Source organism: Anolis carolinensis, chromosome 5, assembly GCF_035594765.1.
Source record: "Anolis carolinensis isolate JA03-04 chromosome 5, rAnoCar3.1.pri, whole genome shotgun sequence".
Taxonomy (NCBI): domain Eukaryota; kingdom Metazoa; phylum Chordata; class Lepidosauria; order Squamata; family Dactyloidae; genus Anolis; species Anolis carolinensis.
Genome location: NC_085845.1, coordinates 43,238,333 through 43,360,228, shown reverse-complemented (window position 1 = coordinate 43,360,228; position 121,896 = coordinate 43,238,333). Strand labels below are relative to the sequence as shown.

Below are 121,896 nucleotides of genomic sequence, written 5' to 3'. Positions count from 1 at the left end.
CTTTCTCATAGCTTTATAATCTAATGTATGGAATGATATTCCATGACATTGAAAGCCTTCATATATTTTAGTATAAGAAATTGTTGAAACATTATTACTCAATGCTATGCCTTTTCCTTCTTGCTCCCCTTTAGCATCTGCATGTTCTCTATATGTGTATGAAGTGTCATTTTCTTTTGATGTTTATGGAAAATAGAATCCAGACTATTCCAAAAAGGATTGTCACATACTATTGAAATAACTGGATGGTAAACTATGTTAAGTCTTAATTTTTCTCTCTCTGCTGTAATGAAAAATTATTTATTTAATCATGCTGGTTGTTAATGTTTTAAAAAGATTAGAAAGAAAGAAAGGCAGCCAGCTCAAATTGACTAAACCGGAGGCAATCATAATTTGGACATATCATGAGATGACATCAGACAACAATGCTCAGTAAAGTGGAAAGCAGTAGACACTGAGGTGGATCACAGTACAAATTGGATTAATTTGATTAAGCCATATCCTGAGTTTGTAAGACTTGAGCTGGAATATTGATCTTGGAAAGCACCTACTCATAGGATTGCCACAAGATGGACTTGCTTGACGACAAACAACAGTAACAATAACAATGTTATTTTTAATTCATTTCTTTCTACCTCTAGTCAGTGACTTTCCTCTGCCATCACTACTTAGTGACTTTCCTTCTTTGCAAACATACATGGGAAGAAACGATGGGAATGCTCTGAGCAAAAAACATTATCCATGCACAATCTAATGGGAAAGATATACTATGAGGCTGATCTTTAATTTGTGGTGTGAATTATAAGGCAACATAACAGTGAAATTGCTAGCATCAAACCACTACAGAAGGAAAGACACCTGTACTCCAAAGTACCCCCGAGCATATTACAAGACATTTCCAAATCAGCCTTCACCTCCAGATGCTTGTAAAGCTGCTTTTAATTGTAGTATAAGATGACAATGATGATGATGATATAAAATGAAGTTGGTTTACTTGTTAACTGGTTTTGATATTTTCCCACTCTGAATTGAGATGTGGAAAGGTCTAAAGGAGCTTGAGTTTTTGTGACATAGTTATTAAGATTTTAGTCCTCTGTCCATTCACTACATTCTTTTCAAGGGATTGCTTGTAGCACTTTATTATAATGATTTCTAGATTTTCTTTAATGGTGTGATTCTGTGGGTTTGAAGGGCAAATTTTCTCCTCTTTGGATTTAAAATAATTGTAAGTTATAAAGTAATAGTTCTAAATTCTATTTCATGGATGAACTATAGCACTATTGTTCTATACATAATAAATAAAAACAAGAAGGGAATATAGGACTTTATTGTACAAAGCTGCTATTCCATAGCAGTTGCATTGACATTGATACATACTGGGATATGCACTGTTTACATTGCACTTCTTTTCATTTGTGGAATTGCACCAATTTGACAACCTCTACACATCCTTGTAATGCTGCCTTTCCCCTTTCTCATGTTCTGTAATTTTTAAAAAAATGTAAGGGAATTTTGCAAACATAGCTGTAAAATATAAATACTGTAGATAGAAAACAGACAGCATGAGAATAGTGAGGGGAGAGGGGGCGAATTACTTTCCTTTCATCATTTTACTGCTGCCATGCCGACGTAGAAGTCAGATGGACCCATTGTACCAAGGTAGGTGATGGGAAGGTTTTGGGATTGTGAGCTATTGATGGAGTTTTCACATCAATAACAAGAGATGGGTTAATTGGGGTTTGAAGATGAGGAGTAAACTACCGCAGCTGGTGACAGAACGTATCAGAAAATAGTCCCAAACTCTTAGAACTACAGCAACAAAAACTCTAGCTTCTGATATATTTGCCCTACCTGAAGGAGCCCTAATATGTAAATAAACAGGGGAGAAAAAAAGATAATAAAATGTAAACCCAAAACATGTAAACATTAGCAAAGGGGCTTCGCTCATGATCACCTCCCTCCAAATGTTTATGTGGAGTCCTTCATTCCTTTTTCCCCACTCCAATTTCATCTCTATCATCTCTCCTGCTGAAAAGTACTATCAAAGCAGAGTATGGCTAAACATTATGCTTGATTATTGTGGTGAATTAAGTAATCTGCCAGTATAATGAATTAATTAGTAGTCTTATGTTAATTCCCTTTTCAGGGCCTGGCATTTCTTTGACGTTAACAAGATACACTTGCAGAAAGAGAGATTCTTTGAAGGAATTTCATCCTAAAGTCAGTAGGCACAGTGCCTGCTTTTTCTTTAATGATCAGTACTTAGTATTCCAGGTTTATCCTGATTGGCAACTTAGTGTTTCTATAGAAAGAAAAGAAAAACATTTCCCTGGTTAATGATGATTTCTTTCACTCTTTGAGACAGAATTAATTTAAATGTAGTAACACGGTCAAAACCACCATTTTAGTAGATATTTCTTTAGATGTGGAAATTCTGCAGCGTCTTTCTGCAGAATTTCCTATGAAGGATTCCTGCATGGAACAAGCCAGAAGAGAGAGAGAGAGGGAGTCAGAGAGAGAACCTCCTTTCTGCTCTTCCTGTTCCTCTGCTCGACATTGTGATACCTTCATGTTCCAGACATCAATATTTTGGAGGACTGTTTGTTCTTCTGTATAATTAGCCCCTTCAGGCTACTAAGGTAAAGGTAAAAGTTTCCCCTGACGTTAAGTCCAGTCATGTCGGACTCTGAGGGTTGGTGCTCATCTCCATTTCTAAGTTGAAGAGCCAGCGTTGCATGACTGCATGGAGCGCCGTTACCTTCCCGCCGGAGCGATACCTATTGATCTACTTACATTGGCATGTTTTCGAACTGCTAGGTTGGCAGAAGCTGGAGCTAACAGAGGACGCCCACTCCGCTCCCGGGATTTGAACCCGGGACCTTTCGGTCTGGTAGTTCAGCAGCTCAGTGCTTTAACACACTTCGCCACCGGGGCTCCTACTTTGGAAATATTTCTTGTTATTCTTTCATCTGGCAACTGTAAATAACCTTCTTATACAGGCTGCAATACAGAGTATGCATTGTATTGCACCAATATGCATATCTAAGGAACACTGTCAAGAAGGCTGACATTCATACTTGTCTTTGAGCATATATGACTCATAAGAGCTCACAATGACTTGTCAGGGAATGCACCAAATGATGCAACTTAAGCGCAGGAAATTAAACTATGTTAATTGAACTTTGGGAGTGTTCTGATTTTTGGATACAATAAAACATGATCTCTCCTCCTAATCAAGATATGGCCAAGTGCAGGCCTGGAGAGGCACTCCCTGGTTTTCTAATGATCACCCTGAGTATTCTTTATTTTGACTGCCTGATGTGGATCAACAAATGTTGCCCTCTACTCTGCCTACAGGGCATATAGATCTTAAAGATAGCCAAATTATTTTGCCACATGTGTTTTGGGTACCAAAGTTCAAGGAGAATATTGACAAGCTGAAACATGACCAAATGGCAAAAGACCTGGAAACAAAAAACCATTAAAAATGGCTTGAGGAGCTGGGTATGTTTAGCTTGGAGAAGAGCAGAGGGGCCGGGCTGTGGCGCAGGCTGGTGAGCAGCCTGCTGCAATAAATCACTCTGACCATGAGGTCATGAGTTCGAGGCCAGCCTGTGGCAGGGTGAGCACCTGTCAATTAAAAAAAAGTAGCCCCTGCTCATTGCTGACTTAGAAACCCGAAAGATAGTTGCATCTATCAAGTAGGAAATAAGGTACCACTTATAAAGTGGGGAGGCAAATGTAACTAATTCACGATGATGGAATGAGGAAGTGCCGTCACAGTGGATGATGAAGCAGCTGCTCCCCCCTGTGGCCAGAATCGAACATCCCCTCAGAAGAAGTTTAAATTGCCTCTGCGTCTGTCTCTGTCTTGGTTCTATGTGTATATGGGCATTAAATGTTTGCCCTATATGTATATAATGTGATCTGCCCTGAGTCCCCTTCGGGGTGAGAAGCGCGGAATATAAATACTGTAAATACATAAAAATAAATAAAATAAATATGATAGTAGGAATCTTTAAATATATGAAAAAATGTCATATTGAAGATAAAAGAACTGAAATTATAAGAAAAGAGAACATTAGGAAGAACTTCACTGTTAACAGCTGTTTGACACTGGACTAGATTTCCTGGCAGATCAGTAGACTTTGGCGATCTTTAAATAATGGTTGAATAGCCAGCTTCCAGTAGTGTTTTAGTTGTGTATTCTGCCATGATCGGGGTTTGCATTAGAATCCAGGCATGGGCAAACTTTGGTCCTCCAGGTGTTTTGGACTTCAACTCCCAGAAATCCCAGCCCGTTTACCAGCTGTTAGGAACTGTGGGAGCTGAAGTCCAAAATACCCAGAAGGCCAAAGTTTGCCCATGCCCACATGACAAGACTCCCCAAATCTATGATTCTATGAGGCAAATAATCTCATCAATAGCTTTGTGCAGTTTGCACCCATTTTAGCAATGTTTAAAATAAGATACCACTGTTAAGAGCTATTTTGATGTGACCTGGGTAATGTTTTCATCACTCAGGGAGCCATTAGAAAAAAAGGTTGATACTAAATACATAAAATAATTATAAAATTATATAAAATTAGCTATCATGAACCTAGACTGACTGAGTTGCTAGGAAACAACAGAAAGCAACAAGGTTGACTTGTACTCTTGTGTAGATATATGTGGTCTTTTTGTGTGTGTAATATATTGGTCTAGGTCCAAATAAAATTATCAACAACAACAACAACAAAAGAATGCACATAACCTATACCACCTCCCTACAGTTAAGGGAACTGAATTTCTTTCTTTGAAGTGCAAGCAGATTTTTTATAAAGACAAACAAAAATTAAACAGACATGACACATTTTATTTGCTCTGTTTTCTCCTCTTTGTAGTCCAGCATTTATAAGGTGCACTGCTCTGTGTTGGAAAAGAGACTTTTGTTTCTCAATGAGATTCTTTCATTGTTTGGGAGTGTGGCAATGTAGTAAACCTTTCCACGAAGGATTGGTTAGGGGGATTTATTTCCCCCTTTCTCAAGTTGTGCAACATCCTGCTACTGTAGGAAAGAGGAAAAAGTGCTGAGTAACGCTAGAGTCGGAGCCTACTCCTATGGCTGATGCAAACCTGGAGAATTTGCATCATCATTCAGCAAGAGTAACTTGGTATGACAGGCGAGCTTAAATACAAGACCATGCGGAAGCTGAGCCGGCTTCCAATGACAGAGCAGCATAAAGGTGGCTGGGAGAAAGGGCAGGTGTTCCTGAGTAGTGTTTAGACAGCCGTCCAAAGTAAAAGACACTTGAAGAGTTTGATACTTGTTGGCACAAGTGGGTTGAAAGTGCTGCAGGCAGTTGGTGTGTGCTCGTGCATGTGTGTGTTTGTAAAGCAGTTAGCTAGACAAAAGGAGGGAGAGAGGAAAGAAGGACCCGAGGTGGCTTTCTGTTCAGAGAGTTTTTCAAAGTTCTCAGCTTGGTGTGTGGGCAACACCAAAACATGTTTAGGAAGTCTCCTGTGCCGACAATCTCGAATGGCAGCTACCTGCAGGGGCATTCAAATGGCACGTTGCCCTCTGGCTTACACACCAAGGCGGCCCAGGGAGAGAAAGTGGTGCTGAAGAAGAAAGTGACTTTGCTGAGAGGGATATCCATTATAATTGGCACTATCATTGGAGCAGGGATCTTTATATCTCCCAAAGGAATCCTCGAGCACACAGGCAGTGTGGGCTTATCTTTGACGGTCTGGACTGTCTGTGGCATCCTGTCACTCTTTGGTAAGTTTGTGAACATTCATAATTGATCCACTGGGGTAGGTATAAGATATTTGATTCTGGGGATTAAAAGCCTGGTTTGAGACTTACTTGTACTGCTTCAGTATTTTATTTTATTTTTTGGTGGGAGGGAAGAAGGTCCTTTGCTGCTTGGCAAGCATTCAGATGGTCACACAAAACTCCAAGGAATAGTTTTATCAGAACTTTTAAGACCAAGCGATATTCCTTACAATTCCCTGTAGTAAGCGGAGAGGTGAGTCTCCTTTAACATATCATAAAGTTTTCAGTCTGTATTGACTTTCTGTTGAGAATGAGTTGTAGCATGCTGGTGGAGGGTTGACAGCAAGGGAAATGAACTGCTTAGTCTGAAGAACACCTGCGAAAATGCGCGTCATTGGCTAGACAAAATGTTCAATGGGGTAAACATCTGTTGAACTATTTGCTGGCCGGAAGGCAGTGATGTGGATGAGGGAATTATCAAACTGATTTTTTAAAATAAAATAAAATAAAGAGTTTAAATTTTCAAATCCATTTGGAATTTATGCATATGGAAATGGAATGCCTCACCACTTATTCTTAAAGGTCAGAGAGACTTCTTTTATGAAAGATAGGCCCCTTGCCTACACTTATTTTTATTATGTAAAGCGGGTGTCATTTTTGCAGGTTTCATTGTTCATGGATTTGTTTCATATGTTCTCTCTAGGAATTTTTAGGTCTTCCAGCAGAACTCTGTAGTTGACTGCTACCATAGAGCCATACTATAGGAACTATAGAATCCTAGAGAAGTGTACCCTTGGGGGAAAATATGTTTTTTTCCCTCCATTTTTGTGTGGGTCTTGTGTCCCTACCCCCAATGAATGCAGCAGGAGTGTCTTTATTAATTAACACATAAGCATCTTTCATCTAATGAGCTCAATACTCTTCTTTGTCTCTACTGCGTTGTCACAACAATCTGGTGTGGTAGGTCTGTCTAAGAAAGCTGAACGTAGTCCATGAAATGTATCTACTGAGTCCAAGTGAATTGACTGGCTCAGTGCAAATTAGAACTGTGGTTTCCAAAATGGTAACCACGAAGCTTCAACATAGTTCTATCAATGAACCCTGTAGTATTAAACCTGTAAGTCTAGCAGTGAACGCTGACATTTAAAACAAGTTCTGAAGCTCTCAAAATAAGGCTGATGATATAATTCCACACTTATTTGGCTTTAAAAAGCTCCATCATGCTGAATGGGATTGGATTGACTTCTGTGTAGGCATGTACTTGTTTACATTGCTAGTGAGCCAATGCTCACAGTTGTTTTTTGTTTATACAAATAATTATATTTAAATAAGGCATATCATCCGAACCTTAAATCTGCTGCATAATGAGTTCCTTGACTGCTTTAGCAAGTTAGTCTAGGAGAAGCCATAAACCCACATAGTATTACTATTACACCAACCTTCTTAATTCTTGGTGGTAGGAACAGTGACCATTAAGAATTAATGTCAGTTCTCCACTCAGGTAGTGTAATAGGTGGATCTTGCCTTGTATGAACTTACTATGCTTATGAACTTACTATTAAAGAACACAGCTCAGAACCCACCCTTGCTAAACATCCAGCTAGATGAAGTCAAACTGGCTTTTGATTGAAAACAGAACATATAGTACATGAGCAAACAATTATCTATGGGTACATTTTCATTATAAATAGTATGGCATATGGAATGTGTTTATGTTTAAGCTGCTTGTTAACTCAGCTTTATCATGGAAGTGTGGAGTGAATAAGATAATGTGAGTTAAGATGTAGTGTTCTGACCTTTTGTAACATGTACATGTATATTTTGCATTGGAAGATTTGGCCTATAAAGTTGCTTTCAATGCCTGCTGTATGGCTTTGACTACAGATGCTTACTACACCCATCAAATTGTTCCATTTTCATACCTCATGGATTCTGCAAGAAGCAATCCAGTTTCAGAATTCTTACATTTAAATAAAAGGCAAGAAGCCAACAAACTGTTAGATCAAATTCTGTGAAACTAATTTGAAACATTCATTTAAGTTTGTATTGTATTTTTCCTAGACATGAATTAGTTTTATTAGCCTAAATCCAAATGTTAGTTCCAACTGGAGTAGACACATCAGATTAAAGAAACTTACAAACAAACTCAATACATTTACTCTGGTTGGGATTAGCAATAAGATTTAGGCCAATATATTAACAAACTGGGAGCTCCCAGTGGCACGGAGCTGCTGAACTTGCTGACCGAAAGGTCAGCGGTTTGAATCTGGGGAGAGGGGTGAGCTCCCACTGTTAGCCCTAGCTTCTGCCAACCTAGCAGTTCGAAAACATGCAAATGTGAGTAGATCAATAGGTACCGCTCCGGCGGGAAGGTAGTGGCACTCCATGCAGTCACATGATCTTGGAAGTGTCTACAGACAACGCTGGCTCTTCGGCTTAGAAATGGAGATGAGCACCAACCCCAGAGTCGGACATGACTAGACTTAATGTCAGGAGAAAACCTTTACCTATTAAAAAACTGAGTATTAACTCCTGATATGGGTTAGTTGCCTAGAAAAATAACCTTGGATGCCAACTTGACCTGATCTATTTAAACATGTAGTTTGATCCTTTGGTAAAACAGGTTAATAAATAAATTAAAACAAGAAGAGACGTGAACCTTAAAACACCCACTGAAAATCTACAATATTAAAAATGGTTTACTGGTGCTAGCAAATCACACAGTAAAACGCAGTATACTTTTCTACTGGCAGTTTTGCTATTGCCTTCTTCCTGTTAAAAAGAAATGACAGCTAATGAAAAAGTGTTCTAGAATGTGAAGTATTAGATAAATGTGATTAATCTTTCTTTCCTGAGCTATGGTTTAATATTAACTCTCATTTTCATAGGTGCTCTCTGTTATGCTGAACTGGGCACAAGTATCAAGAAGTCTGGTGGACACTACACTTATATCCTCGAAGCCTTTGGTCCATTGCCTGCGTTCGTAAGAGTTTGGGTTGAACTGCTCATCATACGGTACAATTACTTTTTCTGTTCTTTGTGTGTTTTTGAATGTCAAAAAACAGCTTTACATTTGTTATAGCTACACATAGATCTTTTCATCCTGTTCTCAAACCTGCATGAGAAGACCTCTTAAAACTATAACTACCACGATTTCATAGCATGGAGTCATAGTGGTTAAAGTGGTGTTAAACTACATTAGTTCTACAGTGTAGTTATACAGAATACCAACTATACCCATACGTTGTCAATGTATAATTAACTGCCCGAAAGGAAGTAAGATTTGTAATTGCACAATCTGAAATGCTTTGCATTGTGTTTTTGTAATGAGACTCATCTGCATATAATAAGAGTCATATTATATTTCAACAAATCCCCAGAGATTCTGAAATAAAGCTGCATAAAAACCTATTTTTTTCTGGAGTGCTTTCATAGGTAGGGGATACTCAAATATTTCCCTCCCCAACTCTCAAACACATATGGATTGTGTGCATAATTGTAAGAAGCCAATAGTACAGCCGTTGAGCCTTGCATTATTATATTGGAGACCATGGTACAAATTCCTGCTAATTGGTGGAAACCTACTGGGCAACCTTGGGCAAATCATGCTCTCTAAATCTCAGAAAAAAGCAAAGGCTAACCTTTTCTGAATAAGCCTTGTCAAGAAAATAACAACAACAACAACAACAACAAAATACTTTATTTGTATTTCACTTTATGTCCCCAAGGGGATTCAGGGTGGATTCCAGCATACACAACACAAAGGCAGATATTCAATGCCTAGAACCTCATTATAAGATTACATTAAGATTATTTATTTATTTATTTACAGTTTTTATATTCCGCCCTTCTCACCCCGAAGGGGACTCAGGGCGGATCACATTATATACATATAGGGCAAACATTCAATGCCCATATATACATAGAACCGAGATAGACAGACGCAGAGGCAATTTAACCTTCTTCTGAGAGGATGTTCGATTCTGGCCACAGGGGGGAGCAGCTGCTTCAACATCCACTGTGATGGCACTTCCTCATTCCAATGTCGTAAATTAGTTAAATTTGCCTCCCACTTTATAAATGGTACCTTATTTCCTACTTGATAGATGCAACTATCTTTCGGGTTTCTAAGTCAGCAATGAGCAGGGGCTACTTTTTTTTAATTGACAGGTGCTCACCCTGCCACAGGCTGGCCTCGAACTCATGACCTCATGGTCAGAGTGATTTATTGCAGCAGGCTGCTCCTCAGCCTGCGCCACAGCCCGGCCTTATCATGGCCTCATCTGCACTGCCATATAATGCAGTTTGAAATTCCATTATATGGACAGTACTCATATAATGCAGTTTAATTGCATTGAATATATGGGGTCCATAAGTCAGAAACAACTTGAAGGCTCACAGTAACAAAGGCATTGTAAAGATAAGAAAAGTTGAGAGTATCAGTCTGTTGAGTTGTCTTTCTATTTAGGATTTTCAGCCAGAGAGATCTAGTTCTCACCACACTACAAATTCCAGGATTCTATAAGGTGCAGGCATAGCAGTTAAAGTAGAATTATAATGCTATAGCTGTGTAATGTGAAAGGGCCCCTGTTGTTCAGAACTAATTAGAAACTTCCTGGTAGGTACTGTCAATAAAATATGAAAATGTATGTTACACTGTGTTCCCTGGGTGTATAAGTAACACAGCTGGCTAAACTGGTTTAGTTCTATTGAGCACTTCAATTCTGTTTCAGCTACCCATTGGAAACCTACAATTGTATAGCTTATTTGTTGTAATAACAGATAATATAATGGCTATGTGGATTACTTGAAATTCACTTTGTTGAGAGGCATTTAAACAGGTTTCCTAACACAGCAAACAGAATTATTGGCTATCAGTTTAGCTGTATCTAGTCTAGCCTCTTGATCTATTTACCCGGTTCTGCATTTATAGTGACATGTTACCAAAAGTAATTTAGCCCTGTGAAATGAACATTCCTGCTCATTTCCTCTTTTCTTTTAACCCAGACAGCTCATTTCTATTGACACATACACCTACGTAACAAGCTGTAGCAAACAACAAAGGATTTCATTAAATACAACAATGCAAAGTCACTGTGATCTGGTGGTTTGTTTCAAACACGTCACTCTTCTTGCGGACTCGTAAGAGGCTGGAATTAATAACCAAACCTTATCCAGCCTACACTTAGCACATGCAACAAATAAAGGCGTAACACTATTGAATGGTTAAAAGTGGCCCGTGAGTTGGGAGACATACTTGTTCAGACCTGTAGCTGTGTCAAGCACAGTTTCTACTGAAATTATATGTTTCTGTGGCTGCTATCAATGAACAGGTACCTTTTTAATAAGTTTTATAGCCTCATGTTCCTGGATCTTTTCTGTAAAAATACAGTGCAAATATTCAGAGGATAATGAAACATGATATGCAAATATGCATAAAATACCTCAGATACTGGCTATGTTTTCATAAGGAAAGATGCTTTATGAGGTTGGAATTCAAAGCAGAGAAGCAAAGGGCAGGAAATTAGGTGATTAAATTTTTCCCTGCCTTATAGTCCTAAAGACCCCACTCCAGATTGTTTCACAAACTTAGGGCCCTTTCAGACAGGGCTAAATCTCAGGAGGAATTGGGATATTTAAATCCCAGTCCCCCCTGGGATTTAGTCCTCACATCCCCAAACCCTGAGCTTTCCCTGTTTATGTGTGTGGCTATGCACCCTGCCAAGTCAATCCAGGAGGACATGTAGCCAGCCCCCCAAACCCCCTGTTTTGCCCCAAAAAATTACCTTAGGGACCTGGTTGCATACACAGGCTCCTCAAAGACATCGTTTGGTGTGTGGAAATTATGCGTTGGGAGGTTGGGGGGGGGGAGAGGGATTCCCTCCCCCCAACCTCCCAACACGTCATTTTCATGAGTCAGGAGTTTTTGCTGGAGGGGCCTGAGCATGCAAACGGAGGGTGCAACTACACTGTAGAATGAATGCAGTTTGACACCACTTTAACTGCCATGGCTCAATGCCATGAAATCCTGAAAGTTGTAGTTTCATGAAGCACCAGCATAGCACTCTTTGGCAAGAAAACTAAAGACCTTGTAAAACTACAAAACCTATGATTCCATAGCATTGAGCCATGGTGGTTCAAATTGTTGCAAACCGTATTCATTCAATGATGTAGATGCACCTTAACCGGCAGCAACTAAGGTAAAATTAGGATAATGGGAGAAAGTGGGAGGAGGAAAAAGAATCTGGAATGACATTATTCATGAGTGTCTATATCAAGTGGAGACAGTTGGAGGGCCTGGCGTTAGATTCCCAGCCCCATGCTATTGCATCATATCACAGGTTCATGCAATCCAATCGACAATGCTTATTTCAAGCATTTGTTGAGTGTAGTTATGATTGTCTATTTTTTACAGCTGAAGGATCTCAAAGCACCAATGTAATCTTAGTAAAGAATTTGGTGTAGGGATCCTTATCATCTGAGCAAATCTGAAAATACATAGAAGTAGGAAAGAGAGGTTCCTTTTAATTATGGCAACATTTTAGTTAGGTGATGTTTACTCCAGCAGTTCCCGTTTTGGAATCGCATTGACTGACATCCAAATCAGAGTGGATGGTGCAGAAATTCCAGCTGGAATGGTTATACAGGAACATTTGCTGCAGCCACAAAATTCTAGATGCTTCAGCATGTCAATGGTTGTAGAATGGTGATTTCAGCATCAGTGGTGATGTCAATATGAATAGAATTTCCTGTTTAAGAAAATGAGAAAGCCCAGTTCTGATGTAGGTGTGCTACAATGTTTTTTTTTTTATATAGCATGCTCAGAATCACTAGAGTAAAGGTACTGTATAGCCTTCCAGAAGTTATTGAACTGCAGCTCCCAGCATTTTCACCATGGTTATGCTGATGAATAAGTCTGCTGAAAGTAACCACTTTGAGTCTCCTTGTAGCCACTTTGAGTCTCCTTGTGGAGAGAAAACAAGGGTGTAAAATAATAATAATAACAATAATAATAATAATAATAATAATAATAATAATAATAATAATAATAATGTCATCTGCATTTTCATGACATAGCCATTTGTGTGACAATACAAAATTGCGTTGTCTGAATAAAGAAACGGAAGAGATTAAACACAAATAAGTGCAAGAAGTTCCTGGTCATTACAGAGTTTGGAACATTCCTCTGTCCATTTCAGTGAACAGTGTTAGCTGGAGAATTACAGTTGCTAAATCTTTCAAACCTACAGTTCCATATCAATTTAGTTGCCATGTTGATTTGTGTGAGTATTCAAAATTCAGGCAAGCAACTGTTCTTTAGAAATAAGGGTCAGCAGGAATAGATGTCTTTTGCACTGTTTTTGATCTTAGAGTAATACTGAAAAATGTTTACTAGGAATAAACTCAAAGTGAAGCTCATATTGGCTCAAAAACTATAACACTAAGAAGCCCATGCAACAAATTTTTCCACTCTACAGGATGGATTTACTATTTGGCACACATGCATTCTCTCATCTGAAAAATTAGCTTCTTGTTCAAAGATGGTTCACTCATGCCATGGCCTGATTGAAGTAAGCACTCAGTTACAATAGGAAGATGGCTATACAGTACATCGAGATATGAAATGCTTTAAACAGTAACAAATTCCATTATGGTACCGTGGTCTCATTTTAAATTTAAAGCTAGGTTCTTTTGATGATCAAAAAGCACACCAAGCTGTTTTGGCTCACTTGTTCACCCTTCCCCCTTGGCTTGTTCCATTTTCAAGGTTGCAGTCAGACACACGTTACCTGAGCAAATCCCTCCTGAATGCAGTAGAATAGAATTAAGAACATAAAAAGAGCCAGGCTGGATCAGATGAAAGGTTTGTCTAGTCCAGAATTCTGTTCACACAATGACCAACTAAATGCCTTCAGAAAGGCTGCTAGGAGGGTCCTTCCTGGTAACCATTGTGTATAACATTGTGCTGTAAATCAATTGAACAGAACATCCACAGTCATGGGTAATTCATTTACTGATATTCTGAGCTATAATTACAAAACTGAAGAATATCTAAACCAATTTACATAAATGAAATAAAGATGCACATATTGAATATTGTGTGCTATTTTTTTTCAAAGAGTGAAGCACCAGAAATCTATGGAGAAACTGTATGCTGATAATAGTGGGAGCAATAGAAAGCATCATAACAAACCATGGTTTGTGGTTTATAGAACCTAAATTATGGACTGAGCTTCCACTCAAACAGGAAAACCCTTTGCAAAAGCTTCTATTCCAGATATTCAGGGCTTATATCACTATGCAAAAAGGGAAGGAATAGCTTTAACTGTGATTTGATAGTTCAAAAGTCAGATTCGACCATAGTTAGCTCAAATCAAAGTTTTCAAAGCCACTTCTGAGATGGTTCCTTGTTTTAGTTTACTGGCTAACAGCAACAAAAATAGTTCATGAATTGAAACATGTCAAAACACAATTCTGCGACTTTGTCCATTGTTCAGGGAAATATCAGAACTGTACCAATCATTTTCAAAAAAGCAGTATTAATAATAATATCTGGAACTCATATTGCCTGTGAACAAGTGAGCAATAATTCTAGGATGTCCATATTGTGTCACATTCTGCCTGTAACAAGATTGTGGTGATAGCTGAGTAATCTTCCCCATCTCCCGTAACAGGTGTTATTAACCTGTGACTCTTTGCTTCATGTTTGATTGCAATTTCTATCAGCCCTAGAAATGATTTGGGATGATACGGTTGCAATTCTATAAGATCAAGAGTCCAACTAGAACATGCAACTCATAAGCTGCCCAACTCTGCCCTACAGTAATGATGATTAAGTCATTATTATCTCTCCCTACTTGTGCTCAAATGTGCTGCTGTGACTGGCTGAAAATGGGCAAGAATCAAATTGAAAATACGAGAACTGTTCTAGTGGGGTACTTGAGAAGTAGAATGATAGCTTCATGTATAGAGCCCATTCTAGTGAACAGTAAACATGGGATTACTGAAGGCCATCCAGCACCAAGGAAGTAGTGAAACTAGAATAAATGATTACATAGGATACTGTAATACATCTCTATAGCAACTTGATAAGGGCATGTTCCTAAACAATGGCAATCCTTCAGAACTTGGGGGAATAAGTAAAAGTGAGAAGTCTTTAACACTACATGTTAAACTGCAAACTGTTTTGCTAATTGCATTGGCTAGTTTGCTAGCTTGACCAAAGCACTAATTATCTGGTTAGCTTAGGTATGTTTGTGTGTGCGCGCACATGTAAAGGCTAATGGGCAATTCAGCACACAGTGTTGTTGACACGCTGGGAAACATATGGGCATATATTTAAAAGTAATCAGTCTTCCTTTGTCTCTTTCTTTCTAGACCTGCTGCCACAGCAGTCATATCATTGGCATTTGGACGCTATCTGTTGGAACCATTTTTTATGCAGTGTGAAATCCCAGACCTTGCAGTTAAACTGATTACAGCTGTGGGAATCAGTAAGTACTTGATTTTAGCAGGAATATGACAAAGCAGAAAAAACCCTCTCTGCACTCAGGACATTCACAATGTAAATCACATGACCTGTTATGCTTAAAATCCAATTTAAGTGAGGCTGAAATGTAATCTTTAAAACATGTTTAAGAATAAATTATTCTTGAAGATATTTCCTTGTGATCCAACGTTATAGGATGTGTGAATGAATTTGAGAGCCACCATGGTGTAATAGTTTGAATGATGGATTACAATTACGGAATGGCAGGGTTTAGATTTCTGTTCAGCCAAGGAAAACCAATGGGTGACCTTGGTCATGTCATACTTTCTCAATTTCTAAGGAAGGGAAGAGCAAATTCATTCTGAAAAAAACCTTACAAAAAAATCTCTATGATGGGGTTACCAAACATGAAGGTATATAACATCAGCAGCAGCAGCAGTAACAACAACAGCAAATGAGTGGTGTGTACACAGGGTGTGTAGGGTCTGAGGGAGAGATTAACAAGTTATAGAGTGAAGCCTGCAATAGAAGGCTGGTTTGGCAGGTTCCAAGGGGCAATGTGATGTACCCTCATGCTCGCAACTAGGAGTTCAGGATCTGGCTGAACTAAAATGACAATAGGACCTGGATAAATAATGTGGTCATATTTTTAACTATAAGCCACTTTGAGTCTCCTTCGGGAGAGATAAAGCATTATTAATAATAATAATAATGTAGAAAGCTCATGCAGGTGAAAAATAATATAGAAATACTGCTGTCCCTCCACTCTTGTCATTTAAGCCCTTACAGATTTGACTATTTACAGATTACTGTATTTGCCGATGCTTCTGCCCTATATACAAATGAAAAAAATATTACTTCTAGGTATTTCTGAATCCTCTAGCATAATTCAGTCTTCTGGATGTTGATCATAGAATCACAAAGGAGAACCTAGAATTGCATGGATAGAACTCTGGATCTTCCAGTGTGATTTTATGGGCAACTACTGGTAGAAGTTGATCATAGAAATGCATTGGAGTACCTAGAAGTGCTTGTATTTTTAGTTGTATTCATGTTTTATCCACCCCTAATCCATGATAATATGGAGGAACTACTGTAATAGGAATGTGGAAAATTATTTCCAAACAACCATATACAAAAAAGGCATACAGCATGGTAAGTTGCTTTGAAGCATGATGTAATTAGAACTTCAGGAGACCAGGGTTCAAATCCCATCTTGACCATGTGAATCCAGTGGGTGACCTTGGATAGGTCACAACTCTTTCAGTATGAAAGGCAAGCAGTGGCAAATGCAGAAGTCTTTTCAAGAAGTGGTTCCTAGTCAAAGTAGTCCCTGGTCAAAGTGGGCCCTGGTCAGAAAAAAGGTTGGGAACTACTGCTCTAAGCAATTTGAAGGATAGGATTTGCTGCCTTGGACAGCTCTTTATAAATTAGGACTAAAAATAAGGTTTACGACATATTTATCACCCAAAGACGTAGGGATCACCAATAAGCAATGATTACTTGAAAGAAGCTTGGTCCTTTGTTGAGAAGCTGACATGACCTGGGACTTGGGACACCAAGCCTTCTGTGCTTCCTTTTGGATTACTTTGCAGCCTTAGATGCACCTGGACAAGACTGTCTTTCAGGAACATTAATGGTTTTGTTCTTCTGTCAATGTCTTATTGTGATGTTGCTTATGACATTAGTTCTACACACGAGATCAACAATGTTACTTGTAGACTGTAGATATTAAGTCCTTTTGGTGAACTTTGATACTCTGTATCACCTGTTTTATTTTTTTACACTAGCGTGGGAGCTGACAGGCGCTTTAACATTTCCTCTGGGTTTCTTTCTCCTCTTTTCTCTATGCATTTTAACTCCAAACTGCAGTCTCTGTAACTAGACAGAGAATTGATACAGGCATGGGACTGGATATGAAATTGCTGGCTGTAACTGAATCTAGCAAGGTCTGAAATATTAATGGATTCAGGTCTTGGGTCACAGAGAGAACATACACATTTGACCAGATTTGGCCTCTTTATGGACTTGCCACAGGAAATAATGTTACACAAATGTTCCAAAGTCTGCCTGTGGCTTCCTCTTTTGATGAAGAGTACATCTCTGAAACCCTGTCACTTTCTGTATCCTATTATCGCTATCTCAACTTGCCTTGATTCAGTGGCACTGTGGAAAGAAAAAAAGGGGGAGTAAATTAAAAAGAAAGATTTTTAGGACTCTGCTTCAGGAAAAGCTGAACCTAAGTACATTCCTTTGGATGGGATATAAGAACAGGGAAGATACAAATGACTAGTTTTGCTGGAAAGAATAGAAAAAAAGGATGTAACAATACATTCCTCTTCTCAATTTCTGCAGATGTATCATACCTACTGCAACTACTTTAGTGCTAGTGAAATGCTAAAATAATCTGTTCTTTTTATATAAACAGATATTAGAAAGGAACAGGAAGGCCAGGTAGTAGAAAGTAAATTGAAGGCATCATAAATGTGTGAAACCATGCAAGACCTCCCTCATTATACAAGAAAATGCACTCATCTGCCACTTCTTTTAGTTAGGTCATCTTTGAACTTCCATCTCCCCAAATATGCAAACAAGTTATTTGCCATTGTGCTTTTCAGCTGAGCGGAAATGCAACCAATACTTGCCTACATTTTTCTCTCTCTTCATTATTTTAGCACCCAGAACTCTAAGTAGGAAATTGAATTAAGGTTATGCATTTTAGAGGTTAATGTGAAAATATTTCATGGGAAGATAACGGTAAAGCAGATGTCTAAAAACGGCAAAGGTCCCCGAGGCAGAATTGATGGTATGAGGGGGACGAGGAGGTGGGGAGGAAATTCCATTATAAATATTTTCCTAAGTGTCTTTAATTTGACCACAATGAGTGCATAATTTGGAACTGGATCTCATCATGATTAATTTAATGGGAAAAAGCTTTGAGATAAGCCAGGATTTTATGCTGTAATTAAAAAGAAAGAATCAGTGTGACAGCAGGGTGGAGTTCTCTTGAAATAATGACACCTGCAGTGAGAGATAGGAGTTAGCAGCAAATTGTTGCCATGGGGACCGAATGAGCGGTTGTGCGAGCAAGTTGGACGGAGGAGTTGCTGGTTCAATGAAACTAGACTTCTCTTTTAGGAAACCCTTTGAGTGCAAGCCATAATGCTGTCAGGAGAGACACTGAAAGGCACGCGTGAAGGAGTAATTATAGTAAGGTGAACCAGGATGACACAAGTACAAGGCATACTAAAAACTGTCAAAGAAGCCAGTTTATTCTTAGAGAGGACAGGGAAGAAGAGGGAATTGCGAGAGAGAGAGAGAGAGAGAGAGAGAGAGAGAGAGAGAGAGAGAGAGAGAGAGAGAGAGAGAGAGAGAGGAGAGGGAAAGAACTTATTGCCTTTGTCAGTTGTGCCCAGAGGGTACAAGTAAGACCCAGTATCTGAATCTCTTGGGACACCAATGCTGTTACCTGTCATGATCTTGGAGAAAGAGAATTATCTATACATCATTTCCCAAAGTAGGGTAATAGTTTGAGAATAGCCAAATCGGATGTCACGTTTAGTGAAATGATAGTGTCAGTCAATCAATCAATCAATCATTTTATGTCCCACATTTCCCCAACAAAACACACTCAAGAAGGCTTATAGAATAAGAAGAAATAAAACTGCATAGACCTAGAAAGCCAACATGGTGTAATGATTTGAATGTTCGACTATGGCTCTGGAGGACAGAGCTCGATTCCCTATACAGTCATGGAAACCCAGTGGGTGACCTTTCACCATTCAGATCTTCTCAGCTCCACAAAACTCTATGATAGGTTTGCCTTAGAGTTCCCATAAGTCAGAAATGATTTGAAGGCATATACCAACAGCAAACATCATGCTAAAACATGCAAAAAATTAAGAATAAAATGGTATTAATAACTGTCTATAAAATTAAACTATTAAAAGCATAAATTTAAAAGCATGGATTAAGCATAGAACATCACCAAAAAACCCCTCATTTTGTAAAACAATCTGTTCTGAACACATGCTGGAATAGAAAAGTCCTTATTCAACAGTCAAAGAACAAGAAGGAAGGAAACAGGCTAGTCCACTGATGAAGGGAGTTCCAGAGTATAAGAGAAATCAAAAGAAGACCTCTCCTATCCCTATGAAGGCAGTGGGATTGAAAGATATTTCTCCCTCAAAGATCTTAGAATTAGGCCTTGCTCATAAGGAGATATAACAATTAAGGGTTTATTGTAATCAGGCATACAAATGGGCCTTAAGCTCCCCAAGAAATGCAAAGTGTGCAGTAAATAAATCTGATTCAAAAATAGCCAAATGAAATGCGATGACTTCTGCTGTTGCCAAGGCCATTTGGACTCTGTCAGATTACAATTATTCCAGCATTGTGCCGGTATTTCAGGCATATACTGTATTACAGAGGGAAAGAGAATAATTCTTATTGCAAACTGTATGATGTTTTGTAATATGAGTGTGCATTCACACACACACACACACACAGAGGTAGTGATAAAACTATCTGATCATTGAATGAAAATAGTCTCTAGATGGAGACTATTTCAGGCAGCAGTGAGCCAGAGGTTGCTGGACTACAGCTCAGAGTTTATTCTAATCTCTCCATCCCATATGCTGAAAAGAAGCAAGAAGACTAGTCATAAGGAAAAAGTTTTCCACAATCTGTCCACCATCACACTAGAAAATGGCAGGGACAGTCTCACTAAGTTATTGACTAAAGATACATTACCAGCACTGTCCCTAAATGGAATGGTATTTTGGATCAAATCACAATTGACAAAATGTATCCATCTGGTGATGAAAAACATGATTTTTAGGTACTTCAGCCATGGTACAAAAGGAATGTTGAATAAAGTTTACAATGCTTGAAACAACCCAATTGGTTCCAAAGTAGGTAGACATATCTTTATGCACTGGAAGAGTCAGGCTTTACCCACTTTTGACCTAGGCCAATATCAGGGGTAGCTAGTAGAAGGGGACACAATTACAAGAGCTGATGGACGTGGTATGCCAACTTTTTGCCTCTCTGCAGCTTTGAGGGCAGAGGAAATATGTAATTTATATAATGATAGTACATTTAATTTGCAAGAATGCAAACCATAGAACTTATTTATTTCAATGAAAGGCTTATTTGTTATTTATTTTTAAATGCAATTTATACCTGTAACATTTTTTTAAAAAAACACTTCCAGAATGGCACTAAATTACCTTAAAATAATTTAAACAATAGAACAGTATAACAACCAATCAATAAAAAGAACAAGAAATGAAACAACAGAAATTGATGAAAATACAGTGGAGCAGGAAGCTAAAATAAATTAATGGCATTTTAAAAGGCCCTGAGAACATCTTTAAAAAAGGATTTGCTTGGTTGTAGGAAGCTATGGGAATGGATGCTGTGGGATGAATGCTTCAGTAAATGACTACTGGAGCTAGAAAAACATGTGTCCTGTTAAAAACTGACAGCTGTTTAGTGCTAGCTTAACAATATATAAAGCAGGCACTCATATGAAGATTTTAATGCATAAGCTTGTGCATGTGGTAAAAGATGGCCCTTGGGTGTGCAAGTCCTGAACCATATCAGGCTTTAAGAAGCAAGTCAGTGAAATTTACTTCTAAGTAGATATACACTAGACTTTTAGGCTCCATCTACGCTGCTATGTAAAATCCAGATTACCTGCTTTGAACTAGATTATATGGCAGTGTAGATTATATGGCAGAACTTTGAACTGTGTTCCGAAACAGCCAGAGAAAGTGTTTTAAAAAACTGAAATGTATTTTATAGTAAGGGGCTAGCAGCTGTACTTCAAATTTACTGAAGGTTTTGAGACATCTCCAAAGGTAGTACTGCAGTGCACATAACATTATGTACTTGCCTATCATGTAAGGATGAATAGTTATGGCCACTGTATCTTTATCTAAGTTCATTTGCAGATGGACATCTTTGTTGAAAAATTGTGCTATGTATCACAGATACCGCTGGGTCTCTAATAATCAACCTGGACAATACATGTGCTCCAGCAGAATGCAATCTCATCTAGAACTGGTAGAGCATTTTTTACACGCATAGACAAACCTCCACCAAAAACAGTTTTATCTTGTTAGGATGGATATTCAGGTTTTTTGATCCTCATCCAGTCTCTCACTAACCGCAGTAGATTATTCTACTTCCATGGCATCGTCTGATTTAGATGAAAAAGTAGAATAGCCTGATGTTATCAGTATATTAATGGCTAATCAATAATCAATCTTCAGATGACTCATATGGGACAAGATAAAACTCTCCAGAATTCCAGAGCCCAAATGGCCATACATAATTATCCTCCTCTTCTAGAATTGGCTGCTACGGGTAGGCAAACCTGCAACAACACAGCACTTCCCATTTTCAGTCTGGAGAACCTGGAGAACCACAATCAATATATACAGTTGCTGAAAGTGAGCAAGCAGGGTTGCTCTGCTGTTTTCATATGTCATCCATCCGTTTCTATGCCAACACTAGGTAATAATTTGCAACTGGCTGACAGTTACTAATGTTCTTGATTCAAATCCAAATTCAAACAAGCCTTCTTTAGATTTATATCAACTGCTTTCAAGGTTCCACAAATGCATATAGTGAAACATACTGTACACACTCATATATAAGTCAATTGCATGCATACGTAGAGGGCAAGTTTGGAAGCCAAAATTATGGACTCTTATATGACATATGGATAAGGCGAAGGTAAAACTTAGGAGCAGGTAACAGATGTTAAGGATAAAGCAAAGGAACACAATGCCAAATAACTGACTCCGGCATATTCCTACTCAGGTATTCTTTTATGTTTTCTTGGGATGGATTAAGATATCATATTTTGCCATTCTACTCAGATAAGTGAGAGCTTCCTTTTTAAATAAGAGTTAAGAAATAGTAGTTACATTCACCTTATATTCAATCAAGGTTTTTGGGATTGATATTTTGATTACAGTTTCTAGACTTACCACCTCATCATACTTACTGAAATCAGCATCCTAGGATGTTTCCATGGCATCTTCAGGACAGAGACCCAAGCTGTCTATCACACAATGTCATTTGACTTCTGATGGAGGCTCCGCCCTCATATGGGGTGAAAGTGTCACCCGACGCTTTCCTCCCTGACACAGGAGGCTTCTCGTGTTGTGCTAACTCAAATGGAGCCAGCACAGTGCCTCGTCGGGAGGCTAACACTTTCCCCATGTGATGCAGAAAGCATTGCAGAGAGGGAGCTGTACGTGAGGTGACAGATTCACCCTGCTGCACCACTTTTTTCTTCCAGATGCCCAACAAAGCAGAATGACAAGGCTGCTATACATGTGTATACTGTAATAAACTTAACATACATACACTCACAAACATGTACACCAGGATAATGAAACTGAATTCATAAGCAATTTCTGATCAAATCTGATTTTGACAAAATGCTCCACCTTATTAGCATGTGAGGGTGATAGGGATTTATGGGATGAGAGCATGGTGAAATTGCTCCCATGCCTTGAGAGTAAAAGCACATGTAGGACTGAATAGGTATCACTTTTCCCACTCAGATTTTACAACATGTAATTCCAAGAATTTCTAATACTTTTGCGGTCTTGTGTAGATTGCTTGATTGATTTATTTGATTCCTATTCTTGAAGTCTTTATTACTGATGGTAGTTGCACATTGCTAGTTGCTTCAAGCGAATTGCTTTGAAGATTTAAGCAAGATAGATCTTTCAATATAAGTACAATAAATAAATATCTATATAGAACTTTTCCAGGCTAACATATTTTTTAACATTCCACTCATTTTAACATGACTATGTCATATATGCTTATTGATAACAATAAGATCCCAGGGTTTAATAGGTGTGAAATATTTTTAATCTTTCAAGCAGACCACATAGTGTAATTTGGCTGCTTGACTAACGTGGAATGGAAAAATGTCTTACAGAGATTACTATTTAGAATGTCAATAAAATACTTGATGCTCTAATGACATGCTGACTTGTAATAACCAAGGGACTGTGAGTATAAATCTAAACCCAATCATTCTTTATAATAATACATGGTAATCAAGAATGCATGAAGTCTCTTTGTAAAGCATACTTCCAGCACTGATCTATACAAATCTTGCAAAGCTTACAGAATATTAATGACAGTGGTAAGACACACAGTGCCAGTCCTAGCATTAGGTAGTAAATCAGACAGCAGATTTTAGATGCCACAAAAGTCCAATAAATTGCAATGTATTTACTTTGCTGTTCTATTTTTATGCCAAAAAGGAAAAGAGATACTTTGAGGATTTCCCCCCCTTATCTACCAAATTAATTTGGCTGCCTTTGGGTGCTATGCAGCTTGATTTGGGTGGTTTGTGGCCAGATCTAGTAATATCACTTTGAAATGTATCTTGCTGGCTTTTAATTCTTCATTCCACAGCAAATAAGAATAGCTTGATTTGTGAAAATGAATGGCTGGCTTTAAAAAGGGAGCATGTCTGGTTTTCTATATCATAACTGCATTTTCCTTAGCTTTATTGATTTAGATTTCTAAGTGATTTATATGTGAATTCTTTGTATGCTGCCCAGTTGCAGTGTTGGATGTTTATCGAAAATCAGTACTGTTGTTATTTCTCCTGTAATATCCCATAATGGATTGTAAGGCTAGCCTGCAAAATGTAACCTAGCAAATATTCCTATCATATGTGATTTCATATGCGTTCCATTTTACTCAGATTCCATAGCTATCTGTGAAATTCTCAGAGCTTGGAAACTAATTTTGTATTTGAAATTGCAATGAAGGATGACCACTTTTGTAGCACAATGGCCACTCTTTCTGTTATTTGGGTAATTACAGGCAGTCTCCGAGTTTCAAACATCCAACTTACAAATGACTCATAGTTAAGAATGGGGGAGAGACAGCAGAAAGTGAGAGCAATCTACCCCTCGGAAGGGAAATTCACTCCTGAAAGAGTTATCATGGGGGAAAGGTTTCTCCACTGAAGCTTTATCACCGATTCTTGTTTCCACAACAAGCCAAATATTTCAAAATCCAATTATCACAGGGACAGAAGGTGAGGTGAAATATTCTGAACAGGGGCATAGACAGCAAAACAAACACTACAGATGGGTTATCCTTTCCCTATGGTATTCAAATCTCTCTCTCTCTCTCTCTCTCTCTCTCTCTCTCTCTCTCTCTCTCTCTCTCTCTCTATCTATCTATCTATCTCTCTCTCCCCTCTCTCTCCCCCCCCCCCATATGTTCTTCTGAAATTACACTTCAAAAATGTACCTGTTCTGACTTCTATACAAATCCAACTTAAGAACAAACCTACAGGAACCTATCTTGTTTATAACTTGGGGACTGCCTATATAGGGTGTGTGTGTAATCTAATAGCCCTGTCTTTTCTGCATTATAGGTAGTGGCTTGTAGCATTGTATTTTTGCAAGAAATGAATGAAATAATTATATTGTAAAATATCAATTGCATTCAGCTATTATGAGGCTGGCTTGGAAAGGTAACTGCAACAAGTTAGTTTTAAAAAGTAACCTTGCGATGTCTGACAATTCTGTGCAATGCCTGCCTTTCCTAGCGTGATGCTGCCCACCTCTGCCTTTGGGCTTTAGTTTTCAACAAAGCTACCATTAAAGCTAGGAGGATTGTACAGTCTGCCCAGGTGGCTGACCACACAGATGTAGTTATAAAAGAGAACCTGTATGTGGTAATATTAAATCACACCTTTATCCTTTCCTCTTTCTTCATGTCAAACTACAAAGCCACAACAGAACAGCTACAAAAAAAGACTGACTGGCTTTCAACTGGTCTGAACATAGTAGAACTTATAATGAAACCTTGCTATAAATACTGATAAATGATGCTCAAACAAATGCTGGGTTTTTTTCATTGAAATAAGCATGACTCACTTAAGAAGAGTGATTTATGATTCATTCCTTAGACTGCACAGAAAGAAGGCCATGAGATGCTGTGTGAACTTTGTCGTTCACATAATTCAGGCTCTGTGGCCATTATTTCACAGGAAATATAGCATATAACAGTGACCTGCCTTCCAGAAGTATAATAAAAATGTTGTTGCTAGTACATTATTGTAGAAGAAAAGATGCTCAAGGTTCTCTGTTTTCCTTTATTCTTAAATTGTATAGTTTCTTCAAGGCAGAATCTCTGAACTCTTCTTACTTAGATGTTTACTTGATGTTTATCATTGGTATTTTTTTTTCTTTGCATGTGGCACATATGTGAAGTTCACTTCTGAATGGTAAAAGGTTTCAAGGGTTCCAGTCCTAATTCAAGGCTCAATTTCTATGGAAGATGCATTTAGGGATTTATGGTTAAATCCAAGGCTAGTCGCAGCTAGAGTTGCTTTATTGGAAATTATTGCGATTGCTATTCCTAAGTAACATATTTTATTGATTTGAATGGTAGCTGCAATTAACATCAGATTTGATTTTTATGCATATACAGGTTGAGTACAACAAGGGGTGGGGTCTTCCAGCATTAACACCCACAAGATTCCTGTTTTCAGTTTTTAGGGGAGTCCATAGTGCACTAGGACTTTATGCACAGGGGAATTTAGCTCTATTGCATCCACAGCTGACTACCTCTCTTTCTCTTGTTTTGTTTTCAATTCTGCCCATCACCCACTGTGTCCCAGGCTGTTCTAAGTCTCATTGAATATATAATCAGACTATAACTACTATCAGCTGCTCTTTGTTAGCCATTGTGCTAGGGGTCCACACATTTAGCTTGGCTTACAGAAAACATAATGAATGACATAGGTGGAAGAATAATGATCTCGACCAACTTCCTACAGAAGTATATTCTGCAGTGGCTTCTTGTCAGCCTATATATGATTTCTTATATGATCATGCTGCTAACAGATAGCTTAATGTCCTTTTCTTCACAATATTGTGTGTGATCTACTGAGGACCCACAGTGCATTAATCACAATTTGTTTTCCACCTCCTCACTGTTGTTCATTAATGCCTTCATCATGAATGCACAGATGCACATACTATGAATCAGAAGAAAGTTAAGTACAGAGAGTCCCCATGTTACGAAGAAGATAGGGTCTGTAGGTTTGTTCTTAAGTTGAATACATGTCTCTCTCTCTCTCTCTCTCTCTCTCTCGCTCTCTCTCTCTCTCTCTCGTTGCCACACACACACACACACACAGTATATATGAATAGTATAGGGAAGGGTTACACCCCTGTGGTGTTTGTTTTGCTGTCTGTGCCCCTGTTCAGAAGATTTCATCTTTCTTTCTTGCGATAATTTGAATTTTGAAATAAATTGGCTTGCTGTGGAAACAAAGATTGGTGATAAAGCATTGGTTGAGACACCTTTTCCCCATGATAACTTTTTCAGGAATGAATTTCCCTTCCTAGGGATAGATTTCTCTCATTTCCTGTTGTCTCACCACTGTTCTTAAGTATGAGTTGTTTGTAAGTCATATGTGTCTACTGTTTGAAATAGTCAACAAATGATTAATTTTTTTCTTTGAACGATAAACTCTGCTTTCAGATTGAAGAACCTAGATGGTGAGAAGCTGTAAAACAACATCACCACACACCATTTTTCTCTTTAACATTGAGATGTATTTCTTTAAAAGCTTGGTTTGTGTTCCTAAATGAGATTGAGATCTGCAACTCCTGTAACAGGAAGTTGGCAATATGCAGCTTTTGTCTAGTTCAATATACTTTGACATGCAAGTTCACTGCACAAATATTATTTGACTATTAACAATATTTGACTAGAAGGGCTGAAACCTAATTGTTAGTTTCAACTAAAGTAGACCGATTGACACTTACATAAATTGTGAACCTGCAGTTGATACAGTGAGTCTATTCTAGTTGGGACTGTTTGATTTAGAATTAAGAGATGGGTAAGGTTTATTTTCATTAGAGATTGAATATGTATTTGAACAGTCATTCCCTGTTCTGCAATGGGGAATTCTCTCAGTGCAGACATCTGTGGAGCGCACTTGGAGAGATGTTATTATAGTAGCATTTATAGAATTCATATAAGCTTTTTAGTAGGCAATAGCTCTCCTTGGTAATGAAGGTCTTTGCTTACATGTGAGCCAAAATGTCCTAATGTTTTTATAATGGAAGGGTATCCTAAATCACTGGGATTTCATAAGAGGCTGGGAGGTTTCTTGTACTGATCGCTACAAATGCTCTTCACTATCTCCTTAAGGTATAGCTTTAGAAGAAACTACAAATAACCTCTAGGAAATCATTTAAAATTAACATGAACACTCAGTTTATGGACAATGTTTTACAGAGACTATAATTGGGAGATCCTGAAGCTTTGTTTGTTTATTTTTCTTTGACTTTCCCCGCCCACTAAAAACATACAAATCTACAGTTAAATCAAAGATTTCAAAAGACAGGGTACATGGAAAAAATATTTAGTGCTAAGGCTGAGTTATACCAGTCCATCAGTTACCAATGCCAGGCCAGGCATTTCTACCAGCAAGGAGTAAGTATTAGTATCTCCTATTTAAATCTCCTGTGGTAAAGAGAGTTATGGCTGGCACAATGCCAGGTGGATGGTTTAGTGAAAAGAGGAAGAAAAAATAAGTTGTAAAAAGCTGATAGGGTACTATTTATAGGGGCAAATGTTCTTCAACAAATGTCCAAAATACATTCTGGCAGAAATTTCCCTGTATGATGCCTTTACATGGATGAGCAGCACTTCCTTAACTATTCTCTCTCTCCTCCTCTCTCCCTCCAGCAATTGTCATGGTCCTGAATAGCATGAGTGTCAGCTGGAGTGCCCGCATCCAGATTTTCCTAACCTTCTGCAAGCTCGCAGCAATTTTGATAATTATAGTCCCTGGAGTTATGCAGCTAATTAAAGGTATGAACTGAAAAGTAAATGCTATTTTAAGTGCTTTTATCTCCCCCTTCCCACCCTTGCCCCGACCAAATAGTGCTTATGCCAGCAACATCTCTTAATTAGTCTCTGCTTGTTCAACATAAGCTACATACTGTCATGTAAATAACTGGAAGTAGAACTATGCTGAGAAAACTTATATTTACAGCAGTATGCTGATGGGAGCATACTGAAGAAGGCATTTTAAATGAACGGCCAATGAGTTCCTCCTCCCAGCCAAGAAAAAGGGGGGAAAAGGCATATAAAAAGCATTAGAAGAATAAACACTTCTGAAGGACACTTTAAGGCGGTTGTGATAATGGAATTCTCAAGCATTTTGTTTTTCAGCATTACATTCAGTTGTGTGTAGTTTAGTATTATGTCCAAATGTGGCCAGACTCTTTCTCTGCAGTGCAACGAAGGAGCTGTCATGTTAGGTTATTGCTGCAGAAACAAGAATGAGGTTCCATAACATCTTAAAGACTAACAAAAACATGGTACACAGAAGCTCATGCTGTAGTACATATTTTAAGCTTTAAGATGGTTCAGGAATCTTTCAGAGACATGGTTTTGATGGTCTTTAGCACAGAAGAATATAAAGAAGTGGTCACTGGTCAGTCCCAGCATTTATTGCCTCAGATTATCTTGCTCCTTATCATAGTTCTGTGCCCATCTTACGTAATGTATTGCAAATTGTAAAATCCAGTCACCATGATAGGGTTGTCTCATTTGAACATGGAAGAGAGCCTTCTTAGGGCATGTCAACACAGGCTGAATAGCCTGCACTCATCACTGTCTTCATGACATCAAGAGACATTCGTTCAGCCCTTATCACTAAATCACTGTACTAAACCTCAGTTTATGTTCAGAATGAATTGTGGGGTCTGAAATAATAAGGGGGAACATTCCTAATCCAAATTGCTTGGGACCAGAAGGGTTTGGGATTTTGGATTTTGGGGAGATTCTGGAATATTTGTATTTGTATATACAATGAACACACATTGAAGGTGTCCCTGGTGGTGCAGTGGGTTAAACCGCTGAGCTGCTGAACTTGCTGACCGAAAGGTTGACGGTTTGAATCCGGGAAGTGGGGTGAGCTGCCAACCTAGCAGTTCAAAAACATGCAAATGTGAGTAGATCAATAGGTACTGCTCTGGTGGGAAGGTAATGGCACTCTATGCAGTCATGCTGGCTACATGACCTTGGAGGCATCTACAGACAATGCTGGCTCTTCGATTTAGAAATGGAGATGAGCATTAACCCCCAGAGTCAGACACGACTAGACTTAATGTCAGGGGAAAACCCTTACCTCTACCTTTTACACATTGAGATAGTTTAGAGATTCAAGTCTAACCTTAGACACATAACCTAAAGGTAATTTACACACAATATTTCTAACAATTTTGTGCCTGACACAAAGCTTGTATACTCTGAGCCATGAGCAAGCAAAGGTGTCACTCTCCCAGCCAACTATGTGGATAGTGTTGAATTTTGGATTATTTAGGATTTTGGAATTCTAGAGAAGGGATGCTCAAGGGCAGATTAGTTGTTTAAACAGGATGAATTTGGGCTTATTATATTACTTGAATTCAAAGACAAAAGCATTTGAGGAAGTAGACTTCATTTACAAAAGCTTACGTTCTCAACTTCATTCTCTCAGCTTCTAAACTGTTACAAGATCTCTTTGCATACCTATATATTTGAGTACATCACAGATTCAGCAGTAACATAAAAATAGAACAAAGAAACCTCAGAATTTGTGGCAGAATGACAAAATTAGCATCATTAAATTGTTATGTTACTGCTGAAGCCAATCTGTGTTATACTCAAATAATATAGCTATGAAATCAACAACATAATAATATTTGAAGACTGATACCTTTTACTAATATATATTTTAGGATCTTATATTGGTTAATAACATGGAAAGCAAAATAATGTCATATGAAAAGCTTGTTGATCAAAAATGACAGAATGTATGCAGCATCAAATCCCCATAGCAAAGTTTCTGACAGTCTTATTTTATACGTTCTGATGGATATAGCTGTGTTTCTTTATGACAATTTCTTAAAACTGAAACTTCTGAATGTGTATATTTGTGATGTGGAAAAGGGAAAACTGCATTCTTGACATATGCCTAGAGGGAAGGAATTATTTGGGCACTAGGTTTTCCTGCCACCTTTTCTTAAAAATGGCAAAAATGCTTTCAAAACCATCTCAACAAGAAATTGCAGCTGGAAGGTAAATATTCCAAACAATGGCTGGTAAATCTGGTCACCTAATCTATTATTATATGTAGCTCTCTGCCTCCTGGGCACCATTTCCAATTTACTTACTCCTATGTGTTTGTTCTAATGTCCCTGGTGTTTGCTTAAATATAAAGTAGCTCCTAGTCCTGATTATCATGTGATGTGTGAAACACTTAAAAGATCTCATCTATTATACTGTACTGCAAAAAAGAATTCTACTAGGTAGGAAAAGACTAGAAATCCTAGTTTAGGAGTGTTAGTTGATTTTCTAATATGTATATAATAGTGACAGGAAGAAAATCAATTGGAGGAGAATTCTACAGATAGCATGGGCTGCCATGAAGATGAATAAATATGTCTTATGTCAAAATTAAACCTCAGCTCCCCTGGAGGCCAAAAGTGATTAACTGAGGCTATTGTAATTTAGACATATCATTGGATGGCATGACTCATTAGAATAGATATTTAGACAATATTGCTTGACAAGTGTGAAGCAGCAGGAGAAGAAGAAAATCCCACTATTGGTGGATGGATTCAAAGAAGCCACAGCCCTGAGTTTGCAAGGCATTAGGGCTGTTAATATCAGAGCTTCTTGGAAGTCTCTCATTCATAGGGAAATTGATTAGATGGCACTAATCAGAAATATATAGAAATAAGACAGGGTAAGAGATATATTATGAATTGTATTTCTATATTTGTTCCTTATTTATTATTTACATGGGATGTGATAGCCAGTCTGTGACATTTAGTTCAATAGAATTGAATGGAGGCAATCAGTCAGATCCTATAGGCACAAGGATAGGCTGGCATATATATCAGCAGTGGCAAATCTTTCGCCTGTTTTGACTTATAATTCCCATAAAGTCCACCTAACATGGCTAATGGTAAGGGATTTTAAAACATTTGAAGGGATAAAGCTTCCCCATGCGTAATATATATTGTTTGCATTTGCCTTTCCTATTCTTATTTAACTATCTGCTTTACTAAAAATATAAAGGGATGATTAATAAGCTTGAAATGTAGATGGATTTGTGTAATTAACATTTAATTTGAAATCATAATCTCTTCCTCCTCCCCAATATTGCTTTTCAGGAGAAACTCAGCACTTTAAAGATGCATTTGTGGGAAATGCAGCTAGCGTCAAAGGACTGCCTCTTGCTTTTTATTCTGGAATGTATGCCTACTCAGGCTGGTAAGTTGTTTGGTGGGCTGGGCTTTTTGAAGTCTTATTGGAAATCCAGTGGCCATGGCATGGACATATATGCCCCCCAAGGTTTCCCCAATGAAATATTACAGATGGGCTGCCTCTGTAATATTTATTATTCAAATACTCCTTTCTCACTTCCGATAGCTCTGCTAGCCATTAAACAAAACCCACACAAACTGATGGAGTACAAAAGGAACCTCTAATAGAATAATAGAGACACATGTACAGGCAGCCCCTAAGTTACAAACAAGATGGCTAATGACCATTATTTTCTCTGTTCTATAACAGAGGCTGTTTGAAGGCTAACTAACTTGGTACACAGTTATTGTGAAAACGAAGTAAACAATTATTTTGCTCACTGAGAAAAATATGTACAACAACATATTTATACACTTGTACATTATGCTTTATAGGTTTTATCTCAATTTTGTCACTGAAGAAGTGGAAAACCCTGAAAGGTAAGTAGCATGTGTTCCCAATTTTTAATAAAAACGAGCTTAAGATTCCTGATACTTCAGAAAAGACAATCAAAAATGTGTGGTTTATTACAATAATGCTAGTGCTGAGATCGAGTCCCTCTTTCAGACAAAATAAATTTGAATATGTGGCTGTTTGTTGTTTTTGCAATTTTTGCTAGAAATTGACCAGAGGCATGATATAACTTTCTTGTGCAGTCAGTAGAAAGAAAAGCAATTCTAGGTTGATTTTACCCACCAGTAAATGAGTAATTTTCTTGGGGCATCTTTCACCAGCATGCACCTGAGAAATACTCCTGCAGTGAATGCAAAATTTTCCCTGCCCTTTTTACAGTTTAAATGTAAACACAAATTACTAATTGTGTCTCATGTCTATGCCATGTACGTACATTCAAATAATTTCTAATTTATGGAGAAGCTAAGGTGAACCTATCACATGATGTTCTAGATAAGCATTATTCAGAAAGGTTTTGCTTTTGCCTTTCTCTGAAGCTGAGAGAGTAGGGCTTAGCCAAGGCCACCAAGTGGGTTTCCATGGTTAGGTGAGGGTCAAACTCTAGTCTTATACAGACAATGTCCATCATTCAAACCATTACGCTACACTGGCTCTCAGCTTGTTTATAGGTCAGCTCAATCATCATTTGAGCTCACCATACTAAAAGCCTAGTTATATAAGATCAGGAGGAAGACCTCCACATAATGTTCCGGATAGTTTCTCCTTTCAGATAGCTGCTTCTTCATTTTAAAGTTACCATATCCACTGACCATTTGTGGGATATTGAATTGACAATATGAAGCCAGAATAAGAGGTTGTCTTCTCTTTCAGGTTCTGTTTAGCTGATAAGCCTTTTAAGCAAGTATTTTAAACACAGTTCTAAGTTTTGCAAGTACTGCCTTGTAAAACAGACAATTGAAAAGAAACACAAGCATAGCCATGGCTCCATTATATCTCTCCATTTATTGCTATAAAGGCAGTCCCTGCATTACAAACATCCCAATTCTATCTTGTTCGTAACTTGGAGACTGCCTGTATCTTGAAAGCATGCCTTGAGTTTAACATAGCAAGAAAAAGACTGAGATAAAACACATAAGTGAAAACGTCTCAAAATATTTCTTGCTCCCAGAATTTTCTGTACTACAGTCTAACATTCCCCTGCTCTCCATGCAATTTTAAAACCCCAAAAGCCCAAATCAAGATGATGTAAGGGCTGAAATTCCTGCTCACTGAGGAACAATAGTCCAGTTTTTCTCTTGGTTATTTTTCATTCTTAACCAAACATTACAAACACAGCTATTTCCGTTACGATTCCCCTTTCACTGGACTAAATTAATTCTCAGCACTTAACACTAATATTACACATAAATTGCCCAGTTTATGTAGCAAGTGTTTTTAAAATCTGATGGCAGCTATATGGAACTTGTATATACTTTGATCCCTACAATTCCTGCCCCGAATGGTTTTCTTAATTTAAACTGGGTTGGATAGAGATGAGTGCTGTTCCTGCCTTGGCAAGAGTAGTTAAATAATATGTAGGGGATGTGTAAGGCTTATAAACACACTATTAAATAGAATGTGTGTCCCCCACCAGGAAATAAACAGATAGGCAAGACAAGTATAGTTCTTTGGCAAGATCTTTGGCAAGTTGGTCCATGCTCAGAGGAAGAGAGTAAAAGAATGTTTAAGGTAGATGGATCTCTTTATGTCCTTTGTAGCAAGATGAACAATTTGGAATAGGAATCAAAACTATCTCTATTTTTTTTGCTATATACCAACCAATATGCCAACTGGATGTTACACTATTTCATTTCCTGTAACTTTTTGAACCAGGTTGTTGTTGCTGCTGCTGCTGAGTGCCATCAAATAATTTCTGATCAAATGTGAATTAAGAAAACCGATCACAGATATATAACTAAAGAACACATTAAGTACATAGATATATAATGATTGTCACACCATCTCATCACATTTAGATGAAGTCAAAGCAATGTTTCTAAATATTTATCACTTTGAGCCCATCTACATGGACACCTAAATCCAGGGCCTAAAGCAACCCAAATTTTGCTTCTGTGCTCTCAAACCTTTGTTTCATGAATGTACCCGTATTGTATTGTATGGTTTTGGTATTTTTTTAAAAAATGAATATGATACTTTTTTCATGTCAGGAGCGACTTGAGAAACTGTAAGTCACTTCTGGTGTGAGAAAATTGGCTGTCTGTAAGGACGTTGCCCAGGGGATGCCTGGATATTTGATGTTTTACCATCCTTGTGGCAGGGTTCTCTCATGTCCCTGCATGGGGAGCTGGAGCTGAAAGAGGGAGCTCACCCACTCTCCCCAGATTTAAACTGTCAACCTGTCAGTCAGCATTCCTGCTGGCAGAAGGATTTAACCCATTGTGCAACTGAGGGCACCTAATACTTAGAAATATGTTACTTAAATTTCTGCATCTCTCTATAATTTTTATACTATTGCCACTATGTTTTCTCTCTCTCTCTCCCCCCCCCCCCCCCTCACAAAAGTAAATATGAAACAGAACATAGGCAGGATAAATGCAACACTTGAAATATATAGAACTCTTCCTAGGCAGAATGGAAATGCAACTAATATTTCACTATACAGAGAGCTGTGGGTTGCATTTCTCCACAATTTTGGATAGCGATTGCCTTATGCACACAATATTTCAGAAGAACACAGATAGAGAAGCATACATATTCTTTGTAGGAGAATATAAAAGTGAAAAGTAATCCAGTTCTCCCCATTGGAATGAAATTGCATTATCATATTGAATGTGAAATAAAATCGATCGGTATCTTCTATTTTAGTTGATAACATTGTCCTTGTTTAAGATATGCTGAGCTGCATTGTTTGCTGTTGAATTGGAGCCATTCTCTTTGACTCTTGCTTTCCAACCCAAAGTTCTGTACATAGCACTGGAATGCCACCTAAGGGTGAGCCATTGGTCTCCATCATGGTATATCCATGGTACTTTGAAATGTCATGAACCACATTGGAAGATTTAGCTATGTCAGTCTTCTTAGTTAAGAATGGAAGGAATAGTCAGTTTTTTTTAATGATGTCAAACATTTTCCTCCTGTGTCTTTTCTGCCCCAAACTAAATACCCTCTGTTCCTTAAGATCTCTCTCATAGGACTTGGATTCCAGATTATTTACCATCTTGGCCACCCTCCCCTGAACATGTTTCTGCTTACCAATATCCTTGAATGTTGGCATATCAAGACAAGGAATACCAATTCCTTGTTTTGAAGTATTTGAGTGGCAGTCTGACACTCAGATATTAACTAGAGCTGACTCTGTTTAGCTTTCAAGATAAGTTAGGATCTGTTGCCCCTGGGGTATTTAGGCCCCTTCCGAGATTTCTGGAAATGGAACAATTAAATGCTTCCCATTTGATTTTTCCAACTTGAATAGCAAGCTTTTCAGTTATTAGTTATTATTTCAGTGCTTAAATTCCACTAATTCAAAGGAAACCTGCTTATGAATGTCATTTAGTTTTGGATGAGGCCATTAATGTTCAGTAACTAGAGATGTATAACTCGATTATTTGAACAGGCTTGTTTTGAGTCTTCCAGGCACTAAACAAGCATTTTGTTGTATAACATTCTTGTTTGCTTTGCTGTAGGTGCTATATTTAAATCTTCTGTAGAAGTTCACAGTGTCAGACTACTACAGCTTTCTTTTTTTGTACAGTAGAATTTCAAACTGCGAATTGTTGCTATTGCCATGAACAGAGTCGGGTTTGTAATTCTTGCAGAGGTGTAATCTGTAATGTTTTGTAAAGAGCTATGCATGCAAATTACTGCCTGGAACAAGGAAATGCATAATGATTCCTTCTGTCTTGTGCCTTGCCAAAGTAAATGTTTGCTCCAAATTCAGTCACAGTTGTATGTTTCCAGGTGCACTTCACCATGTAGAATAACTGGCAGCTGGTATTTCTATAATCAGTTCATGCTCAAACAGTGATAATTAACCTTCTGCAACAGGGAGGGTGACAGTGAGCCTGAAAAGAACGATGTGGCAAGCACTGCTATTTGCACCTCAAAATAGTAAATCTCCATGGATGTGTTGAATCAGGGGGGTTGGCATAAGGAGGCATTGAATTGTTTAAAGAATGACTTCAGTATTTTTTTTAGCTGTCATGTTTCCCTTCATTTTCTACTTTTGAAAATTTAGAAGCAAGTGAACATGTTAGTTTGCTGCCCCTTTCCTATCTTTTGGTGAAGAAATGAGGCCAATGTTTCAAGCCTCCCAAATCCAAGATTAGGAATCTGATTTGTAACTTCAAAGTGTTATTAGTGTTCAGTTATAGCAAAGTCAAATATAAGCAGACACAATTTTCTCTTTTACACATCAAGCAAACAGAGTGCCTTATCCCAACAGGAATGCTATGTGTAAAGATACAAGTTAAGTTAGCCCCAACTATTTGCTGCCATATTTTCTCTTAAACTTATGTCTTGAACCTTCATCCTTCCTAAGTTAGAGAGGTATGCTGGCAAAACCAGATCCTTGTAACTTGAACATGCTGGCAAGCAGTCATATAAAAATATTTCCTGTGACATTAAAAAAGCAACATTGGAAGCCAAAAGCAATTGGCTTGAACCTTTTGCCAGCTGGTTACCAAAAATAAGCATTTGTCCTCCAGTAAACATTGCATATTCAGGAATGGTGGCAAATAGAAAGGCACTGATCTAAATCAAGTTACTAGTCCCAAATAGAGAAGATTCACTGGGATTTGTATGTTATTTTGCTGTTGGTTCAATGGGTCTGTTCTAGTTGGGACTGGGAATTGTATTTATTCATTCTTTTCCCTAAAACATTTTGCTATAAAAGAATGAAAAATAGTGGTTGCTTACATTTCACAAAACTAACTAATCTCAAATATATTTAAGATTTCATAAATTTAATAAATGGAAATCACATAAATAATCTGCAATTTCTGTACATCAGCATTTGTTGATTCCTCTTTTCATATGTAATACAGGATAGCTATGATTACCCAAAGCTTTGCAAAGCAGGAATTAATGAAGAATATAGTAATGAAATAATTAAATGAAGTGAATGATGAACAGACTTTCTGACAATATTTACATAGTGAAGTAGAAAGGAAATGCAATGAAAGCATCCATCTTGCACATATTTAAAAGCATTTTTAAAGAGCAAGGTAACATTCTATTGAGATATGAGGCTATAAATATGGTAATTTTGACACAGTGCTGTAAATAGTTAGTATTAGTGACTGGCCTTTAATGTTGTTGACTGAAAAAGTAGGAAGGTTAAAGAAAGAAAATGATAAGACCCAAAAGCAAAATCCTTTGATACTCAGAACAGTTAAACCTCTAGAAATGTATTCTCAAAAAAGCCTTTGATGTCAGAAAGCCCTGCTAGCATTTGTGGTAAAATGTGTGCAGTGTAATTCTTTGTTTAAACATGAGATGGGCTTTTGAAAGTTTGCAAATGTTCAGTTTCCATTTGTTAAATAAGTTTGAGGCCATCCAGGCAATCTATCATTGTTTAAAAAGTTACACTGTGCAAAGAATGTATTATTGAGATGTATAGTGTTTGTAAGCCTACTCTCAGATTGATAAATCATGTCTAGTGCCAGTTGGAATACAGAGAATGAATTGCTTTGCTATGACCTTGGGGTCTGAGATTAGTCAGTTTGTCTATTAGACTTCTCCAGTGTTCTTCTCACTTCATTTATTCCTTCTGTTCTTCAGAGCCAAGCTGCAGCAGACTTAGAGCAAGTTGCCAGCGTTTGATATCATCAGTCATTTTTGGAAAGCAAAGTCTCAGAATGGCCTGAACAATCTCTGTGGTTTTTAAAAAATATATATATCAGGTTTAAATAATCTGGGTGTCGTGTTTAATTAATATACTGTCTGCTTTCAATTTATATTAATTAATAGCTGAAAGTCAGAATATCTTGAGTCAATGAGAAATGGAAAGATGAAGCATAACACTGATGATATTTCCAGACTTAAGGAAAGCAATGTTGACACAGACAAATGAGAGACGCGCGGCTTCCCAAATGTCACAGCACTTCCAACACGTTGGTGAATTCCAGTTCTTTAAAGTTTTTGGTGTGCTGCATTTTGATGCACAATCTTTCTTACTTGAATCAATAAGTCAGACTATCCTTTAAATATCAAGGCTGATAGGTCTACCTTTTCTTACCTGTACTGAGCACCCTTGATAGATGGATAAGAGTGGGAACTCTTGGCTGTTCAACAGTTTTACATGTAGAATTTACTTTGGAGCCTGAATGGTAAGCAATAACCTTTGGAAATTTTGGAACTTGAAGTCCTGAGAAGTTTTATTGTGACTTCTTTTGAAAATTGGACCTGGATAAAAGAGTTGAAAAAAGCAACTCTACCCCTGCAGTGCAGTATTGTGAAATGGCCTGCTTCCTACAGTGCCATGAGAGGGAGATAGATGAAGGCAAGAATTGCTCCCAGCGCTTCAGCAATTTCTAATGTGCTTATCCTGGCAAGGTGCAGGGTAGAAGATAGGGCATTCAGTTTACTTTTGGCAGTGGTGTAGTACTGTAAATAAATCTTGTTTAAACAAAAAGTATCCTGGAATACTATGCAGTATATTTTTAACTGTCTGATATCTTGTTGTGGTTGGGTCATCATCACTTCATTGAGATTGTCATTCTAATGTAATAAAAACCAATGCTATTTTGATGATCAATCATAAAAAAGACCAGACAGAGAAACAAGGGCAACTTTATTTTATTTGTAATCAAACGTGTTTTTGAATACCCCACCAGAGGGAGAAAGGTATTGCCTTTCCTCTTGTATCCTTCATGGTGGCTTCCCATAGGCATCTTTGACAACTGTTGGAAACAGGATTCTCAACAAAATAGATCACCACTTTTTGCGTTCATAAGGATTGTGTAAACCGTACATTAACTCTGAGTTATTGATTTCATCATGGAGGCCTATCAATCACAGATGTAGCTGATCTGTGATGACAACTGTGATAGAACTGGGAAATGGTATGTTTCTTTTATGAAGGTCCTTCCCACCACATGGACTCATGGCAAATCCTAGGAAGAAATTAGGCATGCTGTTTTAAAGTATATACCCTATATCTTCAATTTTAAGACACCACTGATTGTAAGACACACCCTAATTTCAGTACTACCACTACCAAACATACATAAGATACACCTACAATTCTAAGACTCAGCCCATTTTAAGAGATGTATATAGAAAAACGGGTGAGTTAGAATGGAAGAAATATAGTAGTTCTAAATGGTTTGAGCAAGTGGACCAAGATGTCTGCACATCTTCAAAAGACCCAGTGTTATACTAACCAATTTAACTTGAAAAAAAATCCTTCCCAGCCTCAAATATATTACTTGTCCTAACTTTGCAAATGAGTAAAACCTGTTCACTGATTCTTCACAGTTAATCCATTTCTACATTACCCTGTTGCTTTTGTCATTTCCAGTTTTCACTAAATGCACTATGATAAAAATTATAGTAGTAAAGTTGTGATTTAATGTCCCAATCTGAGTACTATTGATTTCAGTAACAAGAGTTAAGTGGGTATAGATAAATCTTATAAATAAAAGTTTGGTGTATTATTTTTAAAAGGGAAATATTTGCTCATATCTACTCAGTATATAAAGCAAACTGCTGAATTCAGCATAGATTATTAACTACTCCTTAACAAGCATTTTTTTTTCATTCTTCAGTCACAAACATAATTATTTGGCTAAAGGATGAAGCCTTTTCTCTCTTAACACTATAATAAAAAGGGCATTTCCATGCATAATGTGTTAAATATTCATGCTACCCATGAACTATTGCAAATTATATTTCAGTCTTTTTAAACCTCTTGTTGAGACTATATTCTGTCTTGTCCTATGGAACACTTTGACTATATTGTGATTAACACATTTTTTTATTATTCTACTTCACATATGCATAAAAAATACATTTGGCTCAAAGTCAATTTGTTCGTTCCTCTAAGGCCACAGTGCCAAGCAAGTGGTGCAGAAATAGCAGGATTATACTGTAATATTTTATCTTGAGGTAATCAAAGGTGACATATATTAATTCCACAAATGCTTTCTAAACCTCATTTGCTCATGTAAATGTAAAAGGTGTCCAGCTACCCTAAAATAAAATTGAAGGGCAAGTCTGTAAGTTTTTCCTTTCACTTTTATTTAACACAGATTGTGGTCTAAAAATACTTTTGCATTTTGAGATCAGTACCAATATATCAATTTTGAATCTGTCTATCTATATTTGCATCTATATAGAGTTTTCCACATAACAATATTAGAATTCTGCCATTACCTAGATGCCATATAGGAACAGTCATAAATGCTAGTATGTCAAGCTTGCCAGACACCTATCGTGGACAAATAATCTTTCTTGCACCACATAGTATAAAATTAAATACCTCTAGATAATTTAAAACTGATTTTATATTAAAATAGTTGTAGCATTCTTCACAACACACAATATTATCATGGATGGGTTAATGATTAAGGGGTCTTCTATAGCACAGATCTTGAGAACCAATGGCCTTCCAGATATTGTGGGGTCCAATATCCTTCAATCCTGGCAAAGCAGACTAATGATAATTCATGATGAATTCTGTAATTCAACATTTGGAGTACAATTCTTGAGTGACAGATGTAGCATATACTTTTAGGATCTTGATGCAGAATCTTAATCCAAATATTTGATGGCATTTGAAAGATGGATCATAAAATAAACCATCCATGTAGTATCCAGTAAAGGGATAAAGTATGCATAGTATGCATTCAATTACTTCTGACCTCCTGTTGCATGGAAGTTTGCCTACTCTTATCCCTCACCATCTAGAAAGCAGATGGTAATCATTGCAGGTTTAGTAAAGATGCATTTCCCAACTAAAACAGAGTTCAGTATAAACAAACTTTGCTCTTAGTAAATATTATCATTAATCCAGGTATGATGAAATTGAAAGCAAAATGGCTAAATTTAGGCTAAGTAATTTGCATTCAGGTCCCACTGAAATTAATTTACGTACGTTACTATACCTTTTAAAATTATTTCTATGGATGTGTGACTAACAGTCTGGACACAGCCCATAGATAGTTTAATACAATTTTATTTGCTTAACCTCTAAAAGTGAAAAATAGATCTGCTCATCATAAAACTCAAGGGAGTCTTACCTGAAGTGTCACAATTCAGTCTTTATATATCTATAATATATTAACATGAACAAGAATGATCTCACTATGATAAAACACATTTTTCTGACAAGTGCATTTCAGCCAAAACAGTATGCTTATCCTTAATAATCATTGAAGTCTCACATTGTTGTAGTTGTGCAAATAGAAATACAGCAAGAGTGTATTTTATAGGTGTAACTTGCTAAAGTAATAACCCCCCTCCCAAAAACGAAACAGTAAAAAATCCTTTTGTCTACCAAATTTGGCAGGTGTCCTAACACTGCAAATATTAATATTCTGTTTTCATTTGCATAAAGACCTCTATCTTTTAAACTTTATAATTTACCAATAAACTCCATCTGCAAGTAGACATCTGAGATTTAATTGGCTTTTAAAAGGTAATTGGTTTGAGAAAAGTTGATTTCAAAGTTATTTTTGAATTTTCATGCTTTCACTCAGTTTAATGCAGCATTGAGAGAGATTCAAACCATAGGCCACTTTTGGCATTAAACAATTCAGGAAAGATTTTAGATGGCAGCAAAACACAGCATTCTAAAATATTCTTAAAAAGTAGCCCCTACTTGAATGAACACCATTGATAGTCAGCACTGGTGCACAGATGATCAATGTCAGGATGTGGCCCAGGAGAGGCTAATTCAGCATAATTAAAATCAATACATATATCCAAGGAATCCATCCATATGAGCCAACAGTTCAGCAGCTTAACCCATAAAAACAAGAGCTACTGAAAGTGAAGTTGAGATAGATGGCCAGAAAATATGCATAGAAAAACTGTCTGTGGGGTGGGGTGGGATTGGGTGTGAGAGCAGGGTGTCCTCCATTGCCGTGGCCCACCTCAGCTATTTAATAGCATAATGAAGATTTTGAGAGGGGGGCGAGAACAAGTGGCAATGAGTGTGTGGAGGAAAACAAAGTGTGCTGTTCACACTGAACAAGACTTAGAGGAAAGGGTCACAGGGTATGTGAAGATAGGATTTTAGAAGGCTTTTAGAAGGCAGAAGGAACTTGTAAAAAAGACATGTTCAGCAATAAGAGCAGTGGAGAGTTGGAACGTAATTCCGCATTATATTACTTCTTGAAGGTAGTGACAACTAATTTCAGCAGTTTTCTTCCTGCTGTGAAAAAGTTCTTGAAAACCACACAGGTTTTGAAGACTAGCAATTTGGGTCTTATTCTGCACAAAATTGGGATGAGGTTGCTTTGCAAAGAAAACAACCATTCTCCACATTGAAAACAGCATTATATGCTTGGAAAATAACATTTATATGCAGAAATATTAATTTCTATGCAAATCAACCATTTTATACAGAATAAATCTTGAATTAACAGAGGAATTAGTATTTCTATGTCAAAATTTTACGTTTCATGCTGAAAGTATATTTTATGTGCAATACGAACAACCACATGTGAATTTGGGCAGAATAATTCTGAGAAGAACTGAAAAGCTTATTGTCAGGTTAGGAATCATCTCATTAGGGGACTAGAAAACATTTTTTTGACAATTTTATGAATATTTTGTCCATCTTTTATGGAGGGGGTGATCTGGGTCCCCGTTTATACTGCCATATAATGAGTTCAGAATGCAGTTTGACTAAATTGAATTTGATTATGTGAGTCTACACTGCCATATAATTCAGTTAAATGCAGTTAAACTGGATCCTGAAACTGCATTATATGGCAGTGTAGATGGAGCCTGGTTAAATGAAATGAGAGTATGACAGAGGAGGAGGAGAACATGTGGAGGAGAGGAAAGTGTGAGAGGCTTGTGAGGAAACTAGAGAGAATGAGGAAAGTACTGGGACTGTGAGAATGAAGGAAGATTGAAAAGGGAACTTACAGGTTGTTAAGAGATAGGAGGTTGAAGGAGCAGGGTTAGGTAGAGTAGCAGACTGGAGACAGTCCAGGCAGCTAGGGAACATGGACAGGAAACAAGTGACAGGGCCTATGTAGGTTGGAGAGGCTTGGAGGCTAAACGATTGGGTAGGAAGATTGGGGCAAGGGAAGTCACTCCAGGAAAACACTGGACATGTGGCAGAGAACATTGCCAGCAAGAGAAACATGTTGGGGAAAGTATGCAAAAACAATTACCGTATATACTTGAGTATAAGCCGACCCTAATATAAGCCGATATATATTTTTCTTCTTCCTGACTGGCAAGGGCGTCTTTCCCTTTTCAAAACATTCCCTTGGTTAAGAGCAAGGGAGGCTTTGGAAAAGTAAAAACCGATAAGGGAGGGTAAGATGAGAGATAAATATATCATATGTTGCAAGCAATGGCCTCCAGGCTCCGCTGCCAGCTTTACCTTGACCCGATTATAAACCGGGGGAGGCTTTTTCAGCTTATAAATAGGGCTAAAAAACTCGGCTTATTTTCGAGTATATACGGTATGTGGAAAAGAGGCAACCAGAAAGGGAGTTCGGAGGCCAGTCTTGGATCAGGAATTTGGTTTGTCTTTGACAAGAAGCAATAAGGGACAGGTTTGGCTCATAGCACCCATAGCTTTGGGGTATATATTTGTTTGTGAATAAAAGTGTAGTGTCTCAGGGTTTTAAAAATGTTTCTTTCCCCCTGATTCTTCAAGAATGGGAATAAAGGTTTACAGCTATTATATTTCCACTTACATTTATGTATTTAGAGGCAGGCATATGGATATGGAATTTTAATTTGGACATGTATGTGAAATCCATGTCCTTTCTGGTTCATCAAGGTCAGAGGAAGACTAGATCAATGTTTAATGGGAATATGTAAAACTTCTCTCCAGAAAGGCATAGGATTTCAGCACATGGGTAAATTTACCGGGCATACGATGCTTTCAGCACAGTTCATGAATGGAGCAACGACATACAGATACTTCTGGTGGAACTACATCCCTGAACTCTACTGAAAGTGTTGTACAAAGAAGCAATGAGAACATGGGAGGCTGCCTGTGTTTTCATTTCCAGCAATGGGGTGGGTGCGGGGAGGCCAGGTAGCAACACTTTCTGCCGTGTGATGGGGAAGGCGGTGCTGCGGGCAATGCAGGGTGCAGCGCAATGGATTCCCCCGCTGCCCCACAAATTTGCTGTGATTCCTAGTGAATCCCCTGCAGTCGCCTGCATTAGGCGACTTAATGTGATGAGCTCCTTAGTATCCACCTGCCTAAAGAAGGTGGTTATAAGGTCCTTGTTAAAAAAAGGTCTCACTGGATCCCAATATATGAATCAATGGTCATCCAGTCTCTATTATCCTATTTTTGGGCAAGTTAGGAACACTTGCCTTACAGTTTTAAAAAAGTTTTTGTGCTTGTGTTCAATTATATTTTATGAGAGCAGAGAGAATAAAAGACTAGTAAAGACATATACCATGCATCTGTTTTGTTTTAAACTGATACACACAGTAGAAAAAGAAGAGACCTGTAAAATTGGCTTTGGATTATTAGCACTTTTTTGGTTTTGAACTTTGGGTACTGCTCAGGCAGTTGCAATAGAAGGCACCATTGGTAGTTTATGTGAAAGCACAGATGGAAGTGGTAAGAACTAGGTGCCAATGGCAGCAACAGTAATTACAGCAGATTGTCTAAACCAGATGGGAAAACTGAATGGGGCAATTAGCGTTACAAAACAAGGAAACTCAAATTAGGGGGAAAGTAGTATGTGTGTACATATCAGTGTGTGTGCACAAAACGGCTGCCCATTTTGACCAGCATGTGAATGTTGAGGGAGGGTGCATCTGCCTGCAAATTTTGAAGGAGTTTAGATATGAATCAGAAGTACATCCAACCTACATGAGCTAGTGATTTCATTTCATGCTTTATATGTGTCCGGAGAAGACAGAGATGTCATTCACTGCATGGTAGCTGCTGAATGGAAGCCATTGTTACACTGTTCTAGGAAAGTCTTGCATGTTCCGTCCTTCTTGTATGATTATGTCACTCCAGTAACACATGCTGAATTCAAGTGTTTTCCTATGGCTGTGTTGAATTTCCCATGGCTTTCAAGGGCATCATAAAAGTAATAGATTCTAGAGATGGTGAGAAATTGGTTTAATTCAAAGACTGTGGAATTACCTGCCAGAAGAGAACCAACAGCTGAGTCCCTTTGGGGAGAGAGGGCAGTATAGAAATAATGTTTTATTATATTATTATTAAGATACAATTAAGGACATATCTCTTCCAGCAGGCCTACTCTGTCAATTTTAAACTGAATTTTAACTTGCCATTCTATTTATATTGTAATTTAATGTTTGTATTATGTATTTGATATATGCATTTTAATGGCATTGTGTTTTATATGAGTGTTTTAACTGTGTTGTACCCTTCCTTGAACCACAAGGAAAGTTGGGTAACAAATAATATTCTTCATTATCATCATCAATATCATTTCTGCAAGTGTATCTCATTTTGCACATTCTGACCAATATATGAACTGAAGCAACTACTTTTCAAAATGTGTACTTCATCAAACTTTTCAATGAATTTTGCAATTGATCTATGCACTCCAACCAAAAATGCATAGATCCATGCATGTATTGCCTCAATAATGTAAAACAGCACTCTATTAGGAACATTACGTGACATTTTTGTATATCAGCCAAAATTGCTTACAGACATGCATTAAAAGTAACATGCAAAATTTTTTTGGGCATTTAAATTTAAAGTTAAATTTAAAATTCCAAAAAGTTTGAAATGAATCGGGTTTGTGTGTGTGATTAAATGTCACCAAGTTGCCTATCAACTTAGGTTGATCTGATAAGATTTTCTTAGGGAGGAAATAGTCAGGGTGGTTTTTGCTAGTTCTTTCCTTTGAAAAATAGCCTACTGAATTTTTGTTGGCAGTCTCCCACTAAAACCCCGAGTAGTTGCCAAGATTAGACAAGATCTGGTGCTTGTAGGATTTTGCATTGGAAAAAAAAAGAAACTGAGAGAAACTGAAATTGACAGGCTTGTCAGTCCCTAAATGTCTTATAAGATTTGCATACATTGTGTTAAGTTGTCCATGAACTACTCACTATGTAAACAAGAATGCTGAGAAATGTGAGGTGGCAGAAATAAAGTAATCAGTTGCAAAGGCAGAAGTTAAACAATCATCGGTCTCATACCTGCCCACCAGATCTCGAAGTTAAAATAAAAAAGCTTAGTTTTTTTCTAAAACATGTAAAACTAACTTGACGTACAATAATTTTATTGATAATAAAATCATAGGGTTGTTGTGTGTTTTCCGGGCTGTATGATATACTTCACAACCTCTGAGGATGCCTGCCATAGATGTGGATGAAACTTCAGGAGAGAATGTTTCTGGAACATGGTCATACAGCCCGGAAAACACACAACAACCCTGTGATTCTGGCCATGAAAGCCTTCAACAACACAAAATAAAATTATAATGGAAGAACAAGAAAGAAGAGAAAGTGTCTGCAAGAAAGGTGTAGTAAAACAAGCACATAGAAAGCCAAAGTAATGCAAATCAGAATTTAATTTATATAAGCGTGAAAAAGTTACTACTCACAGAAAATTGTGTAGCCTTCAAGATGTCATTGAACTGTAACTAACTGCTGGCTAAACTTGGTGCCATTGGCTAAAGTTGGTGGAAACATCTGGAGGACTACGTAATTCCCAGCTTTGATGTAAGTCTAACTAGTAAACCATCTGCTTTCTTAGAATGGAAGAATACACAGCTAGGAGGTAGAAAGATTACAATGAATGTGGTGCATTGCCTTTAGTAGAGGGATGAAGAGCATGTGGTCCTTCAGATGTTGTTAAATGATACCATCAGCATAGCTAATAGTGAGAAATGGTGAACAAACGGGAAGAATACATGTCTCCCATCCCTTCTTTATCGGGTCACACTTTCAAAAAGGTCTGCCTAATGCCAATCTTTGTTAGTTGAAACTATGGTATTTGTGGGAATGACAGGTGACTCACAACTTTATATCATTTCTTTCCTCCTCTTCTCTCTTGAATTTAGCATTTCTTTTCTGCCCATGTTGTGGAAAACACCATGTCTGTGCAGAGAGTCATTTGCTGTAATATCATACCATGGGAAATAGGAATTATCTCAACTGCAGCTTCAAGGCGTTAGTAATCTCAGTCACTGGAGGGTACTTTCTGAAAAACTTATCTGATTTTTTTGAATTGATTTTTTGAGAAAAGAGCCCAAAAGCACTTTAAAATCAGATGACTTCCTAACCTTCTGTTGCAGCTTCGACAGCATTGTCTCTGTATTTTAATGTAAAAATTACAGAAGTGTAGGCTCTCTCTGACAGATAGTTTTCTTTTGTATAGCTATCAGTGACACAGGCTGAGTTGATATGCCTGTCAGGGGCGTAATGTCACCACGCCAATCCCCAGTTCCTATTCAGAGTGTGAACTGCTGGATGACTGAATTTTGCAGTCCAGATTTATTTGTTCCAGCCAAAGTCAATACAAGATTAGAACTTTTTGGAAACATGGTAATTAGAAGCATGCAATTTGGCCAGTAGAAAATTATTGGATTGTGTTTCATGGTGTTCATTTATCCAAATAACAGTCAAACGTCTGGGCAGCTATACAGTTTGCTGTGCTTTGCCTAATGCAAATGCAAAAATGCTTCCTTTTGACTGATCACATTATTATTTTTATTTGCAACCAGGCAAATAAAGGAGAAAATCTACATTTTAATAGAATGTTATAATTCAGGGTAGAGTCATAACTTTGTATCTTTAGAAAACTGTTGTGTTCATACAGCCATGGAAGAATCTGCACTAATGTCTGCCCCGGGCTCTCTTTAATCTGTCTTCCAATATTTCTGGCTACTTTCTTTCTTTCTTTCTTTCTTTTTTTTACCACATCTTGGGCATTGAAATGTTCCAGGCCATTGCCATAGCAAAAATCATCCACCTTTATAGAAATTGGCAGCCCTTATTTGCCCCTCAACCACCTTGGGAGAAACGAGATTTTGTGAAAAATGTAAGCATATAGTTTACTTTCCAAAACAGGCATCTCCTCCGGGGCCCCACAGACTAAGGATGGAAGCCAAGTATCATAGAAGAAATCTCAAAATATAGCAGTTAATAACTTTATAATAACTTTATTCTTATATCTCGACCCATCTCCCTGAAAGGGACTCGGGGCAGCTCATTTATTTATTTATTTATTTACAGTATTTATATTCTGCCCTTCTCACCCCGAAGGGGACTCAGGGTGGATCTCAATGTACACATACATGGCAAACAGTCAATGCCACTAGACATACAGACAAAGAGAGATGAAGACACAGAGGCTATTTAACTTTCTCCAGCTTCCAGGCTTCTTGAGGGTATGCTCGATTCCGGCCACAGGGGAGCTGCTGCTTCATCATCCACTGTGACACCGAGTCCTTTTGATGGATTGTGTCCTCATCCCTTTTCTGCACACTGCTGGATGAATTTTATGGTGTTGTAAAGTAATTAAATTAGCCTCCCCGCATAAGCGGTACCTAAATTTCCTACTATCTTTTGGGTTACTTAGGTCAACAACGAGCTGGTCTATTTTTATTATGGTCAGGTGCTCACTCTGACACGAGCTGGCTTCAAACTCATGACCTCTCAGTCAGTAGTGATTTATTGTAGATGGCTACTAACCAGCTGTGCCATAGCCCGGCTCATGTGGGGACCAAGCCCAAAAAGAAGATTATAGATATGTCAACATAAAATACCTTACAGTACAATAAAATAGTATATAAAACATATAAAACATCGTAAAAACATGAACTCAATAACAACCACTCAATAGTCGGGCACAGTAGGCGTGTTCAGAGCTGAGAAGGCTATGGTTGATCCCCTTCTAATCTTGGACCTTCTCTGTGAAAGGATGTGCTCTGTTGACCTTTTGTCTGCTGTTTGGATCCCTATCTTTTGACCAGGAGTGGTTTCATCCAGCAATTTCTCCCCATATGTCTGATCTGATACTTGATATGATCTTTGAGAGGCTGAAGTAGACAGTTTACTGCAATGCCACATAAGCCTATTCTGCTTTGTATTGTCACCTGATCAGTTTTTTGAGTGTTAAGTTTAGCAGACAAAAAAGTGCTGGAGTTGGAAACTATCAATTTTAAGAAGAGAACTTAGTATTAATTCTTGGATTTTATAAGCTGCACTAAATTCCAGCAGTGCAGTGGCTTTATATTTTATCACCTGAGTGCCCATGGCCATACTGATCTCTTTCATGTGAACAGTAAAGGCTAAATTCCCTTTTTCAGCTATGCTGAGCCAATTGAAGATAAATAGTTTTTGCCTTGGCTGTAGTGAAACTCCCCTGAAACCTTTCTTTTCCTGATAATTCTTAAAACTGAACTGTGGGATCCCTTGATTCTCTAATGCAGGACTGGACTGAGCACAAAGCAAGGGATTTCCTGACAGAGAAAAATAGAGAAGTTCAATACAAAATGAAGAAAATAATCCAAAACCAAGTAAAATTAAATTTAAAAGATTACAACTGATACTTAGGCCCCTTCTACACTGCCATATAAAATCCAGATTATCTGCTTTGAACTGGATTGTATGGCAGTGTAGAATCATATAATCCAGTTGAAAACAGAAAATGTGGATTACATGGAAGTAGAAGGGGCTTTAGTATTAACTTCTGAGTGAATTATTATTCTGATTGATACTTTGGAGAGTTTTATGTGTGGATTACAGAAATATAAATGGGAAAATTGGGAGGAGGGTTTCAACTATGCAGGACAATTTTAATACAAATTGGGAGGTAAAACCATCTTAATTCCAGCTGATGAGTTTAGAAGTGTATCCATTAAAATTTCTTCTAGAGATATAATATATAAAGTCTAGGGCTGGATCAATACTGTCCTTTACCCCTTGGGATATCCCTTTATCCCAGGATCTGATCCCAGATTATCTACTTATCCAAGATTATCTGGCAGTGTAGTTTGCTATAATCCAGTTCAAGGCAGATAACCTGGGATCAGATCATGGGATATAGGGCAGTGTAGATCCAGTCTAGCAGGCAAGGAAAGTAATTGGAACAAATACCACTACCACCATGTCTGTTTTCTATGGGAAACAAACTATAAATAGAACTACCGAAGTGGTAAAAATGTAGTTCTCATTAAATTTAAAGGTTTGACAGCTTTTTTCCAGTCTGATGATGATGATGATTATTATTTTCAAAGTGTATACATTATAATATAACTATTGGTATATAACGCCATCAATTAACAGTAGTAACTTTATACTTTCTAACAACAACAAGAACAACAACTTTATTTATATCCTGCCACCATCTCCCAAAAGGGACTCAGGACAGCTTACAGAGCTTACATAGCAAACTTCCTGACCTACACCAAGATAGAGCCTTACAATAATTTGCCCTATCAAGCAATGTATATTTATATGTATGTAAATTTTACATTAAAAATTCAAAAGTGATCTAATTGTACATCATTTATCATAATCTTGCTGTTTTATCTGACAATGTATTTTTAATCACTCAACACTATTATAGAACAATATTTAAATGTTCTACCTATACTGTGAAAGGCTTCCAATTATTTTGAAAACATTGTATTGTTTTATTTCTAAGAAGACAGGACTTGACTGTTTTTGACAAGTTTGATATACTGTTGAAAGCTATAAATTTTAATGTTGTGCTTTATTTATTGATCGTGTCAGAAGCGAATTGGGAATACAGTTATAATGTATAGAAAAACCACAAACAAAGTAAAAACTTGTTATTATACTAAATTTCCTTTGACCAGAAGCTGGCTACTTCGAGTGCCTCGGGTGTCATTGTGAGAAGGTCCTGCATTGTGCACGTAGCAGGGCCCAGACTGCATGTAGTAAGTGGTCTGTGGTTTGCTTTTCTCCACACTCGCATATTGTGGGTTCCACTTTGTAGCCCCATTTCTTAAGATTAGCTGTGCATCTTGTGGTGCCATAACACAGTCTGTTCAGTACCTTCCAAGTCGCCCAGTCTTCTGTGTGCCCAGGAAAGAGTTTGTCCAGAATGCCGTGCTGCAGATCTTCAAATAGTTGTCTTTTAGGGTAATCTGATTAGATGCAAGGGAGGACATTCCCTTTGTACTTTTAAAAGAGTCATCACATGCAAATAAGATTAAGGTGCATGTGCCTTATATGAAACATGAGAAAATCTGCAATTGCTGAACTGAAATTGTTGCAACGTTTGGCAAGAAGGGGCATCTTTTTTGGCCCTATGAACAGCAGATAGCCTTCACAGTGCTAGTGTTTCCACTTTCCCCAGAGTATCCCTAAAGCATAGATACAACCCAAGAGAAATACATATTTCATGCCCAGATACAGGTTTTGGGGACTCATTTTCGAGTGTCAGCACTAAAATGAAGGTGTTGCTCTCCAATAAGAATTCTGCTTACCAATGAAATGTTCTTTCATTCCCTAAAATTTTCTAGCATTGCAGAGTTAACATTTAAAGATTCAATTAGAATGCTTGTATCTACTGAATCTTTACTACAATGCTAGAAATAGGAAGGCTGAAGGGAGGAGGGCATAATTCTTACTTAGGGGAATTGCACTTATTTTGCTCTCCCTAAATACACCTCAGTAATGCCCCTCAAGCCCCCCAAAAATACACTGATAAAAGGCACAGGGGCCTATTTTTCCTGTGCATCTGTTCACTATATTTGATAGGAAGAATGCCTACTTTTCTTCACTTTTCCAGTGGTCCTCTTCTCTGTCCTTAACGGACATTAATATTCTGTAAAGGAAATATTGATTTCTTACTTTTTTTTGACTTCTTATTTATACTGGTCTACTGAGTAATATGCACCATCATGTGAAAATTGTCATTTGAATTCTGGATAAAATGTATGTTATTACATGCTAGTGCACTCCAGGTGGCAGTCTTTCCCTTCAAACTCAGGTTTGGTTGTGCAACAGGGACGATAGGTTGCTCCAAACTTGTGTAAACATGTTCACCAGTAAATTGTTCTCAATGTGAAATGAAAATCCCATTACTAACCTCAAGTGGATGTGTCCCATTGAACCAAGTACTAAATGGGATTGCAAGACCTATAAAACAACAATTGATTTTACTGTAGTTTAGACTAGATTCTGGATTGAGGCTAAAATATTGCTCGTTATTTTGTTATTATACTTAAATATCAAATTTCCATTGGTTTTGTTAACAATAGTTGTCTTGACCTGTTTTAAGATATACTATTTATCAGATATGTATGACATTAGTGAGTCTTTGGGACAATCAACAACTCTCAGGTTGGTCATGCTACTGAAAATCGCATACTCTGAAAACCCAAATCCTATTTTGTAACACAGTTTCAATGACAATGTTTTCTTTTGATTGAAAGGGCTAGCTTCTGCATGTTTCAAAAAGATTGTTCAATTTGGTTTACTGTTTCATTCTCAGCATGCATGTCTTGATTTCATTTTTTCTTACCACTGTGTGGCAGAGAGGCTTGTCTTTTTTAAATGGCCAATGCAATAAATAAATAAATAAATGCCAAAAATAAAATTCCTTTTTGAAACAAACAATTGATATTACTGTTTAATACTCTGACAGTCCTTGAATGTTAAAATTTTTGATTTGTCTTTAAATATTACTGCATGGGTAAAACATTGGCCCATTATTATCCTAACGTGTGTAGAACCTTCCTAGACAAAGTAATATAGCAAATAGGGAAGCAGTAGTTTCATTTTGTTTTTACTTATACAAATCCACATAATTGTCTATATGAATTAAAAAAACCAAAGCAGTTAAACGTTATCCTGCAAGAAATCCTTTTGACACTTTACTTGGTATGCCTGAACTAAAGTATTTTATATCTAATCAGTAATCAGCAATCCTCATCTAAACCTGATTGGGGTGGTGGTTGTTGCTCTTTGCAAGCACTGGAAGCACATTTCCCTGATAACCTACCTGATAGAACAAATTTATGCCACAAATCCATTTGCAGCCAAGAGCTGCTTCAATTGCAATAGCAAGGAATTGAAATCTGACAAGCTAGGCCCTCTACTTTCCATGTCATTCCCTGTAATTGAGACCATCATCTCTCCACTGTGTGCTCTTCCATCTCTTTTCCCTGGCTACAATATTATTGATATGCAGCATTCAATCTCGCTTTGCTCAGTTTTTCAGTGGTGCAAGAACCCAATCTGTTCTTTCTTAGTTCAGGTGCCCTTATTTCGATCTCTAAGGTCCATAGAGTGAATGCCAGTTCATTGCCTAGTGCTGATCATATGAGGGCTCCTGGTAAGTTTGATATTAAACTTCAAGTAAGCTTCTATTCCCACCCCCTCCCCTTTGCTAAAATGATTTTGGCTCGAGGCACTGTAATTCTTGCTCATAAATCAGGTGCACAGAGATGTAATCATTCCAAATCCACATGAGAATCTAGTGCAATAAAATATTTTCCCCTTCTGTTCATTCTTTCCTTCACCCTTTCTGTAATTGTGCCACTGTGCTTTTATTTGTTTTGAACACCTTGGGAATCTTTGCTTGAAGACATTTCTTGTGGAGGTTCATTGTGATGATGCTGGAGGTGGAGAGATAGAGGTGATTAACCCAGTTTGGATAAATTATCTGTATTTCCTTGTATTTCCATGCATCTTTTAAGAAATGGTGAGTTGCTAGTATAGAGAGTTTCCTTTAGTAGATGCTTGTTCATACCATGCACCACTGAAATATTTACTCTATAAGCACATTCAGGTCTGTGGCCATGGAAGTTAGATCCACTTATAGTGATGCTGTAGTCTAGCATTGATGGGGAAAAACACATTGTTGATATGGGTTATGCCTTATTGAAGAGGTCAGAACATTTTGAATTTTTTAAATTTCTGTCTTTTAGTTGCTATCACAATGCAAAATTTTGTGAATTGAAGCTGTCTTCTGCTCACAATATTGTATCTGTTAATAAGTGAAACTGAGATTTGCAGTCCAACAAAATCTGAAGAGCCACATTTTGCCCACCCATAATATAGATTTTGTTTTTTTTACATCTTCGGAGTTGTTCTGTGTAACCAGAGAGTAGATTGTACTAAAGTATTGGTTTAAATCCTGACTAGAGTAGGCACAACAAATCAATAAGATTTATGTAAGTGTTGATTTATCATTCACCAATGATTCAGATGGGTCTACTGGATCTTGAATAAGGTTAAGAATTCTCCAGTTGAAAATAGTCTAGAAGAACAAGGAAAACTAGCAGACTTTGTTTGCTTTCACTATAGCTTTGTGAAAGGATGTAAGACTCTTCCTGATTAAGGTTTACTCAGCTGTGACATTGACTTCTGGCCATTACTGCAAAGCTCAAATGACACTGGCCCAATGTATTTTTGGGGATATTTTATTTTGACAGGTTGAATTGATTCAATAATTTTTAAAGTGGGTAATCAGTCCAAAACTGCTCAATTTGAAAATAGGAACTAAATTCCCAGTACTTAATTTTGACTGTTGAATTGCATTTTGCTAGTAATAAAAGAGAAGTTATTACAAGCAGGTGAGGTGGGAGAGTGAGTGATGTTGGTACATGAACTGGTCTGCCTCCCAACATATGTTGTAGAACGGTATGGAAATCGCTTTTCCAGGCTACACGTGGGGAAAGAAATTGGGAGGATGATTTTATCACATTTTTCCAAGAAGGGGATAAATTCTCCACCAGTTTTTTGGGACTAACTATTAGCCCAGAATGGTTGATTTCTCTCTACAACCCCCCCCCCCCCCACCAAAAAAAAGATGTTTTATTTTCATTGCCAGGAGCAGGCCAAAGAAAACATTTCTCTGTTGTTTGGTCTTGCTACTCCAAGTGTGCTAAAGTGAACAGGTAAATAAGCACAGACAGTAGCTAGGAGGAGAAGTAGGGCCAGGCGGGTTGAGTGGAGACTTAATTGCCACCCTTGACATTGGCTCTGAGATAAACACTGGATTACAAAAAACGCTTACTTTGGACCAATTGGGAACAGCAAATGTACATTTAAAACACCACTTTTCTCAGCAAAATGTGAGAAGTGAGAAGAGGGTGGAGGTCTCCTTCTTTGTGTTAATGTGTAAAACTCAAGTTTGTACCAGACTGGGTTAACGTGTGAACATTAAGTGAATTTAGTCGCCCCCTTGGGTGCTCTTGATAATAAAAAGGCCATTTGGTATACAGTTTGAAAACCTACCATCTTGCCATCTGTAGGTATAGCTCCTATCCTATTCTTTTATAACAGCTTTGCCCCTTTTGCAGCGTCTCATCTTGACTTGTATTAGGATTATGGCTGCGTAGAGCATTTTCCCATAAAAGTGGTTGAGTGAATTATCAGGCATTTTGCAGTTTGTTTTCTCTCTCTAAGTGTTTTCTAAAGACTTTAAAGTTTCCCCAAAAGCATACTAGCAATTTTATGTTGCAGGGGAGAAGGAGGAGTACGTTGTTACTTATTCTGTGTGTATGAGAGGGTGATTACATTTTAGAGGCATATTTTTTCCAGTTTTCATACCGGGATGTTGAAAATGAATACTAGTGGCTCAACGTTCAATACATAGGGTTTAAGGAGTAAGGCTTGCCTTGAAAATAGGGTACTATTTCAATATTTTCACAGGTCCTGATATGTTTGAGTCCTGATAATAACCTCTGATGATGACGTTAACCACTGGGCATTTAGTTCTTAGCTTATTGTTCAAACTGTCTTCCTCTATTTCCTGTTAAAACATTAAGACACTAATGTTGGCTAAAAGGGCTATTCCCACATCAGTGAGAAATGAGAGGATTATTCCTTCTCATTTACTTAGAGAGACAGGATAAGGAACATTTAATCTAGCCTACTTGCTTCTAGCAATAATGTGGATGTGAAGGAAAGCTGTGGTACTACAACTGGGAACAAAGGAAGCAGTTAAGTAAATATATATAAACACTCCCATCCAGATTTTTGCAAGTTACAACATCAAATCAGTTACGCTTGCAAATTGTAGCAAGCTACTGTTATACTAATTGAGCCAGTGATTGTACACAGCCCTCTTTCTTGCAGCTACTCAAGAATTTTCAGCCTTGTTTGCCATGGGAAATGCCTCATGAAATCTGAAGAATTGGGGTCAGGCTCTGAAACCTGGCAATCATACTTGTGTAAAAATTAAGCTACAATAATCTTCCTATTTCAATTTATTATTGATCTACACATAAGGAATGCAGGAATAACCCTCCTGTGATGAACAAAATGGACTAAATGATCATAATTCAACTTCCAAAATATTCAAATCGCAGGAAACATTTGAATTTCTATGACCAATTAAACTTAAGGCCAAGTGTCTTGTGGAGTCCTACGCCAGCATAACTATGGAGACAAAGGTGAGGGCACCAGGAATTAAAATGGGATAATGCCTAATTTACACCAACACATAATGCCATTTCATAATACAGTTTAACTGTATTGAACTGCTTTATATGACAGTGTAGATCAGGCCTAGGTTCTTTGCTGAAAGGAATAAGGACAAGGCAGCAGCAGTAACAAAAAGATGCCAGCTGCCAACTCCAAGTAGCACATTCTTCTGATATCAAATTTCTGGTGAAGAGGTCCTCAGATTCAAGAGCTTGTAGTAATGTCTCCTGATGACACAGGTGCTTGCCCAAGCCATCTTTCTCTGAGCAACTGGGCTCGAGTGATCCTTCTGGAAACCAGGCATTGGAGGAAGTGTTGCTTCTTCTGTGATAGGTCATTACATGAACATTGTGCACCAGTTCGATTCTGATCTTGATTGTCAGTGGATCATATTATCAGTGTCTAGATTGCATATTTTCTTTGTGTGAGGATCCTGCTTTTTCATTATGTTTGACTCATGTCTTAGGAACTCTTTTCATATGTTTCTTTCACTGGATAGACTTTCGTTTTCCTTTCTTTATCACTCTACACTTTACTTGTGTTAGATTAGAAAAGATAAGTACACTTTTCATATTGGTAATTTTCTGACTTCCATTGAAGTTAAGTCCTGCCTGCTATATAGAGACTCTCCATTTCCACAAAGAAATTTACCTGCAATGAATTAGTGATTCAGACATTACGGAAGGGGATTTCAAGTTCAATTGTTGTGCTACTTCATGAAGTATGTATGTGCTAAAGCATCTTTTTGCAAAACACTTTGTTTACTACTTTGAAATCAGAAAATGTATCTTTTAAAGTTGCCAGACACTGTATTTTAGCACAAGAACTGAAATGTGGGCTAATGCACTGGACAATGATGGAGACCAAAAAAATGTTATAACTTTTTAGTTGAATGTAGGTTGAATGGCTCATTGCTGAAACCATGAAACTAGTTTTTTTATGTTATTATTTTTCCCAGAGATTGTCACTGCAAGTCGACAGCTAACAAGTAACACTTTATGGTGTTACATGCTAATGGATTATAGCCCCCTAAGGGCCCAATTGTATTGGGAGGGTGAGAGAAGTCAGATGAAGCAGTGTTTTTACATTAAAGCATTCAGACCTCAGAGGTCACAAAACCTCTTATTCTGCTCAAGGCTTCTGGGAACATGGAGAGTCCCCGAATTTCAGCAGAGTAATGAATGGCACTTGCTGACTAGTTACATTTTTGTGGGGGTTTTTTGGGCTGCCAGCAGGGGTTAGTGCTGCCTGGCATAATGAGCCAAAATTCTGTATGCTAAATGCATACAGGTCTCCTTGGTTGGTTTGCACATTCACTTTTATTTATAGAGGCGATAATATTTGAACTAGCTGTGCTCGGTAGCATTTGTCTTAAAGTTTGTAAATGCTGTAAATGCAGGACAGAGTCTGAGCTCAAAGTCTCCTGATTGACCTTGACAGTATCAGAGTAGATTCCAATATCTAGTCAGACACCTGTGTGACACTTGGTGGCATCGTGGGACAAATAGGCCTGCCATGGCTGATGCTAGAAAAGATAGATATATAGATGGATAGATGGCCACTCTTTTCTGCTTATAACATATCTAGCATGGCTGTTACTTGGTAATTTCAGAGGGAGCTGTCTGGATGGGGTGCTGAGTGAGCAGGACCAGATGACACCTTGCCTAGGCGTAATGATCTGAGGGCCCTGATTCATTCAGGTACTCCAAGTTGAGTACCCTTTATCTTAAATGCTTGGAACCAGAAGTGTTTTGGATTTTGGATTGGTTTAGATTTTAGAATACCTGTATTTGCATAGATGTACACAATGAGGTGTCTTGGAAATGGGACCTAATTTTACCCACAAAATTAATGTATGTGTCATATATGCCTTATGCATATAGTCTGAATGATTTTGCACATGGAACTAAGTATGTGTATATTGAGTATTCAGATAGAAACAGTGTCATTATGTCAGCCACCATGTGGAAATTTTTGGAATTGGGAGTAATTCCAAAATTCTGGATGAGGGATGCTCAACTTGTATTCAGTTTAAAGTTAAGGAATATGCTGAAGTAAAACTAGACCACTGACAGTACAAAGATGTACCTTCATTGATGACAAATGAATTTAAAACAATGCAGTAGCAGAAAATAGACACAAATAAGTGTACTTGTGTTCCTTTTGCTGAATGCTTACTAGGCTTGATCGATCCATGAAAAATTTGATTCTAAACTCGTTTCAAAACTAGAGGGGGCAGTTTTTCGTTTTTGTTGCTAATAACGAATTTGGCCCCCAAAATTTTTCGAAATTAACGAAAATTCGTTATTTTCTAAATTAATTCGTTAATGGCGGACGCGCATGCGCGGTGGCCCAAAAACAGCCCAAGGGGGGGGGACTTAGGGGGCTCTCCCGCCCTCATTTTTTGAGTGATCTTCTTCAAACTTGGTACAGTGGTAGAACACATTTAACACTGATAGCTCACCAAAATGTGGAACGTTTCCCTTATCCTCTGATTTTTGGCAAATTTTCATAGCTTTTATAATAAACCATTTTTTAATAATTGCAGAAATCTGTTCCTGGTTTGAAAGTCTTATTTCCTGTTAAATTGGGTTGTCTTTACTGTGAAAGTCATTGTTCTACTTCAGAAACTTTGTTTTTGTGGCTGAAACTTTGTTAAATTGGTGTGTGTGTGATATATATTGTGTGTGTGTATATATATATATATATATATATATATATATATATATATATATAGTCCCTGCTTGTGTGTGTGTGTGTGTGTGTGTGTAGGTAAAGGTAAAGGTATCCCTTGACGTTAAGTTCAGTCATGTCTGACTCTGGGGGTTGGTGCTCATCTCCATTTCTAAGCTCAAGAGCCAGTGTTGTCCATAGACACCTCCAAGGTCATGTGGCCGGCATGACTACATGGAGTGCCATTACCTTCCCAGAAACACCCAGAAAATGGGAATTCCAGACAGGAAACAATCAGGGCCAGCTAATACCTCCCAACAAAGGATTCCCCCAGGTAGGAAGCAGCCAGGCTTTGAAGCTGCAAGGCTATTCAATGCTAATCAAGGTGACCAATTGCAACATTCACACTTGCCTCCCACAGACAAGAGTTCTTTCTCCCACCCTGGACCTTCCACAGATATATAAACCCCACTTGCCTAGCTTCGCACAGACGTCAAAACCTCTATGTCTGCCACAGATGTGGGTGAAACGTCAGGAGAGAATGCTTCTGGCACATGGCCATAGAGCCCGGAATACATACCACAACAGTGTGATCCCGGCCATGAAAGCTTTCGACAACACAACCACAGTATCCATTCAAGTTCATGTAGCGTGGTATGGACTGGAGACCTGTATTGGGGGGAGGGAGGGTGCGAATCTGGGCCCCTGGGAGCAGCCGAGGACGGGCCTGGCCCACACCCCCTCGCATCCCAGGCCTCTTCCTCCTCACCGCCGGGCCCCTCTTGGTCTCTCCAGGCCTGAGCTGAGGCGAGGCGGCGGCGGCGGCCATTTCCCCCCTCCGTCTTCCTCCTCCTCCTCGGCCTCCTTCCCCCTCGCCCCCTCCCATTGGCTGAGCCTCCCATTGGCTGAGGGGCAAAAGGAAAGGAGTTTGGGTGATTTGCAAAAGCTTTTTTTTCTTAACGAAAAAAACGAAGAAATAAGAAAAAACGGCCTCTCGCGATTCGAAACCGCGATATCCAGACGTGTGGACAACCAAGGTTCTATATTGCTTCAAAACAAACGAAAATAACGAATTAATAACGGGTAACGGGAAAATCGAATTATTTGAGCAAGCCTAATGCTTACACAGCATCAAGTGCAAATGACTATATCATATCCATAACCATCTTAACTATATATCTATTCAAGTATATATCTTTATCAGTTGAGTAGCTATATAACAACTTTTTTTGTCAGTATATTGGGACAAATAATCAGCCTATCTGTTTTTGAGGAATGTAATAAAAGAAAAGAAAAATGTGGGAGACATGCTAGACAAGTGGTCTGACTTGAGCTCTATCTTAACTGCTTTTCTTCTGTCTTCAATCCACTCAGGTTGTCAGTTTATCCAATCGAAACAATGAGACTCATTATCTCTGTCTTATCCCTAGCCAATTAAACAAAATATGTTTATATTCCTCACCTATCTTGTGTACATAGGAGACTTTTGGTTGCTTGTTATATAATCAGGGTTTGGTTGGTTGGGTTGTTTGTGATTATGGGATTTCTGCCAGGATTATAACATATCTTCTCCTACGCAAACAAGACAGACACACTCTTACTACTTATTTACATTCCAGTGGGACTTTGCTCAAATTTAGGCTTAAGCTTTCCACAGATACATACACAGATTTTCACAGATCTAACCACCTGCACTGAGTTTTATACTACAAATCGTATACTGTACTCTATAGCAGTGGTTCTCCATCTTTGGTCCTTCAGGTGTTTTGGACTCCAGTTCCCACAATTCCTAACACCTGGTAAGCTGGCTGAGATTTCTGGGAGTTGAAGTCCAAAACAATTGGAGGGCCAAAAGTTTGGAACCACTGCTCTATAGTGTGGTGTAGAGGTTTGAGCATTGGACTGTAACTTTGGAGACCAGGCTGTAAAATCTCACTCGGTTGTGGAAACCCATTGGGTGACCTTGGGTAAACCACACTTTCTCAATCTCAGAGGAAGGCAAGGACAGATCTCTGAACAAATTTCTGCCAAGAAAACCCCATGATAGAGTTACTTTAGGGTCATCCTAAGTCAGAATTGACTTGGAGGTACACAATAGCTATACAACTCATGTTTGTCAGATTGCAACCTGAAGATTCCTGAGGCAGCAGGAGAGTCAGTCATGAAAGGGAAAAGTGGCATAACTAAATGAAACTAGTATTTACCAACAATCTCAGCCATCTCTTTGATACAGAACTATTACAGTGCTATCAAACCATCTTTAGGTGTATCTTTTGAGAATGAGTGTAAAAATGTGTGTGATATAAAATCATTCTTTTTGGAGAGCAGGTTATTCAGCTGCCAGCTTTGTGAACTGGGAACATACTTTTAAAGTCCAGTATATAACCTATTGTGGTTGCGTGTCATTTTTTAAAACTTAGGATTGACCCTAAGGCAAACCTATCATGGGTTTTTCTTGGCAAGATTTGATCAGAGGGGTTTGCCTCTGAGACTGAGGGGGTGTGACTTGTAATTTGTTATAATATACCTCACTGGCTCTCAAATAAGGGTTTCCATAGTGTAGTGATTTCACTCTATTTTTGAAATGGCAACATCGCTTTCCATAGCCCAGCCATTCTAATAGGGTAGTTTGAATTCTAAGAATGCCCGTTTGTTCAAATGGTTCATTGTACTTTCTTTGAGAGTAGCTTCTATTGTGTTCTCTGAATACTGTCATATTTGCCAAGTTTTAAATACCTTAGCCACCTTGCCTGTATCTTCCCACTTATATTGTGTGATTTGTTGCAATAGCACCTTTGTGACAACAGATTATTGTAGTGAATGCCACAAAACATCTAAGTAATATGGGTTCTTTACTGAGACTGTTAATGTTATGGTGACTCTCACTTTGGGACTAGCTGGATTATTAATTCCACCCACCATCCACTCGTGCATTTAGCTCACACTCACTTCTCATTGGTTTGAGTTTCCAATCAGATCTTATTCAAGAAATTTAAAGTTCTACTCTATATCTGTCCAACAATATTTATGACTGAGTTGTCAGGAAGTGGTAGTGTTATTAATAATCTATATGAAGCACTTTAAATGTATCAAGTGCTTTAGAATCATCCTCTCATTCATCACTAATGACAACTCTTTGAGATAAGTATTAACACTTTTCAAAAGGTGAACCGAAGCTACTAATGATTTGCCCAAGGCAGCCTAGGAGTCCAAGGCTGAGCTAACCTATGAATTCCCATTTCCCAGGTCCAAACCCTTTGATCTTTTAAATAAATGGGAAACTACAGTGTGGTGGGACTATTCTTTAGAGTATTTGTGAATAATATACTGCTTCCAACTGATTCAAACAAATCTTACGTTACCCCTAGATAAAAAAGCAGTTTATTAATAGTGTATTAACAGAATGACACACCTAATAAGGCCAGTTCAGAATCTACATAAGATACAGTTAGAAATGAGCTAATATGACCTATGCTATTTAATATTTATTGAGGACAAGTTTTCCTTCCAGAAGGGCATACACCATATACAGTAGAGTCTCACTTATCCAAGCTTCGCTTATCCAAGCTTCTGGATAATCCAAGCCATTTCTGTAGTCAAAGTTTTCAATATTTCGTGATATTTTGGTGCTAAATTCGTAAATACAGTAATTACAACATAACATTACTGCATATTGAACTACTTTTTCTGTCAAATTTGTCATATAACATGATGTTGTGGTGCTTAATTTGTAAAACCATAACCTAATTTGATGTTTAATAGGCTTTTCCTTAATCCCTTCTTATTATCCAAGATATTCGCTTATCCAAGCTTCTGCCAGCCCGTTTAGCTTGGATAAATGAGATTCTACTGCAGGGGTCCCCAAACTAAGGCCCGGGGGCCGGATGTGGCCCTCCAAGGCCATTGACCTGGCCCCCGCCCTCAGTTTTAGACTTAGGCTCGCCAAAGTCTGAAATGACTTGAAGGCACAACAACAACAATCCCACTTGATTATCTCATTGGCCAGAAGCAGGCCCACACTTCCCACTGAAATCCTGATAAGTTTATTTATTTATTTATTTACGTCATTTATATTCCGCCGTTCTCACCCCGAAGGGGACTCAGGGCGGATCACATTACACATATTAGGCAAACATTCAATGCCTTTTTAACACAGGACAAAGACGAATAACATAGCTCCGAGCGGGCCTCGAACTTATGACCTCCTGGTCAGTGACTCATTGCTCTCCCGTCTGCGCCACAGCCCCGGGCGCAGACGGGAGTTTACAGTATGTTTACAGTATGTTTACAGTATGTTGGTTAAAATTATTTTTTATTTTTAAATATTGTATTGTTCTTTCATTTACTAATATTGTAAATGAAATATTGTAAATGAATGATATGGTAATACTGTAATATAATATATTGTGTATACATATAATATTGATAATAATATTATAATGTAATACAATATAATATTTACTTATTTATAACAGTATTTCTATCCCGCCCTTCTCACCCAATAGGGGACTCAGAGTGGCTAATAATAATAATCTATATATATAAAAGAGTGATGGCATCAGGGCAGCGGACAAAACAACAAAACTAAAGGCCCCCCAACCTCGAAATTTGACAACACAACCCATCATTCACGGCCCTAGGTTGATACAACAAAAAGAAAAGAAAAATAAAGTCCTAATTACAGGGAGAGGAATAATAGTTTTTATCCAATTGCTGCCAGTTTGAAGGCTAAGCTCCACCCACTTGGTCTCCTAGCAACTCACTCAGCCCAGGGGACAGACACAGTTAGGCCTCACTTAGGCCTCTTCCACAGATTATCAGATTTAAACTGGATTATATGGCAGTGTAGACTCAAGGCCCTTCCAAACAGCTATATAACCCATTTAGAATCTTATATTATCTGCTTTGAACTGGATTATCTTGACTCCACACTGCCATATAATCCACTTCAGTGTGCATACTAAACATAAAGACAACCATACAACAGACATTCAATACCACCACTACCTCAACAATTTCTCACCAACACCACCAGACAACGCCACAGCAACGCGTGGCCGGGCACAGCTAGTACAATATAATAATATTGTATAATATAATAATATTATTTATATATTATATATTAAATATAATATTACTAATAATATTACAGTATAGTGGTATAGTACAACATAGTAATATATAATGCTAATATTGTGCTATGCTAATAATATAATATATTGTATGTACATACAACTTGTAAGCCGCTCTGAGTCCCCTTCGGGCTGAGAGATGGTGGGATATAAATGTAGCAAATAAATAAATAATTGTTGCTGGGGTTTTTTTTGGCACTACAAATAAGACATGTGCAGTGAGTATAGGAATTTGTTTTTTTTTTTTTTCAAATGATAATTCGGCCCCTCAACAATCTGAGGGACCATGAATCGGCCCTCCACTTAAAAAGTTTGAGGACCCCTGCTCTACTGTATCATTCACAACCAAATTGTTTCACCTTCAGAGTGCAGATGGATTATATCACATTTCTTTCTGTTTTTCAGAAATGTACCACTTGCCATTTGCACTTCAATGGTTATTGTCACAGTTGGATATGTTTTAACCAATGTGGCCTACTTCACAACTCTCAGCCCTGAAGACCTATTAATTTCCAAGGCAGTGGCAGTGGTAAGTCAATACAGAAAAAATACAAGTGTATAAAAGATTTCTGAATAATTTAGTAAAACATAATATAATACAGAATTTATAATGTCAATTTCTTGAAATTAGCTTGGGATAATATTTTGAAATTGATTTTTTTGTGTCTTCAAGTCATTTCTAAGGTATGGTGAACCTAAGGTGAACCTATAACAGGATTTTTGGGGGGCAAGATTTGTTCATGGACAGATTCTTTTGTTTTCCTCTGATGCTGAGAGAGTGTGACTTGCCTAAGATCATCCAGTGGATTTTCATGGTTGAGCAGGGATTCAAATCCTAGTGTCCAGCGTAATAGCCCGGTGCTGAAACCACAATTATAATGTCAGCTCTCAAATTTAAATTTTCAAATTTTTAAATTTTAAATTAAATCTTAACATGTCTAATTTAAAACTATAAAACTATAACATTGTTTTAGGTTTTTTTTCGTGTCAGGAGCAACCGGAGTTGCTTCTGGAGTGAGAGAATTGGCTGTCTGCAAGGACATTGCCCAGGGGACACCCGGATGTTTTGATGTTTTACCATCCTTGTGGGAGGCTTCTCTCATGTCCCCGCATGGAGCTGGAGCTGATAGAGGGAGCTCATCCGTGCTCTCCCCAGGTGGGATTTGAACCTGGCAGCCTTCAGGTCAGCAACCCAACCTTCGAATCACAAGGCTTTTATCCCCTAGGCCACCGGCGGCTCCTATTATTTTAGTATTTTACAATTAGTAAAGTAATTAATATTACTTCTAAATTTTTCTGCTCACGTTTTCCTCTCTCTTTTTTTCAGACATTTGCTGAACGTTTAATGGGAAGTTTTTCCTCCGCTGTTCCCATTTTTGTTGCACTCTCTTGCTTTGGGTCTATGAATGGTGGCATCTTTGCTGTCTCCAGGTGAGTCATCATAATGCTGAATGTGGGCAAATATGAAACAATCCCTGTAAATGCAGAGCATAAACTAGAATTAATTCTTCAATGAGAACTCACAGTTACTATTTGATAATATAACATATGAGCAAAGGATTTTACAGAGTTTTCCACCACTGGGTACAAAACAGCAAATTAAATGGAAACTGCCTGATGGTACAGGTGTGATATTGCACAGGTTTTGAATAGGGCTTAATAAGAAGCTTCTAGTCAAAAACGGATGGAGCGGTGATTTGTCTTCACTGCACTGCCATGTACCACTCAGGTGACTCTGGAGTCACAGGAAATCTTTTGGAGTTGGTTTTTGGGTAACACTGACACATGTGAAGGGGGGAGAAGTGAAGCAAGTTTTGTCATGATGGTACAGCAATGCCAGTCAGAGCACTGTAAACTTTAGGCTACTGTTTTCACTGACTGTAATACTTGAGTAATCATGGTTTAGATAAAGTGATAGATGAATGTGAAGCACTTTTCAACCATTCATTAAAACAGAGATGAAGGTGGGGTGTGAAGATAGATTTAAAAGCCTGTTTTAAGAGATGGTGAATTTGTGATCCTGACTCCTTTTAGACCAGGATGTCAGATGCTTGTCTTACATAGGAACAAATAGTACTGCTGAGGATAACTTTGAATGTGTTCTACATCTCTGCTGCACTGCTTCCATTCATCTTGGTAATGAGTGTCTTTAAAAGCTGTCCAAATTTATTTTCCCACCAGGATGTTCTACGTGGCATCCCGCGAGGGTCACCTTCCAGAAATTCTCTCCATGATTCATGTTCGCAAGCACACTCCTCTACCAGCTGTCATTGTTTTGGTAAATCATACAAACAAATGTCCCTGTACCAAGGCTGCATAGCAGGAGACCACACTGCATGATTCAAACACAACTTAAATAATTCTTAAATCCCAGTTATTTATTTCCATTTCATAAGTTGGCTGTGTTTGGAAAGGGGTGGAAAGTAATTGCAGTAGTGATCTATTTGAAAGGCTCCTCCTCTGGCTGGATGTTAGTTGGGTTTAACTCTCTCAGGCAGGCACCTAAATCACACCTCATTACTTTTTATTTGAAAGGTTGAATGAGAGTGATTAGCAAAGCTACTCTCATTGGAATGAATCTTCCTGGTTTCAAAGTAATAAAATTCTACATAAAAGCTACAGACTAGCACACTGCATGCAGAAGACCCTGAAGTAGCAGTAACAGATAAAGGGGCATTATCATCCTCTTTTGGGCATTGATTCCAAGATATAAAATAATATTTGCTTTGTGGGTTTTCTGCTTTTTCTGTATTTATTAGCTGGAGAAATCCAAGGTTATAATCCTCAGCATATTTACTTGGAATGAAATTGCCTTAGAATCCATGAGGCTCTCTCAAAAGTAAGCCCGCTTTGGATTGGGTCATATATAGCATCTGTTTTGCTGCAGTGAAATGACACAGCTGTGCTTTTATGGTGTGATTCCTTTGTAATTCATAATCTTCTATTTATTGTATCAGTCATCTTGTCCAAAACCATCTTCACCATTGCTGCAACAGTAATAATGCTATTTTCTATATCTGTACATTGGGAGGTAAGGGAATTCTGTGTCATGCAATCAAAATCTTAGAGTTAGAATGGACCACAAGGGTCATCTAGTATAGCCCACTAATATACAACAATATACAGTTACAGCATGAAAGATGCCCCTCCAACCTCTGTTTAAGGCCCTCCTGAGAACAAAAAACCAGCATTCTCTGAGGCAATCTATCCCATCATTCATAAAGCTAAGAAGTTATTCCTAACATTTAGGCTGAATTGTCTTGTAATGTGAAGATATTGGTTTGTGTTCTGTTCTCTAGAACAGCAGGAAAAAAGCTTGCTTCATCTTCCACATGACATAGTTTCAGATATTTTGTATATGATTATCATGGTCTAATCTACTCTTCTCCAAGCTAAACATGCACAGCTCCCTAAATCATTCATCTTAAAGTATGGTTTCCAGATCTTTAATCCTTTTGGTCAGCCTTCTCTGGACACAATCATGACCGTGAGATGGTAAATCTGGATTATAGCATTAACTTGAGGTTCAGAATCTTGGATAGCTCTTTCCAAATTCAGTCTAAAATTCTGAGCAAATTATTTATCCCATTTATATGGAGCCCACCAGCTATCTCTAGATTACATGTCATGTTTATAACTGACTGAAAATCTTGCCAATTGAGGTTTGATGCTCATTACACCAAGGGATTGTAATATTGATAATTGTCTACAGAATTTCTTAGAATTCAAATAATATAGAGTGGATGAATTCTAATGGCAGTATAGTGATCTGGTTAGAGTACCGGACTGGGACTTGTGAAATGCAAGTTCAGGTCCCCACTGAGCCAGGAAACTTGCTGGGTGATCTTGGGTCAGTCACTCTCTTTCAACTTGAACTACTTCATAGGTGAAGGAGAGGAGATCTGTGAATTCTGCTTTGAGCTAACTAGAGGAGAGAGATGTATGTAGTGGTTGAATAAAATAAATTATAATAGATAAAGAGATTTGAGACTTTTTATGCAGGTAACTGTGATACGTGGGTAAAAATGAATGTTATAGTGAAACCTCTGAAATTGATTGGGGCGGGATGGAAGGAAAGAGAAAGACAGAGAGAGTACATGACAGACAGGAAACAATGTTAGAAAATAATTTATTCCCACCCTCTCAACCATAAATGATCATCAGCTTCAAAGCAGATCTTTGAATGTTTCTTTTACTGTTTTAGATCTTTAAAATGAATAGACTATTACAGGGGTCCCCAAACTAAGGCCCGGGGGCCAGATGCGGCCCTCCAAGGTCATTTACCTGGCCCCTGCCCTCAGTTTTATAATATAATATTTTTATATTAGTTTTAATAATATAGTATTGTATATACATATAATATTGATAGAAATATTATAATGTAATACAATGTAATACTAATAATAATACCATATAATAATATTAATTATATATTATTTATTACATGTAATATTACTAATAATATTACAATATAGTGGTATAATTCAATATAGTAATATATAATGCTAATATTGTTCTATGCTAATAATATAATATATTATATATAGATACTAGCTGTGCCCGGCCACGCGTTGCTGTGGCAAAGTGGTGGTGGTATTGGTTAAAAATTGTGTAATTTTTATTTGACGTTATTTGTATTTTTTAAAATAAATTTTATTATTAAGTTATCTTTTTATTATATTTTATTATTTTCTTGTATTATTTTTAGTTATTTTCTGTTATAGTATTTTATTGTATTAATTTTTTAGTGTTTTTAATTATTTTTAGTGTTTTTTATTATTTTTTATTGGGTTGCTAGGAGACCAAGTTGGAGGAGCTCAGCCTTCTAACTAGCAGCAATTGGATAAAAGCAATTATTCCTCTCTCTCTAATTAGGACTTTAGTTTTCTTTTCTTTTTGTTGTATCAACCTAGAGCCGTGGATGATGGGTTGTGTTGTCAAATTTCGAGGTTGGGGGGGCCTGTAGTTTTGTTGTTTTGTGGGTCGCCATGATGCCATCACTCTTTTATATATATAGATAGATAAATTGTAAGCCGCTCTGAGTCCCCTTCGGGGTGAGAAGGACAGGATATAAATGTAGTAAATAATAAATAAATAAATTTTTGACTTAGGCTCACCCAAAATCTGAAATAACTTGAAGGCACACAACAACAATAATCCTAATTAACTTGACTATCTTGTTGGCCAGAAGCGGGTCCACACGTCCCATTGAAATCCTGATCGGTTTGAGCTGGTTAAAATTGTTTTTATTTTTAAATATTGTATTTTTCTTTCATTGTTGTTGTTGTTGTTGTTGTTGTTGTTGTTGTTGTTGTTGTTTTTGCACTGCAAATAAGACATATGCAGGGTGCATAGGAATTTGTTCATTTTTTCTTCTTAAAATGATCATTCGGCCCCTCAACAGTCTGAAGGATTGTGGACCGGCCCTCTGCTTTAAAAGTTTGGGGACCCCTGGACTATTAGATCAACCATCTTCTTTTCTACACTCTCAAAAATGATTGTTAGTTTTTGAGGCGTAGAAGTGCCAATCACCTAGTTTTGTTGCTGCAATTCAAAAGTGTGCTACAAGACCTGAATTCTAGTGTTAGTCCTGATTAGTGTAGTCCCAATAAATAAATGAGGTTGTCTTATGTGTTGACTCAGCACTTAACAGTTGATTCAGTCGATCTACTCTAGTTGGGACTAACCAATATTAATTAGGTCATAGTGTGTTAAGTTATTGAGGAAAAGTAAGATACATACAGCTTCTGGACCAATAAGACACTCACTTGATTTCAATCTTTTTTGCAGCACCCTTTGACTATGATCATGCTTTTCACCAGTGATCTCTACAGCCTTTTGAACTTCCTCAGTTTTGCAAGGTGGCTTTTTATAGGATTGGCTGTTGCTGGGATGATTTATCTCCGATATAAACGCCCTGATATGCCTCGTCCTTTTAAGGTAACATCAGTAATTGCATTTTATCTTACATCATCGAGATGTTGTTGCTCTGCAAATCCCCTTACCTCTTACTATTTGCCAAACTGGAAAACACTGGTGGGATTTTCAATCCATCAGCACCTGAAGGACCACATATACGTTCACCTTGGGACACTTTGTTGCAGGTATTCCTGCTTCCACATGTTAGATGTATAGTGAGCTTAAATAAAGCCATTCGATTCTGAATTCCTCAAAGGATATATGATCTGCACATCATACTTAAAGTATACTCTTTCAAAATGTAATCTCAATTTTGGGACATAAATACTTACAGATTCAAGGACTATGACATCTCACTAGATTTTTGGACTTTTCTATTTCTTATCCCATCCAAAGTGCTTTAACACTTATGCTGGTGAAGAGTTCTGAATCACTTGAACGGTGCCCCCTTTACAACTACTTGATGGTATTATCAAACTGCTATACTGATAACTAAATCCCTCTTTGGGATGTGTTACAATTATAACTGTAATCAGCTATGTTACTTCCTAGGCTATGATTCCCCCCCTCTTGTTCCTTGTTTTTATCAACTGAATTATATTATGGGCCTCTTGATAGTTTATTTGGATTTCACTGTTAATTGTATCGCAAAAGGCAAAATCAGAGAATCAGTAAAAAAAAATCCAGAAAATGTCAACACCCACATGTATGTTTTGTTTTATTTTAAAAGCTCTTTAGATACCATTGGCAGGTACAAATCTTCCCAAATATATTATGATTATATAATGTTGTTGGCACTGTTACCCTACTGAAAAGAGGATTTGTTTTGTTTTTAAACTACTGCCAGATTATTTATTGCACCAAGGGAAGAAAATCAAAAGAACCTTCCTTCATTGTAAACCTAAACACCTTGCTTTGTTGTAAAATTGATCTCAGTGGGCACTTACAGAATACACCAGCCTTATTGGAGTTGCTTCCTGTCTTCTAATTTAATAGAGGGACAGGAAAGGGACTTAGTACAAGAAAATGCATTTACAAGTCTTTAAATTTAAAGCCTGTACAGCAGTATAATGTGTGTCTGTGGGTAATTAAGCAGCTGCTGGGATGCCTGCTGCATAAAAGTACATTTAATTTGCTTTCTTTAGCTCCTTGCATTTGGAATGCCAGTCCTGAACACCTGCATTTCTGCATGACCTATGGTGTACAACTGTGTTTTATCCAATTTACATTTCATGGAACATTAAATACCAGTGTCGTTCAATAGCCAAGGTCAAGCAATAATATCTCTTCATGTGTTTTCCAGGTGCCACTCTTTATTCCTGCTCTGTTTTCCTTCACCTGCCTCTTCATGGTTGCATTGTCACTTTATGCTGACCCTGTCAATACAGGCATTGGCTTTGCAATCACACTGACTGGTGTTCCTGCCTACTACCTCTTTATCATATGGGACAAGAAGCCAGCATGGTTTAAGCAGCTCTTAGGTGAGTCAACATTGAAAGGGTCTCACTTCTTTTTTTGTGCTTATTTATTTTTAGAGAATCAAATCACTCTGTTACTGAGAGTTTTTTTTTAAAAAAAACATGGTTGTCAACTGTTTTATTAGAGTCAAAGCATCTTCTCAATTATTTTAATATTTTTACATTTAATATATTTAATGTGCTTGTTTTTGCTGAAATAACTTAGCTTTCTACATGTAGACCAAGGTAACCTTGAACTGGTAGAAATCATCACACACAATTTACATTTTTAAATTGTAAGTTGTTTGGTGTCATTCTAGAGCCCCAAAAGTCTTAAATGATCCAAAGCTACCTGTAATGGATAAGGGACAAGAGTCTTCTTTCTCCACCAAGCTAGCCAATAAGGCGGTCAGACATTGTTGTAAGTCTCTCAGGAAGGAAAAAATACCAATATTGATAAACAAAAAATACAGTTCAACATGTAAGAGGCTGAACATATTTCATGAATACCAAGGATCTCCAGCACCCAATAAGTAGATAGACCATTCACATGGGCACTGAGATTGGGGTTTAGAAGAGAGAGAGGTAGAAAACTGGAGATACTATTATTGTTGTTGTTGTTGTTGTTGTTGTTGTTGTTATTATTATTATTATTATTATTATTATTATTATTATTATTATTATACAGAAGTACTGAAGGCAAAAATAGATAAATCATACTATCATATAGTAGAAAACATATTATTAATATTAGAGGTGTCAAACCCATTTTCATCGAAAGCCACATCAGCCTTCAAAGGCCATTGAATCCATGGATGGCGAATCTGATACGGAGGGCCAACTATAATTTTTTAACATAATGTTTGGTGCTCTTTAGTTTTTACCCAGTTAGGGTTCCTAATGTTATTGAATGATAAGTCCCATCACTTTTGATTATCTGCCATGTAGACTTTGGATAATGTGAATTTGCACATCACCTGTGGCTCTGAGGTTGGTAAGGGTTAAAGGACATTTTAAAGCAGTGGTTCTCAACCTGTGAATCCCCAGGTGTTTTGGCCTACAACTTCCAAAAATCCCAGCCAGTTTACCAGCTGTTAGGCTTTCTGGGAGTTGAAGGCTAAAACATCTGGGGGTCCACAGGTTGAGAACCACTGTTTTAAAGTTAGATGTCATATCCACAAGCCTTGCATATATCCTGTCAAAACAGGATAAACTGTAACCTTCCAGATATTACTGTAACAACTCCCATCAGCTCTAGTCATGATGTCTTATGATGAGGAATACAGGAGTTATAGTCCAGATTCTGGAGGGCCACATAAAATGACATGGTGGACAGGATTTGCCTTGTGAGCCTTGAATTTGATACATGTGTTGTAGAATGCCCCACAATCTGGAATGAATGGGTCCCATGCTTGATGCCCTGTAGATCCAAAAGTTGTAGAACCTTGTAAAAGTAATATTCCAAAATTGCTTCTTTGTAAGAAGGGGAAAATCCACATGCTATTTATTCAGTGCAAATTATCCCCTCTAAAAGAAACATTTTATCTATCTAATCTACCTACACACATACATGCACACATATATTGAAATAATACATGTAGTTATTTTTTACACAAAGGACTTCTGAATGGAAAAGAAAAATCTATAAGGTTGATACTCCATGCCACATTTATAGACTTTTTCTGCCTTCTTTTTCTTTTTCCTTTTTCTTTTTCCCAGACCTCTACATGGTCTCACCTAAGACACTTAGGCAAAACTCAAAACAATAATTAATTTTATACAACACTGTATAGAGCCCCGGTGGCGAAGTGCGTTAAAGCACTGAGTTGGAGACCGAAAGGTCCCAGGTTCAAACTCTAGGAGCAGCGTGAGTGGCCGCTGTTAGCTCCAGCTCCTGCCAACCTAGCAGTTTGAAAACATTACAATGTGAGTAGATCAATAGGTACCGCTCCGGCGGGAAGGTAACAGTGCTTCATGCAGTCATGCCGGTCACATGGCCTTGGAGATGTCTGTGGACAATGCCGGCTCTTCGGCTTACAAATGGAGATGAGCACTCACCCCCAGAGTTGGTCACGACTGGACTTAACATCAGGGGAAACCTTTACCTTTACATATATATATATATATATATATATATATATATATATATATATGGAGTATATTACTTAATCCAGGTTCTGTAAAGTGATTTTTAAAAACCTAATCATAAATATAATTAACATAACAAAGATTTCATGACAAACGTCTAATTAATAGAGCTTATAACTAACTGAGAAAAGTCTTACAATTATACCTGTGAAAATATCCATTTATAAGACTACATCAAGGTCTGCTGGATGTTTTTAAATTAATAAAACAAAAGTAGAGCAGCTCTTCTAATATAAAGGGTTCCATGTGTAACCATAGAGCTCTACTATTGGGTGAAAAAAGACCTATCAAACACATTAGTACTAAAATTAGCAAATTCAGGAATATAAATTTGACCCCTTTAATACTTCAGTGACTATGATAACATTTGCTTAGTAGTAGCTGTTATATATAATACTGTCCTTCTTTTGTTAATAAAAGAAGCATGAAATATCTTAAAGACAATAATATAAATAAAAGGGATCTGAAATAAAAATGCATAACACACTGTATAGGAATTACATTTTCTGTTAAAAGTGATAGCTGCAGCAATAGAAGAAATCTCATCTTTCACATAAAAGTCAGAATTTTAAAAGGGTTTGGTTCATATTCTCATGAATCTGTGTGGCCACAGGATGCCAGTATTGGACTATTTTACTCAGGGAAAAAAGAGAATACTACTTGCAAGATTATTGATGAAACCTGCTATCTGCTGGTTCTTAAAATGCAGCTTGAGTAAAACAACTGCAGCCGTTAAGCAGCTTGTTCATTAGGAACAATAGTGGTGAAGCAAGTATAGTGCAATCCTAGGAGTTTTCTCAGAAGCAGAACATCATGTTCAAGGGAATTTACCTACAGGCAAGTGCTTATGGATTTGCGGCTTAATGTAAAACTTAGTGGCATCCTACTTTTGATTGTCTAATTCATGCTTTCAAAGGTGGTGTTCTGTGATGCATTTTCAGGAAAGAAAAAAATAGCAATCTCTCCTATGGGCATAAATTTAATATCACTTGTATGCTGATCCACTACATCGGATAGTCTCAAAAGCACTGGTCCAGTTAAAAAGACATGTCTTCTTAGAAATGCAATAATCTGTTCATGGGACAGTTTCTTAATAGCGAATGGATCTGGGTAATGTTTTTTCTACAGAAACCATAGATCGTGGTTGACCTACTTTTGACCATGAATTTAAGGGAGATTTTGGACCTCATTACAATAAGGCTGGGATTTGCTACACGTTGTAGTGAATCCAGTGGGGCCTAGTGTGGGGTGCGTGAAGTTTGTTGCTATGCACTCCACATTGTCCACCTTCCCCCTCACCCTATCCCAAGGGGGGAAGTGTCACCATCTGGCTTTTCCTGTTGTTTCCTATGCAACATGGGAAGCCTACCATGTTGCTGCTGTAGCCCCTTACCATGCTTCCACTTCACTTGTGGCATGGAACCCCACCAGAAACAGGTTGATGTTATGCAGCTGGTGGGGTGTGTGCTGCAAATGAAGTGGAAGTGTCATACGACAGGCAGTTTTGTCTGTCTGATGGGGCTGTTAGTGATGTCATTGCCTGGGAGTGTGAGAGGAGGGGAGATCCCTTAAGCCCCCTTTCCTTATTGCTTGGTGTGGGGCTTATGCTGACCCAGCTGCTGCAAAGAGGTGGGGATCTGACTATGCTTTCCCCACCTCAGTGAGGGAAGGAAGGAGAGATCATTGCTCATTCCTGGGGTTCCCCTCTCCCTTTCCAGGTGATTTTTTTCTCCCTCTCCTCCAGCCTCCTCAAAGTGTCTCCCCAGACCTCATCTGGATATATGTGTATGGTGTGTAGTGGATCTCACTCCATTTCATGAAGGATGTACCAAGGATCCAATGCCTAATGCCTATAAATTACACCTTTCTCCCTCCATGATGCACATGCTCCCAAACAAAGAAAACAAAACAATGTTTTTCATGTCACCTCCCATGTTAAGCAGACTGTGAGTGAGAGGATGTACTTCCAAGTCTATAAAATACACAAGAAATAGAAGGCCAATAGGAGAGATGTGAGGATCCCCCCAAAATTAACTCAAATATGGGAATTGGTCATGCTACATAGATCATTATTGTTCCTTTTGTTTTGGCAACAATTGCTTAGATGGGGTGAGCAAATTATGGTCTACAGGCCAAACACGCGAAAACAGGAAATGACCATATGGACTCAAAGGAGTTGAGAATGAAAATGGTGTGAAATGGCTAATTACCCTTCCCTGGGGTTTGGGGAAGGGATGCTAGTATGAAAAAAAATGAGGATTTTTTCGAGAGTGACATATGCAAAGAAAATTGAGTTTATGACTTCCAGAGTCTTGTACCTCCACAACCCCTGAAAGATGGCCGCCCCTGTTTTAAGATAAGTGAATATGAGAAAGTTGAGACATAAATATCCTTTCTCTCCATAACTCCACCCCATGTTGTTGGGATAAACAGCTGGGAAGAACTAGGTAGTAAGCTTCTTTTTCTACACATGGTTAATTTATTTTTCAATCAAAATATTTAAAGATGCTGAAACAGGTATTAAAGATCACACATGCTGGTTCCAGAAACAGCAGTTATTCCATCTAAAACTTTAGGTGTTTAGCTTTATCAACCTGCTTGGAGGGAGGGAGAGAGCTCTTGGATAGATTTTTTAGGAGTGGGAAATAGATTATGCATTCTCCTAATATGGAGAATTGGGGATGGAGTAAATGTGTATCACATGGGGTGTTGGGAACTTCTTTGTCTATCCCTGGCTTCCCAAAGAATCTTGCAAACACAAAAGCTTTAAAAAGTTGTTGCTTTGGCCTAGAACTGCTGCTCTTGGGGTGGAAAAAATCGATTCAAAGGAAAATCCCCAAGATGCAGTCCTATTGGACTCAGTAGTACTTTTGAGATAACATTTGCAGGATTGCACTATTAATAAATCATAGAAAGAAAGCCAATGTAATGTTTTAAAAATTATTCATGACTTTTCATAGAATCATAGAATCATAGAATCATAGAATAGTAGAGTTGGAAGAGACCTCAAGGGCCATCTAGTCCAACCCCCCGCTAAGAAGCAGGAAATCGCATTCAAAGCACCCCCGACAGATGGCCATCCAGCCTCTGCTTAAAAGCCTCCAAAGAAGGAGCCTCCACCACGGCCCGGGGGAGAGAGTTCCACTGCCGAACAGCCCTCACAGTGAGGAAGTTCTTCCTGATGTTCAGGTGGAATCTCCTTTCCTGTAGTTTGAAGCCATTGTTCCGTGTCCTAGTCTGCAGGGCAGCAGAAAATAAGCTTGCTCCCTCCTCCCTATGACTTCCCCTCACATATTTGTACATGGCTATCATGTCTCCTCTCAGCCTTCTCTTCTGCAGGCTAAACATGCCCAGCTCCTTAAGCCTCTCCTCATAGGGCTTGTTCTCCAGACCCTTAATCATTTTAGTTGCCCTCCTCTGGACGCTTTCCAGCTTGTCAGCATCTCCCTTCATCTGCGGTGCCCAAAACTGGACACAGTATTCCAGGTGTGGTCTGACCAAGGCAGAATAGAGGGGGAGCATGACTTCCCTGGATCTAGACGTTATTCCCCTATTGATGCAGGCCAAAATCCCATTGGCTTTTTTAGCTGCCGCATCACATTGTAGGCTCATGTTTAACTTGTTGTCCACGAGGACTCCAAGATCTTTTTCGCACACACTGCTGTCAAGCCAGGCGTCCCCCATTCTGTATCTTTGATTTCCATTTTTTCTGCCGAAGTGAAGTATCTTGCATTTGTCCCTGTTGAACTTCATTTTGTTAGTTTCGGCCCATCTCTCCAGTCTGTCAAGATCGTTCTGAATTCTGCTCCTGTCTTCTGGAGTGTTAGCTATCCCTCCGAGTTTGGTGTCATCTGCAAACTTGATGATCGTGCCTTCTAACCCTTCGTCTAAGTCGTTAATAAAGATGTTGAACAGAACCGGGCCCAGGACGGAGCCCTGCGGCACTCCACTTGTCACTTCTTTCCATGATGAAGACGACGCATTGGTGAGCACCCTTTGGGTTCGTTCGCTTAGCCAATTACAGATCCACCTAACCGTAGTTTTGTCTAGCCCACATTTTACTAGTTTGTTTGCCAGAAGGTCGTGGGGGACTTTGTCGAAGGCCTTACTGAAATCTAGATATGCTACATCCACGGCATTCCCTGTATCGACCCAACTCGTAACTCTATCGAAAAAAGAGATCAGATTAGTCTGGCATGACTTGTTTTTGGTAAATCCGTGTTGACTATTAGCAATGACCGCATTTGTTTCTAAGTGTTTGCAGACCACTTCCTTAATGATCTTTTCCAGAATCTTGCCTGGTATTGATGTGAGGCTGACCGGACGGTAATTGTTTGGGTCGTTCTTTTTTCCCTTCTTGAAGATAGGGACCACATTCGCCCTCCTCCAATCTGCTGGGACTTCTCCTGTTCTCCAAGAACTCTCGAAGATGATTGCCAGTGGTTCTGAAATAACTTCCGCTAGTTCCTTCAATACTCTTGGATGTAGCTGATCTGGCCCTGGGGACTTGAATTCGTTTAGAGTGGCCAGGTGTTCCTGGACAACTTGTTTCCCTATTTGGGGTTGGATTTCCCCCAATCCTTCGTCCATTCCATGTTGCTGAGGTTGAAGATGGCTTTCTTTTTGTGAGAAGACCGAGGCAAAGAAGGCATTAAGCAGTTCTGCCTTTTCCCTATCCCCTGTCACCATCACCCCATCTACTCCTTGCAGTGGCCCTATCGCCTCCTTTTTCTTCCTTTTTCTACCAACATAAGCAAAAAAACCTTTTTTGTTGTTTTTTATGTCCCTGGCAAGCCTGAGCTCATTTTGCGCTTTAGCCTTGCGAACCTTTTCCCTACAGGAGTTGGCTATACGTTTGAATTCTTCTTTGGTGATTTCTCCCCTTTTCCACTTCTTGTGCATGTCACTTTTGAGCTTTAGCTCAGTTAGAAGTTCTTTGGACATCCATTCTGGCTTCTTTGCACTTGTCTTATTTTTCTTCTTTGTTGGCACTGTTTGCATTTGCGCCTTGAGTATTTCACTTTTGAAAAACTCCCATCCATCCTTAACTCCCTTGTTTTTTAATATCGGCGTCCATGGAATGCCGCTCAGTAATTCCTTCATTTTTTGGAAGTCAGCTCTCTTAAAGTCCAGAATGCGTGTTTGACTTGTCTTAGTTTCAGCATTCCTTTGTATTGCAAACTGCAGGAGCACATGGTCACTTGCCCCTAAGGATCCAACCACTTCAACTGTATTGATCAGGTCTTCCACATTTGTTAAGATTAGATCAAGAGTTGCTGATCCCCTTGTTGCCTCTTCTACCTTCTGGACCATAAAATTATCTGCAAGGCAAGTGAGGAATTTGTTGGACTTTGTACTCTTGGCTGAGTTTGTTTTCCAGCAGATATCGGGATAATTGAAATCGCCCATGACTACTATATCTCTTCTTTGTGCCTGTTTGGTCAGCTGTTGACAGAAGGCTTCATCAAGTCCTTCATCCTGACTCGGAGGTCTGTAGTAGACACCCACGACAAGATCTTTTTGAGTCCCGGTTCCCTTGATTCTTATCCAGATGCTTTCAAGCTGGTTTCCCGGATTACAGTCTTGCATTTCTTCTGCAACGTAACTGTTTTTGACATATAAAGCTACTCCCCCTCCTCTCCCCTTTGTTCTATTTATGTGAAAGAGGTTATAGCCCTCAATGGTTAAATTCCAGTGATGGGAGTCATCCCACCAGGTTTCAGTGATGCCTATGACATCGTATGTGTGGTGCTGTGCTAGGAGTTGGAGTTCGTCTTGCTTATTTCCCATGCTCTGAGCATTAGTGTAAAGACATGTAAGCCCCTGTGACCTCCCCTCGAACTGTTTATTTGGGATTATTGTGCTCTCTGTACTTGGTCCTTGCTGTGTTTGTGCAGCCCTCCGTTTAGCCTTACGGCGGTTCCCTGTGGTCGTGGGTAATATAGTGTTCGCCAGGCTGTTGTTCCCCTCCCCCAGTGGATTTAGTTTAAAGTGTGCCTGATGAGGTTTGTGAGTCTGTGTGCAAAAAGATGTTTTCCTACTTGTGTGAGATGCACCCCATCGCTTGCCAGTAGTCCATCCTCTTGGAAGAGTAGACCATGGTCAAGGAAGCCAAAATGCTCCTCTTGACACCATTTTCTGAGCCAGTTATTGACCTGTACTATTTTTCCGGCCCTTGTAGAGCCATGTCCTACAACGGGGAGGAGGGATGAAAAGATCACATGTACATTATACAGTTTTAGCTTTGTTCCCAGAGCTCGAAAATCATTTGTGATCTTTTGAAAAGTATGCCTAGCGGTGTCATTGGTACCTACATGAATCAACATAAGGTGGGGAGGGTGATGGGGCTTTAGGAGCCTGCTGAGCCTCTGAGTGATATGGTGTATTTTTGCCCCCGGGAGGCAGCATGTTTCTCGAGCCATCCCATCCGGTCTGGAAATGATGGCTTCCATTCCTCTAAGGAGGGAGTCACCTACTACCAAGACCTGTTTCCTTTGAGGATTGACAGGGTCCCTTTTGTGCAAGACAGTGTGTATGTCCCCTGAAGAGTGTTCCTGTTGAAGTGAATCATGTAGGTGTAAAGTGTTGTCCTCCTCCTCAACATCCCCAGTGCATTCATCAATGACAATCCATTGAGATACATCCGAGAGCCCATTACTCTCCCAAGGATGTTCCTGTTGCTCCTGGTCTATGATTGGGGATGGAGCATTTGCATGATTACATAAGTGTGACTGTGGTGATGCACTGTCCCTGTCAGGGCTATCCCCTGCGCATTGATCCAGGATGGTCCACTGAGTGGTATCTAAGAAACTGTGGTCCTCCACACAAAGTGGAAAATGTCTACATTTTTTCTCTTTACAGACAGAATAACATCAACTTTGCAAATAATTTTGGAAGTTGTGCCAACAGAGGAGAATTCAAGATCATGATATTTTGCTGCTGGAAAAAACGGTGTTCAGCAAACATCCAGAATCTTCATCATCTGAGGAAAATGCTCTCTCAACTTTTCTGGAAAACATGGAAAATAATGAGCATCAGTTTTAAACAGATACTTGATAAGAACTATATATGGAACTGTTTTATGGTGTCAAAGGTTTTTATATGTGGTCATCCAATACTATAGATATAGGCAATGGCCTTGAATGGAGAAGCTATAAAATCTTTGTGGAACAAAGTGTACCTTTTCCTTTTATGAGGCCAGAGACAATGTGATATTTACAATATTATGTCATACAAGGAATCTAGTTTTCCACATTGATGAATTTTATTATACTGTAAAAGAACATTTGTTTTAAAAATGTTCAAGATAACTCAAAGTAAGGTGGGTGATGTGTGCATTTGTGTATTGAGTCTGAAGAAAGCAGGAGTAAAAATGTAATATCATTGCAAAAGTACTCCTTCCCTTTTCATTATCACTCTTTTCTGTTTCATTGAGAACACTTTGGCACAGAAATGTCTGCACTCCATTTAGCTTCCCAATTGTTGGATGTATGAAAAAGGGCACACGGATATTTTAGGTAAACAGCAATAGATGCACAGAGAGGTGCCATCTTTATGACCAGTGCTGACATAGCTATAGCAACATCCAACATGATATAACTTGAATAAGTTTGTGCCATTGTACTATCTCTGTTATAAATCAACATGGATATGGATATCATACATTGTGTCAGGTGTACTGGACTGTGCTGATAGGGTTCTTTCATATGATGCATGTAGCTCACCCTGCCTCATTCATATAGCTTTAGCTATTGTGGAGTGGGGAAAAAGACATTGTCTTCCACCTGTAACTAGGAATGTGAAACACCTCTAGTTGCATTCTTCCAAAATCTAACCTGCCTTGGTTTTTTTCTTCATTTTACATGTTTTGTCTGATGTATGCATTTTATCCACTGTTAAAGGATATTTGCATTCCATTTTAGCCATTCATATTTAAAAATATGTGCATTGTTTTGTGTGCAATTTATTTTTCTGAAATGGTCAATAAGCTTTGCAGTTTGGTGAATCCTTGAGGTGTGTCTCTTCATGCAATGAGGCTTAGAAGGTATTAAAAAGCTACTTTTTTGAGGCTGTCAAATGTAGCAGTTCACCCCATCTTTACTTCCCTGTAACCTTCTCATGTTTTCATGGAGGTGCTGTGTTTTTCTTTCCACAAAAAATCAAAAACAAAAACTAAACTCCACAACGAAGAAAAACATCAGAAGAGTTACACAGTATTTTGATTTGTATCAGCAAATCATTTGGAAATCTTGAATGTTTGGTGATACCATTTTGATGACTGAAATAATTTATTTTTTAAAGCTTGCCCCAGTGCTTTTGTGCCCTACTTCATGTTTGTAGCCTAAACACTAGGTTAGTGTTGTTTCAAAAAAAGCAGCTATAAAAGCATAAGAAGAGCTGTGATGGGTCAGACCAATGACCTGGCTGGTCTAATGTTCTTTTTGCATTGTAACCAGCAAATGATTATGGAAAACCAGAATGTAGAATGAGTGCAATATTCTTTAGCAATTGGTATACAGAGGATGCATGATATCCCTGAAACTGAAGGCAATATATCAACTCTCAGATAAGGTTTATCTCCATGATCTCCCAGTTGTACCAGATTAGAGTATGTGGTTATCTTTAATTGATTTGGGCTGTATGAGCGCAACTGTGTGAGATAGTTCATGTTACCAGCACACTTCATGTCACTAGCACAACACCAATATATTATTGCTGCATGGTGTAATACCTTAACCAAAATGTAGACTAGAAACCCATAGAATTTGGACCATAGGAGACATTAATTTTTTTAGTACAATTTTTTAAAAGTGTGGTAATGTATCTTAATAGCAAATTACTATGGAATGTGCATTCATTTTGGAGACAAGAGCATTTTCCAATCCTATGAATGGCAATTTTAAAAGTTGGTTTTTTTGAATGCCACGGTTTTGAAATTTGTACCCAGAATGCAAAAAGCCACCCAATTAACTGTATGTCTCTAGTGTGGCTTTGAAAGTGCCATTGCTCCACGGTAAATTGCTTTTGAATGGTATGTTTTTAAAAAGTAATTTGTGCTAGGATGTGGGATTCTGTTTTTCCTAAGGAAAAAAGCCAAAAAAGAAAAGAAAAGGAGAAGAAAAAGAAAAAAAACCCATTAGGTGGCTACAAGCATCTGCGCTTATAGCTTTAGAAGCACTCTTGTGTTTTGCTGTAGGAAATTATTTATATACTGTACACTAAAGAAAATGTGTCCCCATAATTTCTCCTTTATCATATAATATATGCTTTTTACATATTAAATTTTTAAAATCTCTAAAGCAAGTAGCCATTATTATGTGACAAATTGTATTTTGTGTGAAGCAGAGGACATTTTTAAATTCTGTTACATGGTAAAGCTTGCTATTTCAGTAGCTACCTCATGACAAGATAAAAAAAAAGCTGAGAATAAGATGCGACTTTGACTTGCTGATCCTGACATTTTTTTTATCTTGCCTGGTCATAAATTTGTGCCATCATCATACTTACATCACTGGGATGCATGGCTATGGAAAGGATACTCTTTGCTAAGCTCCTTCTCCAATCAGCACAGTTTGGAGATAGATCTGCAAATCCTTCCAGTTACCTTGGAGTTTCCTTGACTGGGCTTGCATGCTATACTAAGCCAAGCTTCCTTAGGAATCCAAGTTTATTGTTTACAAGCGGTGTGCTAGTACATGCTACTTGTTAATTCTTGACACATCTAAGCAAAACATAGATATCCCATTTATAGTTTGCTAAACCTAATACTCTTGCCTTGCTTCTCCCTGACAAGCCAGAGAAAGAAACCAACAAAGCCACAGGTTATTTCATGGCTTTATGCCTACTCCAAATTTTATGATGACTATCTGTCAATAGAAGCTTAATGGTTTATTTAACTGGTCCTGGATTGGATTGATTGTGGGTCAATCCTTCCCAAACTCTGCCAGTATTCAAAGTTGACCATATTGGGTCTGTGTACCAAGTGTGGTCTAGATCTATCGTTGGCTGGTCATCGCCTGGCTGCAGTGCTCTCTGGATGGGGGTGAACTGCTTCAACTCCCAGATTACAGGGGCAATTGTCCCAAAACTTCTGCCAGTATCCACAACAGGCAATGTTGAGTCTGTGTGCCAAGTTTGGTCCACATCTGTCGTTGGCTGGGTTCACTGCTCTTTGGAAGCATGTGAACTACAACTCCCAAAATCAAGGCCCATCCCCACAAACCCTTGTAGTATGGTCAGTTGGTCATGAGGCTTCTCTGTGCAAAGTTTGGTCCCGGTCTATTGTTGGTGTGGGCCACTGTTTCTCTGGATGTAGATGATCTATAACTCCCTTTTCCCCAAACTTGTCCAATATGTTCTTTTGGTTATGGGGAATCTGTGTGCCAAGTTTGGTCCTGGTCCATCATCGGAGGGGTTCGGAGTGCTAATTCATTGCAGGTGAACTACAAATCCTAGTACCTACTACTCCCAAATGTCCAGGCCAGTTCCCCTCAAAATCCACCAGTATTCAAATCTGGGCACATGGGGTATGCATGGCAAGTTTGGTCCAGACCCATCATTGTCTGGGTTTATAGTATTCTAGGTGTAGGTGAACTACAACTCCTCTAAATTCCCCAGTAGGAGTCACAGTGCTCTGACTTGATGCAGGGTGAACTACAGCTTCCACCATGTGGAGTCAATCCCCCAAACTCCTCCTCTGCTGTGTTTGTTCTGCAGACAGATTTGAAAGGGAAGGGCAGTAGGCAGGGTCATGCAAATTCCACACCAATGGAGAACCCTGGGATGCCTGCCTGTGGTGGAGAAACATGCAAAATCTAGGATGAAATGGTCCCCAAATGAAAGCATTTCATGGGTGGTGGTTCGTAGTGTTTGGGAAGGACATTGGCAGGGGTTGGGCTACATGTTCATGGAGCTCACTGTAACCACAATATCAGTGGACGGGAGTGACTTGGTGGCTCCTCAGCACTGGGAACTATAGCCAGTTGTGGAGGTTGGAGGCTGTCTGTGTGAACAGACACCTGTGCCACATACACACATACAGGTTTTCACTTTTATTATGGATATAGATATAGATTTGAATGCGTCAGGTGGCATTTTCCCTATTTAATGTGTTCCTTTAGTTTCAAAAAAGCAAACACCTTCTCTACTGTATGTCTTTTAATCTAAGTATTAAAGTATTAAAATGGACAATGATCCCAATTGGTGTTTCATAATGTCAACAACATGGTGATACGTTTCTCGTTTTCTGAAGTTTCTTGGTTTTCCTTTTTCCTTTTTTTGTTTTGTTTTTCATTTGGAAGCATAACATTTAAAAATGTTTTAGACATCACTTTTTTTAGTAAGATTAGTGCCCCCCTAGCAGGCACTGGGCCCTTAGAGAAATTGCCTCCCTCATTAATTGTGCCAGTTTCACATTCTGTGCGCCATGAATAAATTTATAAAGTAATAGTACGACTTTTAGAAAAACACATGGGAGATGTATTATTCTAATTAATAATTCCATGGCATGAATATTTACAATCATGATAATAATATAAACCTATATTAATGAGATACCCACAATCTGATATAACTAGGACAGCAGGTTCGATAGGGAGTAAACAATGCTTTATGTAAGACCAATGGTTATTGTTAGGCAGTGTACCAGAGAGATGAATCCAAAGGGCTCTAACATGGTGTGAAGTGAACACAACTCAAGTTTTAGATTGGGGATTGTGCTGTAGCCATAATGTAGCTTCCATACGGGATAAAATATTATTGTCTATGCATTGTATACAAAACATTTATGCAAACTTCTCTTTTGGCCCCATTTTCCTTTTATTTCAGCAGAGCTTCCTGTTAGTCCCAGCAATCTCCCTGGGAGAGACTTGAGTGTGGGCAATGCTTGTCAGGCGGTCAATACTCTTCTCTCCCTGCCATTCCTCTGCTTAAAATTGCTTCTACTGGTTTGACAGACCCATAGTTCTGCTGTCCATCTCTAGTTAAAAGCTATATATGTGAGTGCAGACTTAATTAAATACATTCATGCAGAACTACAGGAAGAGGTATCTATCTACCATTTGTATCAACAAGACCTTAGAGCCCAATCTGCTAGAAATGCTTATGGCAGAAACGAATCCTGCAAGTTCTATCCATCTCCATTTATCACCTACTGTATCTATTCTCAGCTGCCTTACACATTTTGTAGTGTTGGTCCTGAGCACAGCTAAAATAATCTGATGCTGTCACTACGTTTACTATTGCTGATTCAGCCATGTAAAATAATGTGCCATCAACAGTAAGCAACACAATATATTATGCTTATCTTTACTCACGTGCAATAGTATGAGAATTGGTAAAATGATGACTGGTGTATGTTAAATTGCTGCAAATTAAACTAACTTTTGCATAGGTAAGTAGTGAGGAAAATGTAACATTCAGATGCTATTAGGTTACAACTTCCAGCATTCTTCACAATTGTTTCAGCTGTCTAGGTCTAATGGGTTTTGGTCCAGGCACATCTGGAGTGTTGCACTTTGCCCACTTTAGCATAGGACAGAGGACATACACTGGTCACAGTCACATAGTTCTAAGTGTGGTGCTGTAAATGTAAGGCAAAAGTTTAATAATAGGCAATATATGATAAATGGACTTTTGTGGTGTACACCTATACTCTTAGTGCTCCTAAGTTAATGCACAGGACTGCTCCTGAAACATAGACAGGTTTGTGTATTTTAAATAAGCTACAGGTCAGTTTACATTTTGATTCAAGGGACATGTACTTTGAAGGTAATTCCACTATTTTTGACAGAATATTTTTAATTGAGACTTGCACTAGTTTCTGGTTTTCAACTATAGTGAGTCCTTGGAATCCAGTAGGATTTGGTTCCAGCACCCTCCCCTCCGTAGATATCAAAATTCTCAAATTGCACTATATCCATTGGTGTAATCAAATGGTGCCACCTATATAAAATATGAAAATAAAATTTGGTTTTTGGAATTTAAAAAAAGAATGTTTTCAAACTGTGAATGATTGAATCAGTGGATTCAGAATATGTGGGCTCAGAGGGCCAACTGTAAGCATCCTATCATTTATACTTTAAATAGAAGGAGTTAAACTTCAGTATTAATCCAAACATGAGCACCAGCCCCCAGAGACTAGACTTAATGTCAGGGGAAAACCTTTACCTTTACTATTAATCCAAACAAAGCCAGTCAATTTATTGAAATGTGACATGTTTCTCAACACCAAAATTTGTTCAATTGATTTCAATGACTCTGTTCTGGTTGAGCCTGAAATCCCCTGATATCAGGAATGGAAAACTTAGATTTTTTCAATTCCATTGTGTTCATTTATATTTCACCATTACTGAATTTTCATCACATTGAGAGGAGCTTAAGAGAATGAGGCAGGGAAGATAATTTTATCAGTAAATAAACTATCTGCTCTTGGTCATCATATTATTGACTGACTGTCATGTGTCTAAATTACACAGTGGAAAGTGAACTTTGGAAATGTTTGCTTACCTAATTATGAAATAAAATCAATGGTCTACACGTATCATATGACCAGCAAGTTCAACACCAAGTCATGTTTTTTTAAAGCTATTTTAATTTTTTAAAAGAAAATTAGTCATGGAAAATCCACAATGAAACCAAAATGATTTTAAAAACAGTGTCCATCTGACAGTATTGAAATATGCTAATATTTTTAAAGTGATCTTACCAGTAACTGGACAAGATGCTATAAGGAGAATGCTTACTTTTTTATGGACATAATGTTCATAGGACATATTGTAAACCAATATCAATCAGCTTATTAACAAGGCATCATATTATTGAAGGCAAGAACAATATGTTTGAATAGAGAACTTTTATACACTGACATCTCACTAACCATGTTTCTACTTTTTAAAAATGCATCTTATGAACTCTCAGCAGCCCCTTATATTGCCCCTTTCAAACAATTTCATTATCAGTTGCATTCTGTGTGTTTCTAGTGCTTCCTCATACAGAATAGTGTTTTCCGAACTCTGGTCTTCCAAGTATTTAGGGCTTCAGCTCTCAGAATTCCTGGTCAGTGGCCAAGACAGCTGAGACTGCTGGGTACTGAAGTCCAAAAGACCTGGAAGACTAGAGTTTTGGAATAATTGATACAGAGGATTTCTAAGTATAGAATCTACATATCTGGGTAGCACTGTTCAATAAAAGGCGCATGCCACCGAAGAACAAAAGGTAGAGATTAGTGCTACATATTAAGTGATGGATCAAATCAGCATCCCCTCCAATCTGGTTCTACCCAGAATACCCGGATGACACTCATGTTGACCAAAAGTATGCTACACCTTACTGTATGTGATAGAGAACCTGTGAACTCACAACATTGTTCTGTTAAGCTAGCCCTGTATGTATTAGTTGTTGAGTATGGGTGATTTTAAATCTGTATTATGGAATACTTTATAACCACTGACTGGCCAGATCTCTCACAGATCTCCATTTCTTATATCATCTTCCAAGTGTCATAAGATTTTTTGTGAAGATTTTCTTCCTTTAGCTTTCATCTTTACATTATTTAATAACAAAGAAAAGGGGGTTTCGGGGCATTTGTGCCCCTTATGCAATGTGTCCTTAAAGAGTCTTGAATTGAACCTACCTATGCTGCAATGTTTCTGGCATCAAGCAAAAATGTTCACCCAGAGGTTTTAATTTGCTGTGAACCTTTTATTTCTTATAAAACATTTTATTTGCTTTTTTATTCTTTGTTAAAGATTTTCCGTGCTTTATTGTTTTATTATTTTGCTTTATTGTGTTGTAATATAATTGACTGTACACCACTCTGAATTCCCAGTAGGATGAAGGATGGCATAGAAATGTTTTAAACTAACAAAGAAATAAATAAAAAAATACCTGTGCAGAGCATGGAACTTGTATGATTTACTGATGAGAAATGTTTGCCATGAAATGATCAGTTTGATTCTGCCTCCATTTTCTTATCCCTGCACCCACATTTTAAGATCTTGTTCATTTATGTGTATGGTTAGCTGTGGATAGTGATGTAAGTTTTCATATCCAAGACTATGCAGTTTTAGATATTGTGGGTGAGGAGCCATATTTGAAACTAGGTTACAATTCCTGGCACATGTGGTAATATTCATCTATATCAGGAATGTAGCTTTCAAGATGTTGCATGCCTACAAGTCCCAGCAGCCCTAGTCCATGATGAGGAATGCTCAGAGTTGAGTATCTGATTCAGAGTTTAGATCCTATGAAACATTCATGTGGCAACGCTAGGTAGCAGAGGACAAAAATTCACAGAACATTAAGACATGGTGCTTCCTAAATCACACAAAGTGCTACTGATAGATTATGAATAATAACAATAACTTTATTCTTATATCCCATCACCATCTCCCTGAAGGGACTCAGGGTGGCTTACAGATGGCACAAGGTGCCTAAAAACAACATAAACGTCAACACAATATAAAATACAATAAAATAAAATACATGCAACATATAAAACATCAGTGCAGACTCAACCAAGCTGCGATCATCTAACTGTGGTGGTAAATTAATTCCTTATGTAGCAGTATGAACTCTGCATTACTTAACAGACCAACAAAGTGTTCATTTCTGCAGTACGTAAGCATCTTGTATTACTTGCTACTGGAAACTTCTCATCACAATTACACAAGAGGAAACCATCTTAGCTCTTTTCTCCCTTTGAATCCTAGTTTAAATAAGAACATTTAAGACATTTTTTTCTAATCAAGAAGAAAGATTTGAAGGACACCGTGAACAGAAAAAATTAAATAATTCTACAGTAAATATATAGAGTATAATGAAATTCCCATGTTCAAGTGCAATTTCTAATCAAAGGATTGAATAGCATAATTCTCTGGATCAACAGATGGATAAAGCCCCTTTTCTGGCCTATTCTCATACATATAACTGTGCAATAAAGATGTAATTAGGTTTTATTGTATTGCCATTTGAATGCGGGGATTCATGCCTGCACCAGAATTAAATACTTTAAACATCCCACAGATATTTTGTTTACCTTCTTCACAGAGCAGTTGGAAAAGAGTTATGGTATTGGATGTTTTCTTCTTCTGAGTCTTTGGGTCATTTTCTTGATTGTTATCAGTGTTTGAAGACAGTGCTCGAAGGGGATATATTTGGTGCAGCAGAACCATATCAAGATGATTGAACAATAATTTCTATGTGAAAAGGATCAATCTGTAAAGATACGTATCAAAGGCAAAAAGAATTACAAAGTTGTGACAGAAAAAGATGGGGGTAGAGTGGTAGATGGAATAATCCTTCACAATATGGACAGTTTCCCAGATAGGACTTTGGGCTCATGTATCTCAAAGAGCTTAAAGAGATATGTGAGCCCAAAGTACCTTATGCCACAATCTGTCATATATACCACATTCAAAGCATGTTTTAAAACATGGTAGAGGCATGGAGTTGTTGTTCAAAAGATTGGGAATGGCAGGAGCTGTATAATGGGTAGAGTGATAATAAGCACGAATGAATTGTAGAGTGTAATTGATGCAGTAATTTCCTGGATTATAGCCATACACAACTGTTGTTCACTTTTATCCTACCTTTTCCTCAACAAGTGGCTTACAGAATATTAAAATCAGAACAAAAACACACAAATACAAACAAATAATTAAAAATAAGTAATATATGGAATCAACATCATTTAAAGATTCAATAAAAGGCAGTAAATAATACTATTTAAAACCTCATTGCCGTTAATTTCCACTGTTGGAATAGCAGAAGGAGAACAAAGTGTGAGTTATCCTAGCATCCCTTGGGAGGGAGTCCAAAGTCAGGGAAGCCACTGAGAAGGTTCTCTTTCTCAAACATACCATCACCCAAAGAATTTCGAGCTCATATTGAGAGATACAGTTCTAAAGGTCTTCAGTACCAAGCCATATGGGGCTTTGTAAGCCACAACCAGCACTCTGAATTGTGCCCAGAAAACAGATTGGAGCAGGGGAGCTGCTGCAACAAGGGAGTTATATGTTATATGTTCTCTCTAGGCAGCCCAGATAGAAAATGTAGATGTAGCTTTTTAGGGCTAACTGAAGTTTCTGTGCACTGTTCAAAGGCATATCCATACCCATGTAGAGAGCAATATAGTAATCCAAAAAACATATAATAAGGGATGCATCACTGTGAACAGAACAAGCACCTCCATGAATGAGCACAGATGTTGTAGTGTCAGTATCAAAACCTGAGTTTCCAGGCTCAGGGATACAAGAATACTAGAAATTGCATTACATCCATATACATTATGTTGCATCTACATTATATTACATCTCTCTTAAAAATGTACACTGTAGAGATCTTAACGGAATGTAGTGGGAAGCCAAAATATGTCATGGTTTGCAAGGGCACTGTGCTGTGTGTGTGTTAACTGGAAAATGAAGTGCATGAAGCTGACTGGCTGCGCCTGCAAAGACCTGGGGATTGATTTGATACTGTTTCTGTTCTGCTGCTGCAGTATCAGTTTGCACAAGTTTTTCAGTGCTGACTGAGTACTGCTGGTGAAAAAAGCAGTGTATTCAGAGAGGCCTTGCTATTTTGAGGCCTGTTTGCTGCTGAGATAAACAGGGTAGAGAACCATTACTGTATTCTTCTCTGATCCTCTCTTGGAATTAGTAAAGTTCCTGTATTTTCATTTTGCAAACCTGAGTGGTACGTTTTTGTTCTGCGGATGACTCTCGTGGGCACACGCAAGAGCTTCCATTTATAGTCATCAATCCGTAATAAACTAGACTTCAGATTCATCTTTTCCTTTTCTTGGCCTTTCAGAAAACTGCTACAGACCTCTGTTAAGAGTTCTACCAGAAAGCTGTGTAGAACTGCATTATCAGTACTTTAGTTATCATTAGTATTTTAGAACTTTAATTTCATGCTGAAAATTCAACTGAAAATCAGATGATGTGCCCTCATCATTGTGCAATGAGTGAATAATGAAATGAATGAAGTACATTTAATTGGAGAAATAAATGCCAGATTTATTTCTCCAGACTGATTGATAACTAGCAAATAGAGGGAGAAAATGTGTAGACTTTATATTTCTAGGCGTGAAGATCACTGCAGATGCAGACTGCAGCCAGGAAATCAGAAGACATTTACCTCTTGGGGGAGAGCAATGGCCAACCTCAATAAAATAGTGAAGAGCAGAGACATCACACTGGTAACGAAGGTCCGCATAGTGAAAGCAGTGGTATTCCTCATAGTAACCTATGGATGTGAGAGCTGGACCATAAGGAAGGTTGAGAGAAGGAAGATAGATGCTTTTGAACAGTGGTGTTGGAGGAAAATTCTGAGAGTCCCTTGGACTGCAAGAAGATCCAACCAGTCCATCCTCCAGGAAATAATGCCCGACTGCTCACTGGAGGGAAGGATATTAGAGGCAAAGATGAAGTACATAATGAGAAGACAGGGAAGCTTGGAAAAGATCATGATGCTGGGAAAAAGGGAAGGAAAAAGGAAGAGAGGCCGACCAAGGGCAAGATGGATGGATGGTATCCTTGAAGTAACTGGCTTGACCTTGAAGGAACTGGGGGCGGCAACGGCTGACAGGAGGCTGACAGGAGGCTGGTCCATGAGGTCACGAAGAGTAGGAAGCGACTGAATGAATAAACAACAAAACAAATTCCAGATGCACAAATAAGTCTTCTCAGCTGTCATATATCAATTTGTTATTCATTTATTATTTATCTAAAACCATTTGTTTCCCCTTAGCTGCCAGATAAGGTCAGGTGAAGGTCATAGGACAGGTAGACACAGTAGAGGGATGAAAAGATTGACATGGCAATTTTTGCAATATTAAACTCATTAATATGTTTTGGCAAAGGTATCCAGCACTCTGATGGGATTTCTTTTCCAGACAGAAGCATGTAAAAGCAGTGGGCTTCTCAAGACCTTTAGAAATCTTGTAGTTGGCAAACCCTTTCCTCCTCTCTAGTGGCCATGATTAAAATTGCTCCTATTTCAATTGGAAACTGCTATTAGCTACATCATACCCTCCAACAATCCTGATATGGCGAAACAATCCCAACTTTTTCAGACTATTTCATAATGCCCCAGTTTCTCGCTCCTTCTTCTCCTTTGCCCCATGTTCCTGGCTTTTTTCAAAAGTAGTACAGAAGTAGTTTGAATGCAATTAACTCAGTGGAAGGAATATGGGGTGGAGTTTTGCTTTTCCCAGTAGACTCATGCAAAATCGAACTGAGCGAGTCGGTCCTCATTTGTTTGTTCTTCCCCATTTATAACTTTTGATGTCTTCAGCACATTCTAATGTGTCTTGGCCACATGCATCCTGGTTTTCATCTGTGAAATGTTGGAAGGTATGCTTATACTTTATTACTGAAAGAACTGTTTTATTGTTTTGGCCTGATTGTCATCAAATTAGTATCTATTGCACAAAAAATAAAGAAATCTGTGTGTAAGTATTGGAGGTAGGTAGACTGTATTCTTGTACAATATGTGCTAAATGACCATGTAAATGCAAGGCCTTTAGCCCTTCATAACAAACTGCTAAGCCTCTTGTTATGAATAATAAGCTCTCAAATTTTTTAGATCAATGAAAAGAATTTCTGCAGGGAAAAGGAAGATGTTATTAGGGAAGATAAAGTATGTTTTTGCATTAAAGTGTCTCTTTTTCTAGATTATATGGACATTTTCATAGCAAAAGTGGCAACATTCAGAAATAAAACAAAATCCTCTGATGTATTATAAACTTATTTCTCCCGTAATATATGTGTGTGGGTGGCGGTGGTGGAGGAGAGAAAACAGTTTTGTGGGGAAGTAAATGTACAACAAACAACACCATGAATGCTAATTCTAGACTGAAGGCTACTCTCTACTGGTTCTGAATAATAGCAATCCCAATGGAAAACTGCACCATCTCATTCTCACATTTTAAAAGTCTAATATCAATGAATTTTCTTCTAAGCTTCTTCTGTGGTTTTTGAGATGCCACCGCTGAAGCCTGATATTTTACCCAGCGGTAAAATTAGCAGAGCTTGAATTCATAAACTCTTAGGTGAAACTTGATCTGCAACACTAATGAAAAGGTCACAAAGAAGTTAGCAAGCTTTTGAATTCATCAAAACTCTTAATCAGGAAACATGCTAAGTGGCAAGAGAGACCAGGGATGAGCCTATGAAAGATGCAGATATTTGCAGATTGCATTAGTTTTAAAACAAAATAAGAGGCCCTTATGTGGGATTAATTAGTCCTGATAAACATACCCACCATCTGTAATTTTTGAATGTTTCCTAATAGACCAAAATAGCTGTCCAGGATTTAATACTACTTACAGTCTGTTTCTTATGCCAGTGTGCTCTGAATGTTTGCATTTAATAGTAGCTATTAAATATTTGTCAATGATATTTTTCATCCTTACTTTTCATATGCAAAATTCACCAGAGTGTATATAGGAAGAAATAGATGTTAAGTAGCCTATTTTCTTCTCTACCAGTTTTGCATGTATTCATTGAAAAGCCCCTTTCAGTCCTTTCCATTTCTCTTTGAGGTATGTGTGTACATGTGCAAGCACGCATTTGTAAAATCTGCTTCAGAACTCCAGGGAGATTTTGCAAATAAGGAATTCTGAGTGCCCACCATCCTCCAACAACAAAAGGCTCCCTGTTTTGCTGCTTAAGACACAGCCAGATTTGATGTGATATGAATTGGTGTATGTGAGCTCCCAGCCTCTCAAACATCACAGCTGGAGAAGGAAAGTGGCTGGGACTAAAACTGTGCGAAAGGCAGAGTCTCACCTTAATAGGGAACACTGCTCAAACAAATCCTATTATGATACTCTATTATGCAACTCTTGCCCTCTCCATTGATGTGTGTGGCACTAAGTTGTTTGTTCCTTTCAACCTTTTTGGAGAGCAAACTGATTCTCCTCATTCTTTTTTCATTCTTTTGGAGGCACATTTTCTCCTGCACTTTTATTCCAAGGGCAGTTTCTTTTTCCACCTCCCAACTCTTGGAGACAGACAAATAGCGAGCGGGGCTGGGGAAGATGAAAGCAGGTGGTGAATGGAGGCACCTTGTTGCCCTCTCAGGAAACTTGGGGAAAAGGGCGAGGATGGTCATAGCTCCTCCCCAGTCCGTTGGGGTAGTAGCTTGGCAGCCATCTTGGGCTGCATGGAATCCTATAGGGGGGCATATGTGGCCTGCAGGACATATATTGTGTAGGTCTGGTTTAAGACATGAACATTCACCTATGCTTAACCTGCATGTCTGTACTATCATTTATACAAGTCCACATGCTTGATCACAGTCATGTTATCGAGACCGCAGTTAGCCCAGATCTGCCCTGTGAGGGAGATCTGAAAGGGAACGAGCCTTGGCGAGCCGTTAGGGAAGCAGAAAATAACCCGGAATATAAATTTACCTGAGACCGAAAGGAAAAAGACTCTGCCAAGTTGAAGGAAAAACTGTCAAAGTGTTTATTAAAACAATTCAATTGAAAAGGACATCCGCCACGATAGATCGACATGCGAGATGTAATTTTACATTGAGAAATAAAGCCATTTTATACATTTTCAAGTTTGAAGTCTGTTTGAACTTCCCGCCCCGTCCCTCCGCTCATCTGGCTGCTGATTGGGCAAGGACGCCGCACTAGGCGGGAGTTGGGCTTCCCGCTCTGTGCCCTGAGCCAATGAGGAGCAACCCTCGCCTCTGCCAGGGCCAATCAGGTTGGGGAAGGTGGGAGTCAGCTAGACAATGGGTTTTGGTGAATGAATCATTGGAGTTATCTTATGCAAAGCGATCACCCGAGGCTAGTGCCTTCCAGGATAATCTTAAGATTATTGCTGTTTTTTGAATAAGGTCATTTGGGATGTCCGGGGTCCTTTACGCACGTACACAGTTCATGAATACCTTGAGGTATGGCAGAGATGTCAGTTTATATTGACACTATGAGATTACAGAAACAGGACCAGTGGGGAGTCTTCCTTTGGCTCCCCAGGGGTCCAGGATGGGATTGTGGTCAACATTTCCATATGAGATACAATCACCCGTGGGGCTGCTCCGATCTAAGGTGACAATCTCTTAGCTATGGGTCATGCAGATGCAAATAGATAAGATTTTATGGTGACAGTTTGTCCTCTTTTTGTGCGAAGCCCAGAATCTAGGGTGAGGAAAGGCATGGATTTCCGGGTCAGCTAGAGTTCAGACTGTGCCTCCTTTGATTGAAATATACTAGGGAATATAGAAAATAATATCTTATCAATTTCCACCCAAAATTGCCGAAAAGTATACTAAATATTAGCGTTTATAGCTTATTTTTCCTTTCCTGCGCTAATAGCGCACGGTGGGAGGCGCTTAGGCAAGAAACACAGGTTTGACAATCAGCTGATGATTGAAGAAGAAATGGAAAAAAATGATCTCTGTTGGTTGTCTTTTAAAGGTTAGGCGATTTTAGACATAAATATGAATTAGGGTATTTTTTGGTGCGAAATTGAGTGAGTTCTGAGTGAAAGTATAGGCTGGGGGGGGGGTATGGGATATCGCGAGTTTCCTGAGAACCAGGAGGAGATTCAGATTCCCTCCGGTTTTAAAACAAAGGAAGGAACCCAGGTTTTTCTGTAATATCTTATATATAGGAGGGAAATATGTGGGTTTGGGGGTTTTCCTGGGAACCCATAGACCAAATTACCTTTGGTTAATCAGCTAATAAAGAATTGATCCCAATATTTCATAAACATATAAGCATGCAATTCATGGAAAGTTCATAAACAGTTCAGGCAATAGGAGGTTCATGGAAATAACAAAGTGAAGGGATTCTGGTTGATTTCTTTTCTTGGTAGCCCGGCGATCCACAGAACTGAAGACAAGTATGTGAATGAGAAGTCCGGTCAGTCATAATAATGTAGATGAAGGAGTGAATGAAAGAAGTCCGTCCGGGAGTTCTTGTCATTGCAAGGATCGCAGCTGGTCCTTGAGGAAACTACATTTCTCTCCCAGGGAATGGCTGTCTGCCACCAGCAGCCTTGGAGAGAAGCCCAAGTCCCCTGGAAACAGCCCGCCAGCCGTGAGAGCCGAGAAGCGGCTGTTGCGGAGAAAGAGACAAACGGAACCGGGTTTTTGACAGTCAGCTGATTTGGAGCTTCAAATTGGACCCATTCGGGCGCTGTTGGTTGTATTTGAACCAGGGACCTCAAAGAGTGTTAAATATAAAAGATAGGCATGCTTGGAGTGTTTTTGATAAAGTTATGGGTTAGATTGTCCCGTCTGTCATTCCACTCAATGGTGGTTAGGTTAGCGGAAGGAAGGAGAGAGGTTTTTCCATGCAGGAGTCAGAGAAAGGGATACAAAGTAGCTACTGAAGAGAGAGTTTCAAGACAAAAGAGGATACTTTTATTGGGGGATTAGTTACAATGTTAGGGTTGGGGGGGAAAGTGATAAAAGAAACCAATAATAATTCGATGTGGTCCGTGCACTCTCCCGCTCCGCTGGTGATCCGGATCTGTGGAACTCCCCGCAGCAGGTCAGATGAATCCAGAAAAGGGGGGGGGGGTTCGCGCTATCAGTCACAGTATTTGTTCTGTTATTTGATGGCCACATTAAAGACTTTAGCAGGATTTTGTACCTTATACATCAAATACTTTAGGAACCTTCATTACAAGTGTATGGTCTGGCAGTTATATATAGTCAGACCTGCCTCTTAACACAATTGAATCTCATTTTCCAACAGAGTCCATATCAATCAGATCTGTCTATTGTAACATATCACTTATTTACATGTAGATTTCATCAGTTTTGATATATTATAATAAAAATAATTCCATTTTCAAAATAATATCTTCTATATCCCAATGCTAAAGCAAAGGTGAATCAGATAATCAAATAATTTTCATGGTCATGGCAAACAGTAATGACATGTTTCTGATTCACACTACTGGCTGGATTCCATGCTATAGAGCAGAAAGGAGTCATATTTGGTTTTCAGTATGTTTTGGATTCCAGTTCCCACAATCCATTATTTCCAAAGTCCCATCTGGATGAATCTGGATGGTAATTGATATTGCATGATTGCTGTCAAAACTGTGCCTGCAAATCATCCCTTTCAGAAAGCAAGAGACAAAATTACTAAATTAATGTTTTCAGAAATGAGAATCAATGTGAAAATAATAGAATCATAGAACAGAAGAATCTGATGGGACTCCAAGGATCGTGTAATCTAAACCCAGATGATATAAGAATCTATGCTATGTTGCCAACATAGCACATCAAACTTCTTTTCTAATGAAGGTGAATCCATCACTTTTTGAGGTAGACCTTTCAACTGTCAAAGTTCTTACTATTAAGGAATCCATAATGTTTCTTCAGAATCAGCTTCCTTGTGCTTCCCTGTGGAGCAGCAAAAAAGAAGTGTTCTTTATAAATAATGCAATAGCCATTCAGATATTTAAAGATTACTGTCATATCACCTGTTATTCTCTGGGCTGAACATGCTCAATTACTCCAATTCTTCACATGGCTTGGCTTCCAGATCTAGCTAAGTTTAATTATTTCAATTTTTGAGGTGGGAGGGGGAATTATAAGTTGATCAACAAAATATATCCTACTCCAGTAAGAATGTTCTGAGAGGTAAGCCTGGTTATGGATTTTACATTAATATCCTGTTTTGTAAAAGCATCATTCTCTTCGTTAACCAAACACACCCTTGATTGGTATCACGACATTGCTGTTGTTTTGATTTATGAGTCTGTTATTCTAGGAATTGATTACTGCAACTCTGCTTGAGCTGGTTTTGCTATAAATAACTATGGGCCACACTTAATAGATTTTCTAAACAACAATTCATGTTCACCTGATATGGGTCAGGAAACCTAGTGATATTTCTTCATTTTTCTCCTCTGCTCTTCAGTATATTCGTGTTTGCAAGCTAATAATGTCTGCAATCTTAAGAATGGTTCCCAGGGTTTACTGTCATAATATAATTTTAATTTGCATGTTAAACACACATCTTTTCATGTTGCCTGTTTATGTTTTAAAAACACAGGCTTCTAGTTTGCAGTGGTAGAAATATTTCTTTGAAATAATTGTACCTATACCTCCCTAACTTTATATATCATTACACCACTAACAAATGAAACTTCTGTTGGACCACCAACACGATTCTATGGTCAACGTCTAGCAGAAGTAGACTGTAGAGTTGCATGGGAGGATCCAGAGATTCTTAGAGATGCATTCTCTAAGGTCAAAGAATAGTGTTTTTAATTTTCCCCATTTTTGCAATTTAACCTGTCTTAGATGTATTCTTACAGATCTTTCTACCACTTTTCTTCCAACCTCCTTATTCACTTCTACCAAAAGCAAAGTAATTCTGGGCTAGTTTAACACCCTGAAGGCATATCCAGTCTGATTAAAAAAAAGACCAGAAATCACAGATTTTATTCCTGTGCTCTGATTTTTTTTGGAGATTCATATACATTTTGTTTATTCCCAAAAATTTTCTGTCAGCCCCTAGTATGATTATATCAACTTATTAGTGGGATGAGTGGGATTTCTGGGATGAGTTTTAGGTTTTGTGGTCTGATGATAGGGATAAAAGTCTAGTTTCACTCCATTCTATCACATTCAAGCATGAACTATGTCACCTTGGCTATTAACATCTAGCAGAGAAGTGTCTAGTGATCTGAAGGAGGCTATGGTGACCCTCTCCTGAAGCAGACTCCCTGGATAGCTGGCTACCTCTGTCTCATTTGGGCCAGTTATTCTGCTCTACATTTTAGTCTAAATTTGAGTAAACAAATGTGTTGGACCTATCAGTTTGTTCACTACCTTGGTCAGCTTCTTAAAAGTTTGACTTAAATGTTGACTGGTTTGATTGTCCTTTGACATGGGAGTCACCACTTGCTATGACTTCTGATTGTCAGCTCTACAAGTAATCATGATATGTATTCATAGTTTTGCCCTTCTCAAGACATTAAGAATCCTAGTTTCACATTTACTTTTAGCAGAAGTAAATATACTTCTTAGCTGCTTAGGCCCCTTCCACACAGTTGAATAAAATCTCACATTATCTGCTTTGAACTGGAATATATGGCAGTGTGGACTCAAATAACCCAGTTCAAAGCAGATATTATAGGATTTTTTGCCTTATTATTATGAGTTTTATGGCTGTGTGGAAGGGCCCCTAGTTAGTCAATAGTCATCCATCTCATGATGCCCCTCTAAGAGAATATACTGGAGGTGAGAAAGCACTAATTTAATAGATTGATTCCATCGCTCCTTTATCTGGGTCATTGCCATAGACTTCTCAGGAAAGATGACACTTCCATAATAATCTCTTGTACAGAAACCTGGACCCTTAGTGCTAAGACACATCTGCTTGACTAATGTGTTTTTAATTCTATAGAAAAAAGGAGTTTTGAAGGAAATGTTCTTTTTTCTGTAAAATTGACGGTAAAGATCAGGACATATCTTCTTATCCCAAATAATGTTCTCACTTGAGGTTTACAAAGAAAATGCCTCACATGTTTCTTTTAATAAAAAAGCACAGAAATCAGGAGAGTCTCCCTAGCAAAGCTGGTTATGGCTTGTTTGTCATGGTTCTCTATGTCCTGAGGTGCTACCTGAATTAAGTAGGTTTCATCAATGGCTTTGCTCCAGTTTCATAGCTGGTTTAATGGCCTGGCTAGGGTGTTCTTCAAGCAGGGTTCTTAATCTGACTCTCATTATAGTTCGACTGCTTGAAATGATACGAAGATCCAAGCTAGATGAATAGGTACTACATCTGCAAAATGAGCACTGTATTGAACTATGGGCTTCTCCCTAGTACAGCACAGTGAAGCTGTAGAGATGACTTATGAGGCAATTCGGCTATATTAATTTAGATGACATGCTCTTCCTTCAGAAATAGCAAAAGCACTCTTCTGCCCACACTGCAAGTACTCTTGCTGATTCAGCATAAGGACTACTTTTCATTTCGTTGCCATAAATTTTAAGTAGCAGGTGGTAATACCCATGGGTCGAGGTTAATGCTGGTTTTAAAAACAGAGGTTGTATTGTCATGTTGCACTGTCCTTTTCATTGTTGGTGGGAGTTCAGAACATTAATTGCTTATGTGTCGTACTATTACAATTAAATACAAGTTCTCCAATAAACTGTGAGTAATTTACAGGCTGAGGAAAGATTTCTCAGCAAGTGTGGAAAGGGTTTTAAAATATTCTCACAATTTATTTTAGTGTATGGCATTGCATTGTGTGTTTAAAACATTTTGTGACATGTTTATATGTGTTTATTGTTGATAAAATTTTTAGAAATGGATTTTAAGTCATTGACAAAAATTAGTGTGTAAGGTAATCATCCTTCATCCATTCATCTGATTGTAAGTCCAATTAAACTCAATGTTTATAAAACATATTCTGTATGCTGTGTCTCACAACCCCAATAAATATTTATTAATGTTAACAGAGCTTTAACATTTTTTTGAAGTTTAAACACACACATGAGATTCTAACCACATACAATCTTTTGCATCAAATGTAGTTTTCCGTTGCCACATTATCCTTTACCAGAAGCTATTTCTCACCCCTCGCCTAAGAATTGATTGCATGTGCTAAATTTCCGATGAAACTTGTCATAGTGTGAACCCGTATGTCAGTTTGTTACAGACTGAGGATGAGCTCTCAGGGTTAAATGCTGTGATGAAGGCATATTGCCTTGCTGTACCAAGTACATTGCTTCAAGAAATAATGAGAAGAGTGAAGCATGAAGGCCACCGTGTCTGAAAATTGTACCTTTCTCACAGAGTGCAAGCTGACAGAGATAGTAGCTTTAAATCTATAATTTCTTCCTATATTGGGAATATGTGGCGAGCATACCTGTTTCAATTGATTTTTCCTTTTTATTAGACGTTCTGGTAAGAGATCACCTCTCTTACAGTTCTGCTAAATGGCTTATCTCTCTGTCTCATTTTATAATGGCATGTTCTTTCTTATGTGTTCTTCAAACCTGTACTTTTAGAATCAACCTTTTCCCCTAAGGTTTAAATCTCACTGTTACATGAATGTCACATGAGGATACTTCAATTTGAGGATTTCAGCTAACATGTAGTGTGCTGAAAATCAGAAGTGTGCCTTTAAATATACAAATGTCAAATGCTTCAAACCACTTGGAAAAATAAATGCTTCTCATTTCCTTGTTTTGAAATAAAATGGCTGAATTATAATTGGTTCTATGAAATGTGCAGGAACAAGCAGTACAAGTGTCAAAGGCAAAGCCCATTCAACATTTTTAAAAGTCTTCTCGTACTGTTTAGATTGCTAAGCTTTATCAAGACTGTCCCTCCTTCCTTCAGGCTGCAAGTCTGTGGAGATTGAACAGTGAGTACATTTCAATGATCTCAAGGTACATACATCTGAGTATAACTACATAGTTTGCTCTGAAGATCTCACCACTGAATTCAAAGTTGAACTGATAAATGTTGGAATAGATCTTAAATTTTGTCCCATTGGACAGAATAGAACTTACTTCTGAGTAGAGATGCATTTATAGTGTAAATGTCCTGCATTTCATCTGATCCTGAAGTATAACATTATATCTTCCCGGCCCTGAAGACTTGTGAAAATGATGTCTTATATCAGGCACAGAGAACATGTAGCCTTTTAGATGTTGCTGAATGCCACACATTATCTACTCTGATGGTTATACATTCTCTACCATTGCTTCACAAACATGCCTTTATGTTTCCCATTGTTGCACCCCTAGGCTGCAGGGCACCTTAAAATCACACTCGAGCCCCAGAGTATAAGCAAGTAAGATGTTTATTGAAGATTATATGTAAGCCATAGCCAATCAAAGTTCAGGGTTAATGGAATGACGTTAAGTCCACAAAGAACAAAACGCTTGAGAGTCCACACAGGATGTCAAAGTAAGTCCCAATCAAGGAATCAAGGTTAGTCCAAGCAAGATATCAAGGATAATCCAAGGCACAGAGTCAACAAGAACACAGGTGATCAAATTGGAACACAAGAGGCAACACTCTAAGATTAATCCAAGGTACAAGTTCAATGCTGGAACACAATGCAAGGGTCCTGGCTGGAGCAGAAATCCAAACTGCAAAATTACTGGAACATCAACTGGATATACAGAAATCCCCAGAAGCAAGGACAAAACTGGAACAAGAATCAAGGTACAAAGCTGCAGGAAATAACATGGAAATCACAGGAACATGGAGCATGAAGCAGAGATCTCTCTCTCTTGAATAAGCAAAGTTACTACCTCTGAATCTCTCAGAGAAAGCAGCCCTTCTTAAGGGAAACTCAAGGTCCTTCCCGTGAGAAGTCTGCTCATTATTTTGTTTCAATAACAATTGTTTCCTGCATCTGAAACACTCCCTTTATCTTTTCTGCTGAATTATCACTTTCCTTCTGTCAAGCTAATTAGCCTTATCACTTCCAGAATCTGAACTAAAATGTCCATCTGGCACCAGAAGGTCCAATCTTGACTCTTTTGAGGAATACGGTTCAAGCTGCCTGCTTGAAATCATTATGTCTCTGGTCCTAGAATCCACTGGGGCAAACTCTGGCTGCATCTCAGGCGCAAAACCAGAGTCCTCTGACAAGCCAGGTGCAGGGACAATCACAGTCTGAACAGGCCCAACATCAGGCTCACTTGAAAGCTCAGATGGAGGCTGGGCTACAACACCCATGCATGTTTCCCATGCCTACAAATAATGTGCTTATCATGGGATACATAAACTGAGACAGTGAATTAACATTATCACAATGGTAGATGTATGTTTACTACTACCAGGCTAATGACTATTGTTGTATGCTTTCAGATCATTTTGACTTAACATAACCCTCAGGCAGACATAACCTGAGGTTTTCTTGTTAATTTATCTTCACAGGAGGTTTGCTAAGGCTAAGGTTGTATGACTTGCCCAATGCCATTCAATTGGTTTCCATGGTGTGGTAGGCCCTTGAACCTTAGGTCCCTTATACACTGCCATATAAAATCCAGACTATCTGCTTTAAACTGGATTACATGGCAGTGTAGAAGGGGGCCTTAGTCTTCCAAAGTCCTAGTTCAACACTCAAACTACATCACAACATTGGCTATGCAATTAAAAAAAATTAAAACAAAATGGGCAAAAAAAATTAGAATGCTAAATATGCCTTTGCATGTAATATACAGGTTCCTAAATCTGGATTTTATTGATGGTAGTATTGTGATAGTGGTGGCAGGTAATAATGACTATGATCAAAGCAAACATTAGCTAAGGTTTCCAGTTTCAGAAGACACAAATGTACGTTCATTTGATATTGATGGTGTATTTGTGTAAATTCAAACCAGTTCAGGTTGTGGCCTTGTTGGTTTATTTCTGTCCTTGCTTTTAGTTGAAGATTGCTTCATGTTTTCTGGAGTAAATTCACATCCTTATGCCCAGAAGATGGGGGAAATTTTGAAGGCTGGATATAAGGGCCCAGAGGTCCATGTTCAGCCTGTGGGCCCTAGTTTGCCCATGCCTGGTTGAAATGCATATTCATATGGAGCAATAAAAAAGAAGGATCAACTTTAACATGGTAGAAGCACAAAGTTGTGGCAAGGAAGCACAAACCACAAAGTGAAGAAGCAGAAGCATCATTTTCTTCATATCGTACTCATTCCAGCCTCACTCTCTTGCTGTCTCTTCCTTTCTCTCTTCTCTTCATGAAGCCAAACATACTAGGAATAAAAACCACACAAAATCAACTAACCCAAAGTTCCTCAAAGCAGATAAGAGCAGAGCAGAGAGCAATCTCCCAAAGCAGACAAGAGCAAGAGGCACGGAGGCACAGAGGCACAGAGGCTGCTCCCATGAAGCCCTAAAGCCCTGGACTTTGTTGCTAGGGCTCCCTGTGGTGCTAGTGTTCCCTCTGGCCCACCTACCAATACAAAGTGAATTCATAGGTGATGTATGTATGGCTATGTTTCTTGGAGCAATAACAATGCAGAGTGCAATCTGAGGTATTTTTAAGATGATCTAAGTCCCACTGGGTATACACAGTGATGCTTACTCTCTTGTGTAGTCCTCCTGAACCTGTTGCCCTCCATATATTGTTGTCTCCAACACCCAATATGTCTGGCTTCATCTGCTGGTTCCAATGAAAGTTACAGCCCAAAAAATCTGGAAGATATTAGATTGGGGAAGCTGCTTTTGTTAGTTGTTGAGATGGTGTCTGGCACCTCTTTCCTTGTATTTGTCATGTTGCATACTAGCACCAGAAAGCTGAGATTGAGGGAGGTGGGTGGGTCATCAGCTTCAAGTCATTTCAGATAATGTACATACATTGATGTAAACAGTGTGATCAACAGGATTCCATACTAAGGACCTTATGAGATGACCATTTGCAAAGCAGAGGACTATGGGGGGAAATCATGCAGCAGTGGAGGGAATTATCACGTTGTGTTCCCTACCATTGGGGTCTGTAGTATGCCTTCCCACAAACTTTCCCAGCTGTCCCCCACATCCTATTTGACGCCTCTGGCTTTTTTCCAGAAGGAGTCATGTGTACACCCACCTCCTCTGGGCTTCACTGCTACAGTGCTGCTGGCACAGAGCCCCATAGAGCCTCACCGGAAGTAGCCCTGTGTCATGTGATGGGCTACGGGTGACTTCATGCTGGCAGCAGAGAGAAGCAGAGAGAAGATGCTTCTCTCCCTGCATATGATGAGGTCTTAAATTGTATTGATGCAAATGGCTCAGCTCAAACACATCTAAATCTGCATCCAGGGCTGGCTGTATCATTAGACAGAAGATTCTGGATTATCAAATGAATGAATTCTTAGATATTGGCATCTTTGTTTACTGATTGGAGAGGAATGCATGTGGGATCCCCCCCCCCCAAAAAAAACACAACAAAAAAACAGAAACGGGTGAGTGGGAATGCCATTTGTTATCCTGCCAATATTCCATGGAATAATCCTTTCTGAAATTAAGTCAGTATAATTAAAATCTTTGAAATGGGCATCCTTATTGTAGAATAAGCTTTATTTAAGAAGCATACACAGGCGAAGTGAAGTTATAACATAGCAGAGCTTGGATGTAAATGTTACTTTCTGGATTATAGTCCCCATAATCCCTCAACCATCATGACCAATAAACTTCCAAAAGCTCTGCTACAGATTACATGGGCTTATCTTAGGACTTCACATAATATCCATAGACCATTCCGAATGTGGCTTCTTTTAAAGAAAAATAATAAAAACATAAAATATCATTTAGTAAAAGGGAAATAACAGAAGGCTGATCAGACTGCTTCATAACTCCCCAGTGGTAGGTTGATGGAAGAGATGTGCTGTTTGTTCTGTAGCAACATAAGTGAGGAGAAAGAAGGAACATGGCACAGGTACAGCACAACAGCTGCTTTGCAGTTCTGTTACTTGTTAAGCAGTCCCTACTGATTTTAACACTGCACCATGTCTCCTAAAGGTAGCAGGGAGGTTGGCCACTGAATACAAAAGGTAAAAAGAAAGCACCACAAAGAGCAAAATCAGAAAAATGATATTGAGAACCACACTAAAATGAGCCTGGGTAAACCAGATTAAAAGCCTATGATATCCAGAACATGGAAAATATAACTCTTGTTTCGATAAAATATAGTGTAATGTTACACTCACTGTAACATTCCCGTGTGGTATGATGCAATTGTGCAACAAACAATGTGCAATATACAGTGATATAAAATTGTATCATATCTGTAAATGTTTTATTAACTTTCAACGAATGTTAGCAAAAATGTACCTATGTGCATAAAGGAATGTATGTATATGTAAGACACCAACAGATGACAACTATAATTCTCCTGGACAATATGGCCACTGACCTAACTGTTAAGGGATTCTGGAAGTTGTAGTTCAACAAGTATCTTTTCCCATCTCTGATAATCCAGCATGTCTCCTTACTGGCTCAGGTGCCACCTACATTGTCATAGACACAGTTCCATACAGTTAAACTGCTTTATATGAGTCTATACTGACTAGTGACTACACAATACTGTTTTAAACTGCATTATATGGCAATGTAGATAGGGCTTATTTGACTCGAATATGATAATCTTTCTTCCCCCTTTCTTTGCATGCTTTTCAAACCATCCTTGACTGCTGTAGAAGCCTGTGTGCTTTGAAAGCTCACACAGTTCTTTTTAAAAGCTTATTTGTTGGTTTAATAATGACATTGCCACAACATTGCAATTGACATAATATTGGGTCTATATAAGAGGTCCTGAAATGTACAAAAACACCTTAAAACATATGGCCAGGAACTAGAAATAGATAATGCTGGCTATGAGTGTTCTGTTGGTTTTGTCTACATGTCACATTTTCAGGCTTCATAACAGCGATGCTCCAGAAATATGTCATGTTTTGTGAAGTTAGCCTAATACTAGCAGAATGCCGCTGGTATTAAATACAGTAGGAAATGATGGTATCTTTTGTGATTTATGTATCTGTGGATGTATCAGTGCCCCTGGCCTCCAGTATACCATCATAGCTTGTGCACATCGATCACTTTCCATTATTTCTTCATGGCTCTGTCAGCATCAATTTAACCTTTAACATTCTTCATACACTGTTTATATGGTAAATATATCTGAATGATATATACACAGATTTAAGCCCCAGTAATAGAAAGACTGACTGTAACAGAAAAGTTCCAGTTCAGTATATTTACTGTCCTTCCTTCTATTTTTTTTAAATAACATATCCAGCTATAGCACTCCTAGAATTATTTGATTTTAAAACTTGCATGATATAACTAATTCCAGCTCACACAAATGAGTCTGTGAATTGATGTAAAAGATGCATATTCCCAAAGAAATAATTTATAGGCTTCAATTGTAGGAGAAAAGCATTTGCTTCAAAGAGCTCATCAACAAGCTGTCCTTCCTCTTTTATCAGTAAACCGAGGAGGGAGAAAAAAACAGATGGAACATTCCTTAGTGCCAGCCATCTATGTGCATGAAATATAGTCCAATCTACTTGCACTGCATTATGTTTAGAGAACCACACAAGATCAGAAAAGGGATAGGTGAAAGACAAGATAAATGGTGCCTCCAATCACAGATGCACAGTTTTCACTAAGATTGGTGCTAAAGTTTTAGAATGGGTAATAACTATGCATCTGGAAGGCCCGAGAGCTGGCTTCAGCAGAAAGTCAAGGCTGAGATTTATTATGTGGGTAGCAAAATACTTGTCCTTATGAAATGCTGGTACATTGCAAGGACCCCTGTAATTTATCTCACTCTGTGGTTGGTGTGTCATGGTGCCCACAAATGTCACAGGTCACTTTTCTCCATAAGCATAACAGCATCCATTCACTTATGTGGTGAAAAGCAAAGCTTTGTTTTAGCAGAAATGATAGCTATGCCTTCTCCTTGACTCAGTGTATGGCACAGGTGTAATCCTTTCTGGCACACAAGGTAAATGACACTTCTGTGTATAGAGGTCCCTACATGAATACCTGCAAATGTGTATTAGACTTCCAAGGACTGGCTTTTCAAATATTATGTGTTCGGTTATACATTTATGGAGAATGTACATATGGATTTCACTGCCCCAGATCAATCAAGAGTACTCTGAAATAAATTGTGTTGAAATGGGATATATATACATCAGAGCTGAACATTTCGATTAGGTGTAGCCTAGACATTATAATGCAACAGTCCAATGAAACTGGGTAAACGCAGCTGCAAGACATACGTGTATAAAGTAAATGAATGAGTTGTATAAATGTGCCAGCTGAGGTACAAAATATATTGCATAAAATATTTGCAAAATCTCACATTTTATAAATAGGGGAATAGTTTTCAAAGATATAGCCATGGGTCTGTTACATCATAAAAAGATATACAGGAACCTTTTGCCACTTTGAGATTGAACTAGTTTCAAATTAGACTCATAGATACTGTAAGACTCCTTTAAGCAGTTTGCCCTCATTTTCCAGCCTCTGGCAACCCTAAAGCAAACCTACCATGGGATTTTCTTGGCAAGATTTGTTTATTGGGGATGTTCAATTGCCTTTCTCAGATACTAAAAGCGTGTATGTTGCACAAGATCATCCAGTGGATTTGAATGGCTAAACATGGATTCAAACCCTGGTGTCTCAAGTGGCTAGACCCTACACCCAAACCACTACACTAAAGAAATCTCCTTTATTCTTTTATATCATTTTCGAAATAGGGAACAAAGTAACTATCCAGTAAAATTACATAAAATGATTCAGAATAAATATGAGGCATGTTGACGATGTGCATTCACAAGTCAAAGGTATCCCTCCCCAATATTTGGCAGATTTATCTTTAATTATATTTTGTGGGGTGGCGAACTAACATTGAATTGATTTCACATTTAGATACAGAGTAACAGTTGGAACAAAAACAAATAAACAACCAAACCCTATTATGATCCTAGATCAGCTAGTTAACTGAGTAAAGTCTATGCCCCGATTACCTTAATCCAGATTTATTAATCAGCAGCTCCTGCAAGGAATGGAAATTAGTTCCCCTGTTGATCAATGTGTAGCATACTGACATTTCTCTCCCTCTCTCCACTGAACATTAGTGAATCAGAAGCAAGATTTCTGTTATAATTCCTATTGAGCTCGAGATAATTAAGCAGAGGAGGTGGAAACAGTAGTACCGTGTTTCCCCGAAAATAAGACATCCCCATAAAATAAGACCTAGTAGAGATTTTGGGGGATTGTCTAATATAAGACATCCCCCGAAAGTAAGACCTAGCGGCGGCGGCGGTCTCGTTCGCCGCCGGGGAAGGGGAGGAGGGATCCCTTCCTCCCCTTCCCCGGCGGCGAAGGCTCTCTCGTTCGCCGCCGGGGAAGGGGAGGAGGGATCCCTCCTCCCCTTCCCGGGCAGCGATGGCTCTCTCGTTCGCCGCCGGGGAAGGGGAGGAGGGATCCCTTCCTCCCTTCCCCGGCGGCGAAGGCTTTCTCTTTCGCCGCCCGGGAAGGGGAGGAGGCAGCTCTTCCTCTCCTTCCCGGGTGGCGGCGATGGCGGCGGCCCCCTTTGCCGCCCATGAAGGAGGAGCCCTTCTTCTCCTCCTCGGCTGGCGGTGGCTCTTTTTCGTTCCTTCTCCTCCACCGCAGCTGTGGTGGAGGAGAAGAGAGTGAAATAAGACCTCCCCCGAAAGTAAGACCTAGCGTGTCTTTTTAGCAAAAAAAATATATAAGACAGTGTCTTATTTTCGGGGAAACACTGTATGCTATGTCCTGATTGACAGGAGAACAGACTTCTGTCACTCACAGTGGCTGATATGTAGTAAAGCAGGATTGTGGGACTTTTATGACAATCATAACAACAGTAACATAGAAATAGTGCCATGATCATGAATATGTAGGCTTTGTGTATATGAAACGGTTATGGGCCCTTGGCTCTAACTTTGATAATCAATTTCAGCCATTGTCTTTATGAGGTGGTTTGCAATATTATTTTCTATAAACAAGAGACAATGATCTCTGGAGCTGAAGCAATATATACCTAAAACATGGTATATAGCCAAGACGAGCAATAAGAATCTGGCAGAAAACAAACTGAAACACTTCCAAAAGATCTGTACATTCTATAGATTTTAGGAAGTGAAAGTATAATTTGGCCAATTTGTCTTAAAGGTAAAGGGTTCTCCTTGACATTAAGTCTAGGTGTGTCCAACAATTGGGGGGGGGGGTGCTCATCTTAATTTCTAAGCTGAAGAGCCAACATTGTCCGTAGATGCCTCCAAGGTCATGTGCATGGGGTGCTGTTACCTCCCTGCCAGAGCAATACCTATTGATCTACTCACATTTGCATGTTTTCGAACTGCTAGGTTGGCAGAAGCTGGGACTAACATCGGGAGCTCACCCTGCTCCCCGAATTTGAACTTCTGATCTTTTGGTCAGCAAGTTCAGCAGCTCAGTGGTTTAATCTGCCGCGCCATTGGGGGCTAAGCAGTGGATTTTAAGAAGTGGAAGTAAAATTTGGCCAATTATATTTGCATTATATTTGCATTTGGTGTATTGTTATTTAGTTCATGTAACTGTACAATTATATATATGCATCCTTAGAAGTATGTTCCACTGTTTTCTATAGTGGTTGCTCTCTAGTAAGGCTGCACAGATTACTATAATATCAGCATATTAAATCAGAGTCCCCGATGGCGCAGTAGGTTAAACCCTTGGGCCAGCAAGGAATGCTGACTTGAAGGTTGGGTTGCTGATGTGAAGGTTGCTGGTTTGAATCCAACCTGGGGAGAGCACGGATGAGCTCCCTCTATCAGGTCCAGCTCCGTGCAGGGACATGAGAGAAGCCTTTCACAAGAATGGTAAAAACATCAAAACATCTGGGCTCCCCTAAGCAATATCCTTGCACCAGAAGTGATTTGCAGTTACTCAAGTTGCTCCTGACACACACACACACACACACACACACACACACACACACACAAAACCATATTGAATCATCTAAGCAATTAAGATATACCTTTAATAAGCATCAATAAAATATTCTAGTAATGGGATTAATTGGAATCTTGTTTCAGTCACCAGCATTTTAAGAACTGCCTTCTTGATGATATATTAATGATAGACACATTTTAGCCAATGTGTGTGCCTTCAAGTTGGCTGTCAGCTTATGATGATCCAGTGAATTTCGTAGGGTTTTCATAGACAAATACTTCATAGAATACTCAGAGGTAGTTTTGCTAGTTTCTGCTTTTGAAATCTACCCTACAGCATCTGCTATTTGTTGACAGATTCCCATTCAACCAGAGCTTTCAAAATCAGATGGGAACTGGTGCCTTATTTAAGCTGCTATTTTAGCACATCCTTAGAATCTCCAGTTATTAAATATTTGGAAACAAATTATATTAAAGTTTTTCGTATCTTTATAGATTTGTCTTGTAGAATATTGTGTTAAAATCTTGATTAATTATTATCTCCCTAATAAAGACATGGGCATTTTGTTGTCTTTCTAGATCACTATTTTATGATCCTCATTACCACAAGGTGGCATCATTGCTACAGCAGTAACCTCCAAAACATATTGAAGCAGAATCAAAGAGTGGCATTATTCTTTTGCTTTAGCAGATACAATTGAAAGGGTTATTAGCTTAAAGGACTTTGCATGGGCTTTTTCTGTTCAAAAATATAAATATTTTAAAAGCATCTGATTTTATTTCTTTTGGACTATCTAGCATTTACTGAAAATTGGGAAGGAGGGTGTATTGCCCAGTCTGAGTTTTGGAGAGAAGTATATAAGGTTCTGGGGCCTCTGGTGTCACAGTGTGTTAAAGTGCTGAGCTGCTGAACTTGTGGACCAAAAGGTGCCAGGTTCAAATCCTGGGAGCAGAATGAGTGCTCGCTGTTAGCCCCAGCTCCTGCCAACCTAGCAGTTCAAAAACATGCAAATGTGAGTAGATCAATAGGTACTGCTCCGGCGGGAAGGTAACAGCGCTCCATGTAGTCATACCGGCCACATGACCTGGAGATGTCTATGGACAACGCCGGCTCTTCAGCTTAGAAATGGAGATGAGCACCAACCCCCAGTCGGTCACAACTGGACTTAATGTCAGCGGAAAACCTTTACCTTTACCTATATAAGGTTCTATACCTTAGAAATCAAGAAGCTCAGCCAAACTCCCTTAGAAAGAGTGTGATTTTCCAATTGTTGTTGGAGTGCAACTTCTGAAATTCCTCACCATTGACTGTGCTGATTAGGGATACTGTGACCACTAACCCCTGAAGCGCCACATGAACATAGTCTGATAAAATGAATTTTTGAGTCCCCAAAAGCCTAAACACGACAGCAGTCCAGGACCATTGAGACAGTTAAATAGTAATTAGTGACATGCTTTGGTCCAATTTGGCAATTTGAAACTAGAGCAAGCTTATTGTACAGTTCTCACAGTTATGCTGGAGAGTGAACACACATGTGCTTCACTTATTTTTGTTAGTTTCTGTATTACTTAGTTCTTGGGAACCCATCTTCTACCACCGTCACTCAAGGTGAGGAGAATCCTATCCCAGGGCTTCCCATTGCCAACCATTGGGAATTAGATTGCTGGCCAGAGATCGTTTGAGTAGAATTAGTTATTAAGGGCCCAGTTCTATCACTGGCTGCAAGAGGATGATGGATCAGTGAAAGGACTGGAATGCTTTCCTGATGTATAACACCTCCTGTATGTGTTAGTGTTTGTACAAAAGTCTTGGGAATTCTTACAGAGGATAAGCAAGGTAGCAGCCGAGGCATGGGGAATTTTTTGTCATGACAACAGGATGTGCATCACAGATGCTCACCAAGAACAATGCCAGCAGATATATCCCCTGCAACAGCTTGGGCTACACCACACCCTTTGCCTCTCTGACAGCTTCAAAGGTAAATACAGTCTCCAGATTGCCAATCTGGCCATTCTGGGCTCAGATCCAGATAAAATAAAAAATAATTTGTTCATTCACTCACTCCTAACAATGTGGCCTCAGCACAACTTTAGCAGTACAAGTTGTGTGTGAGAGAGTGTTTGTGTGTGTGTGTGTGTGTGTGGGGGGGGGGGGAGCGATTCAGTCAAATCAGAAAGGGAGACTGCCTTATATATTCATGTATAAGTCAACCTCATGTATAAATTGTGGGCAGGTTTTGGGCCAAATTATGAATTTTGGTATGACCTATGGATATTTGAGACTCGTTCCAGAGAAAGTGCCAATGCTGTCTGAGTGGGCTAGCACACTAGGCCATCACTGCTATTTCCCCACCCAGGCATTCAAAAAGATGCAGACGAGGTTGGTGCTTCTTAAAGATTCTCCTGGTACGGATTAAGATCTTAACTTTCACCACTCTACTCAGAGGAGGAGATGATTTCTTTTCTAAAATACAAATAATTAAGGGATTCTTGATTCATTGATAGGTTGACTTATGTTTTTGGGTTAATTTTTACTACAATTTCTAAACTTAGACATTAGGATACATTGCATCAGTTTACGGGTGTATATTAAATAGCATGTTCTAGGCACTACTGTGCTACCCGAAAAGTGAGGAGTCTGAGAACTTTGTCAGTTTCTTTCCATCCCAAATTCCCAAAATACAGAATTTAAACATGTGTATGGAAAATCTTGAAACATTTCATAGAATCATAGAATCATAGAATAATAGAGTTGGAAGAGACCTCATGGGCCATCTAGTCCAACCCCCCGCCAAGAAGCAGGAAATCGCATTGAAAGCACCCCCAACAGATGGCCATTCAGCCTCTGCTTAAAAGCCTCCAAAGAAGGAGCCTCCACCACAGTCCGGGGGAGAGAGTTCTACTGCTAAACAGCTCTCACAGTGAGGAAGTTCTTCCTGATGTTCAAGTGGAATCTCCTTTCTTGTAGTTTGAAGCCATTGTTCTGCGTCCTAGTCTGCAGTGCAGCAGCAAACAAGCTTGCTCCCTCCTCCCTATGACTTCCCCTCACATATTTGTACATGGCTATCATGTCTCCTCTCAGCCTTCTCTTCTGCAGGCTAAACATGCCCAGCTCTTTAAGCTGCTCCTCATAGGGCTTGTTCTCCAGACCCTTGATCATTTTAGTCGCCCTCCTCTGGATGCTTTCCAGCTTGTCAACATCTCCCTTCAATTGTGGTGCCCAGAATTGGACGCAGTATTCCAGGTGTGGTCTGACCAAGGCAGAATAGAGGGGGAGCATGACTTCCCTGGATCTAGACGCTATACCCCTATTTATGCAGGCCAAAATCCCATTGGCTTTTTTAGCAGCCACATCAGATTGTAGGCTCATGTTTAACTTGTTGTCCACGAGGACTCCAAGATCTTTTTCACATGTACGGCTGTTGAGCCAGGCGTCCCCCATTCTGTATCTTTGCATTCCATTTTTTCTGCCAAAGTGAAGTATCATGAATTTGTCCCTGTTGAACTTCATTTTGTTAGTTTCAGCCCATCTCTCTAATCTGTCAAGATCGTTTTGGATTTATTGAATCAATTGTTGAATACTGAGTCAATGAGTAAGTAAATTCCGATGATCCAATGAGGTTACTGTTGATGATATCGATAGGATTCCGGCCCAAGACTTGTAAGGAATAACCAGTGTGGCCTATTCATCTATTCTAGCAACACCATATAGGAATATTTATTTAGAACTTTAATATAAGTGTACTATTCTGCTATGGTCTCGTTATCACTAATAATGGATACATAGTTCAGCACCCTTGATATCACACCTCTCTCCATTAGAATAGTTGGACCAATTCACCAATGCATGGTGTCATGATTTATACTTCTACATACCCTTGTAACATTGCCTTACAGCAAAGCAAGAGGAAGAGAGGCAAGAGGAAGGAAATCACCCCCTGATGTCACTTTACTGCTGACATGCCCACACAGAAGCAGAGGCACCAGTTGTGTGGAAACTTTGTTGGATTGGGAGCTATTGATGGATTTTAATAGTTAAGAATGGGAAAATCACTGATGAGAGCAGGTACAGATTGGCAGAAGGATGCACAGATGCAATACCGGTTTGCCTGTCTCATGCAATAAAGTTCTTGGACTATTTCATGGCCCCCATGTTTTTTAATCACCATTTTTCACATCTATATTTGGTATACAAAATAAAGGAGCCCCTGGTCATGCAGCAAGTTAAACCGCTGAGCTGCTGAACTTGCTGACCAAAAGGTCGGCAATTTGAATCCGGGGAGTGGGGTGTGCTCCCGCTGTTAGCCCCAGCTTCTGCCAACCTAGCAGTTTGAAAACATGCAAATGTGAGTAGATCAATAGGTCTTGGAGGCGTCTACAGACAACACCAGCTCTTCAGCTTAGAAATGGAGATGAACACCAACCCTCAGAATTGGACACAACTAGACTTAATGTCAGGGGAAAACCTTTACCTTTACCTTACACAAAATAAAGAGCAACAGAGTGATCTTTTTCTAGCTCTCTTTTCAAATTTAACTTTTGCAAAAACAACTCTTCTTTAACAATTCCTACACAGTTCTACTTCACTGACAAATTATTGTTTTCTTACAACTTCACCTCCTCCTCCTCCTTTCTGATATGCGTATATTACTTAAATGTATTGTAAATTGACACACTCTTCTGTTCTCCCCACACTTGGTTTCTGAAATAGTTGTTATGCCTACAGTTGATAGAGAATTTGATTTTCCATTAAGAGAACCTCGAACAATATGTCATCTGCTCAGTAAATCATTCATGGGTGTAAGCAATTAATATAATGTATTCTATTAGTTAAATGAAACAGTTCCTGTGCCATGGAATGGATGGATGCAATTTTGACATCACAACAGGATTAATAAAAACCCTTAATTTGATGTTATACTCATAGGTGCTATTAAATCATTGAGTTTATTCACTAGCTGCCAAATTTGCTCCTGCGTAAAGGTTACCATTGCGCTTGGATTATTTGGCCTGTATTCAGTTCTGTTGTTGTGATGAGATAAACCGCTTCTCTGAAAGCAAATGGAAGTGGGGCATTGCTTCCCATCCCTGTAGCCAACCCATTAATCACATAATTTCCTTAGAAAGAGGCTATTCCAGTGGTACTCTGAGTGACATGTGGGATTTGGGCCTTTGGTTTCATGGGTATTTCTCAAATAATCAAGCTGAATATCAGAACAAGTTGGCGGACACATATCTATTGATTCTGGGAAATGGATGTCAATGTTGAAAATATAGAAAATCAAAACCTGATTGCTAGTCTAATGTATTAATTTTACATTCACTTTTATCAATCAAGAAAGACTAGCCTGTTTTTAAATCCTTATTTCAATTCCTGTTTCTTGTTTCAGTCCTGACTGTTGGCATCCCTGTCATCTTCCTGACCACTCTGCCTTTCTTATATTTGCTCTTTTCCCTTCTTGTTATCCTCCTTTCTGTTTATACTTCCCTTTTGATTTTCTCCCGTTATCTTTCTCATCTTTTCCCCAACCATTACTTTGCTTAGTTTCTTGCACTTTTGTTGCTTTGTTTCCTTGCTTTTCTCTCTCTGTATTCTCTCTCTTTCCCCATTGTCTCCTCTCTCACATTATGAAATTCTCCACCTTGCCTTCATCTACTATGACTCCTTTTTAAAAATTATAGTTCCTTCTGAGCTGGAGACTTGTGGAAAGGACTTTGGTCAGGACACCCTCATCAAAGCTTCTCAATATTCAAGAAGGCCATTGTTCAATTTTCTTTTTCTTTTCTTAAAAAACAAACATTTAAATGGTCTTTCCTTCTCTACTGGATAGCTCAGATGGTTGGTGGCCACTATGATTTTATGTGGGAAAATTTAGTCCACTGTGCAGAACCCTATCTTCTAAATACATCCAATGCATTGGAAAATGCATTTAAAAGGAATTTGTTGCTCTCATTGACATGGAAGCTATTTTAGAGTTGTGTTTCTTTAGAGAAAGCACTCGCGTGTAGCCAAGTGCCTCCCATAACTTGCCTCCTTGCCTTGGAAAGACAGCATGTGTGGTATGCAGGTCCAGAAAGCATGCATACCCGCCAGTGCCTGCAGCTGAGCGCCTCCTATTCTAGAGTAAGAGGCACCCGGCTGCAGGCACTGGCAGGTGCATGGACTTTCTGGGCCTGCTTGCATGCCACACACACACTCTCCTTGGAAAGAGAGTACATCTGTGGGCTGCAGGCCCTGAAAGCATGCACCTTAGTTAGTCAGAAGCACAAACATGCAGTCCTTTTTTGCATATTATTTCCCTTATTTCATATGATATGTTCAGGGGGATTAGACTAACAAACCTTATAACAGAATGTGCCCCCTCTCCCCTGCAGTGACAAATGATGTAAAGTCATCAGCAACAGAAACTCTCCAACAGAAACTAGGAAATCATTTATGGTTTTAAAAACATAGATAGGTTATTTCAGTATTAAAAGCTTCACCCTAATCACTTTTATTGCAATAGTTTTCAAAGAAGTAACCATGTTAGTCTCTTATAGTATAAAAATGAGGCAAGAAATAGAATCCCTATTTATCCTATACCAGATGAACTAAAAGCCATAAGAATACCATCCTGAATGAGGCTTCAGAAGACCTAGCCACTAAACTCTGCCACTTTCAACAGGATGCATAACATGGATGGTAATGCAGGGGCAAAGACCCTGATACAAAGGCCAGAGGCCAACTCTATCCTCACATCTACTCTGGAAGCAATATTACAGGAGTCAATAACATCACTCACAACACCAGAGGTTTATTTATTTGCTCTTCCTTCAATGTCACACATGTCAACCTATGCCAGCAGTGCCTCTCTACATTTTACATTGAATAAACAGGACCATCTAGACACAAGAGGATAAATGGATACAAATATGACATTAGAAATGTCCATACCCCCAAGCCATTTGCAGAATATATAAAACAGTAGAGAATTTACAGATTGCAGACCTTGAACAAGAAGATTGCAAGGAAGACTAGAAGCAAAAACTGCTGAATTGAATGAGCAGACATATAAACAAAGGGAATGGTTTTATGGCATTCTATATATATTAATACGAGATATTAATATTACCACAAGGATGATAAAACATCAAACATTCAGGTGTCCCCTGGGCAACAACTTTGCAGACGGCCAATTCTCTTACACCAGAAGTGACACACACAAAAAATTACGAGAGTCCTTGCTACAACACATGTAAAAAAAAAAGCTGTCTTCTCAGAGTTTTGAACCCTGGGACACTGGCTTTTGGTAAGTAGGTTGATTGCTTTCACATATCAACACTAACTGACCACTGTTAAAAAGATCTGAAAGACCTGTTTCATCTTACAGTGATCTTCAAAAATTTAGGGTGAGGGACATGTTTTGTATCTTTCTGGATCCTGTTACATTCTATCCCACTGCCATAATCGTATAAATATGTTTGAAACCTGAGGCTTTTATACAACTTGGTACTGCATCCAAAGATGTGGGTTTATATCTATGAAAACTCATGTGAAAATGAGTTATTCTTGAAGCTGCTGCCACGTTTCATTTTTTCCCTCCCCATTTTTCCACCTCTTTTCGCTTTTCACTGCAGATGTCTTGACAATATTTTTCCACTAGGGGGCAGCGTGATACAAAAGTGTTCAATGATTGACTGGTAAAACTCTGCAAGGCGAGCAAGCAGTAGTTTTCAGGGAAGCTTGCCAGAGTTGCCGCCTGTGTCTAAGTACCATGGTGTTTCTCTTTCTCTCTTGTTGGACCAAAACTTTTGTTTCTGAAACTTCCTGCAGCTTAATTAATAAACATGAAAACAAGATGAAACTTGGCAGAATTCCCATTCAGCATATTGGCATACAAGGGTAATTGTCGTTATTTTGATTTGGCACACACAGTTCACTCAACTGGTGTCACCACATTTCTTTATTTATTTTTGCTAGGAACATAGAGGCGAATCAATTGAACAGGTTAATGCGGCTGCAGCTTATCGCCCCCTGCTTATCCCCACAGCCAGAGCAAACTTGCCACCTGTTTATTTCCATAAAAATTCAATTATACCATCACCAGTTTATTCTTCTTATGTGAACAATTAACTGCAGGATGTTCTCAGCTCAAGGAATTCCTGATCCAATAATTGCTGATTTTGTTGCTTGTTACTTTTGTTTGCGGACCCTGTTTGGTGCTTTTGTCGGGCTTGCTCACCGCTGCAAAAATGAAAGGGTACTTCAGGTTTGTAGATGCAGAGCTGGAAAAGGTTATGTTTCTAGACTTTAATCCTGGCCAGGGTGATTCTGGGAATTGTAATCCACAGAAGGAGCTTTACTAGTCTTTGAATACCTATCACTGAATAGAAACAAAAAACCGCCTAATTCCTCCCCCTACCCCAAGGATCCAATACCTCTTCTTAGAAGGGAAGACATCCTCAGTCATAAAAATGGATACATTTCATCCTTGCTACTATGGGAAAGCTCAGTTAACATTACTTCTTAGATCTGACCTTGGTCTTTACAGAGTTCTTTCCAGCAGCAGTGTTATGTCTGGGATTTAGCCGAAGCACCGGCTATGTAAGAGAATCCCAGTGTGCCTTTTCTTTCTTGCAGTGAAGTCACAATTGGCAGAGACAGGTTGGACTGGATCAATGCAGTATTGCAGCCTCTGCACTCCTAAGCATTTGATGGATACAGCCAAAAAGAGGCTTGCTGAACCAGCCCAACAGTTAAGGTTGAGGGGTGGGACTGCTTCACGCAGTAGATTTCAGATGGCACAAAACGACAGCAATTTGTTAATGATTTGTTATTATTGTATATTGCATTTTTATTGCTAGAAGATGGGGCGAGTGGCTTATGGTATTTTCTATATCATGTGTTAATGATTTGACTGTTTTTGGCAGAATGAACTTTGAATGAGGTGGGATTCCTTTTTCTTCTTTGGGTTGTGAAATATTTTGGGATGGCCACAGTAGCTTGCTTTGCTTTATTTCTGGTCCTCAGTTTGGATATTTAGGAATGATAAATAAGTTATAGGTGACAGTACACTGTTGGCTAAGAGTAGAATATACATATCAAAACTTCAGATGCAGATGCAGATTGCAGCCAGGAAATCAGAAAACGTCTACTTCTTGGAAGGAGAGCAATGGCCAACCTTGATAAAATAGTGAAAAGCAGAGACATCACACTGGCAATGAAGGTCCGCATAGTTAAAGCAATGGTATTCCCCATAGTAACCTATGGTTGCGAGAGCTGTACCATAAGGAAGGCTGAGCAAAGGAAGATAGATGCTTTCGAACTTTGGTGCTGGAGGAAAATCCTGAGGGTGTTTTGGACCACAAGAAGATCCAACCAGTCCATCCTCCAGGAAATAATGCCCGGCTGCTCACTGGAGGGAAGGATATGAGAGGTAAAGATGAAGTACTTTGGCCACATCATGAGAAGTCAGGAAAGCTTGGAAAATATCATGATCCTGGGGAAAATGGAAGGAAAAAGGAAGAGAGGCCAACCAAGGGCAAGATGGATGGATGGTATCCTCGAAGTGACTGGCTTGACCTTGAAGGAGCTGGGGGCAGTGACAGCTGACAGGGAACTCTGGCGTGGACTGGTCCATAAGGTCACGACGAGTCGGAAACGACTGAGTGAATGAAGGTCAAAACTATAGAAATGAATCCAATCACTTTGGTACAAGCATTGGAAAAAAGTTCATTTTATAGCAAAAGAATGCCTATCCTCAGCAAGCTTTTTTTTCCAATTCCTATACAATTTTTGAAAAGCGAAATGAACTCTGAGAGGAAACAAAATTGCCATGTTTAAATAAGGGAAGTCAAAGGGAGGATGGAGCAAGCTTGTATTCTGCAGCCCTGGAGACTAGGGCGTGGAACAATGGTCTCAAACCACAGGAAAGGAGATTCCACTTGAACATTAGGAAGAACTTCCTAACTGTGAGAGCTGTTCAGCAGCGGAACTCTCTGTCCCGGAGTGTGGTGGAGGCTCCTTCTTTGGAGGCTTTTAAGCAGAGGTTGGATGGACATCTGTTGGGGGTACTTTGAATGCGATTCTCCTGCTTCTTGGCAGGGGGTTGGACTGGATGGCACGTGAGGTCTCTATGATTCTATGATTCCACAATCAGAGTCACACAATTTTTTCTCTAGAGTATTATCTTTGGGTGTAACCAACATAAAGTTGTGCATGTTTATTACCTATTGACAGGCCTGTAGTGAGGGGGGGGGGTTTAGGGGTTCAACCCCCCCCCCCCGAAATTTTTCAAGTTATAAAAAAAATCTCGTTTACTCATGAATTTTAACTGGTTAACCAAATCCCCATGCTAAGTCTATGAGATGCAAAACATTAAGAGTCCCTCCAGGCACTATCTCAAGCAGATATTGACAGGTTTGTAGCGAGGAGGGGTATGTGCTAGGGGTTCAAACCCCCCCCCCCCCCAAATTTTCAAAACCCCTCCCGAAATTTTTTTCTGGCTACGGCCCTGCCTATTGATATGAGTGCACTAGGTATCCTGATACCAAAAGTATTTACACAGAGCAGGAGATTTCACTGGCATT

General features: G+C 38.6%; 1 protein-coding gene across 1 annotated transcript; it reads left to right on the top strand.

The window, feature by feature from the left end:
• The first annotated feature begins 4,762 nt into the window (after nucleotides 1-4,762).
• On the top strand, nucleotides 4,763-88,824 carry slc7a11 (solute carrier family 7 member 11). Its single transcript, XM_003221678.4, has 12 exons — nucleotides 4,763-5,761; nucleotides 8,647-8,773; nucleotides 15,137-15,252; nucleotides 28,017-28,142; nucleotides 31,499-31,598; nucleotides 32,027-32,071; nucleotides 64,808-64,931; nucleotides 65,730-65,833; nucleotides 66,584-66,680; nucleotides 70,193-70,342; nucleotides 71,625-71,802; nucleotides 80,788-88,824. The coding sequence occupies exons 1-12, from the start codon at nucleotides 5,485-5,487 to the stop codon at nucleotides 80,853-80,855; spliced, it is 1,512 nt and encodes a 503-aa protein (XP_003221726.1). The 5' UTR covers nucleotides 4,763-5,484; the 3' UTR covers nucleotides 80,856-88,824.
• Nucleotides 88,825-121,896: the final 33,072 nt, after the last annotated feature.

What these genes read in the sequence shown, in the direction of transcription:
- slc7a11 (XM_003221678.4), top strand. Translation starts at nt 5,485, where the DNA reads ATGTTTAGGAAGTCTCCTGTGCCGACAATCTCGAATGGCAGCTACCTG. An exon ending in TTTCCAAGGCAGTGGCAGTG is followed by an intron (nt 64,932 to 65,729) that starts GTAAGTCAATAC and finishes TCTTTTTTTCAG; the next exon opens with ACATTTGCTGAACGTTTAAT. An exon ending in TACCAGCTGTCATTGTTTTG is followed by an intron (nt 66,681 to 70,192) that starts GTAAATCATACA and finishes TCTTTTTTGCAG; the next exon opens with CACCCTTTGACTATGATCAT.